Source organism: Sylvia atricapilla, chromosome 20, assembly GCF_009819655.1.
Source record: "Sylvia atricapilla isolate bSylAtr1 chromosome 20, bSylAtr1.pri, whole genome shotgun sequence".
In the NCBI taxonomy this organism is placed as follows: Eukaryota; Metazoa; Chordata; class Aves; order Passeriformes; family Sylviidae; genus Sylvia; species Sylvia atricapilla.
Genome location: NC_089159.1, coordinates 7,068,656 through 7,185,292, shown reverse-complemented (window position 1 = coordinate 7,185,292; position 116,637 = coordinate 7,068,656). Strand labels below are relative to the sequence as shown.

Here is a 116,637-nt window from a genome sequence, read left to right as displayed (position 1 = left end):
TCACCTCCTTCCCATGAATTCTGTAGATTGTGGATCCAAATTACCTCCTTCTCATGAATTCGGTGGCACCAGGCTGAAACTGCAAAGCAAACCAAGTTTAATAGCACCTGACCCTTTGTTTCAGACCCCCAAATGCCAAGCAGTTCTGTATCTGGGAATGTTTGAATGTTTAAGACGTAATCATTAGACTAGGTTTCTGGTGTTTAGGCGTGTGCATTGATGTACAAAGAGGTGTTATATGTTCTTTTAATTATGGAGTTACTATTGCTGCCTAATCCAAAGAAAAGCTACGTTATGTGACCATTAATGCCAACTTTCAGCCACTATCACGGCTCCCAGCGGGATGGGATTCCACAAACAAACCATCACCGGCCAAGGAGGCACATTGAGGGTGCCCTGCTGACACACATTAACAAAGCCACCTATGAGGCTGAGGGACAGGGAGGGCGATGCCGAAACCTCTTCACCAACCGGGGGTAGAACTCCGAGGCACCCCAGGCCCCTCAGAGACGGGGTGGGGATACCGGGACCCCTCTGCGCATCGCAGCCGCCTCAGGGACGGCGGTGAGGATGTCGTGCCCCGCCAGCCCATCGCAGCCCTTCTCACGAACCGGGGTGAAGATGTCGAGGTCCCCAGCCCATCGCAGCCCTCTCAGGGACCGGGACAATGATGTCGGTCGCTCCTGTCCATTGCAGCCCCCTCAGGGACGGGGACTGGGAGTCCCGGGACCCCTCAGGAGCCGCCGGCGCCGTGGGAGTTAACGCGGCGCGGCCACCAGGGGGCGGCGCCGCGCGCGCTGACAGCCGGCGCGTGCGCGCTGGCGCCTCATTGTGCCCGGCCGGCCCGGCCCCGCCGCGCCTCAGTCGGCGAGAGGCCGCGGGCGCGCGCGGAGTTGCTGCCGCTGCCGCCCCCTGCGGCCGCCGCGCCACCTCCGCTCCCCTCCCCTGTCCCCGCCATGGAGTGAGGCCCCCGCCGGACGGCCGGACGGGGGGGGCCCGCCGCGCCTCGATGGCTCTGGTCACGGTGCAGCGCTCGCCTACCCCCAGCGCCACCTCCAGCCCCTGCGCCTCGGTGAGTCCCGGCGGGCGCTGAGGGCAGCGCGGCGCTCGGCGGCCGTTGGGGTCCGGCACGCGGCGCTGCGCATGCGCCGCAGCCCCTCCGCCTCAGCCCCCGGTGCCGCCGGTGTCCGGGGCCCGGGCCGGGGGCGATGCGGGCCCGCGGTGCCCGGGAACGGGGCTCACACACCCCCGGGCTGTGGCCTGCTGACAGCCGAGGGGACGGGCGGGGGTCCCGGTGCCTCTCAGCAGGCCTGGGCTGGGGCAGGGTAGCCCCCTCCCGGCCCTCATGGTATCGCAGGGTCCCCGGTCGTACCCAGCTCCTCTGTGAAAGATGGGGAGGCGAGGGGCTGTCTCTGTAAATCCACCTGGTTTGTTCTGTGTTCATTGTATGCGGTGGGAGAGGCGGGAAGCGTGTGTGAAAGCGAGCTGACACGGTTGGGGCTCCGGCCGTGCTCAGCTGATCTCATCTGACAGCACCCTCTGGGTATCCCCAGTGCCCGGCTCTGCCTTTGCGGGCAGCTAAGGTGGCTTTCTCCCCTCTCTTTAGAACAGTGCTTGTGTTCTAATCTTCACAGGGCTGTGTCAAGCCCGGGAGAGGCACAGAACGGCCGGATTCCAAATCCCTGAGTGAGATGTGCAGCCGGACAGATGTTCCCATCGCTGCCCTGGGTTGGGCAGGCGGCTCTGGAGGCTTCTGCCTTTCCATGCTCTTTAAACTTGGCTGTGATTTTGTTTGTTGTTTGTACTTCTCTATTATAAACCCCGAGATGTTAACCCCTGGAGCTGCTACCTACCCCCTCTGTGCCGTTTCTGATGTAGTCGAGGAGAATGAAAATAGCTTTGCTTTCACTTCTGTACGCTTAGTTCTAAGTTAGCATTTATCCTTAAAAAACCTCATGCATTATCACACTGCTGTTAGGCCTGGTTTGCAAATGTTTGGAGGAAGGGAATAGTTGAAATCCCAGTTGCTTCCATCCTCACTGGGGGGGAATGAAAAAGCCAGCTACTCCGAAAATATTTCTTGTTATGTTAGGTAACCTCTTCTGAAACTAGATCAGCTACTTGACAGGTCCTGCCTGCCCCAATGGCATTTTAGCTGTCAGAACACTTACTTCTTTTTTTCACCCTCTTTCATTCCCATGTCTCTCCTAAGGTATGTTTACTTAGCAACACAGATTAATTTCGCTTATACTTACCTGCTATAAATATTAATGTGCTGCATTACTTCAGAGATTTCTTCCCCCTCTGACTTCTTTACCCTTTCCACTATTCCTTTTCCCATACATTTATAGCATTGAATGCATCTAGTGAGAATAGATAGGTCTCTCTTGGCATCTTCCTTCTTTCTTGCATTTGGATGCATCTTCCTTCTTTCTCCCACTTGGATGCACAGACCCTCCCTTTGTTAAATATTTTATATATTTATGAACAATTAGTTGTATTCTCTAAAGCTTTTCCATCTGCAACAGCCAGGCTGTTTCCCAACCAATTAAATTGAAACCGTGCTGATATTTGGATACTACTTAGTTGTTAAATATAAAACAACTCCCTGTGGATTCTGATAAATCCAGAGGATGCAGCCTTGGGTTTATGTGTGTATATTCTCTTGCTCCCATGCCATGATACAGAGGTGAATTCTGTACCAAAAATAAGTGTGGCCTATTCCTGGCCTGGTTTTGGGCCTTGTAGTTACTTCTGCTTTCTCAGACTTCTCTTGCAGTGTAAAATGAACCTGATTTTCATCATCATCTTAACTGCTGTTGTTTGAACACTTCTGCATTTGCTGTTGCAACTTCCTAACCACCCTTCAGGACTGGGCTGCCCTTTTAGCCTCTTAGCTATCTGGGGAGGGTGCTTCTCCCTCCTTCCGTTAGAGCTCGTGTGTGTTCCTCCTTTCCCACCGACTTCTTGTTTCTTAATCACAACTTTAGTATCATTTCAGATGATTCTCCTTGGTTTGTGAGCAGGGCAGACACATTTTTAGGAAGGCTTTGGTCCTAAGCCTGCCACGCTTGCCACTCTCATGGATCCCTGTCAACTGCAGCAGAAGGACTTGATTCTTTCAGTTTTAAGTCAAATTGTTTCAGCCAATCTGTTGAAAACTGATGGTAGCTTCCTTTGACTGTCTCCAGGTTACCTCTTTAAATGAAAGCTCATCTTGCTCAATAATTTTATCAGTAGCTATAAGGATCTGTCCTTGCTGTTTCCGAGCAAAGATTATCTGGTAACTGCTGGAACTTATCTGCTTCAACCTGTGGGCAAGGGAGAAGCATGTCAGTGTGCAAGCATATGGCTATGTCTAATTCTGTTTCCAGGTCACTAAGAATTTTGAGGACAGAAATGGATTCTCTTTTTAAATTGCTTGATGTCTTTTTGCTTCAGAGATAAACTTCTCAGACAAGGAGAAAGGGTGACGTTGGTGTCCTCAAACTGGATTTTTTTGCATTAAGTGTGCCCTATAAACTGTTATAATTGGCTCTTATGGATTCAGGGGAATAGCTGATCTGAATCACTCTGAAATTGGATGGCTTTTATTTATAGGTTTTTATCTTGTTCTCATTGCCACAGAGCATCTCATGAGCATTCATTTCAGGGTAGTTCATGCAAAGTGTTGATTATACATTTACAGCCCTCTGGTTGCTTGATGACTTGTAAAATTCCTTTAATTGTCTGTCCAGACTTTTGCTGTTTGTTTTGGCCTTTGGTTATGCAGTCACTCTTGAGAAATAAGACTGCAATCTTCAATCCTTACAGCAGAATGGTTGTCTTCTGATGTGCCATGTTGGCAGGAAGCGGTGGCAGACAGGACCATGCTACAGTAAAATACAAAGATGCCATGAGATCCTTGGTGCTAATGCTGATGTGTTCTTGTTCAAGGCAGTTCTTGGCTGATAATTACCTGTCTTGGAAATAATCTATTGAAACTTGGCCTTTTAAAGTATTTTTTGACGCACAGTTACTTTTCTTTTCTTTTTTTTGGTATCTGTAATTTCTGGAAAGTGCTATTTTCCTTTTGTTTATTATATCTCTTTCCTGAGAGGTGAAGAAGCTGGGCAGGCAATCTGGCCCTGGCTGCTCTCACAGTTCACTTGTCTTCCCTACCCTGAGGGAGACAATATGCTTTTATTGGAAAGGACCGACTGACCCAAAAAGAGAGGATACGCTGGGTATATATTGTTCTAAAATGCACAGTTTGGGGAAAAAAATATGCTAAAGCAAATTAAAACCTAAACCATTGGACTTCCCCTCCTTAATCCCAGGAGAGCAGCTTGAGCAGGAAGTAGAGTCCTGGAAATGTGTTTGGGAGTGTCTGTCGTGTTATGCTTGGAAGTTCCTTGCTGGTAGAACCTACAGGAAATATTTTCCCCACTTCTTTATGGGGAAACTAAATATAACATTGCTCTACCCCTGGTCCTGTAATTGCTGTTAAACAGCGTGGCAATTGTCAGTTTACTTAATCATTGATAAGTCCAGTCTATCTCATATAGAACTTATTTTTCTATTTTCCTTTTTTTTTTTTTTTTTTTTTAATAAATTAAGATCTTGATTGCTGCTGCATGGATGAGGTTATGGAGAATTGGTTTTTGGAGGGAACTACAATGTAACTGGGCGATCAGAAGCTTCTTATGAAATATTTAGTCAAGTTAAGAAAGCCTAATATTTAAAGATGCTCTGATCAGTAAAGATCATTTATTGTTTCTTGGTTTTCTCCAGCTGATGTCTTTCAGGTATAGCCAGAGCTTATTCTGAAAACTGAAGTTTTCAAAGGCAATGGCCCAATAGAATGAGCTGATTCCTGCTTTAGGCAAACCTTGTAGTGCCCTACAGGTACCTGTTTCCTCTGGTGCCAGGTGTCACCATTTGGGAGAGAAAACTGGTGATCTGTAACTTCAGTCTTTGAAACTTCTTCTGCTGAAAGCCCTGTGAGGGAACCAGGAAGCCTCCACCTCTTGCTGGGTGTGATGCTGTGTTCTTAAAAGGTGATTTCTCTCCAGCTGGACAAGACCAGGCTGTTGGAGCACAGCTAATTTTTGTGTATGTAAATGCAGTCATGTGTGATGTGAGTCTTGTGTTCCTAAAGCAGTTTGGGGGTTAAACTGTGACAGAAGACCTGTCTCTTTTCTGGAATATCTGCTGCCAGGTTTCCTCTAGGATCTGCATGAGATGGAATGTCCCCTTAGAGGTGACAACAGTATTTGCAGCTGAGAAGGAGGATGATGACAGTGGAATTGGAGTCTCACTGAGAACCATAGAGAAACATTCTTAAAACTTGCAGAGTGCACGAAAAAAAATCTTTATCTTATTTTAAGGGATCTAACTCCTTTTGTTGCATATCTCAATGATAGCTTGATTTCAGTTTTCACCTCTTGAGTTCCAGTGGCACATAAATTCACATTCAAAACAAATGTGTTTTGAAAAGGAGCTTGTAATTTGAAAATGCAAATAGCTTGTGGTGCTGTAATGAGTCATTATCTGACCAGTATTGATTCATGCTGTTTAAGAAATGAATATAAGTTGAAAAGGGCAGGGTACAGTAGCATCTATAGCCATTCTGGGAGCCAATGACATGTTTATTTAAGTGGAAAATGCTATTTTGAGCAGAGACTGCCATCCACAAATCAGTCTGCTGGAAATATTTTAGTGTAAGAGAGCTGCCTTTATGCAGGAGTAATGCCTGAGGATTTCCAGTTACTGGAAGAAATCCTGAAAGATCTAAAGCTGCAACTCTTCTGTCTTGGGAAATGAAAAAAAAAAAAAAAAAAAAAAGGGAAAATAGCCTTTGGGCAGCTTAGCTCAGTGTAGCTGCTGCCTGATCACAGCCTGCAGCTCAAGGTTTCATTCTTCAGTCACAACAAACCACATCCTCTCAGGACCAGCTGAAGCCAGGGGCTGTTGAAGCCTTTGCAATCTTCACATCTGACTCTTGCTGGTGCCATTTAGCAAGAAGTACAAATGGAGCTGCTGGTTTGTGACCAGTGCTTCCTTCACATGAACTGGCCCTGCCACTCAAGAGCACTTAGGCTGGTCAGCTGCCTGCTCCAGGTGTTCCAGTTGTTTAGTTCAGCCTCTGAATTAAAGATAACTCCACTCTCTGCCATTGATTTGCCTGAGTGTCCTTTTAATTTGATTATTAGGTACTGACAGTGAAGCTCCTATCTTTAGCATAAAAGGGGAATCTTGGAAGCAGGAGAAAGAGGTGATACCTATTGGAAGTACTCAGTGATTAAAGCAAAGAACATGTTATTTCTTACTTTTTGACTGGAAGCCGTTCCTCTGGAGTGCTCTCTCCAATTATGAGGGCTAAAAGACATTTTTGCATTTCTGAGTTGGGCCATATAAATTGATTAAATTACTGTCAACCCAACCATCTGCAAAACGTCTTATCACAATACTGCAATATTGCAATGCTGTGTGTGTGTTCATGTGCTCTAGTCAGCATTTGGGCAAGCTTCTGTATTTAGGGGTTTGAATGTGTCAATAGCTTTTTGCCCAAATAGAATTCCTCTGAATATGCATCTTATCAGCGTTGCTCATTGCAGGCTGCTCTCCGCTCGGAAGGCTGAAAACGTTGCTGTGAGATGAGTCACAGTTTTAACAGCTTGTTGCTTCCATGGTGAGACGCACCCTTGCCGTGCATGCCAGCGATCATGAAACTCCTGGCAAATGCCCTGTGACGTGAACTCCTCATGGCCCCGGTAAATGGAACGCCCCTGGCACTCGCTGAAACGCGTCGTGCTTGTGGCTCCTCACTGCTGTGGGGTGCGCTGCTCCTCCTCCTCCTCCTCCCAAGAGACTCCTCGACTGGGGCTTCATGGAAATAGTGAAGTTACTGCACTGATGTGGGCTGTTTCAGGGTGAAATTACACAAGTGTAAACTTCTTGTGTTGAAGTCTAAAGACAGCAGAGTATTTTATCTGACCTGTTTTGAAAGAAGTGTTTTATCAGAGATCATACTGTCCCTGTACTGAGCTCATACCAGAGCTCAGGAGGTGGCTTTGATGCTTGGGCTTTCCACTGCTCTGCCAATGGAGAAGCACAGGAGATCTTGGAGAAGTAAATTCCAGAGATGTTGTCTCAGGAGTTGGACTGCAACTTGTAACTGCATTAAATATCCGAAAAGTGAATTTTAATGTGGAAAGCCAGTCCTGTCCCAGGGGAACTGTGGATGTCCTATTCTCACTGACTGCTACCACGTCCTTTCTGTTTTGATGTACAGAACTATCATATTTTAAATTGCAGCAAGAACTTTTAAGACCTGTTCAACTGGCTTGGTTTAGCTTCAACAGCTGACATCTGAAAAATGTGTACATTAGGAGTCTTCAGAAAAAAACCCTGAAACAAAACATGTCGGGCTTTTCATCTCTACTCTTTTTACACAATGATGAGAAGGAGGGATAGGGCATGTGCCTTGCATGTGTAAAATGCTTTGCTTTCCAAAGGAGAGCTGGTTGGTAGTTAGAAGTAGTCTGACTTCTGAGTGGTGCAGGACCAACCCTTTCACTCAGTCCATCTAAAAATGGAGTTTCCCACAGGTCTGTGAAGCTCCTGAATGGACTCCAGAGAGTCAGCTGATGTCTGTGAGCTTCTTGTACAGTAGCAGGTATCCTTTGGAGCCTGCTGTTCCATTACAGTAGTTCTGAGTTCTGGAGCATCTTCAATGGGAAACAGGGTGTCACAGGGTGTGAAAATTTAGTGTATGAGTTGCTGTGGGGCAGGCAAGGAAGTGACTCAGCTCTCTGACCTACAGAGCTAAACCTAAGTACAAGAGGAGATACTAGGTGATGAGATAGAGGCGTTTCTGGAATAAGGATTGATTCTTTTTTTTGTTCTTCTTTGTTTTTGTTGTTGTCTTTTTGTTTTCCTTTCCACAGTCCTCCTCAACAGTTTTAAATAGTTTAAAGACAAACAGCTTTGGGCATGTTCTTCAGAGATGCTGTAACCACTGCATTTAAATACAGTGCTTCAAGATGTGACAGGAAACAGCTACCTAGGTGCTGTACTGTCTTCCTGAGTGAAGTGCAAACCTTGAAATGACAGCCCTCCCCTTTACCCTTTCACATTGCAGAAAGGTTGACAACGATTTAATTCACTCTCTGAACAAATATTTTTCTTATGTAACATCTAGTGAGTTTTGTTCCTGGGAGTTTGCTCTGGGTTTTTTGTCAGCTGGGTTGTGCTTACATGGGGGAGCAAACTTGTGACTTCAAAAAGTGAAGTGAGACAGGACAACTTTAGACCATTTTGTCCTTTGTGGTGTTTCTTCCTCCTTGGTAGTATTTTGGTTCGGCAGCAGTTAATAAAATGTATAAGCCTAAATTCCACCTCTTAATGAATCTTGAGACAGCAGCTACCCCTGTAGTGTGGGTCGAGTTTAATATTGCATAAACTTGTCAGTACAGTTGCACATGGGAATCAAATATTAATATATTATCTCTTGCTTTTAGTGTTTTCCTGCCACTGTGTCCCTCAGCACTTCGCTGTGTGGCTGCCTTGGAGCTGGGAGGGAATTGTCCTTCTGTGCAGCTTCTGCTCTGCCCCTGAATCTCAAATAAGAGATTATCTGTGAAAACCAGAGCATTTTTTCAACCCCCTTCCCAAAAGTTGGGCACAGTTGTAGGATACTTTAAGGCAAGGGAGGTATTACTAGTTAACATTTATAGTATGACTGGAATAGAGTTTGCGCAGTCTCAGTGGGTGAAGTGAATATTTTTCACATACACTTTACAGATCTCCGGTTTCGACTTGTGCTTCATGCTGCAAAGATAACAACTGTGTGCCACACGCTTCTGCAACCCACACTTCTGGTCCTTGAAGTGGAAATTTTCTCCTTTACACATAAACCAGAAACTGCTCTGGTGGGGAGGAGGCTCTGTTTAACTTAGATCTGTTCGTGTTGACCGTACATAGCTGAGACAGTTATTTTGGGGCAGTTTTATCTGCTTCTCTTATGTCTGAGAATGTTCAGACTTGACTTTGCAAGAAGGGGAAAGTTTGAGAACTTTTTTTTTAGTATTTGAAGTGAAGATGGCATGAGCCAAAATAAATTCTTAAGCTTGAGCACTTACTCGCATCTTGGTCCTGAATTTGAGAAGTGCCCTGTTTAAAAAGTAAAGTAATAAAAAAAACCAACAAAACCAAAACTAAACAGCACCCTCCCTAAAAACAGCCCCACAAAACCCAATCCGAAGTAACTCAGCTTGTTTAAAATTTAAATTTGCAAGTTTGATTTTAGGACAGGTGAGCACAGAGCGCCCTGAGCTGAAGGGAATACATGACAGGGACAGCTTGAGGTGAGAAGTGATCTGTGCGTGTCAGAATTTCATTTACTTGCTGGGAAGTGGGACATCCTGGACATACTTGACCCTCCTTAAAGTTCACTTTGGTGGTGAGCATTCTCTGCATGTGCTGTGGGATATGCTGAAGAAGCCTGAAGGGTGAGAGATAGCCGCAGGGTTTTAGTGTAGACTTTTCTGGGGGCAGATGGGGAGCGATTTCCTGGCTGAGTGCTGCTGGTTTGTCTAATGTGCAGCATTGCTCTTCGTGGCTTGGCACAGGTTCAGTGCTCTGTGTGGTGTGGAAGCACGCTGTGTAAAACGTGAGAACTTCCTGCTGTGATAAGGAACCAACAGTTCTTCCAACAGGTGCAGTCTTTAGCTGCAGTCCTGAAGATGTAAGAGAAATGTTTCCTGTCATGAGCCTTCAATACTGTCAATCTCAAACTGAGTCTGGCCTGAGCAGTTCAGAAGGCGGAGCTCTGCTTTTTGCCTTGCACTGCTATGATAAGAGAATTAGGAGGGGAAGCTGTGTTCAAGAATCTCTAATCCATGATGGTGGCCGTGACTGAAATGAATAATCTTATTTTAAAGGGTGCTCTAAACCACTAAAGCTTTATAAATATTAATTTTGTTCATTTCTTTTCCAATAAAAGGCTTTTATTCATTAAATCGCTATTTATTTATTAACCTGACAAACTAATAGCAAGCTCTCTTCATTCAGTGTATGCATGTGCCATATCACAATTCTGCTTGTCACTGTAATAAGAACTTCATTCATCTGCCTTAAAATGTCATTGATAACAACCTGGCAGTGGCCCAGCTTGGAGCAAGTTAACTACAAAAGGCTGCATTGTAAACCTTTCTGAGAGTACATGCTACATTAAGTCTAAAATTAAAAAAATAAAAGAGAAAGAGAGAAATGTGCAGGCCGGTCTGAGCGTCATAGAGCTTCCAAATAGCTTCAAACCTCTGAAAAAAATTGGAAATCTATATGGAGGAGCTCTGGCTGCAGATGGGTTAGTTTGGAATGAAGGATGCATTCTGCTTGCCTTAAAATCTTTAGGGTACACTGAATTTATAAGCCTCATCTTAAAATTGAAGGGAATGCCTTGCTGAACCACAAGCAGCTAAATAAGAGCTTGGACATGTAAGGATCTTGTTATTTCCTTTAGTCTCGTCTTTCTGTGACCAGCATAAAAGCTACAATCTGAAAATAGTCACATGCCTCTGGAGTTAACTGCTAGGAATACTGTGAGTTTGTCTGGGTTACAGAAACCTTCCCTGACTCCATCTGTAGCCTGTGCACCAAACCTATTTATCCACCCATAAGTTCACAGAGTACAAGGAGGGTCTGTCACATGCTGAAGTTCGAATATCTGGTCTCTGCCAGCTCCTCCGGAGGGACCTGAGCTGCTCCTTGCTCTGCAATCCTGTGTATGGGATTCACATTCATGGCGGTTCAGGGCTTCCTGCCTTTGACTCTCCTATTCTTAAAACTGTTACAAATCAAATCAGTAACCTGGGCAAAGGTGAACTGATCTGTCCATGAAAACTAATGCAGAGTTGGTGAACTTTATGGAGAGGAGCTCCCAGGGATCTTTAAAATGGGCTGTGTCCTGTGCTGTGGGGTTTCTTACAGCCCCTGACTAACCTAGGCAGTCTCACTGAACAATTTAACAGCTGAGTTGACCCTGAAGCTTTAACACATCTTCATCCAAGGTCTTCTGGGAGCACTCTAAGCATGCAATAAACACCATGATTCTCATCCTACACTGCAGACATAGCAAAGGCTCCAGACAGTGTGGGGAAGGGCTTGCCCACAACTGATGGGTTTACAGTTGGGTTTCTTAACTGGAACAGGGACTGCAAGAGTCTTGAAAAACTAAAAACCCAAACCCTGCAATTTCATGCTGCTTCACTTCTGTGGTTTTTGTTTTGTCTCTTTCTTAAGTATAGTGTATGGACAGCGCCATGGGTTAGGGAACACTTCAGCTTCATCTTCAGAGACTTTTCGTATGTAGCCTTCTACTGAAGTCAATGGGTGTGGAGGTAAGCGAGTGCTTTCTGACAACATCACTGCCACCCACTCTGCAGCCTGATGCACACAGCACTCCTTGTATTTGAGCATTGTTTTTCTCCAAAAAAAGTCGCATGTGGTTGCACAATAAAGACACGGCTTATTTGTGTAATGCAAATCTGTTGCTGCTTGTTGGTACAAAGTGCAAGCAGTGAGAATCAAAGTGGGGAGACTTTACAGATCCTGCATGAACACTTGTCACTGAACCTCAGTGACATCCTGCATTATGTCAGAATAAAAGATGACATCACAGTTGGTCTGTGAGTGAATGGGATTTGAACTCAGGGTTGAATGTTGCTGCCTGGAGCGTTTGCACTAGTGATGCTCAACACCCTTTGCTCTGCTACTGTTTGTTTGTTTATGTATTTTTACAGCTGCTGAGTTTAGTTCCTCAAAGGTTAATTATTTTATCAGGAGCCAGTCAGAGTCAGAGTTTCCTGTTTCCTTGTCTTTCTGTTGATTTCCTTTTCTGTTAAAACACAACTTTCTCTGTTGAAACAACTCAGTTGCTGCGCTCTTGAGTTTCCGTCAAGTGACTTGAAGTGTCTGAAATGGCCTGATATTCTCACAGAGATATTGACAGTGGGGTCTGGTGACTAAATTGTTGTGATAAAACAAAAATTCATTGGTTGATGCTGTTGAAATCCGCTGACTTTTCTATGCTCCTAATAGAAGGCTTTAAAATATCCAGCTGCAGACTGATTCTCTCCAGGCATGTGACACTGACATCAGTCCTAGAAGTGAGGCGTTGAACTGCCTCCAAAAATGAGGTCATTGTGGTTAGATAAGGGACAGGCGGCCGGAAGATCTCGGACTGTAACGGTGAGGAGGAGAGCAAGCCCCATCCCCCTCTCGAGATAAGATACCCCTGAAAGGAATGTGGACCCTCTACTAACATGTGCCAGTACTTTTCCACTCCAACTACTAACCCAGGAGGTGTGGCAATATCCTGTTTGACGTAGTAGTAGATAAGAAGTATAAAACCTGAACCTTTTACTTAATAAACGTCTTTTGTAACCGTCTGCCATATTGGTACCATGCGTCTGTTACAAGACCCGACCCACACATGAAAGTAAAGTGGAAGTCGTGCTGTAGGCCTAGATACCAGAGCCTCCACTGTGGCAAAAACAGCGAACTGCTACAAGTGGTGCCGAAACCCGGGAACGATTACCTCGGAGGACGGGAGCTACGCTTTGGAAAGGCACAGCGGGTAGGAGTCGGCCGGTCCGAACTCCTGAGGAGGAGAAGAAAAAGGGGGACGCCCCAGGACCCCGCGGGAAAAACATGGACCCCGTGAAAGTGGTCGTGAGTAAATTAGCAATCCACTCGGGAATTGCATGGGACAAAAAAGATTTATTTCTTGCTATTGCAAGGTTAACGGATCTAGGCGCGATTTCACGCCCTATAGACATATTAAATTCAGAGGGGTGGGAGAAATATACAGTTGCCCTGGCGGAAGATACAAAAGCCACCGGCAGCGGAAAAGTTTTAAAAGCATGGGGAAAAGTTGAAAAAGTGTTGCGAAAAGCAATGGAAGAACAGGAGGCTTGGAACGCTGCAAAAACGTGTTTATTCACGGCTAAGCAGCCGGGGAAAGGGGACCGAGGGGGCGCAGGACCCCCCGGAGAAGCCCCGGAAGAGAAGGGGGGGGGGCGCAGTGCAGCAGAGACCCCAGGGGAAAAGCGGGAGCCAGACGCGTCATCCCCCTCCACAAATACATGCATAAAAGCCGCGGAGCACGCGGAAAAACCCCGGGTCCCCCCGCGAGAGACCCCAGATCCGAACACCCCCGAAAAAACCGCGTCTTCCCCGAAAATCCCTCCTTGCCGCGACCAGGGTCCGAGCGGCGGCGCGGCGCTAGGACCGGCGGCGGCGCCGCCCGCGCGGAGCGGCGGCTCCCCGGCACGGTCCGAAACGGCAGCCTCTCCGGGCGTGGAGACGCAGCGCGGCCGCGCGGAGGAATGTGCGCGGTCTGTCTGGGAAGAACTAGCGCGGCAGGCGAGAGACGCAGAGAGATTAGCTGCCGCGGAGGGCATACACCCCCCGCCATATGGCCAAGATGGCGCCGACGGTCCGGCGCGGGGGCGGGGCGGCCAATCGCCGCTACCCCCCCCGCCATGTGGCCAAGATGGCGCCGGCCACGTGGAGCGCGAGCGGGGAAGGGCGCCACGTGGCGATGCGAACCCGGAAGTGCAAAACCCCGCGACCGAGCATGCGTGGGGGGTCGGAGGAATTCCGGAGCCACCGACCTACATGGCGCATGTGCGGGAGAGCGGGGGGGGGCGAACACGCGGACAAGGTCCCTTACCGGTGTCATCTACCAAGCGCGGGGGCGAGCAAAAAGGGGGAACGTGGGACAACCCCCGCGGAAGGCGCCAGCGTCACCCCCGGTCGGAAGGGGGGGGCCGGGCGCGGGAGGCGGAATGGAGTCAAAGCAGAGGGAACATCCGAGCCCACCCGCCGAAGGCGGAACGGGGGCGGAGTCCGGGGAAAAAGCATAGCAAACCGGAAGCTTACCACCAGTTCACTTCCGATACGGAAGGAAGTTACAACTCCACGGCTAGCTCTACAGAGGGCTCCGAGTCCGATTCGGAAACGGAGATAACAGATTTTATAAAGTTTTCAGCGAAACCGAGCAAAGCTTTTAACAATGTAAGGGAACAAATTCAGGGCAAATTAACCGATTGGGGGAAGATAAAATTAGCCTGTGCAGAGTGGGAACCTGCGGCTGCAATACATGCGTTCCCGGTACGGGTTTCAGGCAACCGGCAGAACCAGAGACGGACTTATACCCCACTCAGTACGAAAGAAGTGCAGATTGTGGTGAAAGCGGTGCAGGAAAAAGGAATTAATTCACCCCTGGTGTCCACACTGATCGATGGTCTTTTTAGCAATGATGATATGCTGCCTTTTGATATCTCACAAATAACCCGTATGTTTTTTGATGGAGCAGGATTGATTGTATTTCAGCAGGAGTGGTCCAATTCATGCACAACTGCCCTAGCTCAAGCCTCAGGGCAGGGACAGCCTCTCCATGGCTCTACTCTGTCCAGACTGCTTGGCAAACATGACGATGTGGCCACGCCCCAAAACCAAGCTGCACACCTCACAGCAGAGGAGGTGAAAGCAACAACCAGGGCAGCTAGGGAGGCAATAAGGGCAGCTTCCCGGGTTGTGGACAAGTCCACGCCATGGTCAACGATCAAACAGGGGGAAAGTGAGAGTTTTACACATTTTGTGGACCGATTACAGGCTGCAATTGATTCATCCACCCTGCCTGCAGCTGCAAGGGGACCGGTGGTGACAGATTGCCTAAAGCAACAGTGTAATACTGTAACCAAGGAAATTTTACGGTCTCTGCCTGCAGGAGCCAGCTTAGCTGACATGATCAAACATGTGGTAAAGGAAGAACACCTAATACCCATGCAGGCAGCGGTTCATACCCTAACAAATGCAATGGCTTGCCTGAAATGTGGCCAAACAGGTCATGTAGCAGCAAGCTGTCCCCAGCCAGCACAGCAGCCAGTGGCAGCACCCCCGACCCAGCAGCGCCCGAGACCCACCTGCTGGAATTGTGGAAAAAGGGGACACCTGGCCAAGGAGTGCAGATCCAGGCCCCAGGGAAACGGAAGGGGGAGGGGGCGTGCGGGCCATACTCAGCCTCCTCCCACTGCGAGATGGCCCAGCCTTCCCAATACCCAGTGGGGCAGGGGACCTTCATACCCCATATATATACAGGAACCAGTCACTGTCTCATCCCCACCAGTCATTCAGTGGCAGAACAATGCACCATCACCAGCAGCCAACATGCACCTCTCACCACCACAAACTGCTCCAGTGTCACAGGGTCAACAGGGGACAAACCAGAGCGGAACCCCTGGGTGGCCTTGGTCATGAAAGTGGGGAGGGAGCCCTTGAGGGTGTGGGGGACGTGTCAGCTCTATGGCAGCCAGGACCCTCACGTTTTAGGGCTTCAGTTTTTGGCAGACACTGGATCAGACTGCACCATTTTTCCTCAATCACACTGGCCCAGACATTGGCAAATTAAAGAGGTCCCTCCTGTGAACGGGGTGGGGGGACAATCCAGGGCATGGAAAAGCACCCAATTGGTGGCGATAACACTCCACACAAAAAAGGGGCCAGAACAAACAGTTGCCATTTACCCTTACATTTTACAGGATTCTCCACCCTTAATAGGAAGGGACGTCCTGGCTATGCTCGGAGTCAGGATTACAAATTTATAATGAGGGCCACTGCCTTACACCCTTTGCTGCCGATCAAATTGACCTGGAAATCATCAGACCCTGTATGGGTTGAGCAGTGGCCCCTATGTGAGCCTCGCTTGGCAGCTTTAATAGAACTGGTTGAGAGGGAACTGCAAAAGGATCATATAGAAACCACTGTGAGTCCTTGGAACACGCCCGTTTTTCCTGTACCCAAAAGGTCAGGAGAAGGCTATCGCTTAGTCCATGACCTGAGAGAAGTGAATAAAATAATCCGACCCATAGGCCCAGTTCAGACACTGTTGCCCATGAACTCAGCTGTTCCTGAAGGACAGCCATGTGCAGTATTGGACATTAAAGACTGTTTCTTTTCAATACCTTTGCATCCTGAGGACAGGGAACGATTTGCCTTCTCTGTGGTTTTCCCGAATGGCAATCGGCCCAGCCTGCGTTTCCAGTGGAAAGTACTACCTCAAGGTATGGTCGACAGCCCAACCATTTGTCAGATCACCGTGGACAAAGCACTGATGCCAGTCCGACACTCCTATCCTGCTGCCACCATCATCCAGTACATGGACGACATTCTGGTCTCAGCACCATCAGCGAGCCAAGTGGATCATCTGGTATCCAGGATCACAGAGACCCTCCAGGCCAACGGCTTCGAGATCGCGAGCGCGAAGATCAAGAAAGGACCCTGTGTCACCTTCCTAGGAGTGGGAATCACAAGCTCCTACGTGACACCTCCTAAGGTGAAAGTCCACCGAGATGTTAAGACGCTCCACGACGTGCAACGCCTGGTAGGATCACTGCAGTGGCTTCGCAACATCGTCCTGGTTCCTCCTGAGATCATGGACCCTCTGTACGACCTCCTAAAAGGAAAGCACCCCTGGGAACCCAAGGAGCTGACACCACAAGCGGCGAGCTCCCTCGACTTCATCGAACAGCAGATGTCCACTGGCACACTTGCCAGATGGAACCCAGCGATGCCCCTGGACTTATATGTGCATTTTACACAAAAGGGGGGAGTGGGAGCATTGGCCCAAGGACCTTCTGAAAAGGCCCGACCGATTCAATGGGTGGTCCTTGGAAGGCCTGCTCGTGCATTTTCCCCAGCAGTAGAATGCATCGCTAACCTCATCATGAAAGGCAGGAAACTCGCTTTGAAACACCTAGGGACTGAGCCAGCGAGAATCCACCTTCCTTTTCGCAAGCAACCGACCATAGAATCAACCACAATCTCGGAGCATCTAGCCCTTGCTCTCGTCGGATTTGGAGGAGAAATCTCCTACTCCACCAGACCACCCTGGACTCAGCTGCTGACCATAGTCGACATAGACCTGCCACCAAAGGTTATGGACAGACCACAGCCAGGACCAACAGCTTTCACAGACGCTTCCTCCACTACTTCTACGGCGACAGCAGTGTGGCAGGTAGGAGAGCAGTGGCATTGCATCAAAGCATGTGACCCCACACTGTCAGTGCAGCAGCTGGAGGCTACAGCAGTAACCCTGGCCTGTGGACTTTTTCAAGAGGAACACCTTAACATTGTAACAGACTCTATATTCGTGGCAAGGCTCTGCCTAGCCATGACAGGACCAGGTGTGTCAACATCAGCAGCAGCCCTAATGCTAGAAGAAGCACTCTCTTCACGAAAGGGCACTGTATCAATCATTCACGTCAATAGCCACAACCCAATCAAAGGGTACTTTCAGATTGGCAACGACAAAGCAGATGCTGCAGCGAAAGGGGTCTGGACACTGCAGGAGGCCCGTCAACTGCACGAATCCCTCCACATTGGACCCAAAGCACTAGCGAAGAGATGTGGAATCACAACAGCGGATGCCAAACATGTAGTGGCTACCTGCCCTCACTGCCAGAAGTCACCCCTGTGGACTAGTGGAGTCAACCCAAGAGGTCTTAAGCCCTCAGAAATCTGGCAGTCGGACTTCACCTTGTGTCAGCTGCTGAAGCCTCGAGCATGGCTTGCAGTAACAGTGGACACATTCAGTGGAACGATTGTAGCCACCCAGCATCCCAAGACCAACTCCAAAGCCACAATCCAGCACTGGCTGACAGCTATGGCATGGCTTGGTATCCCCAAGCAGATTAAAACAGATAATGGTTCCAATTTTATTTCTAAACCAGTGCAGGAATTCGCCTCCAAATGGAGGATCACATTAGTGCAAGGTATCCCATATAACAGTACTGGTCAGGCTATAGTCGAGCGGGCAAATCAAACCCTGAAAACTAAGATAGAGGTGTTGGCAAAAGCAGAAGGCTTTAACAATTCCATTCCCTCAGGAGAACAGGCACGCATACTGGCAACCGCACTGATAGCATTAAATCAATTCCCCAGAGGAAGTGAAGCAAATAATCCCATTCAAAAGCACTGGGCCTCCAGAGCACTAGAGGAGGGCCCGCAGGTTGTAATTAAAAATGAGCTGGGTGAATGGGAACGGGGCTGGAGATTAATGCTTACAGGGCGAGGGTATGCAGCTGTCAAAAGGGATGGGAAAATCAGGTGGTGTCCTATTAAATCAATTAAACCTGATCTCCACAGTGAGCAGGATGAGACTAATGAAAATTGTGAGTTTCTGTTTACAGGACATGCTGGTGGGGCGACCACGTAACGCGTACACGCCTCTCCCAGAGGAACGAGACGCACCACCAAGCCGTCAGAAAGCACCAGAGAAACCCACGCGGGCGAGATCCAAGCACCAACGATATGCCTGTGTGATTTTGTTGCTGGAGTTTGTCGCCAGAGGACAAGCCAGCTCAGATTTCTACCCACACCAGCCATTCAGGTGGGTCATGAGACATCTTACCAGTGGTAAGGTGCTCAGAGACATCACCACACCAAACAGTCCATCCTTCGTGCTTCGTATTATCGATTTGTTTCCAGGACAACCAAAGGTAGACCCTAATTCTCCATTTTCATCACACACATACCTATCCTATTGGTGCCCAGCTTCAAACGCAGGAAAAAGCTATTGTAATAACCCCGGCTGGGGATATTGCGGACATTGGGGATGTGAGACCATTGTAACAGACGCCAGGCCGTCAGGGCCTGGGTGGGACCCACAAAAACCTGACAAATTCCTGCAGTTCACCTGGGCACCCGCAGGTTGAAAAACACCTCTCTCTGTACACGGGAATTCCTATCGATATAGCTACAAGATTCCAAAAATCCGAAAGTGCATATACTATAACATGACAGTGTTGCAACCCACTCATCCTAGCTGGACGGTGGGCAAGACCTGGACAGTGGTCCTTCAAGGGTCAAAAAAGTGGGTGAACGTGCAAATTACCAAGTCTCAACCCTCAGAACCCAGAGCTGTGGGGCCCAACAAGATAATTAAAAGCACACAGACAAAGAGAAATATGACTTACCCTAGGGCTGCACCTACGGGTGTCAGCAGAACCCCAACTAGTGATGCAGAAGCCTTTCAGATGGACAAATTAGCTAGGTCAAATCCCGATCCAATCTTTCGTATGTTAGAAGCTACCTTTCTATCCCTGAATGAATCTAACCCTAACCTAACCAATTCCTGTTGGCTTTGTTATGATGTCCAACCACCTTTTTATGAAGGAGTTGCTTTAAACACCCCATTCAGTTACTCCGCCGCTGATGCACCCCAGCAGTGCCGATGGGATACACCTCGCAGAGGGATCACCCTAAGCCAGGTCTCAGGCCGAGGCAAATGCTTTGGTAATGCAACCCTGGCTGAGCGAAAAGGGAATGTCTGTACCAGAGTTGTAAAGCCTAACAGAAAGAATAACAAGTGGGTAATACCTGCTACATCGGCAATGTGGGTTTGTCAGAGGTCTGGAGTAAGTCCGTGTGTATCTCTTCCCAAGTTTGATGATTCTAACGATTTCTGTGTCCAAGTTCTGATTGTTCCTAGAGTCCTGTACCACTCAGAGGAAGAAATGTACAGCCTTCTCGAAGAATCCAACAAGCTCCACAAAAGAGAGATATTGACAGGTGTTACCATCGCAATGCTACTCGGCTTAGGAGCAGCCGGCACAGCGACAGGTGTCTCAGCCCTGGCAACACAACACCAGGGTCTGTCTCAGCTGCAAATAACTATAGATGAGGACCTGCAGAGGATCGAGAAGTCCATTTCCTACTTGGAGAAGTCAGTCTCTTCACTCTCAGAAGTAGTTTTACAAAATAGGCGTGGACTAGATCTTTTGTTCATGCAGCAAGGAGGCCTGTGTGCAGCCTTGAAAGAGGAATGCTGCTTCTATGCAGACCACACCGGAGTCGTAAGAGACTCCATGGCCGAACTCCGAAACAGACTGGCTCAGAGACAGAAAGATAGGGAAGCTCAGCAAGGCTGGTTCGAATCCTGGTTTAACCAATCCCCTTGGTTAACCACTTTAATTTCCACCTTGGTGGGCCCATTGGCAATGCTACTTCTAACTGTTACCTTCGGACCATGCCTGCTGAACAAGATAGTTTCATTTGTCAAAGCTCGCCTAGATCAGACTAACATTCTGTTCATAGGCCAACATGAGATGCTGTGAATTTAAAATCGCCAGTCACAAGATTTCCAAACTTGCCTGGCAGAAATTTACTCAAGTTTCCAAACTCCTTTTTCCCTTATTAAGTCCTAACCTTCTACCTCATTTAGTGCCTATATCTATATATATATATATATGCGTATAACTACCTCGTTCTTTTGTGAGAGAGGGGGGGGAGATGTGGTTAGATAAGGGACAGGCGGCCGGAAGATCTCGGACTGTAACGGTGAGGAGGAGAGCAAGCCCCATCCCCCTCTCGAGATAAGATACCCCTGAAAGGAATGTGGACCCTCTACTAACATGTGCCAGTACTTTTCCACTCCAACTACTAACCCAGGAGGTGTGGCAATATCCTGTTTGACGTAGTAGTAGATAAGAAGTATAAAACCTGAACCTTTTACTTAATAAACGTCTTTTGTAACCGTCTGCCATATTGGTACCATGCGTCTGTTACAAGACCCGACCCACACATGAAAGTAAAGTGGAAGTCGTGCTGTAGGCCTAGATACCAGAGCCTCCACTGTGGCAAAAACAGCGAACTGCTACAGGTCATCGGGTAATTTTCAATGCACCAATTTAGCAAAATATTAATTAATTTGATTACTTGGTCACCTGTACATACTGTTTGAAAGATGAGAATTCATTCCAATTTAATTCCAGATACGAGTGTTATAAAGATCCTGTTGATAGAACACTCTGCTCCCACTGTATGCTGGGACCTGGGCTTTGCAGAGCCTATCTCAAATTGCCACTAATTTGCTCTAAAACTTGCCAGTTGCTTGCCTTTTCTTCTCCTTGCATTCCTCCCAATAAGCTGCAGGGAATAAGACTAGCCTATGTTGTCAAGCCATCTGTCTAAAGCCACTCACAAAACTTGCTTAATTTTCTTGTGGCTCCCTCTACTTTTTAAAATGGCTGTGTATAAACACAGCCATGTGCTTTCCCAGAAGTTTGAGTGGTGGTCCGTCTTCATCTTGACCTGCCTGACTCCAAAGCTGAGTGACCATAATGAGATTAAACCCTGGCAGAAGAGCCCTGGAGGCTTCCTCCTCTCCTGTAGCTTGAGGTCAACAGTAACTGCAGACTTCCTCTTACAGCCCACACAAAGAGCGTAGATTCGGGCAGCACTGGACCGATGGTGACCCCAAATACTTGCCTGTTATTTTATAAACTTGAAGAAATTTTGTATTTACCTTTAATTACAGTAGTAGCACATTTTCGATGCAACTGTCCGAGCACATCAACATGTGTCTGATTATTTATTTATTTGAAACTTGGATATAAGACAAACGGTTCGTTAGAAGGGTTTGTGTGCATTTGTGCAGAAACAGTTTTGTCTTCCTCCTCCCACCCAGTATTTTCTGCCTGTTAATGCACATTGCAGGATTGTTAGTTTTGGATTCTGTTTCCCTCTGAATACAAGTCTTTATGGAGCTGCCCATAATGTTGCTCTTTTCTTTCAAGAAACACTACTGCTAGCTTAAGACAGAGGAAGATGCTGTGTGTTACAGGGCTGTAACGATGCCTGAATTGCAAACTGTTGTGCAACCAAAGAATGGTATTGTGCAAAACCGAATGGAAAAACTGCTGCTGATGAGCGCAGAGAGTTGAGGCAACGAGAAGCCCTACTTAGAGAGCAAGAGGAGAAGCTGGGTTTGAAGAACAAGCAGTAGAAAACAAGATAGGAAGGCTCTGTTCCTGCAAGAGTAAACGATCCCTTAGAGCAGCCAAGGAGGCTGGCTGATGTGAACTCTGTGCAAAGTTCAGTGGAGAGTGTGCTCCAATGTCCCGGGCGATGCTGCTTCTTCCTCCTTCTTGTTTACAAGACGCTGGCATGATTTCAGAATAAACTTCTGAAACATCCTTGGTGGGAGAAGAATTGGGATGACAAAATACTTCTTTGCATCTAGAAAGTTACTGCTGCAGCGGTAACTGTTGAAGCTGGCTGAGTGGCTGCTGCCTGGTTTTGGTTAATATCAGGAATTGTGCCTGTGGGAAGCAAGACCTGGGGTGGGACTGTGCAGTCCCTGTTGTGTCTCAGCCCAGTTCTCAGCATACTTCAGATGCTGCCTCTGCAAAACAATGAAATAAACTTCCACTTTTTCCAGTAAAACGCCCGTGGTACACACATCATGGAGTTGTTTTTATCCATCTTTATTTAACAGTAACAAGGGTTGTGCAGAAAACATGCGGGGCATGGAAATGGAGAGCTGAGCCCTATCTGTCTGCTGCTGAAGGGTGGGAGGAGGCAGGGAAGCATGGAAAAGAGGAAAACAGCTTTGCCTGTGCCTGTTTTGATACTGAAGAGCTCTTCCCAGTGATCTGAGAAGGGGGTGGGGAGAGAACCAGATGCTCTTAGGAAGTTCATACCATTGTTAATAATGTAATTCACAGATGGTGGTGAAGGCCTTGAAGAGGCTTTCATGCAGTACTTATGCTCTGTAACAGATCATCACATAAGGGCTCACAAATAGAGATGACTTAATCCCAAGGATGAGTCTACAGTGATCTGTTTGATGGTAGGTCTGCAGATCACTGCAACCTTTTTTAACAGTTAAGAGCCTTCAGGATCCCTGGATGTTGAGCACTAGAATTGGACCAATCTGTAATTGTCAGGATAAAATGTTTGTATAGCTTTGAGGCTTTTCCAATGAAAATGGCTCTTGAAATTAAAAAACAAGTTCCTTTGTCCTGATACAGAGATCAATACAGGTAAAGCATGAACATCAGTTTGTATAATGACATCTTGTTCAGAGGCAGTTCTGCTTATTTCCATTTGTCTACTTGGAGCTGGAAGCAGAGCTTGTGTGTGTTCTGAATAGCTGTCAATACTTTGTGACTTAGCTAAGGAGGATTGTGTCTTGCATGTCTTCCTGTTGAAAAATAAGTCACCTGTAAGCCTTATGGCAAATGAACAAGCTGCTGGTTTTCAGATATGTAGAATCAGAAAAGATTTAGCTCAAGTGCTTGCAATAAAATTCAATATTTGTATGTTTGTGAGAGGCTTATTGATAAGATCTTCACTGGCTGCTGGTCAGCTTTTTTATTTGCTGTAAGCTGTGTAAGTACAAGTATTTATCAGGGACTTGCAAGCAATACTGGTTTGCATGTGTAGTGCTAGAAATCAAAAGTTTGAAATAACATGAGAACTGATCTTGGCTTTGTTGTTTGTTGCTGTCTTTTCAAGTGCAGCTTCTCCTTTTCTAAGAGACGTTCCCATTGTGGGTTTTATTATTATTATTAACTTCTTCAAGTTTAAATTGGGTTTAGTAAATTGACTTCTTGTGATGTTTGTCATGTGATGGTTCATGAGCTCTGAAGAATGTGCTCCTGTGACTTCAGCCATGTATTTGCCTGTACCAGTGCAGGCTGTATCATGTGTTCTTGTTGGTCTTGCATTTTGAACTAAGTAGTGGAGGGGGTTGGGAGGGGAAAAAAAAGAAAAGGGGGGAACTAATTCAGGGCTAAGCTACCAGAAATTCTCAGACTGCTTAATTTGTGACCTCATTCCCTAGTTAAATGCAACCCAGGATTTTCTGCCTCTTCCATAGTTTCACAGAAGTGTTTTCTGCATTAAAATATAAATTTTTCTCTTACTATCCTTGTTAAAAATCAGGAAAACCCAATGCTTTGCTAAAAGCAATATCTTGACATCTTCAGGAAAGAAAGAGATTTTTTTTAATCCTTGGTGGGTGGGTGTGCTTTAACTGAGAAAGTTAGAAACTGTCTTTCTGATCCACATTTTTTGCATATATGAACTGTAAAGCAATATCTTTATTACTGCAGTAAAATGAACAAAGTTGAAATGACTGCATCTGTGCCAAGAATTTTTGGTTTCTCCGCAATGGCCAAAGTTTTGCAGGACTAAATGGGCTGTCAGTGAGTCTCCAGCTCCTTGTCCCACTGCATGTCTGTGATGTCTGTGTCCAGTGGAAGCAGAGCCCTCCCAGGGCTGAGGACTCACAAGGTCAGAATTCATATTAGGTTTTGTTTTAAGCAGCACATTCCAGCATTGGGCCTCCTTCTATTTATTTTCCTGACAACATGCAATGCTCTTTTTCATTTATATATATACATATATGTACAGATATGTACATATATGTACATGTTGCTACTGCTATTCAGTCCTCTGCATTTTCCCCTCTGCATCTGTGTAAATCATGTTTCAGCAGAGCTGTACTTTATACAGTTCCTATACTGTGAGGGTTTTTATGTCTGCGTGGGCTAAGTATTTCTTTAGATTTGAATCCAACATCAAAGTAACATTGGTTTAATACAATGTTTTTATATCACCTTTTTTCCTCCAAGTTGGATTTTATTTTCAGCTCTGACTCTCTTATATTTGCTGCATAATTTGAGACTTTTTGCTTGCTCTTCACATTATTTTTAAAAAAAAATCAACCCACACACAAAACTCTGTTTTCCTTAGCTCATACAGTATTTCCACTTGGCTCAGAAGATGTGGATTTGTGAGCTGAGGGAATCCTTGTTTGGCTGGTCACCCAAGCTTTCTTCAAGAGTATTAGAAGGATCTACAGCTTAAGTTCATCAGAGGGCTGACCTGCTCTGGTTTTAATGAGATTTATTATACCTGTACCTGTTGGATTCTGTGGTTTTGATCTTCAGAATGATCTGAATAAACCTGTTAGTGAAAGCAAAACTGTTGACAGAAAACTGACTCTACTCGAACTGTCTCTGTTAAGATTATTGATTTTTGGAATTAAAATAACATCCATTGTGGCATTGGCATGGAACTTCTGTGTGGTGTTTGGCAGAATGCTTGTATCCATGCTTCCCTTCTTAACTCCTCCAGTCCCCCTCTCAGAAAACCACACTGATCAAACCCTGGTATCACAGTCCAGGCTTGGAGAGGGTGGAAGAAAGCAAATCTGGATGTAGGAGTTGATGGATGATTGTGTGTGGATGTTATGGATACAGCTGCATTCCTAACACATGCAGGAGAGATTGGGAGGGGTCGGTCTTGGCCAAATGTAAATGTATATTTCCCCTAAAACTGCCTTTGTTTTTCATGAAAGCTCAACAATTTAGTGATTTTTGTTAGCTTAAAAAACCTGAGAGTTCTCCAAAATGAGTTCCTGTGAACTTCCAGCTTGTCAAATATCTGTGGTCCTCCAGGCCCTGGAAGGGGATTCAGAGGCACTGGAGGGGTATAGATGTGCACTGGGTATGGTTGAATGAAGGCAGTGCTGGGGAGCAACACGAGCAGGGAAAGTGATGTCTGGAATGAGAGTATCTGGGTCAGCCTCCTCCGGAGCTGCAGGACACGTGGGATGCTGCTCTAGTCTGGTTTAACTTCTTTCAGTTTGGTGACTTCCACGGAGGTTTAACACAGCTCTAGAAGATGCAGGTTGACAGGCCTGCAGCAGAAGTGGCCAATCAACACAGAGATTTGACTTGTTCCATCAAGATTTGGCAAGCCTGATGACTGGGTGATCTCTGGAGCCGTGAAGAAGAATGTGGCCTGTCAGTAACAGAACTCATCAACTTTCCTGTGCTCGTGCTGGGACTTCGGACATGCAGCACTCAAGTCTGAGACAAATGCATTGCTGGGTGTAACGCCTTTCCTTTTTTTTTTTTTATTTGTACCTATTAATGGAAGCAGAAAGCATAATGTAATCTTAAAATAGCTCCTTCGTGAATGCAGAAACATTCCACTTCTGACTAATTGGCCATTCAGAATGAGCATTTAAATATGCACCAGAGACTGAGCGGCGGCTTTCCATATCCGCGTGAATGGAGTTGGAAACATACTGCACTGCAGAGTTGTGCAGGCTCCTTGCTTTTCCTCATACCCCACACTCCTCACTCAGTCTGACTGCTTTACCCTGGGAGGCAGAATGCAATCCTGCTTGCTGCCTCTTTGGTTAGGCAGCAAGCTGAGGGGGCTCTTAATTTTCTCTACTCTCAAGACTGAGGATCTTGGAAGCACTAGGCTGATAAACAGCCCTCAAAACCAGATTTCTCTTTCTCTTGGTTGTGAATGACCAGGAACACAAAGAGCCTGTGGTCCGAGTCCTGGCTCCAGTGCTTGGCCTGGGGAGCTTGGCACACACCAGGGAGCCCATGTGCAGTGTTTTGACTCTGGCAGGCAGTGCCTGCTGCCCCAGAGTGTCTGGCCCAGCTTCACAATGAGAGTAAGACACACAGATACACGTGGGGGCTGTGGGGGCAGGATCCATGTGGTCTCTGACCTAAAACCTGTCACAGCTTAAGGACTTCCTCTGGCACCCACTTGCCACCTGCCCAGGGCATGGAGCCACACAGGGCTCTCTCCCAGGGGGACAAGTGCCACTGGAAGTGGGTAGGGTCTCACCTGTCAGAAAAGGGCACACTTTCATTCACCTGCTTGTCCTGGTAGGAGTCACATTTCTCTGTGCCTTCAGTGGGTGTGTTTTGTTTTTCTGCTGGGCAAATACACATCATTGCTGGGTCAGACTGTTGATGTTTTGTGCGTAGTGAGACCGTCCTCGTGGTCTGCATGTGCCGGACTGTGTATGGCACTGGCCTCTCCTGGCAGGCTGAGGGTGAGGGCTGGCTCCCTGTGCTAGTGCTGCTTTCCCTCTCCTGCCCACGGGCTCAGTGCCAAGGGAGCTGCCTGGGCCAGACCAGCCAGGCAGAGCCTACAGAGGTGATTTTCTTTCGCTGATCTGTGTTGCTTTTCCAAATCCCGCATGGCCTATATGGCTGTAATTGTAGCTCATTTAGAGCTGACCTCAAAGGCAAGTTCTCCTTTCCTCCCAAAAAAGGGAGGTTCTTGCATAAGGGCTTACTCTGGTTTAAGGCTGCTTTATCTTAGTATAACATAAACCTGTTTCTAGTTATCTTAAGGCAGAAAGCAACTAGGGGATTTGGATTGGACTGGATGATTGATTCCTGCTGATTCAAACAATCCATAACGAGTACCTTTTGCCCTTACCTAGCTAATCTTGATTTCCTTTTCTGGCATAGGCAGCGACAAGAACTTTATGCTGTCTCTTGCAGAGTGGGACAGAGTTCTGGGAAATGCCATACTCTGAGCCTTAGCTTCTGCAGCTCTGCTCTTCAGGTGATTATTTACGCAAGGCACTAGCCAAAGGGAAAGGAGAGTTTTAACTGGATTAACCTCAAGAAGAGAGTGTGGGGATTTAGGGATTAAGGAACCAAAAGCAGCCAGCAATCAGTGACTTAAAATCTGTGGGAAGAGAGTCAGTCTCTATAGATGAGGAATACAGTCCTTCCTTACCTGCACAGCATTGAGATTGGCAGTGTTTTTACCTTTGAGATCTTGGAGAGGATGGTCTTAAGGATGCAGGACTTGTGTAGGGTGTTTTCTCTGAAGGCTTGTGTACTGATGTGAAATTGTTCACAATTAGCAATTCTTTAAAAAAAAAAAAAACTAGTGAAGGACTGAGTGCTCAGATGAGATCTCAAACCTGGCACTGGGAAGGTATGTTGGTGGCTTGCTCCAATATAATGACAACATCTGGTTTCCATAGACTTGTAACTATTGTAGCTTCATGCACTCCCCTTTTACACCTTCTACCCTTGCCTTAATGTGTTTCTGTCGTCCCATATTTTTTTTTTCCACTGATGCTGTTATGTATCCCCTGCAGGGAAAATCCTGCTAGATTACCGGATTGATAGAAAGATTTGGAGGCGCGGGGGAGATCAACAAAAACCTGTTACTAAGGAGACACGAGTTTTAGCATTGAGTCTCTAATGGCCAGTCTGCCGAAGGGGAAACAGATGGCACAGAGGAGGCTGGGATTATACAGACAAGTACCACAGGGCTGCAAATCTGGTACATCCATTGAACTTCCTGGGGTCAGGCAAATCCAGGCTTGTGCCAAGACTAACGTGGTTCCTTTGCCTTTGGCACTGTGTTTATGTCCTTCTGTTAAAGGCTGTTCTGGACAGTGGGCTTCTGCCTCAAACATTGCTGCCCCAGGGAGCGGCCAGGTTTGGCACAGAGTGAGGGCAAGTGGCTGTATGGAAGTGTGTCCCTTTGACAGGTCAAGCTGTACCCACTGCCAGTGGTTCTCCCTTCCTGAGAGGGGGAAATAGCCAAAACATAACCCTGCATTCTGCTTGAGTACAGCTTTTCTCCTGTTACTGATGCACTCGTATAGAAAAGTGACTTCTATCCTAGACAATGGGAGGATGGATGGTGGCCACAGGCGCTCCTGGCTTTTGACACAGCCTGGTATTTATTGCAATATAATGTTTTGCAGAGGCTTAAAATTCAAGAGTGATGCTCCCAGCTCTGTGCTGCTTGCTGGGCTCCTGCCTCTCCAGCTCCTGCCTGCTCTGGATAGATGTGACATGGTGCTGCTGGTGTGGACAGAGCAGTGGGTAAATAAGCAAAGGCGAAATTCATCCTGGCTGAGGAGAAACAGTGCTGGAGTCACTTTAGCAAGAGGCTAATTAACATCTGGTTTTGCATTTAACTTTCAGGCTGGCTCTAGAGAGTGTTGCAGTAAACAGGACACTGATTCGTTAATAGTGGGAGAGTGCTAAATGACTACAGTGCTGGAATTAATAGCTTGACAGCATATCCTCTTCTCCTTTTCTCTCCTCCCACAGCAATTTGGACTGATACCCAAATAAACAATAACAAATAGATTTCTGGAGGAGCTGGCTGGGAAAAATAACAAAAGTCAAGGGGCACTCGTTATGCAACATTGTTCTGCTAGTATTTGACTCATCCAGAAAACCCTGTTCTACTCCCTAGCTTCATTTTCATTTTTCTTTTTATTTTTTTTTTTTTATTCAGCCTCTGTTGAGGAGGTGTTGTATTTGCTGCCTTGCTTTTGGTCCCTCAGAAACTCCCTATACCCTTGGATCTCCAGTTGCTGTAGGCATGGAGTGCTCAAAGAGTGTAGGCAGAAACTACTGTAGAGAAACAGCATGTGAGAGCCCATAAACCAGCTTGTGTCGGGCAAGAAAATTGCTCTAGCTTTAATTCCAACCACATGAGACTAATACCTGGGTGTATTTTGTGAAGAAGTGAGTGAATCTGAGTAATTTATAACCGTTACATCCCAGTTCTAGCAGCAGTAGCCCCCTGCCAGAAGTGGGGCAGCTGGGAGGCTGTTGTGCACCCCGGGGATGGCGGATGTGAACAAGGAGTACGCTCTGTACCTTGTGATTCTCTCTGCAGTGTCTTGCCAGGGAATATCTTCAGGCGTTCCTTTCCCTCTGCACTCCACAGACTCTGCTTTGTGTCCTGCATGCACAGAAAGCTGTCCCAGCAATTCCTTTTGAAGTTTTGCCTGAAACACTTGAGGGCTTTTCCTCTACCCAAACGAAGGCTAGAGGTGAAGGGACTTTGCTGCCAATTCCTGTTCTGATCTAGAGTCTGAACTCCTGCTGTTAAAGCTGTACCAGCCACTTCTGTTCTAGATATGTCACTGCAATAGAGCAGAGCCTCCCCGGCTGTGCTCCTGCTTGAATCCAGGGTTACGCAATAGCAGCCTGCGAGTGCCAACGCAGATGCTGCTGCATCCAGACACGCTGTACAATGTAGTTGCTTGGATACCCTTTTTTATTTTTTTGGTTATTTTTCTCACAAATGCTAGGTAATAATTTGCAACTCGTAATTATACTGTTGAACACAGATTCAGGTTAAGCAATGTAAAGAATTTGAAATATTAATGATTTCCTCTCTGCTTTTTAAAGGTGTGAGCATTGTGGAATTTGCAAAGACTGAGTGTTGCTCTGTTCCCTTCTCAGAGTCTTTATTTCATCTTCATAAGTGTTAAGTAACTTCCCCCTTTGAAAATATCTTTCATCCAGAAAATCATCTCTTGATTATTGATGCAATATTCAGAGATCCCTGAGTGGCCTGGCTGCTGGTGCTTTTATTTTGGATAGGTCACGAAGATTTCTGCTCTGCTCCTAATTCTCTGTGTTGTGTCTTCCTTACGTCAAGAAGAGATTTGACAGGGACTTGCAGGGATTGGATCTCCGAGGAGCTGAGTGGGTGAGAGTCTCCTGTAGCATTCTGGCAGGAAGAAGGATGCCTTTGTGTTACAGGCAGCCCCTGGGCTCTACAAGCTGGTGTGGGGTGAAGGTGCAGCTGAAATGTGTCTCAGGGGTGGCTGCATGTGCTTCAGTCTGTGGAATTTGAGGCAGGCTGTCAAAATTTAAAAAACTATGCCTGGTTGTGCTGCTGCTGAACAGGAATTAGACTTTTAACAAGAGGGCTATGCTGCCACAGCTTCATTCTATGGACACAGCTATGACATAAGTAGGAGTGGTATCCAAAGAGCTCTGTTCTTGTTCCATTATGGGAGTAATATATTTCATGTATGTTGCAGGTGAATTAGAAGTGTTTTAGTGACTCTGCTGTACATTCTGGAAAAGTCAAAGCTCTGGACTTACAACTAGATCAGAGCCCTAGAATAACTCTCTGATTTTTAATTGAGATAACTCCTACAGGGATACAAATGAGTGTGCACCAAGGTAAACTAGATGCTAACAGGAAGATGGCTGATTGCAAGACAAAGACCCTTCCCTTTGCCGTGTACCTCCCTTCCTTCCACCCTCCTCCTCCTAAAATAGCCTTTCAGCATGAGTGAAAACCAAATACTTTCCTCTCTTAAAAACACTTTAAAATGTTCATGTCAATGGGAAAGTAATTTAACCCAGAAGCTGGTGTTGTGCATCTGCTGTGTCTGATCTATGTCCTTATTCCTTGTAATGCTTTCCTATTGCTCATGGATGGTAAAAGAGTATCAGCTGCAGTTCCAGGTCTCCAGCTTCCCTGCATATGGCTCATTAGCCAGTTTGCTTTTCAGGCTCCTTCAATCTTGTTTAATTCTAGCTGCCACTTTTTTAATGCAGCAGTTGAGGAGAGCCTCTCTCTCTCTCCAGCTGGAAAGAGGCCTAGCTTCTGAGGTGAAGATGTGAACCCTGTGGGTGAGGAGGTGTGTGGCCAGGACTGCTCTGGAAGCTCTGGAGGGCATTGAGAGGTTGAGTAAGGTTTGTGTTTTAACAGGCAGTGACTGGAGAGAGTTTGAGGTGTGAATGTCCATCCTGCATAATTGCAGAGGGACAATTTCATGCATGTAAATGTGTCAGCCTGCATGAGTGGATAATGAAGGGCTGCTCGTTGTGGTAACCTGTGGAGCTGGGATTTCATTTTAATCACAGACTGTTGGCTGTGTAGAAGCCCTGCCCTGAGATTCACCAGTGTACACATGCATATCTTTGACTTGTCTTAGTCAAACTATACCCTTGACGTCAGCAACAGTTTCCAGTATGAAAACTGGAGTTCCAGTGCCTGTGTTTATACAGCCAGTGAGTCTTCTCACACTTGGCCCATCACCAGAAGCGTTTGTTATTGTTCTAGGGAAACAAATGCTCCTAGATTCTAAGATTTCCAGTGGACAATGTCATTAACTTTGCCTAAAAGGAGATTAAGCAGGTACCTTTAGGGTTCTGGTAGGCATTAAATCCAGCAGAGCATCATAATTACATTAAATACCTGTCTTTCTGTCATACTTGCATGGTGCTGAAAGTCAGGGGGAAGGTCTATTCAGGGAGACAATAGTTCTGCTGGGCTTTTTTTCCTTAGTGTCTGCAAGTGGCCAGAGATGATGTGCTACTACACAGTTTTAGAGAGAGAAGTTACACTAATACACATTTGATGTAGGGATATTTAAACTGAATATGTATCTGCAATGTATGGGATTTTTTTTTCTTCCCCTTAGGTGGGTCTCTGATTAAGGCAAAGCTGTTGCACTCCCCATCAGGCAAGCTGATTTCAGTGCAGAAATTCAGTTGACAGTAATCTGCTTTTTAATCTGTTCTTGTGGTGTACTGTAGCAGGCTGTGTCACACTGTATTTCTCATCCTAATTCTTGTTGTACCAGTTGAAGGCTTGTAATTTTTGTCTTGAAGTGTCTGAGTTTTAGTTCTGCAGTTTTTAGTGAGTGCTAATCTAAACAAGGTTTGCATAAATCTCTCAGCTCCAGCGGGAAGATGAAAGCTTTGATAAGGAACTTGTTTTTTTCTCTCTCCCAAGCATGAGCACAATGTCTTTGACCTAAATATACCAATTACTGACATAGCAAAGTGATACAGAAAACAATCCAGAAGGAATGCCAACCTCTGAATGAACACTTGGCTGCAGAAGGCTACTGCTTATGTGGAACCTCAAATCCAGAAAACATGTGAGGAGGAAAACAGCATTCATTCAAAACATTTTATGCAAATGGTGAGGGATGAGAGAGCAACAGCTGGAGAAATGCTTGTTTATCCCTTATCCCTATGGCTCGGGAGAGGTAAAAGCTCTATGCAAAACACAGTGCAGTTCTCCCCTTTCTCATTTGTGGCCTGGTTTGCTCAGCTTTTTGAAGAACTTTTATGTCAAACTTAAAGACTTCCTGGTAGCAGCTTCTACTTTAAAATGTGTTTGATGGCAGATACAAGTATTTCAAAAAGTAGCAGTGAGCTTCCTCTCTAGAGCATGCTAGGTGACTTTATTAATTAGTTTCATAATTTTTATTCTTGATTAAGGTTAACCATCTCCAGAGACCAAGGGAGTCTGAAGTAAACTGGTTTTCAGATCATCTTTGAGACCTATCCACTATTAGCGAGTACTTGCACATTGCTACCACACCGATGGTTTCCAAAATACACTGAGTAAATTGGTTCACACAAACTGCTGCAGATTTCTGGTTCTCTATGTTGCAGCTGTGGAACTTGCAGACTCTGGATGCCCATTTTTTTGGTGGCCAAGTGACCCTTTTTAAAGGGTCAAGCTGCTACTAGACGTGGTCAGACGAAGTGGTACCTGGTACAGTTTTGCATCTTCCCTTAACCCCCAATGAATTTGTGTGTAGTCTTGGGCTTCTTGCAAGAAAAAAGGAAACCTTTTATCAACCCAGGTTTTGGAGTCAGCCCTTGTTTCGTTTTCCCAGCCAGTGTTGTTGCTGGCACTTCAGCCATACTGCAAATGCAGCATGTGTGGGCTTTTTGCTCACACAGTTTATTTAAGAGACTGATACGACTCAGACTACTGCAGGAAAGTCCCTCTGCTACAGAAATGTGTAATAGATATTTGGCAGTGCGATTCAAACATTTGTCTTGCTTTGTTCTAGCAGATGATTTGAGATTATTGATAGGACCAGCTTTGTGCAGGGTCTGCTGTTGAACAGGAATCTTATAAAATATTTCGTCTTGGACGGCACTGAACTTCAGTTCTGTGTGATGTCCAGGCACAGATCCTGATCCTTTGGACTTCATAAGCCTCTAAAGAGCTGCTTCTTTGGGCATCTGGTGCCAGTTCCGTGCAGATGTTGGGTACCCCAGGACATCTCCACTGTCACCACATTCCTGTGTCAGGAGTTGAGTTGAGCCCTAAGGAATCTGATCATCCGGTGGATGCTCTTATCTCTGTGTGCCTTGTGTTGCATTAGAGGAGAGGCTGTGGCTGCAGCAGTGGCACCCTCTGCAAGACTTGACCAGACTGGGTTATCCATGCATTGGGAAATAGTTGTGGGTGGGTGGCTTTTGTACTGACTTGCTTAATATTTGCTGGCACGTGAGGAGAGCTCCTGTATGGGGAAGTGTGCAGTGCTCTGCGTGGCTGTAGCCCAAACAAAGGGACACTGGGACATTGGTGGATGCTGTGAAAGGAGCATTTGCATGGTTTAACTACTGGGTCAGTGCCCGGTTGCACAGCCTCTGATTTGACTGGAGCAGCTGCCTTCTTCCCAGCGAAGGTTGTGTTCGGTTCAGAGGCACTTAGTGTGTGTCTGAACAACTGGACGGGATGTAGCCAGGGAAGTCGGGAGCTGGGAGACTGCTCATTTAATTACAGTCCTTTGCTTTGGAGTTCCTCCTTTGAGACTCAGTCCAAAGCTGTCCACATGGTGGACGTTTGACCATGTTAAATGAAAACCCCCTCTGATGGCATGGTTTAGCAATATTGATACTAAATAATTTTCTGTAATGTCTGTAGTGTTCACCTCACAGCTACAAGCAAGATACTGACTTTAAGGGGAGAAAACTCTCTGAATTGTTGGTGCTCTTTTGCTATTTGCTGGCTGTCACAACTCATTCCTGATAAAAGCACTTCGCAGGCGTTGTCCATACAGTCAGGTACATTGATATAAAATCATACTTAGCCAGCAGTTATTAAGTGGGAATCCTTTTAAGGTTTGAAAGATGTATTTTTAGGGTGTAGTCTGTGTGAAATGTTCCTTGGTTAATAGAAATGCAGTGATTATTAGGTGCATGACTTAAGCTAATAATCATATCTTACAGTACAAGAACTTGCTGTGATGTTCCTGATGTTAAATCCAGGCAGACAGCTCCAGTCTCCGTACGTAAGAGTGGAGATTGAATCTTGTTTATCATTATATCAGTCTGCAAAAAGGAGATTTATAAGAGGAGAATTGTTTGCGTGACATGGAGTGACTCCCATTGTATAGAACAGAACAGCACTCCAAAATTTCTCTCCTCTCCCTTGCCCTTTTGATGACAGATAGTTGGCAGTGGATCAAAGCACAAACAGGATTAATGTTTTGCATATTCTGTCCTACATGGCCTGAAAGGAGCAGAGATGGAATTTTTCATCTTTCACTTTAAACTGCATTTAATATCGTGGCCTAGTTTAGAGCTATGCGACTCATTCCTTCCATTTCCCCTGAGGCCTCTGTTTCTGGTCAAGGAAAGCAGGGCATGACTCCCTCTGGAGCTCATCAGTGCTGCTCAGCTTCCTCCTTCCTGCAGGCTGATTTGGGGCTGGAGCCATCCAGCATCGGGAATCTCCAAGGAGCATCGGGGGAAGCTGCCATCTCTTGGGTCTGTCGCTGTGGTCACATCACGGGTGCTGCAGGGCACGGCGAACCCGGAGCTGGGGCAGCATCCGAAGTTCTTGTCACCAGCTGTGCAAAGGCAGCTGAGAGAGCTGGAGTGGTGTCACAGGTCACACCTCCAAGTGGCTGCATTCGCTGTCCAAGGATGCTGTTTGAGCATGTTCCTTCTCCAAGATGTCCTCGGAAAGGAATGTTTGAGCCGCGTCTTGGCTGATAAATTGTAGTGGCAGCAGTACTTTTTCGCCTTTGGAAAAACGCTGGAAACGGCGAGAGAGCGTGGAGGTGCTGGCTCTAGGGGTCGTGTCAGTGTCCCCTTGGAGCCGGTTCCTCCCTGCAGCGGCACCGGAGCGGCCACATCCCTGTCCTGCCCTCCCCTCTAGCGGGAAGAGGCGCCACTGCAGCCGCCTGGGCTCCAGACGGGCATCTGGGGGATGATGTTTTGTGGCTGCAGGATTTTATAGTGACCACAGCACAGCGGGAATGGCAGCAGCGACTTGGGGTGGGATATGTGAAATACTGGAGCGTTGGCTGTGTCTTCTCTCAGGCCTTCTGTCCATGGAAGCATTTGCAGAAGGGACCGTGGATAGGGTTCAGGTACCTGAATCTGACCACTCTGTAAATCCAGGACAAAACATGAGGTCCAGGAAAGGAGTAGGCTGCAGGAGGGTTGCTGATGAGATGAGGAGGCTGCTGAAGGTCAGTTTTGTTCCAGACGGCATCCCAGGTACTGGCAATGGGTCTCTTGCTCAAATCACACTTACCTACAGTTCTGTTTTTGTAGTCAGTTATATTCTGAGTGAATGTGCTCCTCACACAAACATTTATGTCTGGTATCAAAGAGATGTAAGAGCTTCAGCAGAGACAGATGGTGATTAATTGGGCCATGTCTGGCCTCCTCCACACTGAACTCCTGAGGGTTGAATTTTGAGGGGAGCTAAGATAATGATCTACATATTTCAGGATCTTCTCCTGTCATTTGTAGAACTTTTGGCTATGGCACACCAGGCTTGCCAATTGCTGTGACAAGGATTTTTCTTGGCAGGTAGAAATGGCCGCTCATTATAATACTAAAAATGTTTGCATAACTTGAGTTCCTGAGCAGCACAAATGAGACTTCAAGGGCTCTTTCGGTTGTTTTGCCTTACTGTGGAGTTTGAGGAGCTTGTTCTCTAGCTAAATATACACTTTTTATCCAAAAACGCCATCATATCTTTAGCAATTCTACATGTAATGAAACATCTTCCCCTCTCTTCTGACCTCTTTCTCTTGCTCCCCCAAGTCAACTTTTAAACCCACAGGGAACTCAATTGCAGCTTATGTTCTGGCAGGATTGCCTACACTTGCCAGTGCTGGGGTGAGAAATGAAAGCACACTATCCTGGGAAATGCTGGTAATTAGGATTACAAATCTTCAAGGACTTGGCTCCCTGGTCTTAAAAAGCTGCCGCTGCTCCAGTGGCTGCTCTTCATCTGCGCTCTCTGAATGATGCAACAGCTCCTTTGCTGTTGACTGTGGAGTTCATTGGTGTTTTCATCTTGAAGGGGTCAGGAATGCTACTTCCCTTATCGAGTCGCTGAGCCAATTCTCAGGTATGATGAGTAGAAGATATTCCTGCCAGCTTTTGTTTGGTGTAGATGGTCTGCAGATTTTAGCTTGAATTTGTGGTTGCAGGTGGCTCCAAGTGAAGGACTTGGTGGTGCAGTGGTGCTCTAGTCCTGTTCTTAGAAATAGAAGACCAGTAGCAAGGAGCATTGTCTAGTTATTCTCATATATCTTAGATTCAGATCATTGAAATAAAGAATATCCAGCAGGAGCATCTGCATTTTACTTTGATTAAAAAGTGAAGTAAACTGGACCTTTGCATCCAGTAACCAGAGAGACTGTAGTTCACAGGAGCTGTACAGTCTCCCCTGGGGTTGTTCATAGGAGAGCATCATTGGAGCCTGTTGCAGAGGAGTCTGGGCCAGGGGCAGTGCTGGAAAGGAGAGCACAGTCGCTGTGTCACTGCAAATTCAGCTTCACCCTTGTGTGAAACACCCTCAGTGGCTCAGGTCCCTTGCAAGCACCTTGCTGGCTGTGGCTTGAAAAACTCACCACTCTAAAGGAGACCTGCAGGAGGGAAGCCCAGAGCAGCCAAGAACAAAATTATCTTTTTCCTTCCTCTGTTTGAACTCTGGTTTCATGGGATGCCCCTGCCCTGACAAAACCCTTGGTATGTTTTAAAATGCTTTTTTCCCTCTGGACCTGCGCGAACATAATTAGTTCTCACTAATACAATAGATCCTGTACCCCATCTCCAGTGCCTGGCAGGGCGTATGTAAATGTACTGTGAAGCAGAATTAATTGCTGAGATCTCTCTGCTGAGGTATTGCTTTGGGCTGTAGTAGGTAGGCCTAGTAAAATTCCACAGCACATTAGAGATTGTGCATATTAATATCTCTTCTAAAGCAGTGTAATATGTCAAATTTCTCCTTTCTGGCCATATCTGTGCTCGCTCAGCCTGATTTGTCAGGTTTATTACGTGCTGGTTTTGTGGATTTTTACACTTGATTGCTGACACTGGACTATGAATTAATATGATCTCCATAAAGGTAATAAAAACGCAGAGATTTTTTGCCCAGAAGTGAACTATGTGTTTGGCTCTCAGCCTGCCATGTTTGGCAGGGGTCACTGGAAGTCCATGCAAAAGCATGTAACATCCTGCAGGGGCAAAAATTCCTGTAACGTTGAGTTTTTAAAAGGCTTTTGAGAGAACATGAAGTGACAGCTGAGCAGAAAGTGAGTTCCTCTCTAGTGACAGCTGCATGCAGGAGCAGGGAGAGTTCCCCTTGCCTTACACAATCAAACCAGTGAAACGCAAGCCTTTGCTTTCTGCATGTATTAAAAGATATTAATGTTTTTTTCCTTTCCTTATGTGTGCAGGAGGCAGACAGCGGGGAAGAAGAATGCCGGTCCCAGCCCAGGAGGTAAGATTGTCACTCACAAGAGTCCTTGAGGATGCTTTGCTGTGTGGAATGTTCCACAGGGCTTTTGTTGTTCCTCTGGCATGTCCTGCAAACACACATTGCTTTCTGCCTGTTGTTGATGTTGCACAACTGTCTTAAATGAGCCTCACTGAAAAATGGGTTCTAATAAAGGGTTTGCTGCAGCAGGAAATGGGAAAAGTCAGATTGCACACTAAAAAAAAAATATGGGGAACAGTTGGCAAAGATGTCAGTGAATATATTCTCCAAACTGCTGTTTCTGTAGCTCCCTCCAGTGTCCTGTGTTGCTTCTCAGGATTTAGTCCACCATCAGAGTATTCTGAGAGGCATAACCAGACTAATAAACTCCTGTTCTCTGGTTAAAAAGTCCCTGTTGCCATCAAGGGTGATCCTGATCCATACAGGCACCTGCAGCACATTCAGTGGATTTGTGGATATTTGCTGCTGCTGCAGGTCATCAAATTTATGCTCCAAAATTAGGGGACACTGAGAATTTCCAGGGATTTTTTTTTGTTTGTTTGTTTAATTGGGATTGTTTTGCAGGGAGGTGTTCACCTCTTGTCAATGTTGATTTCGGTTGCTTCAGGAAGAACATTTTTTGGTAAATGTTATTTGCTAAAAAATAAACATTGAAACTCAGCTGACTGAATTGTGACAAGTAATGGTGATTTTTATAATGTAGGTACAGTCTGCAGGGTAAGACTTCCTGGGGTCTTGTAAGCTTTGTCTCCTTTTCTCTAAGCCTTCAAAAGAATTATTTCAGCTGAACCTGATAAAAGCAAAAATCGTATATATCAGGTGACTTCTCCAATGGCAGGAACACTTCTTGGCTTAAAATGTTGCAGTCAGATTTTGTGAAAGGCTTCAGATTCCCTCCAGAGGGAGTAAAGGGGAAGTGAAGGTGAAATGGTTCTCCCTTTATGAGCTCTCTGACTGTTACGGTTCTTTGCTTAATGATGTTTGTGTGAGTAGGTAGCAACAGAAGCCATAATATCTAGTATTTAAAATACTTGAATGAGATCTGGTCTTTGTGTTTTGGGGCCAGCTTGGATGAATCTGCAAAAGAAAAAGCTGTCCTGGTTGCACATTCCCATGATTTCACTGTAGCTCTGTTAATCTGTGGCTCAGGGAAGGTGACTGACTTGTTTACTTCAGTCTTATAGCCCTAAATGATGATCTAAGAATTGCTGTTTCTTCATTTTACAGCTTTCAGGAGTGAGAGGAGAGCTGGAAAGCACAATTCCCGAAGGCTCAAACTGAACTCAGCTAAACTCCAATTTTTCATTTTACTCTTGGCCTTCCAGCAGTCACAAGATCAACTCATGACTTGATCTCAGTATACATAATGTATTGGAAGGGATGGGAGGCATTTAATTGTTGTGGGCACTTAGCAACCATTGTAGGTTAGGTCTGAAACAAGCTTTTATTTAATATATTTGAAATAACTTCCTGGGGTAGGAAATGACAGCCTGCTGTTGATGTGGTGATCTGAGCTCCGTGGCTCCTGTTACTGGGGTCACAGAGCTAACTAAAACCAAACTCCTTCTGGAGGAGAACAAGAGGGTGGGTGTTCAATGTGTTTGATTACAGTAGGATAAAAATAATAGAGTCAAATGGGGTAAGTAGTGAACCTGGAGTCCTGTTGTGGAGGAGCAGCAGATGTCCATAAACAGTTGCTGAGTATATCTAATCCCCACTTTTCACAAGAACATAGCAAGTAGCAGCTATTAAAAATCCAAACAATAAAAAGGCTACAGATCAAGTTTAGCTTAGAAGGAGTGGTGTGTTTCCAGCTGCAGTGTCACTCAGGTAATGCTCTGCAGTAGCCTGACATTCCTCACTGCCTGCCTGGGCAGGGCCCAGTTCTCCTGAGGCTTCATTCAGATGACCTGGCTGCAGCTCCAGTCAGTGGTCAGTGTTTGGGGTGGGATTTTTTTCACTGTTTGTAAAATTCTTCTGGTGAAGAGACCTTTTGTCTCCTGCGGTCATGGAAAATGTGTTCACATGCTACCTCAGCGTGTCAGGCATCAGGCATGTCCAAACTCATCCTGTTAACTGGACACTGAAGCCAGGAGTACTGCTGGGGGAGGACTAAATGTGTGTTTGCATAAATAAAATAACTTTTCAAAGGTTATTAAATAGGATCTCAGTGCACAAAGGTGTTCATGCTTGCAAGGGAGTTAGTGAAGACCTAAGCATAAGCACGTGGACTTGTTTGGTGTCAGAAGATTTTTGCAGTGGTCAGTCTTGACAATCATCATTTCCATTCCATGTCCTCACGTCTCTGCAGAGCCTGGGGATTGCTGCCTCAGAAGAAATGTTACACTCAGATCCAGCTCAACAGCACTGCTAATCCTGTGGTTAGCAAAATCTAGATAGCTTCTTGTGTTAGGTTTCTGCTGTTTATCTTTCCTCCCTGATGAGGTATGGGATATATATTGAGGCGAGGGGGAACATGCAGGAAAGCCTGGCAGCAGGACAGCAGGAGGGACAGTGTTTGTTGAGCAGAGACTGAAAAGCAGCAGACTAAAATATCCTCCAGAGAGGCAGAGAAATAAGCTATAAACAGAAGCTTAAACTTGTAGGTGATTACATCAAGATCACCATACTTAAATGAAATTATCTGTCTGTTTGCTGGCTTGTGCTTTTTAAGATCTAACACCAGAGACGCCTGTGATTGCCTGGACTGGGTCTCAGAGAGAAGGGAGAACTGTGTGAAAATGTTGTTTAAACATAAACCTGCTCTACAGAGCATTCAAATGACCTGACAAGTCTGCACTCGCCAGCACCATCATGGACTGAGGAGCTTTCTGCTTTAGGAATTAGCAGAATCTGCTTGAAACCTTTGTCCAAAAGATGGAAAGGGCTATCAGAGTGCAGAGAGAGAGTTCCTGTGTGCTCTGCAGTGATCCTTGGAAGGTGCTTGAAATGGCATTTCCTGTCAAACTCTTTTGTGTTGATGCAAAGAGAAATCATTTGTTTTCCTACTGAGGGAAGTACTTGGGTATAGTGAACACAGATCTGATTTCTAGAAATATTTCTATCCATTATTAAAAACCCCAGCAAGTTAATGCTGCCAGTACCTGAAGCTGAACAAATAGGTGAAATCAGCTTTGTTTTTGTAACATTCTTTTTCATACCCAAGCCCTGCTCTGGGGGAAGCCCAGGGAGGGTCTCTGTGTCCAGCTGTAGCACTGACCATTCATGCAGTTTATGGGTGAGATCCCCAAAGCCCTGACACAGATCCAGGTTCTTGCTCTGGAGGCCCTGGGTGAGCCAGTCCCTGTCACTCTTGGCTAATGGAACCAAGACAGTGCTGCATAAGCAGATGTCCTGAACAATCTATTTATTACATTTATTACCTTCATAGCTATGTTCTGACATTTTTATTAGGCTGTCTGGAGGCTGGCCTGCACATCTCTCCTGTCCCCCAGACATGCTGCTGCCACACTGAATACACTCTTAATGGAGCAGCTATGTTAACAAGCTCTTTGCAGCATCCCGAGGTTGTTAAAATGTACCTAAAACGCTCATGTATTGAGCTGTGAGTCGTGTTTACACCCGCTGAGGTATTGACATTCAGGTTTTGTGTGCTCTGTGCCAAGGTTGCAAAGATTCAGCATCTTTGTTTTGCTGACAAACGACATCTCCGGGCCCAGGGCAGCAGCAGTGCTGCAGCTGCATTGCATTTGCCATCAGGATGTGCCACTTGCTTTTTTGGGGTTTATGTTTTAAATGGTGCCTCTATTTCCACACCATCATGATTTTACCACTTCTGTGTGCCTTGAAACCACTCTGGTTCTGAAATGCAGCATTTGGGGCTGCTCAGTAACTGCTGCATGTAAAATTGGGTGAGCTGTATTGCCAGGGACTTCAGAGGGATTCTTTGAACTTTTATGGTCTGAGAGTGGTTCAGACTAAAGTCCATTTGTTCAGGTAAAGCTGAAGGAGCCTGTCATTCCCTTCAGGTGCCACAGAAAGTGATTATATCCTGCTTGAAATCTGGGGCTTATTACCTGAAGATGTTCTCAGAAAGTGCTTGCCCTCTCTTCTTCAAGTGGAGGCAAGAGTGTGGTGTTAAATTATAATTTCAAAAGAAAAAAAAACCCCACACCTTTTACAGCACAAGTATGGTTACCTTCTGGTTTGTTTTTTGTAGTCAAAATAGTTCCTTCCAGGAGTGAACTGGGAAGGAAAGCAAATCAGATTATTGCCATGATAACAGTTGGATGTGCCAAGTTGCCTCAAGGTCTCAAGCAGTGAGTAAATACCTTTGTTTTAGTAGTAGAAGACCACAGTCTGATGCAGGAGCTGATGGTTTATAGAGGTATAAAAGTTGTTTTTAAAAGAGTAAATGGAATAGGTGCATGTGCTTCCTTCTACAGGGCAGCAGCTCAATAAACTGTAAGGCAGCCTGTTTGATTTTTAAACTGAGACCTGTTGTAAAAAGTGTTAGTCCCTGCAAGAAATGTGGGGGGGTGATCATGTGGTACTGAATTGAGTGCACTTCCAAAGGCTCTTTCACACTCACACTGAGATGTGGATCTGCAGCATGCTGTGACTTTTGGAGGTGTGTGTCATCACCATTTGGTGCTCCTGTGCCAGGGTCCTGCCACTCCTGTTATCCTTAAAACCTATCTGGTGTTACAGGAGACACTTCCAAAAGCCGTGTGTGCGAGAGTTCTGGCAACTAAACCTTCCTTGTGCTGCCTTTGCTTGCTGCTGCAGCTGCCAAACATTTACTCTGTTGGTACTTGAACAGTAGCCGGGTCTTTAATGGGTGTGCAAGACAGTTTGTTAACTCCAGATCTTGAGTAAGAAGGGGCTGTGTGTGCGCTGTACAGGAAAACGTGTGTTTATCCGTGCTGGAGATTACTAAGCTCTTGTAGTATGAACCTTATCTTTAGAATGTGTTTCCTGAATTCATCTTTCTGTCTTTCCTTTCAGTGACAGCTCAGTCTCTCTCTGGCATTTACTACAGCTGCTTGGGGAGAGTGTAATGCCGAGATAAAGAACAGTTCTGGTCATCTGCCAGCTCTGCTGACCACCAGAAAAAGTTCTGTGGGCCACGATTCAATACAGTGGCTCTCATTTTTGAATACCAGCTCTTTTATCACCAAACTGAGAGCAAAGGTATTGAACTGGCAGTAAAATTTGGGTTTATTAGATTAGTAACAGCTATCTGCAGGGCTGGTTCATTGCAAGGTCTGTGTTTGTGGTTGCAACGTGTTCAGTCCAGTCCGATGACATACCTGTGGATCACAATAATGTGTGAGATGATTTCAGGTGTGATCTTCAGGCTGAAGGATCAAGCAGAGTAATATCATTGCATTGCCAAATTACCAGGTAACCACAGGGAGCTCGCTCAAAATCTGAATGCTTATGAAAAGTGGTTTTGAATTTGTCATTCTAAGCGTGTGAAGAGAGGAGAATGAGGAACAGGGCAAGGACAAGCTGGGAAGTAAAAGGAATGAAGGTGGGTCAGATCCTTCAGCTACCAAAAGGGTCTAGAGTCCAAAACAGCTGCTCCCATGCACTTGTGCTCTTTCAGAGGGTCACAGAGGAGGGGCTGACCAGGAGGTGCCTTAAGGATTCCATTCGTGCTTCTGTCTCCTGCTGAGCATGAACCAGGTGCTCTAAGCTAAAGGAATAGAAAGGGAAACTGAAATTCCCTTTCCTGGTGAGACACCTTCATAAGATTTCAAAGTTAAACATGAATCTTAGGGGTTTTCAGCATTTCATGGATTTCAGACACTTAAATGTATTTTGATAATCTGAGCCAGGGTTTCTGGACTCATTGCCGTTCAGCTGGTTGGTGTCTTTGCATCAAAAACATTCCTTTATAAAACTGGGTAAGTGGAGGGTTGGACAGTTGGGAGGATTTAGATCTTTCTTTTTCTACAGGTCACTGAAATAATGCATTACCTACACTGGTGTTGCTTGTTGAGAGCAGATATTGCTGTTTGTGTCCCTTTTCCTGCTCGGGTCCCTTCAGTCATCTTTGCTTCAAGCTCTGTAAAAAAGGTGTAATTGAGCATTGGCCTCTCTGTGTCAGACCCTGTAAGATTTAATGATAAGTAAACTGTACAGTGATTGGATGTGGGGCTGGTGAGGGAAGGGTTTAATGAACTGATAATATTGCAAAATAGGTGTTGAATTCTCAACTAGGCAGCCTAATCATCGATCATGATGGGCAGCTGACCAAAGGGCTTTAAAAGCAAGGGTTTGTTCTTTCAGTGATGCTTATCTCCCTACCCCTGTACTTGTCTGATTTCTTTGCTCAAGAACTGGGAACAGAAATACTCTTTGACAGCTTAAATAACCAAATTTAGAATGTGGCTTCCTGTTCTGACTGGTTCTTCAGGATTAAAGTACAGTTTTGCGTGCTTTCCCTGTTCCTGCCTCCCCCCCTGATTTTTTTTTCTTTTTTTGATTTTTTTTTTGTTTTAACTAGATATGGGCTCCTTTATAATTACTTGGTTAAGTTTCCCTGGCTGTGTGTAATCCAGCTGGTGTATGTAAGCCCTGCCTTGGTGGGTGGTATGTCTGTTAATCACTGGGAAAGCTTTGTGTCTGTGCTCTACTCGATCTCCTCCTGCCCTGCGTGCATTGGCTTGTTTATGATCGCTGCTCCTGAAATCGCTTCATGCTTTCCTGATAAATTGGACTGCAGAATGCAGAAGGCTTCATCTCCCGTGCTAAAACCATGCAGAAGGCTTCTGGCAGATTAACTTCTCCAAGGTGTAGAAGCAGCAGTAGGAGATGAATGCAGGAGGTGCTGCTCTCAGCAGTGGGTCTCTACCTATTTACAGGTTTTTTGCACTAATTTAAGGCTCTTCCCAAATAAATCGTCTATTTGGTCGTTTAATCCACTCAGACTCATCTGTTGACTCTGTTCAGTGCTTAAAGCCACATATCCTCAACAGCAAAAGAATGACTTAATAGACTTCCCACCAAAAGGGTCATCAGACCCTCAAAGAGCTCAGTGTGGCAGCAGATTTTTCAAGGCCAACCCTTAGGACCCTTTCCCCATCAGAGCTGATGCAGAGACAGCTGCCTTTGTGGACAAACAGAGTGTAGCTGCCGGTGAGAAGAAACAAAGGACTTGGCCCCACCTCTGCACACGGAAATGAACTTGCTACCTCTGCTCCCCGACGGTGCCTGTGCAAGACTCCCGTGCTTGGCTGTGGGCAGGGACGTGTTGTTTTCAAAATTCGGTGGCTTTTCATAAATATCACCGGAAACAGCTGTTGAACAGTAAAGAACAAGCTTTCCACATGTGCAGTAAAGGTGGCTGAGCAGGCACGGCCGTGGCACATTGCTCGGCAGGGAGAGGATGTGCTGGGGATGAGGGGGAGGTTTGTTTGTCTAACACAGCAGCTTCACGAGTGTTTTTTTCATAGTCCCCTGAAAACGTGACTCTGGGTTCTGTGTTGCCTTATCTGTGATACTGATAATAATGACTGAGGGCAAAATTCCTATGTGTGACAGCCTCCCACTGTCCCCTTTACCTTGAACATGACCAGTGTTACAGCTGTGGTACTTTCCATATTTGTAGGAACAGAACATTCCTTGCTTTTGCAGAGTACCTGGACTTAAGTCTAAACAGACTTAATAATACCCAACCCTTCATACTCACTGGAGTATACTCAACCTTTCATACTCACTGGAGTTAGAAAGACTATGACAGTATATTGGTTTCATTAGGTTGAGATGAGGTCATCTCATCTCAAATGAAAAAAGGTCATCAGGTCCCCCTTAGTGTAGACTAAAAATTGAAGATGTCTAATGAGACAATCATGCTCCAGATTTAATCATGTTAACACATGAGCAGACCCTCAGGAAGCCCCTGTGGGATAGGAGTGGGTGGAACACGATGACACCTGCACCTTTGTGTGGTCTGACAAGAAGCAGCAATTCAGCCTGAAGCTGTTGATCTTGGATGGAAACAGAAGCTTGATGAATGGCCTGTTTGCATGTGGACTATGTGCACTGACAGGACTGGGTGTCCAGCTCTGAGCATGCCTCCTGCAAGTGTCAAATCTGGGCATGCCAGTTCCAAGCCTGAATGGAGCACTTCATGGTGACCTGTGCACTGGGACCTGGGCTGGACAGGGAGAACCCCATTAGCAAGTGCTGGTCCTGTGTAGGACACAGACTTACTCTGTTACATCATTGCAAGATCAAAAACTGCTAACATGCATCAGGAAAGCCAAACAGGTGAAGGTACTGTGCAGGCTGCTGGGATTGTGTAGTTTTGCAATGCAGACACCGGTGAAAACGATGACTGCATAAATAAACAATATGTTGTCAGCCTTGTCTGCCAGACCGAACACTCGTCAATATGAGAGATCTGTGCATGCATGTTCTCCTTCCAGCCCCTGAAACTCCTCTCCAGAGGCAGCTCCGGTAGCATTCCCTCTGCTCCCCCCTCCTGAAGTGCCTGCTCAGACATCCCTCACACTCTTTGGTTTTTTTCCATTGTGCTTCCATAACTGGTTCTTCCATAACTGCTGCCTTAGTGTAGTAAAGATTTGGGGATGGGTGTTTTTATGGTTATGTATATAACTCCAGCTTATTGGTTTGTGTGGTGTTCAAAGGTTAAACGGGTCCTGCTGTCGCACGGGCTTGTGGTGTCACGGTGCCATACAGGGTTTGCTGCCTGCTCCCCTGGGCCCTGCTGATCCTGTGGCCTCCTGGGGAGTGTGAAATGATGAGAACTCAGGCGAGCAGTGCCCGCTTTCCTGCAGCCAAGTATCATTTCGTGCACTGGGCCGGGCAGCACTTGAGACCCCAGACAGGCGAGTTTACATCTTGTCATGCAGTGATTAATGGCTCTGCTCACATGCTCTGTTGCGGCTCGGTGGTGATTTAGGCTGCTACCTGTCATCACTGCAATTTTGTGCACTTTAAATTCTTCATGTATTTGTCCCAGCAGAGTGCACCTGCTTCCAGCCAGGAGCAGTTTCTTGGCTGTCTTGTGACTTGCTGCCTAAACTCCCATCTCGTGCATCCCTTTCTTTCTGCCTGCTCCTTGCTTCTGCATGCTGAAACATCGATTTACTGGGGCTAAACTTTTACTTATTTCTAAATATAGGAGCAACTTCGACAAAGAAATAGACTTGTTCCCTAAGTCTGATGTTAAAAGCAAAAAATAAAAAAAACAGAGCACTTAGTGCTGTTGTCTAGTTGGCAGCGTGGTGATGAGTCAAATATTTGACTTGATCTTGGAGGTCTTTTCCAACCTTAATGATTCTCTGAGTCTCCACAAATGGACCATGGGAACTAAAATGCTACCTTCACTAACATGTACCTGAAAGTAGTGCCACTCTCAGGCTGGGGTTTCTTCTTTATGGCAACAAACCCAAGTTCAAATAGCTTTTATTAGTGCAGATTTCAAGATGTGAACTTACTTGAGGATTTCCTATTTCTGTTTTCTAAAGGTTCGAAAAGAAAACAAATGGGATATTTCTGTCATCACTTGGTTCCCTGGCATATGGAGATGCAGTGCATGATTGTATTAATCCAGGACTAATTCATTCACAAATCTATTATCCATATGCTATGAGTAGCTGCTTGAAGTTAATCACTGCACTTGTTTTCAGCAGGTTTTAAGTGCTTGCCTTGACATAATGGTAGTTACATGTAAGAAATCTGACGTGTCTGGACAGTATCTAAGTACATTTAGTCTTCTACAATGCTTGAATAAAGCCCTTAAGTTATTAATTAGAATAGAACAGAAGTTCTGGGCTTGTTTTTCAGTCTGTGAATGTGTGGTATGTGTTACTACTGAATATGAGGTTCTTGCCAGTCTCTTGACCTCTGGAAGGATTGAGTTACCCTCCATTTCTTCATGTCCCGATTTTTCCATTGCTTATTGCAACCAACTTAATTTCTGCCTAACAAAATGATTTTTTTTTTGGCATTGCAGCAAGCTGGCACTGCATTTCCTTTACAGCTGTGAGGCACCATTACCAGAGCTGCGCTCTTGGCTATATAGGATGACATTGCTTAAATTACTGCAACCAAACAGTACCCTAGCAAAACTTGCAGAATCACAAATTCCACTGCTTTGCCCTTTTCCCTGCCCATCCCAGAAGTGGAGATGGTCAAGACCTTTCAGACAAGTGTCTTCTTGCTCCTGTCAAGTCTCCTATCGAGACCTGAAGCGGCTGCCATCACACTGTGTTGGTTTTTCAACCTCTCTCTGCTTCTCTGAAACTTTAAGTTAATAACTGGAAATAAAGCTGATGAAGCTTTTGCCTTCCAGCTCTGCTGCCAGATCAGAGGGGCAGCTCTGCAGTTAATGCCTTGGTATTTTTTGCTCTTGAGTGTATGTCATTAACAAGTAGTTGTGTTTAAACTCACATCTGCCCCTGCCAGCTCACTTGTGCCTCCTTGCTGGGCATGTGCCACCCACAGCAGATGACTTAAGGCTGGTATATCGTGTTCCTCTCTGCTGGGATGTCATGAATTCCTATGGGAAACACAAAACTCAGCCTGCTTCCAATCCAAGGCTCCTCGGTCGTCCGTCCGCGCTGCTTGCTGGGTGTCAGGGCTGGAGAACGCCGGTCTGGGATGGGCAGTGCAGGGTGGGATCGAGCTGACCCCGGCTCTCCCCAGTGGAAAACTGTATTAAGTTTCCCTCGCACTGTAACATCTGAATTCCCAGCAGCCAAACGACAAGACTTTTGTTCTAAATAACTTCCTTTCTTCCCTTTTCTCGAGGGGCGATGGAGCTAAAGATTAAACAGCACTGAAAGGCAGCTGCTTCTCTTCTCCTTTGGCAGAAAGCAAGTTGTCGCGTCTCTGCATGTGAAAGTTACTGCCAAGAACTCTTCCCCCCCGTCTCTTGCAGGAGAGAAATTAAGGTCGTTTCCTAAGCACCCGAGTTGGCGCTGCCTGCCTTTTGCAAAGCATCGTTTGATGTGCTGCATCAAGCCCGGTTGCAGGGCGTGCAGCCTCGCTGGCCTAGATCTGAGGAGGGAAAAAGGGGAAATGAAAAGGGAAGGGAAATGGAAAAACCGGGCGCACCCGCACGCGGTACTGCGCGCCGTCCCTCGCTGCTGCCCGCCGGCGGAACCGGCAGCTGAAGCCCGGCCCGTGGGCGGGACGGACCGTCCGCGTGTCCCGCGTGTCCCGGTCCCGCGTGTCCCGGTCCCGCGTGTCCCCTCCCTTTCCCCGCAGCTCCGCGCCGCCACGTGCGGGTGTGGGCGGGGCAGGGGCGGGGTTTGCCGGGGCCCCGCCCACTGGCGCCTGCGCGGCGGGGGCGGCGCGGCGGGCGCGGGGCAGAGCGGCGGGGCCGATGCCGCGGGGCAGGGCGGCCGCCGCGGCGGGGAGCGATGATCCCCTACTTCTCCGACAACGCCGTCATCTCCCAGGGCGCCATCGCCCAGCTGTGAGTACCGGTACACGCCGCCGAGATTCCCCTTCCCCATCCCGCTTCTCCTGCCCCGGCGGCTCGCCCTGTCCGGGCGTGCGCTGCGCTCACTCCGCTCTCCCCTCTCTCCCTTCTCTCCATTCCCGCTCCGTTCCCGTAGTTCGCTCCGCCGCCGGTTGCCTCCGGGCAAACTTTCCCCTGCCCGGCACCGCAGCGTGGAAGTGCTGATAAGCGCCGGCAGCGCCCGGCGGCTGCTGCTCCCTCGCCGCTCACTTTCCTGATTTTTTTTTTTTTTTTTCTACTACAAGTACTCCGAGTCCAATCCGAGCGCTTCTCTCGGTGTTACACGGGAGCTGCCCGCGCCGCTCAGGGCTGCGCTTCCTCCCGCCGGTTCCCCGTGCGGAGCCCCCACGGACCGGGCTGGGCGCTGACAGCGGGGTACCGATTTTTGGGCTTAAAGCGGAGATAAGCCTCTTTTATCTGATCTCTTGTCTTATCGCAAGGCGGCAGAGAGGGGCTGCGGGGTGGGGTGTCCCAGGTCGGAGCCACAGGAGCAGGTCTGGGACATTACACTCAGCACCTGCGGGTCACAAGGCAGAGACGTGAGCTGCTGCCAGTTGCTCAGTACTGTCAGTCTTGGGCAGCTCTGAAGTGCAGAGTGTCTCCGTGTCCCAGACTAAGCCGCATGGAAAATCAGTCTCTCCAGCTGCACACCCCCCCTTTGATATGCAGATATGAGTAATCATTTAATTTATAAACAATTAAGAGGCACTGCCTGGGTCGTGGGGTTTGGCTGGAAGGATTAAGGAGGGAAGTGGCAGCTATGGGGTGGTAGATAAGGCTTTCATAGAGATAGTCGCTGTGGTCTAGCCATGCTTGATACTTCTTTAAAGAAGCCAACAGACTGTTTTATCTCTTAGAAACATCATGAAAGGCTTCCAGATAGTGCGATAAAGTGCTGGGTCCCACCTGGAACTGTGTTCTTGTCGCAAGAAGCTCCTGCTAGAGCTGCAGCTGCCTTGCACTTAGGAAGTCTTTAGTAGATATCTCTGCTTATGCTTCATATGGAAATGAGTCCCCGGACTCTGTGCCTTCTTTTGTGAGCACTAGCAATCACTGCTGCAGTTGGTAATCAGTTCAGTTAAATCTCTCTGAGCCTTTCATGCTCAACCCAAAATGTTTGTAATGAGTAGTTTTTTCTGCTCGCAGTGTTGCCTGTAAACATCAGGGCTTTCCCTGTGGTTGCCGATAATGTAGGTTTAACAGAGCTGTACCTAAATCGTTCTTCCAAAGCAGCGATGCAAACTGGATATGCCCTGGGCTTTGGGAAGTTGCAGTAATTCTGAAATTGTGGCGAAAACCCCAACATACTGTGGGCTGAAACATTTCCTTGGAGCTCCAGATGATTTACCGAGCTAGAGTAGGTAGCCAGGTAACAATTTAAGTGCTTTTAAGGTGTTTGTTTTATCCGCTGCTCAAACACTTAACCCGCCGTTGGAGACTGTACAGAAAGGGATCAAAAGAAAGAGGAAATGCTGCTGGTCTCTGCTCCCTCCATCACATGTCACACGGATCCCTGCAGTGAAGTGCCTCGTGGTGGTTTAAATGGCCACTTGGTTGGAAGGACCACCCTTTCCTTTTCTGGAGAGAGAGATAACAGAGTTATCAGAGTGGAGCTTACACTGTCCTTTGCCTCCTGTGAGGGAAGATTATTAATAAGCATGAGAGTGACAGAGCTTTTGGCCCACGCAGAAGTGTTCTCACAGGGCTGAGTGCTGGATTAATATTTCGTTAGTGTTCTCAATCAGGATGGTGCTGTGGTGCTTAGGCTGGCCTAGTAAAGGCCAGTATTTAAAGTTTGTGCTCCTAATTACAAGTTCACAAAGGCTGATTAATATTGGATGTCCTTATTTCATCATGGGCAAGACCTAAAAATCCAGATTTAGTTGTTTGCTACGCAAAAAATGTGTTCTCTGTGGAGTGGGAAGGGCAGGGGTGACCCAAACATTATCAGAAACTTCTGTTTCAGTGTATTCTTTAGTAGATGTATTTGGCTGATCAGCTCTGACTTTCAGAGATCAGCAGAAATTACTCTTGTGTTGACGCTTTTAGTCAGTAATGTAGTCAGCTGGTCTGGGTCTAATTCATTTCAGGTTCACAAGGATTCAAATAATGTCCGAGAGACTTGTGTTTATCAAAATGCTCAGAATTTATAGTTGTAACTTGTTCCAGAAAGTCTTGCTACTCTCACTGAACCTAGGGGGAATTCTGCTGATTTACTAGTTTATTTGTGGGTAGGATTCAAAATTTACTTTGGTCTACTAAAACTCTAAGGCAACTGATAGAAAAGATAGAAAGAAAAAAAGCAAAGCTTCAGATAGTCTGCAAATATCAAAGAATTTTTAATGAGAAACCTGGAGGAATTGCCGTGGATCAGTTCTTCCTGCCTACAGCCGCTTCCTTTGCCTCTGGCCAAGTTTTAGTTATTCAGTTCATTGCTGGTGTCCCTAAAGTGGCTTTTCCAAGTTTCTCTGACAATGCCAGATTCCTCTGTCACCCAGTTTTCCTCTTTATCCTAGTGACAAAGTAGGATGACCCAGCCATCAGAGCGCTCACTTGGGGTTTGAGAAAACCCAGCTCTTGTTTTCACTGTGCAACTTTCACTTCCTGTGTGAGTCTTACCAGGCTGTGTTTGGCGAGGCTGGAAAGTGCAGAGGCTGCTCAGCCTATGTTCAGAACCTGAGGATTGACCACTTCCTTTTGGTGCCCACATCCCTCTGGCGTTTCGAAGCATTTTTTGTTTCACTCAAATATTTTTGACTCTGTTTTGGCTTCCTTTCTGCCAGGCAGCAGTGGGAGCCCACCCTGAGCACAGCTGAGCACATGTTGAAGCACCCCTGCCCTCTTTACTCCTTCCTCCTCCAGCACTCAGGAGCCAGATGGATCTAAAAGCACAAATACACTCACTGCTTTCCATGGTTCTCGTGCTTGCCTCATACCAGTTCTATTTTCTATTATAAGATGTTAACTCATAGTTTTTATATGTATTTTAAACATCGAGGGGGAATAAAGAAGGAGCAGGAGTAGACACTTTGTCACAGCATTGTGAGTTTATGGTAGAGCTCTTAGGGGGGAAAAAATAAACCCAAGAAGTTAAACGGAATTTTCAGTGATAGGTAGACACAAAATGTCCTTTCAGAGCTAGCAGCCTGCTACTCTCTCCCGTAATCAGTTTTCTTCTAAGTGACAACCCTTGTGTGCAGAGTGTGAAGAAACAACACTTCAGGAAGTGGAAGTTCTGAGGCTGTGCAGGTAATTACAAAGTGTACAGTAAATGACAGCGCTGGGTAATTCAGGCTCATTGTGTTGCCACCTCCGTGCTGTAACCTGTCTTTGTGCCCGGCTGCCTGGCCCTTTGTCCTCCCCCACCCCTTTTCCTCTGTCATTCAGCCATGGCCTTTAGGGTGGGAAATTTCATGACCACCTAATCTTGAATTGGGCCAAGGGCCAAATCAGGAACTTAGATAGGTGCATGGCTGTTGTTGCCATTCTTTGGAGAGCTGCTTATTTATTTATTTCTTGTATGGGAAGCCTTGCAACCTTTTTATCTCCTTATGGTGTTATTGCTGCCAAAACCCTTGACCGTTCAGCAATTAGACTGCAATCCTCTGAGCAGCATGTTATTGGAAATCTTTAATTGCTTCTGTGCCATTGTGAAGCACTGTAGCTTTGTGAGTATTTTACCATTGTGCTGAGAGTCAATGATATTTAAGAGCTGAGGAGGAGATGCTTGGAAACTCCTGTGAAAAGCCTGGAAGATCAGCGGAGTCATTCCAATTATCACTGTCAACTTTAACTAAAGTTGTCTTAGGAGCTGAGGGTTGCTCTGGTTGGAAGTGCTTGAAATACAGAAAGCAGTTTATCAGCCCTTCATGTCCTGTGGAGCCTGGTAGGATCAGGGCAGACTGCAGCAGTTGTTTTCTCCATTCAAGCGTGCATTGTGTGCTCTGGGTTTGTATGGCTGCAGAAGACAGCCTTGTACTCCATCAGGGATGTGGTGGGAATGTGCAGGCAGGGGAACCTGACCCCTTACCCTTCCTGCCCACCCCTCCACACAGCTGAGCTCACCCTGCTCAGTGGATGGGCTTCCTGTTGACAGAGCAGAGTTGTCGGGGATTTCTCATCTTTTTTATTCCTTTGCTGCTTGTGGTGAAATAACTACAATGCTTAAGAGACCTCTTACAACCCATGAATTACTAAAAACCATTCAAATAGGTTGTGGTATTTGGTTAAAAGTAGTATGGTCTGTGCAGAGTTGATCATTAACTAAGCCAGGGCTGTATTGGTCATAACTACTTTTCCTGTTTGGCTTTTCATTTTACTCCCCTGGAAGCTGTGGGGTTTTGTCTCACCAATCCTTCCTGGTAAGGGCTGGAAGAGAGACAGAGATGGTTATCAGACATCCAATCAAAACCTGAGCCACAAACCAGTGTTTCAAAGACAATCCCACCACTCCACCACCCTTTTTGAGCAATATGTTTTAGTCAGGAAGCCCACGCTGCTGGGCTGCCAAATTAATGTTTCAAAAGGATTTAAATGGTAGAGTTGACTCTGAGATTGTGTTGTCTTGAAACATCTGCAGATGTTCCTGTCTCTGGAAATGCTTGGGATTTTTCTAAAGACCACAAAGCAGAAGGACCCCAGTGAGATTATCAGCAGAAAAAAACCTTTTGGGGCCAGTTAATAGCTGGCTGGGATTTTTTTGCAGGACTCTACGTCCTTGCACCTTTATCTCAGAGCCCCTGGTTAAAATATTGCTTCATTGTTTTAAAAACAACTTCAAGTTAACTTTCTTGACAGTTGCTTCTGACTAGTGTTTGTGGGGTCAGAGAAAGTTTAAAATTCTGCAGTAGGCTCTGAAGAGCTGCTGTCTCCCCTGGTTTGGTCTGACAAACAGCATTTAAATTATCAGCCTGTATGGGCTTAAAACTAGTTCAGCAAATATTTTTCTCCAGTGTAACGGGTGTAAATGTGTACAGAGCAAATCTGCAATTTGAGTTTCCAGCCATGGTGTTTCATAGCAGCTGGTTGAAGACTCAAATTTTCACAAACACGTGGAGTAAAACTCGCCCTTGTCCTTAATAGTAAACACTTGTGCTTTTGCTGGAGTATTCCAAAGCCATCTTTTGCTTTCCATGTGCAGCTTGGCCAGAGCTTGAATCCAGCAGCTTGGGAAGGAGCTGTAGACTGGCAGGAGCTGTTCTGCAGCCACCTATTGCTGGGCTGTGTGGGATTAACCAAGTGTTTTGTGACAGACAACAGCTTTCTGGTTCAAGGACATCAGGCTGTGGATGAAGGAGGGTGGGGAGAAGAAATGCTTATAAAGGTAAACTTAAAAGACAAATCCCAGAGTTGCTGAAGGCTGGGAGTGACATAGGAATCCAACTTGGAAGGATCTCAGTGTAGGATTGGCATTTCTTGGCATTGGCAACTGGATAAATTTGGGCACTTCCAGGTATATTGAGGCCACAGGCTCCTTGTTCAGTGCATATTCCTGTTTATTCATTATTTATCTGCCCCTCATCACCATAGTGTTTAGCCCTTTGGGCTCCCTGGTTTACTTGCAATAAGCCATTTAAGCAGAATGCTTTTCCTCAAAACACCTTTGTTACAAGTAGGCTAAATCCAGACTGCTGAACCAGAAATGATTTAGTCCTTTCTTTTAAACAAATGATCTTTGTCACTTATTAGCGAACTCTTTCATTTATTTGTTCACACACTTCTCACAATGCCTTAATGAACTCCATGCTGTCCCACCAGCCACGGCTGCCCAGGATCTCCTGGGGAGTGCTGCAGGTTGGGGTCTGGGTTGTGCTGTTAAACTTCCAGCTTTCCCCTGGAAGAGCACAGATCTGTGACATCTGACTGTTGCAGTGTGGCTTTAGTGGAGGCACTGGGGTGGATCAGAGCAAGTTCATCCCAAGCTCCAGAGCTGCCTGGAGGTGTCTAGAGTGGACAGTGCCCCCTGTTAAATTGAGCTTGGAATTGTCTATACGGTGGTGTTATCATGTATAATGTGCTGGATTTCCTCACTCCCTGTGATTTTTTTTTTTTTTTGCCAGTGTGAAGAGACTAAATTTGCTTCTCTGAGCCTCTTGTTGCCCTGCAGCCTCTTTTCACACAGTATCCCAGCTGGATGCTTTGGAGTGGGCTGTTACCTGTATCTTGGATCAGGCACCTGTAGCTGGCAGACAGGCATAGGCAGCTCTGTTCTGGGTGTATTGCTGATGTGTTGTGACACTCCCAAGTGGCAGGTGGGACTGGAGAAGGGTCATTTTGAATAGCAAATTATAAATTTACCTTGGTCAGGTTATAATGTAAGGGGAAAATCCTTTTTGCACAAAGGTGCAAAAAGCTATCATTAGCTTTGTTCTCCTGTTAGTTTCCTGCTTGTTTTCTGCAATTCGATACTGAATTAAAATGAACCCAAATTGTGGGAGGAGTTTTATTGGGATTTTTTGTTTGTTTAGTTTGTTTGGGTTTTTTAAGGGCTTATTGCGTGGTGGTGTGTGAAGAGCTTGTCACTGGCTTTGTTGTTGTTATTGTAAGGGTTGGTTTGTTGTTTTTTCCCTTTATTTGCTTTGTAAAAGAGATGGAGAAATCAAAAAACAAATGCAAAGTGGAACAGCCGCATTCCTCTGTGGCGCAAAGACTGAAAGCCAGTTAGTCTAAATAAAAACAAACAGCTTGTCAGCACCACTTCTGGCCCTCCTGTTGGTTTGCCATGATGAGAAAATTGCAAGAAAGCAAAAGAGGAATATCCATGTGCCTTGATAGCAAGTGGGGGTGGCACAAATATCCATCCCAGAGGCGGGTGATGCTGTGTCCAGTGTGTGTGAACAGGACTGGTGTATTTTGGAAAGCAGGGTAAGGAGATGGGCCAGGACCTCACCCAGATTCCCAGCACAGTCCCCAGCAAAACCTTGACGCTGCTGTAATCTTCCTGACTCTTTTGTCCTTAGTTCCTTCAAGTACATCATGAAATGTTCTGAGAGGCTCTCTAGCTTGAAATTAAGCAAATATCTATTCTGGAGCCTTTTAAAAAGCTGTTTAAGAGCCTTTTCCCTAAAGTACACTGTGTTCTTGTTAGAGACTTCGCTGGGTCTGTGGTACATAGCAGTGTTTAGTATTCTGATGGTCTTTCTAGTTTAATGTGTGGTTTTTAAAGGGGATCTGTGCTTTTAGGAAATACGAAGACTTGAGTTAACCACAGAGAATTGGCTGCCAAACTGCTTAAAGTGCTAATTCTGCTGAAATTTAGCACCTGATTTTTGCAGGGATAAACACATCTGGAATCTCTATTCTTGTGAGTTCAAACTCCTGTAAAATAAAACTTTATTTAATGTGTTTCCAGTCTGAGCCTTAGTCAGCAAAACTTTGCAGGGTTTTTATGTTGAGTTAAAAACTCCTTTATATGCATTTTGAAGTAAAGCATTGACATCCCCCTGAAAGAGGCATGAAGGTGCTAAAGGAGTTGGTTAATTTGCAGCTGTGCTGAAAAATCACAAATGAAAAACTGCAGAGTGATGCTTCAGAATTAAGCACTTTACTGTTTTTCCTTTAATTTACTTTTTTTGTGAGCAGATACCACGAAGAGCGGATGGTTCACAGTGCTGCTTCCCTGCTTGTATTTAAAGTATCCGTGTAAAAACATTTCAATTCTTAGGAATATTTTGAAGAAGTTTTCTTGTCTCCTGTTTCGAAATCTCCCAGTTCCTTTCACCTCTTAGGGTGCCCTTCATTTCAGCTTTTGTTTAAGTTGGGAGATGCTGTGCTGGTGTTAGACATCCCACAGTCTGTCAGCTTCTGTTTAAAGTGGTGTATGGTGAGTGATTAATGGAAATTATTTCGGGAATAAAGGACTCCTGGTAAGCTGATCCCTATTCAGAGCACCAAAAGAAAAAGCAGAGTCACAAGAGATGTTGTCTCCAGGAAGAACTTGTAACATCCGCAGGGGGAAGAGTTGGATTGGAAAGTGATGCTGAGCTTGCATTTTGAAATGGATCATAATTATATCTCATGGTCTGATTTGGAGAGCTTTTTCTGATGGCTCCGGAGGCTGATTGTCACTTGCACCAGCAGGATGTTGGAGTGGTTTTTGTGGCTGCTGTCAGGGTAGGTGTGCTGTGCTGGGGGGCTGTGCTCTGAGCTCCTGGGGACAAGCAGCCTTGTCTCTCCAGGCTGTTACCCAATTCCCTCAGTGCTGAGTCGCTGAACCCAAAGTGGAGCCGAATTTCTTCTTTGGTTTGCAGCTTTAAATCGAATCTGAAGTTTGCACTGACCTTGCTTTGTGCAAAGAACAGTCCTTCTAAGTGTTGCTCTGGGTTGAAGGCACAGAATCTATTAAACTATTCTAACTATAAAATGTTTCTGATCCTTTGTCTTTGATGATTCTTTACTTCAAGCTGATTAAGATTTCAAGTTTTTTAGTTGCAGCCACATTTAAGTTTGTATTCCCTCAATTGAAGCTTCCCTGTTCCTTAAAGTCCCTGGTGTATTTGCAGGTGGAAGCAGATCAATGGCCTGATTATGGGCTGTATCATCACTACAGGTAAAGCTCCCTGTGACTTCCAGCTTCAAATCAAAACCTATTGAAAGAAACCTGGCACGTGGCAGTCCTTTATGAAACAGCCCACAAACCATCTCACATCACTGGCTACTGCTGACTGTCCTTTTTGCTAATATAAAGGGACAGTCGTTCCTAAACCCATTTTACTGTTCCTGCTGGAAACTGTCATTTAGAGATCGAATACCATTGCATGGGGAGGATGCAGTAAGAATGAGAGAAAATTGAAAATGCTGACTGCTGCAGAAGTTAAAATACTGAACAAATAACTTCCTTCTATATTTTTATGAGTCAAATCCAACAGCCTCTTGATGCTTTTCGATGCTTTTGGTAAACAAGCATCTGCTTCTTCTTAGCAAGAGGAAAAGGCTTATTATTCAGCATTGATTTCTTTGTGTAGAGACAGAGTGGTCCTTGTTTTGGTGCTCTATTTACAGGGGTCTGTTAATGTATTTACTGAGGGCAGCCAACAAGGCTGTGATCAGAGCCAGGCAGCTTCCCCAGTGTAATTCCTCCATCCCATGCCCTGGTTGGGGTGGTTGCAGAGCCGAGTCCTGGCACAGTTCTGCTTCTCAAGGCAGCACTGGCTCTGCTCCCTGGCTGACCACAGCCGTGCTTGGTGCTGGCCACATCCACTGGGACCAGAAAAGGACAGAGCAGCATCTTCCTCGGCCATCCTGGGCCTGTGCCTGGGGCAGCTGTGGCTGCTGGGGAGGGAGTAGGGGGCACAGGGTGCTCTGCCTTGAGTGGGTGCCGGGAATTGTCAGCTCCTGGTGACACCCATCTCGGGGAGACAGCCAGCACTGGCCGTGGTTCAGGCAAGTCAGTGATCTCCTTCCATCTGTAAAGTGCTGGACATACTTTGTCTAAATATAGGGGACCCTGGACTTGGCTGTGGTGGGGAGGGACAGTATGTTGACCTCAGTGTGTCCCCTGTGACTTGGGTTACAGTCGTATTTAAAGCAAACGGGTCCTTCTTGCGGGACGCTGCCAGTCAGGCCAAACATGGTCAGGTCTGTGACAGTGACATATAGGGAGATTGGCATAAAAATCTGTCATAAAATATCCTGCATTTAATCGTAGTGGGGAGAGACCAGGTTGGTAATCAACTGCTGGAGGGTCTGTCAGCCGTCATTTAAGGTTTAAAAAGAAACGTGCTGTGTATGAAGGCAATGCTTTCAAACTCTGGTGGCAGAGGAGATTACTGTGTGGTTTAAAGATAATCAACACGGACTGTGTTAATCAGGAGAGAAAAAAGATAAGTAGGTGTCAATCAGAGGGGTGTTCTTCCTGAGGATTAACTACTGAAAAAAATGGTGGTTTTTTTCTCTGTTCCTTGATGCGATAGATTCTCCTTGGGCAGTTTTCTCATTTTGATCAAAGTGTTTCTAAGAACATACTTGTGAAAGCATTTTGTTGGTACCACAGCAGCTGGCTCACTTTGGGCAGGCTGAGCTGGTAGGAGCATTGTGTGTGGTGATAAAACACTGTGGAGTGTTCCCCTGGGTATTGCTGTCCTGCTCCGTGAACCCAGTGGTATGCATTAAAAATGCCCAAGGATGTTTAAACAGTATATGGCACAAGAAGAGTGTCATGTAGAGCTTTCATCTGGGAATGTCTTGACTTGGAGACCTGGAAGCCTTTGGGGACTATCATGTAAAACAAATTCCTTTCATGGTCTCACTTCCGGTCTGGGTCTCTTGCTTTAAAAAGTGCAAGAGAATCGAATTTCTTCTGTAAACACTAAGTGCCTGGATTTCTTAATCAGCATCTTAATTGTGTTAGCCACCCCCTTCCTGGCCTGTGAACTGCCGTGCCTGGACTGCAGGAAGAACGATTTTGTGCAGATCTTCAGTCTCAAATTCCAGAGACATCAGGGCTTTGTTTGCACAATTTGTTTTGCTGTTGCTTTTTGGAATCTTTTTCTTTCTCTCTGGGCAGGTTCTCTGAAGCCACCTTGGAGGCTAAACATGGGCCACTAACACATGCCTTGCTGGGACTCCCTCAGTGTTGCATAGCCAGGGAAATAAAGCTTTTTGCTATTTGCCCTGCGTGGAAAATGGGTCCTTTTTAGTCTGTGATAACTTAAATCGTCCCTGCTTAATTCCCTTCTTCATTGCCACGGTGATCTTACAACCTGCGCCCAGGTTCGTGTTCCTTGAATTAAATCATTACTCATGATGTGTCATCAGCAGGGTGTCCCCCAAGTCCTCACTGCTTCTTGGTGGTGACAGCAGCCACAACTCAGCTCAGCACATCTCCCTGTGCCCAGCCTCAGCACCAGGACATTCCCTCCCTTCCTAGGCTGCCAAGGGCTGGCAGGAGCAGTGGGGACAGGCTGGGCAGCGGGGTGACACGGGGAGGGCTGTGTGAGGGTTACTGTAGGAGCACACGCTCAGCAGCAGCCCAGTGAAACCCAATCCGGAGCTGCCAGCAGCAGGCTGGGCACAGGGCTGGTGGTGAGGCTGCTGATGTCTGTGCATGCTCTGCCTGCACTGCCTGAGCTTTAGGAGTTTGTTGAGCTGGTTCATCCGTAGGCCAAGAGTATGTGAGGGGAACAGGAAACCCACATGGACTTTCACATCCATCAGACACCATAAAATGTTGCTTAAAACAAAACCCAATTTGCTTTCCTTTGCCTGTAAAGAGTAAATCCCACCCCTGCCTGTGAGGGAATACAGTGGATGCAAGTGTGAAACTCAGCCCTGCAGAGCAAGGCTCGGGGCATTGGGAGGCAGAGGAATGCTGCAGGTGGTTGGGGTTGTCTCAGCACAGTGCAGCCCTGTCACAGCTGCGTGGGCTGAAAACTTGGGCTGCAAACAGCAGCTGTTGTTGCTCCCTTAGCCAGCAGCGAAGCAGGGATGAGTTTCTGGCAGGGATAAGTTTCTCAGCCCAGAGCTGTTGTCTTCCATGCAGTCTCCAAAGGATGCCACTGCTCTCTTCGGCATACCCAGGCTGCCCAAGCTCTGACTGAAGTTTGCAGAGTTATTTCTGGAGCTCAATTAAAGTGATCTGGTGGCAGAGTAGCTCTAATGGCACGTCATGGTTACTTCCAGCAGTAGGTGTGAGTTGCAGACTGGTAACTCACCCAGGTGTTGAGTGGGTATCAAAGCTCCCCACAGCCTGGTGGGATGACCTGAGGCTGGTTTGATCCTGTCTCTGAAACTGGGTCTGAGTGTGGTTGTTTCATGCACCTGAAGTGGTTGTTCTTCACTTGTACACACAGCCGTGATCATCAGAGTTCCCTCTGGCAAGTTGTAGCCTCTCTGAATTCAGCAGAAGTTCTCTCCTTGCTTGGAGCAAGGCAAAGAAATTAGTCCTTTGGAATTCAGATTTACACCCATCCATGCTCACCTTTTACTGTCTTCTGGCAAACTGTGAGTTTTTCCTGTTGTCTTAGTTTGGCTTCAGAAATTGTCCATATTTGGAGCTCAAAACAAGGGAAGAGGTGACCTGGTGCTGGTGAGAAGGGATCAGTAGGTAAGTTCATGTGGATGAGTGAGACTTGACATTGCAGATCTATCTGTGATGAAGCCTATCTGTGTCATGGAAGCTGAGTTCTCTCTCCAGGGAGCCCCACCTTGGAGCAGAGGAAGTGCCTGCAGACAGTTCCGTTTTTAAAAAAAAGGCACAAATGCAGATGTTGCTAAAAATGCAGTTTGCGTCAAACCTGTAAGCCCAAGTAGGTTCCCACGCTCAGTTTGTTTTTCTCCTTAGGCTGTTTCTTAAGTTGCAGAAGTGCTGAGTGGTGAGAGATGGCCTTTGGTGGAAAACCACTTCCCTTTTCTCTGCCTGCCGTCGGTGGTGTCACCTCTGCTGACAGTGTGACTGAACCCTTTTCGGTAACTTGTGACCCTTGTTTTGCTCGGCGCTGAGTTTGTTTCTGTTTTGGGTATCAGAGAATCCTGCACTTGTCTGTGTTTGCTGCCAGCTGACCGTGTTGATACAAATGTCAGTGCAGGGCAATCCTGAGTTATCCTTGCCTTTTCAAAACCTGTAGGGTTTTGGTTGGTTTTTTGTTATTAGTACCTGGCATTGTGCTTTATGCAGCCCTGAAATCTGCCCTCTGTGTGAAAAGAATCAAGCACCTTTCATGCCTAGGAGCAAAGGTTTAAACTGGAAGCCAAACATTGCTTCCTTCTGTTTAATTCATTAATGCTGTAGGCAGTTATTAAACTAGGTGCTTTAAAAAGTAAACAAGGGGCGTAGGGATGTTATTTATTGGAAAACAAACTACAGTGAAGGTGAAAGAGACACTTCCCTGGGGAGGGATGCTGGAGGAATGCAATGCTTTTATCTGGTGTTTGAGGGAGAAGTGCCCTGGGCTGCCAGGTTGCACATAATCCAGCTGTGGGACAGATGCTTTGTTAACCAGGACTTTACCTGTGGGCAGGTGACGGGGGTGGAAGGCTGGCAGTGGGAGTTGCCCCCAGAGCAGGTGTGGTGCTGGGCCCTGGGCCTGCCTGTGGAGAAAGGGAAACAGCCAGTTTGGGGAGCAGGAGGAGGGAAGGAAGTGGCTTGAGGTGCTGGAGAAATGAGCAGGCTGCTGTGCCGGCCCTCCTGTTCCTTCTCCCGTGCCAGCCCAGCGGGCTGCAGGGGAATAGCTGCGCTTGCAGTCCTGGTGCTCCAGAGCTCGTTCACATGTCCCCGGCTGCCCTCTCTCCCTCCTTCCACGCCTCAGGAATGAGCTAAGAATTGACGCCTGCTGTGCCACTCCTGCCAGCCTTGGAATTTTGGTCTTTTTGTTTGGTTTGAGTTTTGCGGCCGTTGGATTAAGGGAGGATGGTAGAGCTGAGCTGGCAGCTGAGGTGTGCGAGGCAGCGTCAGCTTCTCACGTTAGAGTCAAATCTGGAGGGCTCTTCAGGGGCTGCACAACTCTCTTGTCATGGGGAGCTACAGATGGAGCCAGGCTTGGCATTGACAGCTCCTTGTAGCTGCTTCAGAGTTCTTTTCTGCCGGGCTCTGATTAATAAATAACTCACTAAGAGAAATTGTATTTCTGTGAATCATACAGGTAGTGGACTTCCATTCGAATGTGAAGTACCTTGAAATCTTCATTTCCCCTACCACCACTTTTCAATCTCCCATTTCATCTGAGGATAAGGGCGAACAGGGTGGGAGGATGTGACCACATGCAGTGCCCATGTGCCTTGGGCATGGCTGCAGGGAGCTGACAGCACAAGGAGGTTTTGGCCTTTGCCACGCTGACCTGTCCTGTACGTTGTGTGGGAGAATGTGGATGGAAGGACTTCTCCTGCTGAGCCTGTCAGGGAATGGTGCCAACTCTGGTTGTGCTACTTGGCAAGTGCCCCACCAAGGGCTGGGCTGGACAGGACAGAGCCTGCTGTAAGGGAGCTGCTCTGATGAGTAAGGAGAGCCGACTTTTGGAAAGCCATCCTCAGGCTCGCAATAGCTTAATTAAGTGTTTATTAGGATAAAACGTTGCCAGCAGCTGTTCAGGTGCCTCCTTGCCTTATTCCTAAAAAGGTTTTCTCTCCTTTCATTGCAAAGCAGTTTCAAAAGAAAGCTGCAAGGTTCCTTTTTGAGTATTTTTCACTGAGGACTGAGAGTTTCTCATTGAAATTGGAGGGTGGTGCAGATTCACCTGTCTCCTGGCTGGGAGCTGGAAGGCTTTGTCCAGGGGGTCCTGACAATGCATCCAGTGATTTATGATACCACATCTCTTTGGCACAGCCACTAAAGCAGTAACACTTTCTCTTTTGTGTCCTCGAACTATTTGATGTTTCTGCTTGCAGTTTATGAATGGAGCTGTGCAGTGTAACATCTGGGAAGGCATTTATTATTTGTTTGCCATCTGTAAGTTCTGTGTAGATTTCGTTTTGTAGCATAATGAGAGTTTAGTTTGAACCGTGCAGTGATTTCCTTGTGCAGGAGGAGCTCAGCCCTGGGCAGCACGTCAGGGAGCACAGGAATCACTTCTGTTTCCTGCTGTTACTGCTGGTTAGAAACAGAGCCTTCTGAGGGCAGTGTCTCTGCTTTTTGTGCAAAATGCTTTAAATAGTTCTGATGTGACTTGTACAATTTCTACAAAGTCATTTCTGCCTCGGAGAAAAATTGGTACAAGTGGTGATTTCTGTCAGAGTTGCCTAAGTCTCCTGCTTGAGTTGGTTCTCCTCCCAGTGAGCAAGGAATTACAAATAGCACATCACTGGTGGCCTTGAGGCTGCTGCTTCACTGCGGAGGTGAACGTGGAACAGAAGGGGTTTTTCCCCCAGCTGTATTGCTGAGGATTATAAACTCTTTCATAGGTTTGTCCTGAGTAAGTCTTCTCCTGAAAAAACCTGCTGTGCAGTAGAGAGGACTGATGACATGCCTGGGGTGCTGATAAAACACAGCTCAGCTTTGTTGCCTGTGCCAACTTGGCTCCTTGTCTTCTGCTGTCCTGGACTCAACTTCTCCCCTAACCACGTTGAGTGTCTTTTAACACCAGTCTGTTCCAGGAGAGTGTTTCAAAGAGCACTGAAGCTCCTGTAGGCTCTGGCAAGCCAGATTTTGTGAAGTATTTCAAAGCCCACGTTATGCTTGGGAGCCATTGAGCTGTCAGCAGGGTGAAATCAGTAGTGGATGGCAACGCTTGTTTTAAGCCTTAATTGCCCTTTTTACAGACATCTTTTCTACCTTCTGTGGTTTTGAAGTGTTTCAGACTGGGGCCTGCTGTTCATGTCCCACCCGAGGAATCCTTTTTCTTTATATATCAGGGGCAGTATCTGAAGGTGATCTTGCCCTGAAATATGATGCTTCAGGTGGAGGTCATGGCAGGGACTGTCCAAACAGGATAGACCCAAATGGAGCAGCCTTCTGAGTGTGGTGCAGAGGATGTCAGGCCAGTGATTGCCTTTTTTTTGTCCGTGTAGTGCATCACAGGCACCAAAATCAGCATCTGCTGAATTTGCTATTAAGAGCCACTTGGACTTCCTGTGAATTTTTTGCCTTTCTTCCCAAGATATTCTTTACTGCTTGAACCCCAAAGCAAGAGCTTGCTTTGTGTGTGTGTGTATTACAGGTTTCTTTTCTGGATACTGATACATCTGGGGTTAGAATTCAAGGCAGGTGATGGCCAAGGCTACCAACAGTGTGCCTTGGCTGCGCAGTGAGTGTCCCCACAGCCAGATTTGGCACAAGGCTGTTGTCTCCATGGAGCTGCTGTTCTCCCAGCAGTGCTGATGGCCATCTCCTGCCCTCGCTCCTGCCCTGCGGGAGAGGCTGACCTCCCTGCCCGACCTCCTTGTTCCACAAGAATGATCTGCTTTGCCACATTCTTCAGCTGTTGCAGCCCTTTGTATTGGAAATTACTTTCCCTTTCCCTGTTCCTACCAAGTTACACTTAAAGCCCGTGGTTAATGGCCCAAAACAAGGCTCCCCTGGCCTTAGGAGAGAAGGTGGCCTCCTGGAAGGATACACCTGATGGGAATCCCTTTAGTTCTGCTGCTCTTTCCTTTCTAGGCTGGTGCCTGAGAGCTGGTGATAAGGGAAAGTGATGGAATTGAGAAGATTTTTAACCTCCTGGCCCTCTTAGCTACGTGCTGCATTATCCACTAAAAATAGTTGCTAATTCCACCTTCTGGGGGAATCTCAAGCACAGGCTAAAGGATTGCTAATATTAGTGGTTGGCTTTGCTGATAAAATGAACTGTGTGAAAGCTGTCTGTGAGTGCTGAATTCTTTCTCCTCTTCTGCAGCCTAACATCTTTTAACAGTTTTCTTCTGTGGTGAGATTATAATGGGAGGAGGAGAATTTATTTTTATCATTAATAATAATACTATCATTTTTTTAAGTGTCCTTAAGATAATTCAGTGTTTCTCTAGTTCAGGCTGTAAGAAACTGTAGCTTGAGAACTTTGAAAAGATGTATTTGTCAAAAAAAGCTAGAAAGGCTCAGTCAAATTTTTTAATGTGAGAATGGTCTAAGGAAACATGCTCAGTGTGCCCAATGAACTTACTATTTTTTTGATTTTAACTTAATATAAGTAGAGAACTCTGATTAATTTTAATTTAGGATGAGTGATTTTCTTTTTCAAAATTCTGTTTTTGTTGAAACATCCAGAGCATGTTTGACATCTGGTTCAATTTTAGGAAAAAACTTCTGGGAGAAGCTTTGTCACTCCGGAGTGCTGAGGGTATGACAGCACGGTCTAAATATTGGGATGTGCTGCAGCCTTGAGAAAAGTCTTTCTGACTCTGTGCATCTGCTTTTCTGGAGCTTGGAAAACTTCATTTTTTATATCCCTGGCAGCAAAATGGAAAGATGCCCAGAAATGTGCTTGAGCTTAGGGGGAAATCCAACTTTAACACAAGCTTTTCTAATTCTTTTACTTAGAAAAATGTAGTCAGAAAAGCTTTTGCTAAGGCAGTCAACCTCAAATAATGAAAATATATGGCAGGGCTTTTTACTCTATTAATTTCCCAGTCCTCATCCCTTAGAGGAAGGGAATAACTAACTAGGTTTGATATTTGTTTAAGTGGAGAAAGGAATAAAAGTTCCTGAGCTCTTGCTCGGTTGAAGGACAAGCCAACATCTTTTTCAAAGCGTGGAGCTGCTGGGATGCACGATGCCAGGACTCTCCCATCCTGTCTTATCATAGTCATCAACCATCCTGTTGACTAGAGAATTGTTTCTGGCTTTCTTCAAAGCCTCTAGGACTGTCTTATCAATTCTGAGAAAAGCAGGAACCCTCGACTATGCAACAGGATGGCTGCATTGCAGAATCTGGAGTGTGTCTTGCTTTTTCCACAAACCACAGCATCTGCAAGAAAACAGCTGGAAGATGTGCTTAAAATACCAGCTGTTCCTTGATACTTCAGAATTCTTCATTGCCCCTTTTTACAAAGTTCTGTCCTCATGTGACTTCAGAAAGGGCAAAATCAAGGCATAAAGTTATGACCGATTTCAACAGCATTACAGTTTCTTGCTTTGTGATTTATAAGTCTTCAAGAGTTAATCACCCTGCAACTCATAGAGAGTAGTTTTATGATTTCTTAATCTGTTGTGTACACTAATTTTCTTTTGGCTAACTGCTGAAGGGAGACATTTGTTTCTGCAGGGCATCAGCTGTGTCTGAACCACAAAGCTCAGGGTTAACAGAGTCCGTAATTACCCAGATGCGTGGGCTTGTTCTATTCATCACCATTTAGAAATGTGGATCTGTCATCTTGACTTTCAAATCGAAAATGTAGCCATAGGTTAATCCCCTCTGCCTGCTCGGGTTGCACCTCTGCAGGCAGAGTGGCACCAGCATATGTTCTGCTTTTCAGTGTTTCTCTGTTTGTGTTGTTCTCAGTTATGCTTTGAATGTGTGCAGTGCTTACATGGGGGGGGAAGTTCTTTCCCAACAGAATAATTCGGTCTAAATCACTTGCTTGCAAAAGAGCAGGCCATGTATTCAGCTTTTATCCTCTCTTGTTTCCTTTTTGAAGACAACAGACTTTTCCTCACTCCCTTTTTGTCTTTTCCCGTGCAGCATCAGCGAAAGCTTCCTCACTGTGAAAGGTGCAGCTCTCTTCCTGCCACGAGGAAATGGGTCATCCACTCCCAGGATCAGTCACAGGCGCAACAAACACGCAGGTAAGTGTGGTATCGATGGCTGGGGCTTGTCTGCTCCCTCTTGTTTCAGAGTCCAACTTTCTCGAGCTCATTCTCACCTGATGACACACGTTTGTCTGGCCCACATGTGTATTAAAGCCTGACAGTGCCAGTATCAACACTGATAGGAAAGAAGAAAGGTTTCAAAACTCTCCTGTACAAACAGGATCATCAAACAGATGAGTGACATCAGGGCAGCAGTCATGACATGGTAGAGACTGGAGAAGGAGTGCCCCCCAAAAGATCATCCTGTAATTCTAGTATGAGAGAGGGAGGGGAGGATTGCCTTCAAAAACCTTTGTGCACTGCAGTGGGAAACCTGTTTGTGATACAGGGTGAGTAATGGTGCTTCCTAATCTGAAAGTAACCAGTTATGATGGAGGAAAGGGAGAAGGCTTACCAGCCTTACCTTCACGTGGGGGTGAGGAAACCTCTGAGCAAAGCCAGTGTGACTTCTCAGAGGTGTGAGCAGAGTGAGTAATACAGAGTCGGTTAAAATTCCGCCTCCTTTATCTGCTGGAAGTTTGATTTGTGTTTTTGCTTTGACTCTCTTTGAAAAGTTGCTCTGAATATCATAACTCAAACATTTCAAGGTAGGGTATTTTTCATTGGCTGTATGGTGCTTAATCACTGATGGTGTTTTACAGGGATCAGATAGTGTGGGGATTTTTCTCTTCCATAAAGCAACTGGCAGGAAACAAAAATAAATTGGGACCTTCAGACATTTGCAAATGAGACCGGGATAGAAACAGACAGGAGTCAACGTGCTTTGCCAGAAAGTGACCAGGAAAAACGTGATTTGGTTTAGTTCCAGGTGTAGATCCCTTTGTACTTTGACACCATCGGGCTGTCATCCACCTCTGCATCTGTCAGAGTTACATATGTGATGACTGGCCACCTCAAAATCTGTTTGCAAACATATTTATAGAAAGAGTTTAAGTCAGAAGGCATTTAATTATATACTTCCCTCAAACATAGCGCAAGTGTACCCAAATTGCTTTGGTGAGATGCATTAATTACCAGTTGTCAAAAGAAAATGTTCTGAAACTTTATTTAAAGTTGGCCTTTCTGGTCAGGAATGAAGTGAAATGTCCTTTGGTGTGAAAGCAGAGTCAGCAGTCTTTAAAAAGTTTCTCTTGGCGTGTCTTGGTTTTTAATCTCTCCAAAGTCCATTGCTGAAGCCCAGGTCAGCCCCCAGCGCTGTTGCCTTGGCTTTGCCTTGCTGAGGAGACCCACAGGGTGGTGGTTTTCCTGCTGAACCTCTGCAAAGCAGCACAAACAGCTGTTGAGTCTCTCTCCTTGCCTCATCTACTCGCTCCAGCTGATTTGCATGAGGTCTGGAGACCTTGGTGGAAAAATAATTGCTTGTCTAATCGGCCCAGAGCTCTTGGAAGCCAGATTGCCAAGGAAGCAAATCCGGTGTGTTGTAATTGCTTATAGCAAGATGTTTGGTATTGCCGAGGCTGGCTTGCCTAAGGCGTGGGATTTTTGTTCTTAGAAGACATTTTATTCCTGTCTCTTCAGTTTACAGGGTGAGATTTAATGAGGCATCAGTGCTTGTCATTTCCTCAGTTTCCCTGCCTGTCAAGTGATGGGAATGCTCTGGTGGGTTTTTTTATGGTGCTTGGAAGTTTCACTGAAGAGAGTCTCTTGCCTAATGTGCACCAGATTTCTGTGAATTTTTCTAGTATCAGCAGACCAAGGCACCAGGGGATCAGTGTGTCACCTTCCTGAGCAAAACATCTGTGCCACCAGAATTAAATCAGTGATGTGGAGAGCGTGGCTGGCACAGTGTGTGCAGCTGCCTCCTTTCTGGGACACCGATAATCCATGCTCAGCTTCCATCCCCATGTGTGTCGTGACTTATCTCTGGCACACAAAATTAGAAGGGGGTAGACAGCGGACATAACTTTCCAGTATGGAATTGCTGCCTATAGCTGCAGTAGTATTTCAAGTGGCTCCAAGGACATTTTCTAGGAAGGCTGACTGACCTTCCTGACCTGCCTTTTTAATTCATCAGAGGCGCTCGAATCCAGCATGAAGAGTGAATGGGTGACAGGAAATAATTAATGCTCACACCCATTTCTCTAATCACCCCTCCATCAATGGGAATCATTGGCAGATTGACTAGATATGGTACCAGCTGTCCATATTCCTCTCCCTGGGTGGTCCTGTGCCACCTGGCAGATTTCCGTGGGATGGTGGGCTTGCTTTTCCACAACAAACGCTGGAGGAGGCCAGAAAGGGATGTAACTTCCCTGGGGCTTTTGCCATCTCTGGAATACTGTGAATCACATTTCAGATCCCACCCTTGCCCATGCTTTGCACCTTGCCTGCCAGCTCGAGGAAACAAAAGCATCTGCTCGGCGCAGGACAATGTGATAGGAAGCAGCAGCCCTGCCATGACTGCCAGCAAAGCCAGCTCTTCACAGGACAGGATGTGATATCTTTGTGCTGATTCTGGCATGTTAAAGCCTTTCCTTTGGTTTTTCTTAATCCAGGAAGTTTACGAAATGCCTTGTGTGTTTGGGGCTGAAAACCCTGCAAGTTGATTAAAGCTGGCCAAGGAAGTAATCCTTTACTTTCCAGCTCTGGAGATCCCAAGGCTGGCAGGGGAACAGGGAGGAGTGTGGTAAAATTTCTGAGGATGAAGGATAATGGAGCTTCTTGGCTGAGCCTTGCAGAAAAGGTTGTCGTAGAAACTTCCTCTCTTTAAGTATTGAGATAATCCAGTAGTCCAGGTGATTTTTTTTTTTAAAACTCCGGAAACTTTGGGTCTTAAGATGGTCCCTGAATTACTGGCAGCAGTAAGTGGGGACTGCTACATTTTGGAGAGGGAAAAAACTGAGGTGAAGCATCTTTTATTTCAGACTAAGACATGTGGATACTTCATGAGTCAAATACTTGCTGAGCTCTTCCAGGCTGTGGGCAGGAGGTGCAGGGGGACTTTTGCTTGTTGACGGACAGTTCTCAGCAATTCCCACTGTGTTATTAGCTGGAACTTGCTGAAACTGAGCCGTGCTGTCAGGATTTTGCACTGGTGTTGACGTGGGGAGATCCTGTCGTGGCACTCGTGGCAGATCAAGCATCTAATGGATGACTTGGCCTTCCTGAGTACCCTATCTCCATAAATAATTTCTGTTTAGGGAGGCTCGTGCCAGCCACTCCCGTGCTGGGAACAATGTCCATGGGCAGGAAGCAGCTTCAGGTGCTTGTTGCCGGTGATACTTTGTGATTTCACTGGTACTGCTGAGTGCCTCAGCTTTCCCAGCCCCAGTTAAAAATGCATTCCCAGAGCACTGACTCATTCTCCATCTGCTGTAATGTGTTTCAAGGAGCAAGGAAGAGGAGAGCAGGGATTGCAGTGGCCTGTGTAACCTACTCCATGCTAGGTTGTCTCTGTCCCATCCAGAGAAGGGCTCCACAGCCCTTCAGCCTTGCTCTTCCGTCAGCTACAAAAATCATTTGGAAACCAGGTACTCTCACTGGGCAGCCTTTCTTCTCCTTCCCTTTCTTGGTGTTTCTGGATGCTGCTCTATGTCCAAGCTTTCCTTATTTCTGAGAATCTGTGAAATAACATGGATTCTAGCAGCACTGGTGAATCAGAAAGGGAGGTCAGGGGGATTAACCAGCCTTCCTAGAAAAGGGTTTTGTAGATGATCCTGCTGAATATTTGCTCCTTGCGGTGTTGCCTAAACTCAGCTTCCTTGCTGTGGGGGAGTGGGAGAGGGTGGAAGAGTAAAGACTGCTCTTCTTGCTGATCTGTGCCACCCACCTGGCAGCCCTGCTCTGTTGTTTCTGGGAATGCAGATTAATTTTCCATGTAATGATTGAAAAACCAGCCCCTTGCAGGAGGTGTTGCTGCTGGCTGGTATTCAGGGGGTGATGTTGGCTCTCTACATGCCAGGAGTAGTGCTGAGAAATCAGTGCAGCAGTGCTGACAGAAAATCATCTCATTTGTCTTCAAAATGCTTAATGTTTTAGGAAGCTGGGACACTTGTCTCTTCTTAATAAGTCTAAAAGTCACAGTCATGCACTAAATTCAATTTTCCTTTATTTTTTCCTCAGCTTCACCAGAAAAGGTTTTGCAAGTGTTTTCTAGGAAAAAATTATAGGTGTTTGATTTTTCAGGTGGCTGTTCTTAGCTGCTTTTGGGTGGGGTTGATACACAACCATAGCTGATTATGTGCTGCTCTAAAGCAGCACTAAATCTCACTCTAAGGAGAGTATACTTTTGCCTGAGTAATAGTTCTGCACTGAGTAATAACCTGGTGTAAAAGAAATGGCAAATTTCTGGTTTGGAGCACGTGACAGAATGAGATGTTGAACTGCAGGGTGGGGTCCATTTCTCCCTAGGTTGACTTGTCTGTCAAAGGAACAAAGAGTACCGAAACACTGTTTATTTCTGTTAAAAAAGACAACAGAATTTAGCAGAAGGGAACACAGAAACAGGTGAGCACACGGGGCAAAGAGCAGCTGACTAAGAGATGACAAAACTCCCATCTCTGAGTAGGTGGGAGTGACAGTGACGACACTCCCGGTGACGTGTCATGTTTCTCCATGGACATTTGCTCTGGCTGAACAGCCAGCAACTTGCATGTGATTTAAAACTATTTTTGTGCATTCACCTTGCCCTCTTGCCTGCAGGGGATCTCCAGCAGCACCTGCAGGCCATGTTCATCCTGCTCCGCCCAGAAGACAACATCAGACTGGTAGGTTGGCTTTCTGCTTATCTCCTGTGAACCAATGCAAAGGTTAAGCACCACTTGACAAATACACCTGTGTAACTCAGGGAAGCAGTGGTGTGTGTGTTGGAGTGGTTTCATCAGCAGGGTTGGGAGTCTTTGCAACCACAGAGGTAGGAAGGAAAGCAGCTAATTGTGAAAGGCCTGCTTTGGTTGTTCAGTGAGATAAATTGTATGGCTAGAAGGTTGTCTTTGAACCAAGTACTGAGTATCTGTGCTCTCAAAAAACATTGTAATAATTACCAGAGAGGATGGGTAAATTATTTTGGTGTCGTGTTTAAATCAAGAGTCTGTGACTTATGTCTGACCAGTGTGATCACCTGCCCTTCTGTGAGAGTTCAGTTGTGTTCCTTCCTCTGCTCTCCTAACTTGCAGCATCCCAAAAGGCCATGGCTGGACAGGTGGGAGCATGTAGGATTCCCATGTAGCCACGCATTTCCACTGAACCTTGGCCTTCTGCTTTCCTGGGCTGTTGCCTCCTATAATGATGTAAAATGAGGCATTGCTGTTCATGGCATTGATGCACAGTCCTGAAGAGCTCCAGAAGCCAAATGTGAGCAGCGAGGAATTTGCCTGGGACATGTTGAAGTGCTCTACAAGGCCAGGCATGACTGCAGTGTGTCTGCACCTTTCATCACTCAGTAGCCTGAAGTTTGTTTCCTGTATTTTCTTGGTGCATCTTAGCAACGTCTGCCCAAAGAAGGACTGCCAGCATCACAAGTGTTATTCCAGCACCTCTCGTTTGCTGAATCCTCCTGAGCTGTGCTGGAGATGGACTGATTGGATGAATATAGCTAGGAAACAGCTAAGGTTACTATGGAATGCTTTAGCTTCCCCAATGACCACTGAAAATAATTTGCCATAAGCAAGCCAAAGGACCTACTCCCCTAAACTTTGCCAGGCACACCTTGCTGTCACTGAAATTTCAGTGAAAGTGATGGAAATGGGGGTTCTCAATGCTTTTCAGAATTTGAGCCAGGGTTAGAACATTGGAAGCTATTGAACAAGGCATTGTTCAGCAGTATCACTGGCTACATTGTGTGATTTGGGACAAATTAGCCTTAACAGCTGAATAAGGACTTTGTGGGCTGAGACATAAACGCTTTTGTCCAGAGCTACATTTGGAATGCTGAAATCTTGCATGAGGTTAAGTTCGATAGTCTACTTGAATTTAATTGATTCTTGACGAACGAAGGGTGTGCAGGGCTGCAATGGACTCTCTTATAAAACAGCAGATACAAATGAGATTTGAAATATAAACAGTGCTGAGAGAAATGCATTCTCTTCATTTTGTTGGCTGCTGTCATTTGGAGGGCCAGCTTCACAGCTCAGGGGGCAGCAGAGGAATCTAATCCTCTAAAAACCTACACTTAAAATTTGGAACAACTCTTGTTTCTGTTGGAGCTGTTGGCAGAGGTTTTTAGCCTTCCATGAGAGCAGGATTAGAGCCATGGTACCAATGTAGGATCAGTAGGAAGGAGGAAAAGGAGTTAAGAATGCAAAGTGGTCGAACGTGTTTCTGTAGCTTGGCAGAACTGGGAACTTGAAAGTTGGACATACTTTTTTTTATCTTCAAAATATTTATCTGCATGAGAAATGCTTTCTTGTATGAAACACCTACTATCATAGAGCATGAAAGGTCAGTATGAACTTCTTGGAATGTGCTGTTCATAAGGACTGGTGAAATATCGCATCATACTTCTGATGATACAAAAATACAGCAGAAGATAAAGTTGGCTTGTGTTCAGGTGAGCCTAAAACTTAAGAAGATTTCAGGCTGGCCCTGAAAGGACTACAGGGAATGATTTGTTTTGACCAGACTACAAATAACCTTCCCAAACTGAGGAGAAAGACAGCTCTGTGTAGATGAGCTGATTGCAAAAGAACTTTCTATCCCACCACAGTCCTTGAAGCCAGGCCATCCTCTCCAGAGTGACTGGGATTTCAAATATCCTCATTTAAAAGGCATCAGAGCACTTGGTGTGCTCCTGCTGGAAGGTGAACATGTGAACTAGCACTTCATGGAAAGGTTAGAGATCCATTTGTGGTTCGATAGGCACGCTGGGGCTCTAATAGGAACTTTTGAAGTCGGCTGGTTTACAGCGTCAATTCTGCAGATTTAATACTCCAGTAAATTTAGCAAAACGTGTTACCTGCCCTATCCTGATTCTTCACTTTGTGCTAAGGGTGTAAGTGTTGAACCCAGAGATGCACACTAAGCCAAGCCCTATTTCTCTTAACTTGAAAATCCCACCCTACCAGCGTGTAGCTACATGACCTTTGCTCACTGTTTGTCTTGCCCTGTTCTAAAGGGTCTTGCATCAAGACTTCCCATTACTGCTGGCCAGATTGGTTTAGCAAAGTAAGTTAGATTTTGTTAATCCTCTTGCTACTGGACTGTCCTCAGGAGAAGCAGAACAGAAACTCCAGTGTGGATGCCCCAGACATGGGGCAGCTGCATCTGTCTGCTCCCATTTTAGGCAAGTCCGTGCTGTTTGCTGAGGTTTGGTTCCTAATGTCGATAATTACTTTAACTACCAAGACCTTGGTGATTACTTGCTCTTCTAGGTTGAAGAGCACCTTTCTGTTTTCCCACAAGTGGTTAGTTCTAGAAACAACCATCTTGGGGAGAATTCGCAGCTTGAAGGACTGACCACTTTGATCCTCCGTGTTTCCAAAGGAATCCTTGTGACTCAAGAAGCAAGAAGAAAAATAAGGCTGGTTTTAGCATGACTTATCCTAAGGAGGTGGGGTGGGGCACAGTCTCTGGCTGTACAGAGCACAGCTGTCTGCTGGCATCAGCGTTTGGGTAGTTTCTGTTGGTCTTTGGTCCAACTGGGCAAGTCTGGAAGACTCTGTTCAACGCCGTCTCCTGCCTGCACTTGCTCATCTGCCCCATCACCAGAGCTGCTGCTCCCTGCAATGCCACTGGGGAACTTTGCCTGCCACACTCAGCATTCCCTGCCACAGAGCACTCTGCTGGGATGGTGAGCTCTGTTCAGCTGCCAGGCACTGTTTAACCTTTGTTGTAGACTCCACCACGTGTTGGGGTCAAGATGGTGGACAGTAGAGCTCTGAGATCAGAGGGGGCTTCCTCTAAACTGAGAGGTGCCGGCCGCTCTGACCTCAATACCAAGTTGTGAACAGCTAAAGGAGCACATTGGGAAAAGCAGCCTGTTCCTGAGAGAGCTCACACAACAGTTAATTTCTTAGCTTTTTTAAGCTAACACCACTTCAGACTTCAACCACTGGGTTACAAGGAATTGAGGAACCAGGTCCCGTTGCAGAGGGCAGGGATCTGTCCAGAGCACAGTGTAAGGCTGGGCTGGGACAGCTCCTTGTTGCCCGTGTTTGCTCTGCAGGCCCTGCTCAAAGTTCAAGCAGCAGTTTAACAGTGTGGTAAACACTGAGGCCAGACAGAGTCTTGGGGTTGCATTGAGCCATCCAAAGTTAAGGTTTAGTATACAGAATTAAGACACTTCCTTTCTAGGAATGTCCTAGTTTCTCTGTTTGGGATCCTGTGACTAAAATAGTTGCAAACAGCTTGGAACGGAGTCCAAAAAGTGTTGCAAGTAAAGGCTGCCTGCTGCAAGTGTTGATAAGCAAAACTTTCAGTGCTGGGCTCCCTTCTCTGGGCTCCTCATTAACCAGCAGTCTGTCTGCAAGACTTCCTGGTGTCCCTTCAGTTCTCACTTCCTTGTGGCTTCTGGAGAAGCAGCTCACCTCAATGCAACCTTCCAGGAGCTTCAGCATTGGTCTGACATTTATGGTTTAAGTTCCACTGCTCTCTGAATCCTCTCAGTAGTATTTGATTTGGGGGATTTTGGGCTGAACACCAGTCCTCCTGGAATTCTTTTGGCACTTGGGGTACAAGTGAACGTGGCAGGAGCAACAAGGCGCGATGACTTTCACCTTTCCTGGGCAATCTGAACCAGCAAAGGATACAGCTTAGTCATAGGGATATCTTTTCCTGCCAGGTGTAAGGCGGTACGGTTGCTTCTGCACTGGGGAAGTTGCCAGAAGAATTCGAAGGGCCAGCAGGAAACCATGTGTGAATTAGATCCTGGTTGTTTCTGTCCAGCTGCCTGGGGAGCTGGTGGGAATATACTCATTGGAACTGTTGCAGCATACAGTAGTGAAGAGGGAAGCTCTGGTTCTTGGGGCAAAGCCCTCTGAAGGTGAATGTTCAACACCCATCTGTCTCACTGATGGTCCATGAAGCTCACTGGGCTGGGACCTATCAGAGGGCTGTAGGCTGTTCAAAATCAGCCTTGGTGGGGCAGAGCAGGGCCTGCAACCAGGTGTGCAGGGTGCACCAGGAACATGCCAGCTGTTGAGGAAGGCCCTGTGTGGGAGTAAAGCACTTCCTACCCAGCTGAGGGCCCACACTTACCCAGCGTGGGACATCCGTACCAGTCCAGACTGCATCACTGCTTCTGTGCCTGTCACTCAGCATGAAAAAGTGGCCTGTAAAGGTAATAATGCGTGTTTTGCTGACTGCCCTGCTGGTCTCTTCCCCTTCTTTACTTCAGGCTGTAAGACTGGAAAGTACCTACCAGAACCGCACTAGATACATGGTGGTGGTGTCCACCAACGGCAGACAAGACACAGAGGAGAGCATCGTCCTAGGAATGGATTTCTCTTCCAATGACAGGTACTCAGAGTGTCCAGGTGGGGAAGTCCTTGTGCTCACCCCCACATCAAGTTAACTGTAGAAATCACTGTCTGGTGTCCTGTGTTTTCTAGGGGTAGGCTGCTTCAGCTTTTCTAGCCTGATGTTTTTCTTTCCAGAATTGCCTTTTTATTTCTTGAGGGGAGGTGGTAAATGTGAAGGCAATAATGCAGGTCAGCATTTCCCTCATTCCTCCAAGCCTCAGGCTTCTGTGAGGATGTTTGGTGCCTCTGAATGGTACCATTGCAGGTCCCCCAGCCCTGCATCTGCACACCAGAGACAGGGACAATCTTCATGCAAAGAATGAAAAAGCTGCAATTAGAGAAGCTGAACCTCAGGGTTCAGGAGAGCAGGTAATAAGAAAGGGGCTGTCAAGCAGTCCCATTGCCAAGGTCATGGCACAAAGGCCTGATGGCAGTGTTAGGGTTGGTGATGGCAGATCTTACACACCATGTGCTGTCCCCAGGCAGCAGTATGTCATCAGGGTTTAGTGCTTCTGCTTCATTCATTTAAGTTCCTGCTGACCTTTCCACAAGGCTGCAGAATGTGGCTGGGAAGCAGCTTTTGCTGCTGGAGGGGCTGTAAGCCAGCAGCTTCATGGGCAGAAGCTTCCCTTTTAGAAGGGAACAGTGGGCACTTTGGAGAGGGCATGGAGGCACATGACTCTGTTAAAAAGAGTTTTAAGTAAATCTTGCCTCTATTGGAAGACAATCAGCTGGATATTCCATTTTTGAAGATTTCAGACTCATGCTTACTTCCAGCACAGCAGCCTGTGTCACAGGAATGAGTCTTGCTTTTGTCACTAGTTGGAATCAATTTCTTCCAGGTAGTTAGTAGAACCACTAGAAAACGTTTTTGAACTATTTGGCTAAGAAATTGCCTTCCAAACATTGTGTGCTGGTCACAGCAACCACCATGCTTGGTTTGGATGCTGGGCTTGGGTGATGCCTGCCAAAATGGGAGGCCAGCTTGATGATGCCCCTAGCTCCTGTCTCTGCACATGTGTGCACAGCTGTGACTCAGAGATGTTCTTGCCTTGGGGCAGGAATAACTTGTCCTTGCACAGGTTGCTGTGAGCTTGGAACTCGCTGTTGGCTGTGATGTACCAGCGCAGCCACCTTTGATAACTGAGAGCTCACTGGTATTCAGTCTCTAATAACATAGCAGGGTCGTTTCAGCTTTCTGCTGGAGTTCCTGGGGTTCTGGATGGTCACTGTGATCTGCCCTCCCCGAGCCCACTTGGTATTTATAACTCCATGTAGACTTGTTGCTATGGTCTCTGATAAGCGCTGAACAGTATCACTAAAAATACCCTGGCCACCTTGGGAAGCCTTTTAAAAACACATCTTTCCATGAGCTCATCTCATGTTGTCAACAGAAATAGCTGCATGCTGCAGTGTCTCCTGGTGCTGGGCACCAGGCATGTGCATTTCCAGGGCTCCCTGTCTGACCCTCCAAAGTCTCTCCCTCTTCCCACTCATCTCTTAAGCTGGAGACTGGCAGGTGTGCTGAAACTGGTTGAAATCTGGGAGCACCTGGTGCAAAGCAGGAGGCAGTTGAATTCAGTTCTTCAAGATGCTGCTTTGATTATAGAGCAGTTTTGCAGCTTTATGAGATCCAGCTCTTTTCATTTAACAACCTGGAGCAGGTTGTATTGGGCTCCCCCGCCCCTGCCTTTTTTCCATCACTTGGTTTCTGCTTTTAACTTGGCTTTTTGCTCACCCTTACAGAAAACTGGGGGGACTGTGAGAGCAGAGAGGGCAAAGCAGCTGAGAGAGGAGTGGAGTTGCCAGGAGGTGTCTCTATGGGATGGCTGTTATGCTCATTCCTGAGGTGTGGGAGGGCAAAGAAGGGTCAGGAGTCAGCCAAAGGTGATACACTGTGATTGCCAACCTACTGTGGTGCCAGTCACCCTGCTATTGCACTGCTCTGCTTCCAGTCCCCAGCAGCTGGGGCTGAGGGACAAACAAGAAAATAAAGCTGTGGATTGCAAAATCAGAGCTAGAACCAAACCTCTTGAGCCTGAGAGGGATTAATCTGTAAAGAAAGCCTTGAGCTGACCAAAGACTGTGAGCCTCCTCTGACCTTCTGCACGAAGTTCAGTGGTTTTGGATCCTGTTTGCTCTTCTCCCAGGTGTCTTAACCCTTTAAGCTTCCTTGAAAGGATAGTGCTATACCCTGAATCTGGTTAGTGATCCTTGCCCCTGTAGAGCAACACTGGCTCTGTTTCTACTGAAGCAACAGTGGGATTTCTCATTTTCCTTTTTTTTTTTTTTCCCTAATGAATACAAAAATATGCAACTATTGCCATGAAATTAGAACAATAATGTGGTGCTGTAGCAGACAGACTGACTTTCTCTTTCCCACTGCAGTAGCACTTGTACAATGGGCTTGGTGCTGCCACTCTGGAGTGACACCTTGATCCACCTGGATGGAGATGGGTGAGTGCCTTTTATATGTTCTATGATAATACAACTTAGAACAAGGTGTATGGGGAAGGATTCCAGTGCTTGCAGAGCCCTCACAGCTCCAGCAGCCCTCCTCTGTTGACCTGTATCGGGTTAGTAGGCTCAGAGGCCCTCAATCACAGTGGTTGTGGCAGGGAGCACCAGTAATTGACTTATCTGTGAATAAACACGCACTGAGACAGTGGCTTATGTGTGTGTTTAAGCTGGAGTAAAGGAGCTTTTACTGGCGAGTGGGTGTGTAGTGAAAGCTCCTTAAAGGGATCCTATTATGTGTTCCTCCATCACGCTTGCAGCAGGCAGCACTCAGCCCAACATAAAGCAAGAATGATGTTTCTCTGCCAAATAGACACCTGACTTGCAGACTCCTGTTTGTGCCAGTTACTCAGGCTGTCCAGTGCAGTGCATGGAATGACTTTTCTTTCCTTGGTAGCTGCCCCGGGATCTCTTTAGCTGGACTCTGTTGCTCCCAGGCTGTGGCACTGAATTTGTGTTGCCAAGGTAAACAGCACAGCCCAGCACTGTCCCACTGTCTTAGTTTCGTTCCCAAACAGCAGCTGCTTAAAGAAGTTATCTTAGAGCTTTTAGTGTGCTATTTTGATCTCTTTGCTAGCTGAACTCAGCAGTGTATGCATAGGGCTAGACCTTTGCTGTTCTAATGTGCTCCAGACTATCAGTTATTAACTAAAAAGTGACTTTTGGGACACATTTTTACTGTGCCTTTTTTCTTCTCACCAGAGGGTTCAGTGTATCAACAGATAACAGGGTGCACATATTCAAGCCCGTGTCTGTACAGGCAATGTGGTAAGTACTTACTACAAGCTGTCCCAGTGACCCTTTTTCCAGGTGTTTTGGCTGCTTAAGCTCTTAAAAACCAGGTATTGCTTTATGTTACTGTTATCTTGAGACCTACTTGAGCAGCCAGAAGTTTCTTTCAGAGACAGGGAAGGAAGTTTGGTACCAAAGGAAAAAAGCCATGTAAGTGCTGGTGTACAGCAGCTTTGTCTCAGCTGAGGGCAGGAAGGAATAGGGTCATTTTCCTTGCAAAGGGCTGCTGCTTTGAGCCCAAAGTCACATTGCTTCGAGTATATGTTTCAAATATTTTGAGATATGTTCATTGTGATAGAGGAAAGACAGGCTGCTTGCATTTTTCTTTCCTTTTAGGGTGGTTCATGTTGTGATCATGAAAGTATTTCTGGCTCAAGCTTCTTTGCATTGCAAAAATACATCGCATGTCAGCAATGCTGCTGTCACCCCAGTGATTTTGACCTGGATCCTTCTGATCCCAGTCAAAGATTTAAAATAAGCTAAAAATAGGAGAGGGGGATTTGTTTCCCAGCAGCAGCTGAAGAAACTTCTGATATCCCTCGTGCAGTGAGAGAGGGCAGACACCTAAGCATCTCAGTGCAGTCCTGAGCCCTTGGTTGTGCATGTCTGATTCCTGGGTGTCCCTGCCCTGCACACAAGACAGCTGATGGCACAGTAGGAGCTGTCAGCACCCTGTCTTGGACACCCAACTCTGTGCATCTTATTTAGGGCTTGGGTATTTGCAGCAGATTTTGGAACTACAGACACGGGTGCTTCTGCTCTCAGAGTTGTGGGCACCTTCACTGCTATCCAGGCTTGTTTTGGCATGCTCCAATTAAGACATGCAAGCTCTGGCAGCGTGTGGGAATCCACAGCCTTGCAGGACATCCTCATGCACAGTGCCAGGGGACTGTACCAACTGAGGGGACACGAGCAGCATCCTGGACTTGGCTGCTGCTTCCTGCTTGATACCAGCCTGAGGAAGAAATGCTAAACGTCCAAGTGTTATTCCCTTGCTAGGTCTGCTCTGCAGAGTTTACATAAGGCTTGTGAAGTGGCACGGAGCAACAATTACTATCCAGGGAGTCTGTTCCTCACGTGGGTCAGTTACTATGAGAGCCATATCAACTCGGACCAGTCGTCAGTCAACGAGTGGAATGCCATGCAAGATGTCCAGTCCCACCGGCCCGACTCGCCCGCCCTCTTCACTGATGTGTAAGTTGGGCTGCCTCTGCTGAGCCAGGGTTTGGCTGTCCCCAAATGAGGAGAGAGTTTCCACGAGAGATGGCTCTTAATTAGGTATTAATAAGGAGAGGCTTCCTGTTCCGTGTAATAAGTGGATTCCTGGTTAGGTAAACAGCAGCAATGGAAGTTTAGCCCTCCTGGGGCTCTCTTGCATCTCCTCCAGCCTCTGTTTTCAGTTTAGTTGTTTACCTTGGGCTTTAAGCTTGCAGACCTTTGCTTCTGCAAGGTAAGTCCTGTGTTACTGGTAAGAGAGGTGTGGTGTATCTCAGTCTTCTGATTTTGTCCTCTTGTTCCAGGCCTGGAAGGAACAGGTTTCTCTGGACTTTGCTCTTACACTGGCACGTGCCTGAGCACATGTTTAGACTAACATGGCTTTTTTATCCTTACTCAGTTCATTTTGCTATAAAGTGAAGTGTTTATGTATGGACTTCTGAGCCTGTGAGCTCAGAAACATCATCTCATCCATCTGAAACACCTAAGAATGAAGGCAAAGAGCAGTGCAGGTTTTTGTCATTCTAGGAGCTTAGGAAGTGTGGAACAGGACAGTGTGTAGGTTCCAAGATGCCTCCAGCCAAATGCTTGGGTATCAGGTGGTAGATGGTCCAAAACGGTGGCTGAGGTAAAGGGGTAGACAATTCAGAAAGGCAAAATTTATAGGCTGTATCAACATTCAAGATTTATCACCCCTGTCATTAGTAACTGCCTGAAAGGTAGTCTGTGACCAGATGTGGTGCCAAGTGTGAGGGTTTTCACTTGCCCATTTTGTAATTACTTCACTGGCCCCAGTCATTTTCCCAGGATAATAGTGCCTTTGGTTGATTTATGCTCCCAGATATTTCCTGTTGCTGGAGTCCAGTGAGTGAATAATGATGCTAAGCAGTTGTTCAGCTGTGAACAAGTCTTCACACTTGATTGTTTTTTAATGTACAAGGCGGGTGGCTGAAGAGTTTTGGCAGGCTGACAGACTAATATTTTCTTGTAGCTTTTCATATATAAATTTTATCTAACCCACCCTTTCCCTGGTGGCACCTTGAAATGGAATGATTTCCTTGAGACACTTAAACAGCATTCTCTTAATGGAATCCTGAAATAATGCATGAGGTTAAAAGAACCAGGAACTTCCATGATTTTTATTTGTGAGCCACCAGTTGAACACTTGTAACGTCCATGCTCTCCCCAACTTGGCAGCCATCTAGAGAAGGGGAAAGGTGGTGGGAGATGTCACTGCTGGGTCCCTTGTAAAGATGCTGGGTGAGCCAGCCCCGTGCTGCTGCTCTGCTGCAGCTTCCTCTGGTGTTACTCAGGCTATTTTTGCAGCTGGTGATAAGGCCCCTGGCAGCAGAGGCGGGAGGAATGCGGAGGCTTAGCTGCCCTCAGCTCTCCATGTAAGGAGTTTTGGAGCTGTTACCTTTCCAAGAAAGGTAGGGAGAGAGGCTTAGATACTGCTCCAGAGGGTATAATGCAGCCTTCCCAATTTAAATTTTACCAAATACCAGAGGTTCTCTGGATGACTACAATGGATTAGGGGCATTCACTTGGTGGCTTTCATATACGACTGTGAATCTAAACTGAGCTTTACTGTCACCTGAATTCCCTCCAGCTGGGAACATGCCTGGGGGAAGTAGTGTGAGAGTGTGAGACTCTACAGAGTATGCAGTCTATACCTATTTTAAAAGTGTCATGGATCCAGTTTGTTTTCCCTCCCAGTGACTTTGTTGCTTTCTTCTAACAGCCCAACTGAGCGGGAACGCACGGAACGGCTGATTAAGACCAAATTAAGGGAGATCATGATGCAGAAAGATTTGGAGAACATCACCTCAAAAGAGGTGAGTGGTGAGGGTGCAGCCCTGGGAATGCTGTTGTGGAAACTAAAGAGCTCTGTGCTTCATGTCATGAAGAAAGGCCAGAACGAAAGCTTCACTTGACTTCCTTGTGTCCCTCCTACCCACGCAGATACGCACGGAGCTGGAGATGCAGATGGTGTGTAACCTGCGGGAGTTCAAAGAATTCATTGACAATGAAATGATAGTGATCCTTGGGCAGATGGACAGCCCCACACAGATATTTGATCACGTGTTTTTGGTGAGTCTTAACAGTGAATACAAAAGTAAACACTCAACACTTTCCACTCTAAGTTGGTTGATGCGGGGGCCTCTGAAGGAAGTTAAAGGAATTTTGAAGGAGAGGTTGGTTGATCCTGGGGTCACATACTCTTAAGCAAGACAGTAATGAACAAGAGCAGCCTGGATTTTTGGCTGTACTAAACTTAGCCGTCTAGCACCAAGCTGTAGACCCTGTACCTAGAGGATGGAAGGGACAAGATCTTAATTCTAACAGTTTTTCAGGGCTGTTTCCATTGATGTAAGACCAGTTTTGTGGATTTAACTGTCCAGGGTACCCACATGCCAAGTTCTTATGTTTGGGAAAGACATAACTATAGCAAAAGGAGGGAGAGTGGCACTGTGTGACATCCACATGGAATGGCGCTCTTGTAACATGGAAAGCTCTGAGTTTGTGATCCAGAAGGAACAGAGTAACATAACAAAGAATCCTGGAGATAAGTCACTTAAGCAAACATAAACATTTTGCTGTTAATTGTTTTGCTTAGTTGCTGCTGGGGCCTGTCTTAATTACTGCAGCTCCTTCTGGTGAGTCAGCGCTCCGCTGGATTTCCCAGCCCCGGAGCCACGGACACAGCTTTGGTTGGGCTGTCTAGCCTGTGAGGTTGGCTCAACTTTAAACAGAGCCATTCCTCTTGGACCAGCTGGTCTTTCCAAATGGAGAGGGCCTCTCCCAGTCTCCAGCTCAGAAGGGATGGGTCTCTGTTAATGTGAGCACTCCCAGGATATCACGTTGGGGTAGAGCCAGGAAAATTGGAAGTACCTACGATGTAATGGATTTTATTTTTTTTTTTTCAGACTGTGGGTTATAAGGAGAGAGGGGGACCTGTTATAGGCTTATGGTGCTGGCGAAAAGCTGTTACAGGCAGCTGGATCCACTGCAGGGCTTGGAGTCTTGGCTCTGAGTGCATTTAATGGGGAGGAAACATTTCAAACAAGGCTTGCAGGCAGCACCAAGAAGACCTGTGGTTAATGTGTGGAATAAAAGTGTTTGCAGAGCAGCTGCTGTGGTGAGGAGGAGTGGTGAGGCTGTGGTGAGGCTGGGGCTGGGCACCACCTTCACCCAGGAGTGTGTGTGCTGCAAGGCAGGGTTGTGTTGTGAGGGCTCAGAAAGGCAAGGAGCTGTTTCCTTCCAGGTGGAGGCAAGAACCCTGTGGGATCCCATTTAAGGAGTGCTAAAAGAACTAAGCAGGAAATAAGAGAACTGATGAAGTTGGTAATTGTGGATCAAAGGAGAAGAGAAAAGGCTTTCACCCCTGCAGCATTGTTCTCCCTACCTGTGGAAACTGATGGTTCCCAGGCCTAAATTAAATTGTTCTTCCTTGACTGAAAAAGTCAACATTAAACTGAGTCTGGGCCTTGGTAAATACAATCAATTATCTTAGTCTGGATCATCTTTCCATTTGGGAGCCATTTTAGGGCAGAGAAGTAGAGAGCTTGTACACCTGAAATTTTGAAGGAAGCCTTTGAATGGTTTTGTCCTCAGTCAGGTTTGTGTTTGAACAGGAAGCAAGCAGCTTGGAGGCCCTGTTTGTGCTGCAGAGGAGAGGGTTACCTAGCCAGGGTTAGTTAAATGTCTTCATTTCTCTCTTCACACAGACTTCGAAAACGTGGGGAGAAGAGGTGTAACCCAAGTGAGCTTAGGTGTTGCTGTCTTTGATGTTCAAGATGGGTGTTTCATGTATAAAGAGCACCTGGATGGTTTTAAATGCAGGCAGTTTCTCCTCTGTGGGGCAGAACTGGCAGCTGCCTCCAGGGAAGGGGTGGAGTGGTCCTGGCTTGCTGAGGTTGATTTGTCAGTGGTTTGCAGGAAGTGCCAACACACAGTGCTGGGCTCTTGTTGGCAGAGCTGCTTCTGGTTTCAGAAGGGATCTGGTTAATGGGGTGAGAGAAAGTGCTGAACATCAATCCTGGTTACCACTTGTGTACCCTGTGGTCAAAGGACCCCCAGGTCTCCAACCCTTGGCTGGTCAGCTTCCTGCTCTGGTTCACTGGTGACCCTCCCTCCCGCCACCAGTTGCCTGGCCGTGCCTTCTTTCTGCCTGATGTGTCCCTTTGCATGTTTTCCCTGCAGGGCTCAGAATGGAATGCCTCCAATTTGGAAGATTTGCAGAACAGAGGGTGAGTAGCTTCAGGCCATCAGCTTAAAAGCAAGAGCCTGGCATTAACACTTTTCTATGCAACAAACTCTATTCCATACCTGCTGTGAAACCTTAGTCTTACTTAAAGGTTTGCAGATCCAAACAAGCTCTTAGTTCCTCCAAAATCCTTATCCCACAAGCAGGCACCTTAAAGTAAAAGAATCTTCCTTCTGACCTTGACTAATGTCCCCAAGGCAAACAAAGGAAGGCAGCAAGCTCATAGCTATAAGCAGTAAAAAGCTGCAATTACTGAGCTGGATGCTGCATAGTTGGCTCTGTGCCCTCAGCCCCAGCCCGTGGGTCTGGACTGATTACAGAGGCACTTCGGACCTCTAGGCTGTGGCAGGAAGGAAAATGTGGAGAAGAGCATTTGTTCCTCTGAGTGGGGCCCAGAAGGAAGCAAAGTCTTATAGCTCTTAGGCTGAGCACCAGTGGGTTCCTCTGTTTCCTGTCCTTTCTACTTTTCCAGCTTAGATTGTCCTTTCTCTAGACCAGGTGGTTGTAAGTACCAAGATTGTGCAATTAAATAATTATTCATGGCTTTGGCTTATTTGTGCCGGACCAGTGGGGAAAACTAATCATGCTGCTGAACTGATAGTGTAATTCTGTATCTCAGAAATTCAGCCTGGCAAAATTGACCCTTCTTGGTGAGCTCAGGGTCTGCTGTGGTTTCCTTGAGTCTGACAGGTCCTACTTCATTGCCAGTGATCTCATACCTGCTTGGGAAAAGGGATGTCACTCTCTTGCAGAGCTCTTGTTCTGCCTGATATCCCAGCACGAGTGCATTTCATAAGCATCTTACCAGTAACCCTCAGGGCTAAAAATACTGAGTGCTGTGTACATAAATACCACAAGCTTTCTCTAGCAGTTTCCTTTCCAGAAAATTTAGGGATAAGAAATAAATCCTCCCCAGTGGCTCATTGTCTGTTACATCTCTCTGTAGTTATTTTATGCGTTTGTTTAGCTCTGGTGTTACTGGGAGGCTTAGTGTTCCATCTTCCTGTGGTTTTGGTGTAGCAGGAGGAGAGATTCATAAAGGGGCTTGGAGGAAATGTGCAAACACTAATTGCAGGAGCTCCTGTAAAAAGAGGTGAAAGAGGCTCCACGTAGAAAGAGGTGGTAGGCAGTGTGACCTGACATTGTGCAGAGGAAGTTTCTGTCCGTGGATCTCTGTTATCAGGCTCTAAACTGCCCAGCAAAACCTATTGTCTGTGTTAGCTGCTGCTTCCTTGCATTAATTCCTGGAATTTTGTTCAAGAGTGCACCTCCAAATGCCCTTGGCAAAGCAAGGCAAGGCTGCAGTGTAGCAGTGGGACATCCTCTCTGAACTGGCTGTGTTTGTCTCTGCTGTTCCCATGCAGGGTACGGTACATTTTGAACGTGACTCGAGAAATAGATAATTTCTTCCCTGGGCTCTTTGAATACCACAATATCCGGGTTTATGATGAAGAAGCTACAGATCTTCTGGCTTACTGGAATGATACCTACAAATTCATCTCCAAGGCAAAGTAAGTCTTTTCAGAAAACACAACACACACATTTAGAAGATGTATGCTAAGCATTTTGTTTTCCTGCTGATTTTCTTAACTGCTTTTCCTCCTTGCCTACCTAGCATCACAGCATTTTCATTTTGTAGCTTGCAGTAGAACATCTCTGTGCTAGAGGCTGCCCTGAACTGCTCAGTATCTCTCTGGGATGTGTTTCTAAATTGTGACACCACGTTTGTGGTACAAGTTCTTTTCAACTGGAATATGGCTTGATGCCAATGGGCCATTTGGGTTGAGCTCAAGGGTGCCACACTAGTCTTTGGAGGCTTTTCCTGTATCTCTGTGTTTTTCCACTTTGCAATAACAGCATCAGAAGAGCTGTTGTAACAAAATCTCTTAGGAATATTAATAAGACCTTGTTCTTCAGTTTCTTTGTGTGTCTTGCTCCAGTTTGTAAATTGGATTATCAGATCATATCCCAGACTCCAGCTGTGGCCACAGTGTTGAAAACATGTTTGATAATGCTCTGGTAAAGAAGTTACTGTTTCCTTAAGCTTGTCAGATGTTTTCTGTTTAGTGATCCTCTTTTGTTCTTTCTCCCACTTCAGGAAAAATGGTTCTAAGTGCCTGGTGCACTGCAAGATGGGAGTGAGCCGCTCAGCATCCACGGTGATTGCCTATGCCATGAAGGAATACGGCTGGAACCTGGACAGGGCTTACGACTACGTGAAGGAACGGCGCACTGTCACCAAGCCCAACCCCAGCTTCATGAGGCAGCTGGAGGAGTACCAAGGCATCCTGCTTGCCAGGTGAGTGCAGGGAGTGATCCTGATTATCCATGTTGAGGCATAACACTTCAGTGGTCGACTCCATTCTTTTAGTTGTGCAAGCTTGGGACGTTAGGAAAGGTAGTGCTCTTTTCAGGGTTGTCTCAGCTGAGCCTGGGAAAATGGGTGTCATAGTTAGGAGCTGTCAGGAAGCTGTTTGATTTCTAGGATGTTTGGTTTTTGGAAAGTAGCATCCCATGAAGTGTTTTCTGAGTGCAGCATTCAGAGCTGTGCAGGCACCAGCAGAGATAAATGATGTCTCTGTTGCTTGTAACATCACTTGGCAGGGAATTTGCGTTGTCTCCTCACAGTTCCCTGTTGAACAAGCCCCTCCTCAGCAGCTGGTCTGGTTTTATTTAGATCCCTTTGGTAAGTGTTGGTGTGAGGGGAGGGGACAGGATGTTCTGTGCATTGCAGCAGTGGTGTTTATTCCTGCCTGAAGTCCTGAGGCTGGGCTGGAGCTGGGCCTGGATATGGGCAAGTGTGTTGTAATCCCAAGCCTATCACCTGACTAGCAAAAAGACATAAATATTGCATGTTTCTGGGCTGTGTTAAGCAATGTCTTCACGTGATCAGCAGGAAGAAGGTACTGCTGATACTGTTTTGCCAGATTATGGTATTTTGTTTGGGATCCTGGTGTGCTTTGCCTGGGAGCAGATCTGCAGCAGTTACCCAATCTGAGCCTCCTGCCTCAGGAGATGCTCTTAGTAAATAGTAAATTTCAAAGCTTTTTGGTGCCATTGGGAGGTGCCTGCTTATTGTAGAGCCATTTGGGTTGGAAAATAACTTTAGGGTCAAGTCCAGCCATTGTTTTATATGCTGTTATTTACAGCAGCTCTGTCACTTATATACTGTCTTTAAGGCATAATTCTTACCTCGGTCCACTGCTTGATTTTGTCCCATCATGTCTGTTCTATCCGCTTGCAAAGACCTCTCTTCCCTTTCATTGTAATGACTTACCCTTCCTCCTTTGCTCTCCACATGTTCCCAGCAGTCTGACTGTGTTTACTGCTGGGCCAGGCCTGGATTCCTAATTTTTACATCAAACCCTTGGTGTAAACTCCCCTGTCACTGAGTGCTTCCTCTTTCCCTCTCTGCACAGGTAAACAACCTCAAGGCTCCTCCCAACTTATTCCCTGACTGGGTACACCCACAGGATTTTCATCCTCCACCTCTTCCCATGCCTGCCTTCCTCCCCCCTGCTCCCCAAACCCTGCCTGCCATAGTGACCCTCTTTTCTTTCTGAAAAGCAGCCAAGTAGTATCAAGTCTCAGGACAGATCACATGGAATAGACAATTTTAAAAAATAGTGCCCTGCTGGTCTGAAACCCTTTGAGACAGACACCACACCTGCCCTGGGTGCCTCATGTGACACCAAACATGCTGCTGGCACCAGTTAGTAAAGGTCAGTGCTTAACTCTGGGCTAGAGATGACCTGACCAGTGTGGTGTGCATTGAGCAGACTGGGAAATTAGATCTCATTGGTGTAGGATGGAGAAAAAGAAGTTTTTTAGGCATGAAAAATGCACCAACAGGTTGGTGAACACCTGTGAGGAGCACTGGTGTGGGAGCAGCTGGTATCTCACATCTTCAAGCCCTGAGTCCAGCAGCTGGTTTGGGTAATCTGCCAGTCTGGTAGCTGGTGACATGCCTGCAAAGCCACTCTGTACAAACAGTTTGGTTAAGGATTATTTTCCCCTGTCTTTTAGTAATTTATTTTTTGGAGGTATATGCTTCCTGCTGCCACCATGTATAGTATGTGCTTCCACTGAAGCACAAGCCTGCTCCTGACCTACTCTGCAAGTCCCTGTACAATGGCACAAACAGAATGACTTGTGAGGCTTTAAAAAATGCACGAGCAATGCGTTACATCTGTGTAGGACGAAAAAGGCTGCAGTAAATGAAGCTTCACTGGAGCAGGGAATGGCCCCTTCCATGTTGCAGAAACTGTTCCTCTTTATCCACTTCCTCTCTCAGCTCCAAACTGCTTTTTTTCCTCTTTCTTTGTGTTATTTAGCTTTGCCCTCTGGCCGCCTTATTTATTGCTGCAGTATTCCAGGACAGGTAGAAAAACTAAAAACAAAAAAACAACAGATTGACGCTCATGTGACTGCTCCAGTTTCAGGGGGAAGGTATGTGAGGGCAGCCATGTGCTCGCACTATCCAGTTACCGTTTGGTGCTGGGGTTATAGCAACTGGGATATGTTTTCCAGCTGTAAAATGAAAACCCCCTGCCTGCTTTTAGTCACAACAACAAGTGTGTTTTGCTCTTTGGGACTGTCACACTTCCTGGGGTTAGTTAAACTGTCCCCTCCCTCTGTTGATAAACACAGCAAGGCTGAGCCAGGCCTGTTTCTGTTACTAGTTATAGATAAGTTACAGGAAACCAGTGTTTGGGATCTCCTGTACCTTGTCAGCTTGTGGATCAACAACAGTTTTATACCCAAGCCTGGAGAGCTGGTGGGAGTGTGGAGGGCTCCTGGTCCATGGCTAATGTGGGTACAAGCACTGGGAATGTTTCCCAGGAAGGTCAGCAGGTGGCTGTGGGCTCTGGGAAGGGAAGTGGGCTCCTGTTCTCTGACCCTGCACCTCATGCAGGTTGTCAGACTGGAGAAGTGTCAGATTGGAAGATAGCACAGCACACCTCTGCCAGTGTTGCTTGACATCTGGTTTCATCCTCAAATCTGTGCCAGCTGCTGACACAGGAGGGTAATTTTCACTTTCAGAATTAAATGTGTAGCAGAGAGCTGGATTTGAGCACTGAAGTGCCCTCAGAAAGCGCCAGCAGCACCCCAGGTTGTATGAGCAGAGATGTCAGATGACATTCCATACAGAGCCCAAGCATGAATCTGCCTCAGGGACATGCCTGTTCCTGCTGCCATTGTCAAATTGCTCCAAAACCCACTGGAGACAGAGCGTGTGCACCCCAGGACAGTGTCTTTGGCCTCTGATCTTGACCCTCCTCTCCTGTGAAGACCTGATTCTGCCCTGTGTCACACGAGAAGGTTGTCACTGATTATAGGGTTGGAAAGCTAAATCTGCAGTGGATTATTTTCCTTAGCTGTTGGGCACCCACAACTGAACTGGCACATTGTAATTAGCTCAGTACCATCTGTTAATTAACTTACTGTGGCCGCTGGATGTGTCTGGGAGCGCCTGCCCATGCTAGCAAGGGACTGGAGGGGTTTTACAAGATCTGCAGCTCCAAGGAGGTTTCTGTGGTTTCTGTGTTCCTCCTAGGGGCAATGGGTGGAAACACATCCCTCTGGCCATGGCCACTCAGCAAACCCTGGGCTAGCTCTGGCATTTCATGGCAAGAAGTTGCCTGCAGTGCTGTCTGTAAGCCCAGGTGCATGGGTTGGGGTTTTTGGCAGGTGGAGATGAGGAAGGTGATGCAATGCCGCTGGCAGCTACTTGGCCTTTTGATAGCTCAGACTTTCCTAAAGGGGCTTTCCAGAAGCTGGAGGAGTTCTGAGCTTCCTTCCTGTGGAAGGTGGGTGGTAATTTGGGCTGTGTGTTTACTGTTGAGGATGTCTTGTGTGTTTTTGCACACACCCGCCTCCACTCATCCCACCCCATCCCTTGGTTACAAATTATTGTAACCAAGCCAGTTATTGATGACTGAAGCTATTCAGCGAAGGAACCAGGAGGGAAATTGAACTTCATTCAGTGTCCACCACCTGCTTGTGTCCAGTACAAGGGGTTTTCTCTCTCAGGTCACCACTCACCTGCTAGCAAATGGAAAAGTGCTGGCTGAGAAAGGACCAAATTCTGCAGTCAATTAAACATTGCATTTGTTGAGTGGACGGGTCCAATGCTGCTGTGAGGAATAGGGAGGGGTATGTGGAGCAGAGTGGTGCCATGGAATTTAGCTCCTGGAAAGTAGCTCATGACTGGATGAACTTCTCCAGCAGCTGGTCTGGCCCTGAACTGCTCAGGTGAAGCTGCAGTTGTGGTCAGTGACTCCAGCATTTGGCACAGTTTTTGCTGTAGGTTGTGTCCTCTTACAGCAAGGTGGGTCTGGCCTGTGGTATACAGAAATGACTCACTGTTTTCCTGTGCTCTCCTTCCCCTCAGCAAACAGCGGCACAACAAACTGTGGCGCTCACACTCAGACAGCGACCTCTCGGATCACCATGAGCCCATCTGCAAGGCTGGGCTGGAGCTGAACAAAAAGGAGATCACCACCTCAGCTGACCAGATCTCAGAGGCCAAAACCAACGACAACCAGCAGCCCATGTCTCCCATCTACTCAGCTGAGCTGGACAGGGAGCAGCAGCTCCCAGAGGACTCAAACATGATCGAGGACGTGTGTGTGAAGGAGAGAAGGATCCACTTAGAGTTTACTTGCAGAGACTTCCACGCTGAGCAGATGGAGGACAAGCTGAACCTGAACAATATCAATGGCTGTACAGCAGGGTGTTGCGTAGACTCTGTCCCCCCTGACAACTGCCGTGCTTCTGAGGCCTTAATGCAGCTCCAGCACCCCTTGGAAATAACGGAGTTTCCTGATCTGACAGTGGATGATCTAGAAAAAGATGCCCTTAAAGCTGATATGAACGTGCACTTGGTTCCCATGGAAGAATTCACTTCATGCTTAAAAGACTTCCCCCAGTCCCCAAACCAAAATTCCCCAGGTCTCCAACAGAACCCTCAGCCCGAAGTGACAGACCTCAGCACAGACAGGATTGATTTCTTCAGCGCTTTGGAGAAATTTGTGGAGCTCTCCCAGGAGAGCCGGTCACGCACCTGCTCCCATTCCAGGCCAGAGGAGCAAGGGACTGGGAGGAATGGGGTCTCCAGGGTGCCCATGCTGGAAGTGCCACCTGCTGCAGATGGGGGTGCAGATGCTCGAAGGAACAGCCCTGGAAACTCTCCTCAGGCATCAGATGACTCTTCCACAGATGAAGAGCAACAAAAGGTTAAAATAACTTTCTCAGACTTTTTAGGAACTCCTGCTCAACCCTATCTATGGGCTGTTTTCTGCAGTGGGGTGGCTGTGGATGGGATTTTCTAGCCCTGCTTTCACTGGACACGGTGTTTGGGGCAGGATTGCTAGATGCTTCTCCCTTCTTTTACTTTTAGATACTTGGCCTTCTCTGCACTTTTTCCTTAAACATCACTTTGCTGGCATTGGCAGGGCCATGAGCTGACCTTGACCTGACCTGCTGTGCTGTTCTCATGAGAAACTTATTTTTGAGTTTTGTATCAGGAGAGCAGAAAGGTGGGACTTGACCCACTAATGTAGCCGGACCCTGAGTCCAGCCAGCATCCCAAATCTGCACAGATATTTATCTGACTTGAGAAATCCACCAAAGAATGGGGCAAAACTGGCCTATTTCCCTGGCTGGGAAGCCACCAGCATTGGGGTAGTAAATCAAGGCAGGTGTAGAGCTTCCACTGCTGGAGGAAGAAATTAACCTGTCCAAGGTCTGAAGTGATGGGATTGGGCACGTCATGGCTCACTTCTCCTGGGTAGAGAGATGGTCTTGACAAAATTTAGTAACCTCTAAAATTAGGTACCTTTTTCTCATAATTGCTTTTCAGCCTCCAGGACTCTCACAGGGATTGATGATGTCCGGGGCCATCATTTTCTGGGAGCTTCTCTTATTTAAATTCCATCCTGCATTGCTTGAATCTTTTCCATCTCCATGTGAGGCAATAAGGCTCTTCCAAATATAATAGGCCAGTGCTCTCTCCTGTGATTTGGCAGAGAGTGTCTGTGGGGATTGGGAGCCTCCCTGGCCATTTTCCTCTGGGAAACCAGAGCATTTCAATGCTTGGTCATTCCTTTTTGCTGTACTTCTCCATACATGAACAGAATCTGTCACATTTTCAGTTCAAAATGGTACTTTTAGCAGTATTAGGATTCTTTTTGTTTGCTGGACTTTTCTTCATTTAAAAAAAAAAAAAAAAAAGCTACCTTTTCCTTGGTTTTTGTTGCAATTAAGGTTCTTAGTCTAAGTGAAATTCCAGCCTGGAGTATGTTAAGTTCAGTCTCAGAGACAGTAAAAAACCTACATTAGTGATCACTGCTCTTGTGATCTCTCTCCACACACTGCCATATGCTTCTTTGTTCCTTTGGGGATGTGCATCTCTATTTTCTCTAACCTGCTGCCGTTTACTCCGTGTCAGCATAGCTGATGCACTTTGTAATTCTCCTGTTTGTGTGTTGCAGGAGGTCCCTGAGCTGCCTGGTGCAGGTCATCTCACAAGATCCCACTCAGAAAATGCCATTTCTGTGAAGGAAATTATCACAGAGATCGAGTCAATCAACCAGGGAGCAGGACCTGCCCAGCAGAAAGAGGGTTCAGCCAATCTCAACCAGACACCAAAGAGGAACACAGTGCATGACCTGCCAGTGGAGGTGATCTGGGCATCAGAAAAGTTGGAACAGAGTGAAGGAGCCTGTGCTGGACATCAGGAAAAGGAGAAGGATCCTCTGCCAACTGAGCAGGAAGAAGCCCCATCTCTGCAGCTGTCTTCTGGTAAATCAGACCTGGAGGAAAGCAGCTCCGGTGGGGAGCAGCAGGAGCCTCGTGGCTCCATCCACCCTGAGCCCAAGTGGTGCCCCGGCTCCGTCCGCAGAGCCACGCTGGAGTTTGAGGAGCGCTTGAGGCAGGAGCAGGAGCACCAGCACACGGCCCCAGCCTGCACTTTACCGACCCGCAAGAACTCCAGGAACGACTCTGCTGCTGCCGAGCTCCTGCCGCGGGGGAAGAGCGAGGAGCCGCCCCTGGAGCTGCCTCTGGAGGGTGACAAGGCTCAAGGTCCGGGCGCTGAGGAGCTGCTGCTGCCTCCTGGCGCAGAGCAGCCTGTGAGCAGGCACCTGCCTGCAGAGCCCAGCCCAGGGCAGGAGGGAGCAGCACAAGAGCACAGGACAGTGGTCTCATTTGACGGGACAGAGGAGCCATCCCTGCCCTCCCTCCTCCCAAAGAGAATCGAAATCATTGAGTACACCCTCACGGTCAAGCCTGCGGAGCAGCGCCCCGATACAAGCTGTGAGCAGGGCGGGCTGGCCACGGCCACCCTGTCTTTAGATGAAAACTTGAACCCCTCGATGTGCTTGGAGAAGGCTCCAGTGGATCCCTCGCCGCCGGAGCACGTGGTACGCAAGCAGGCTGCCTTCACCGTGGGCAGCCCCAGCGAGGCAGGCAGTGGGACATCTGCTCACCTCGGTGCTGCTTCTCCCTCTGCCCCGGTGACCTGTCCACCTTCAGGCAGCCTCGAGCGCTCTCCTTACCCCTGTGTCATTCACCTGGAAGGTGTCACCGAGCAGAGCACGGGTACAGACGATGAGCCGGTCACGCCGTGCGGCACCGAGGGAGATGCCACTCTCCCATTCAGGGACGGTCCCAAACCTCTCTGCGGGGGCAGTGCTGGCATCTCCAGGCAGCTGAGCAGCGAGAACTTCACTAGGCAGCGTGCTGAAAACATGGACCTTCTGGACATCTCGTTCCTGTGTTACAGCCTCCCTCACAGCTCCAGCAGCCTCAGCGTGGAGGAGCGCTCCAGCAGCCCCAGGCCGGTCAAGCAGCGGGCGAAGGAGATAGAGGCTCGGATCCGGCACGCAGGGCTCACCAGGCCCTGCCACATGAAGCGCTCAGCGTCCCTGGCCAAACTGGACTGCCTGGACCTCTCCGAGGACGACTTACGCGACAAGGAGTCGGCCTCTTCCAATGCCAACCCAGTGCTTCTCACCTGCGTTGCCGTCGGTCGAGGCGTTTGTGGGGGGAGGTTGGAGAGGGGCTCGGAGAGCTCGTGTGGGAAGCATCGCCTCTCCTCCCCAGAGCCCACTAAGCATTTTGTGGAACAGCTCAGAACAGCCGAGTGCATTGCCCAGAGCAAGCCGGTGGAGAGGCCGCTGGCTCAGTACGCCAAAGAGTGCAGCTCCAGCCAGCAGAGTTTGTGTTCCAGCACTGATCCAACGTGGACTAGCTCCGGGGAGGGCCCTCCGCTGCTCCAGGTGCAGGTCCTGGACTCCTTGTCTCCATCTCAAGCTCTGGCTGTCACCCCACGGCAGCAGCACGGGAGAACTCACCCTCTGAGGAGGCTCAAAAAGACCAATGACAAAAAGCGGACAACCAATCCCCTCTACAACACGATGTGATCCTGGGCCCTTGGCTGTGATTTCTTACCCAGAACCTGTGGTGTGGCTTTCACGCAAGGGGCAGGTGTAATATAAGGAACATGCACTTTATTGGTTAATTTTATATATATTGTCATTTTACTGTTCCTGGCGCATGTAGGTGTGGGTTGGTTCTTCTGTGTGTGACTCTGACTGCAGGACTGTTTGGGTTTTTTTTAAGTTTAACTCGGATAACCTCAAATGTTCTTTTTTTTGTTGTTAGTTTGTTTTAAAAGAACACCTTTATCATGAGAAAATTGACGTTGGCTTGCTTTGGCAAGGTGGAGTTTTGCTTACAACCAGATCCTAGCTCCTAACTTGAATTTTCCCCCTGCCTTGAAATGGTGCTGAGCAGTTGGTGGGGTGAGAGCCCCTGTAAATGTGAAGGTTGTGCCAAGGTCCCTTTGTTTGGCCTTTATTTTATTCTGCAAACTGGAACTCCACCATGCTGACAGATCCCTCACAAAGCTGCTTCAGGACAAATGCCCTGGGCTCAGTTCAGCTGATGCTTCCTCATAAGGAGCACACAGGGGTAAATCTTCCCAGTGGATGAGTTCTAATAACCCTGGGCAGCACCAAGACCAGCACTCCCATCTGCCATGGGGCACACAGAGCTCTCTGCTCTGTGCTGAGGTGAGGCAGAGCTCCTCCAGGAGCTGCTGCATTCACCTCTACCCCCAAAGCCAGTGTTCTTTTAAAACAAACGCCTCATTAGGGTTTTAACCCTCCCATTACTTGAATACTGCTGTGGGCCTTCCAAGTTCATGGCCATATCATCTGTTCTCTGCCCTCCTCCTACTGCCTGCCCCCTGCCCCAAAGCTTTTCTTGTGCTGCCTGAGTTTCCTTCTCCCCTCTGCCGTGCTCATGGGTGTTTCTGGTGGCTCCCAAAACTTGAGCTGTTTTTGTTACATGACATACTGCCCTTAATGCAAAGCTTTGTCCTCTCTGCTGTCACTCCTAATTCTAGACCCAGAGGGAAAACTTTTTCTGGAAGTTTTTTCTTTTATTTTCTTTCTCTTTTTTTTCCCCTAAATTGTATATATGATATTTATATTAATTTTTTTTGTTCTTTTCTATGTTTTTTTAAAAAAAGAAGGGCAAGACTGCATTCTGTAAACTGGAAAACAAACCCACCTGACTCAAACTCAGTGCTGTTCTTTGTGATCTGCACAAACATGGGACTGGATTTGATATGATAAGCTGTCTTCCCTTTCCAAAAGTGAGCCTCAATGCCAAATGTGTCCCTTCTCCTCCAGTCCTGTGTGAACCCCTGTTATCCCACTGTGGGAGGGGCACTCTGTGTCTGCCCATCTCCTTCCTCCTTGAAGCTGGGTTCCAGGAGTGCCAGTTGGACTTGGAAACTCTTTGGCTGCTCCGAGCCCTTCTGCAGGTTCTTGCTTCCCTGGAGAAACTGTGTGTGAAGGCTCTGCTCCAAATTTCAGCAAATTATTTTGTGGTTTCTGAGCAGTTTGGCTAAACCGAAGCTCCTCATTTCTATCTGTGTGCATCAGCAAGTTGTCCCTGTGCTGTAGGAGCAGAGGGAAAAGGCCAAGGGGAGCTCTGGGTCCTGTCCACAGTGCCGTGGCAGGTCCTGTCTGAGCTGGTGCCTGGCTGGGGCCCAGACCTGCCCTCTGGGGAGGAGCAAAGCAAAGAGAAGATGCAGAATGGCTCAGGCTGTCGAAGCCCGGCATGGAGAGGACTTAGTGTGGGAGGAGCAGCCAAGCCCGTGCCTAGAAAGCAGCCCTAAAGCTGCAGAGCCTTGCAGGCTCAGATGGGACAAACTCCTCTTGAGCAGGAGAGAAGCTCACGGCACTGGAGCGCTCTGGAGTATTGGGAAGCAGCATGTGCCTGTGCTGGGGAAGGGGTATGGGATACCCTCAGCCCACAGCTGGTTGGCAGGGTCATGTCACCCTGCTGCCCTCCTGTAACCCCCAGGGGTCCTCCTGTGCTGCTTTGCAGCCTGGGCAAGGTCTGTGGGTGCCTGGGCTCCATCAGCCACAAGCACTGTCCCTCCCTTTCCTGAACTCTGGCAGGGGGTTGTTACCCGTGCTGGAGCACAGCCCTGTCCTGGGTCAAACTGCACGTCATCCAGGCCATTTCAGTCACTAGAAAGTCACCCAAGCCCCTGGCCCAGGAGTCCAGATATTTCTTTGGGACACTGAAAGACATGTGGCTTTTTCTGGCCCGCTCCAGCTGGCTCCGGAGCTGGGCAGACACTGTGGAAAGGCCAAGTGGCTCATGTCATCTGGAGAAGGTTCAATCCTTGCCTCCCCCACAAACTTCATCAGGCCGCAGTGGCCACCATTCTGACCCCAGGGACATGCCTGCCTGCCCCTCCACGGGTGGAAGGGACTGGTTGCCACCAGCCTGCCTTGCACTGGAGGGTGCATGCTTGGCTGGCAGCGTGTCCTGGTGACAAGGATCTGTGTGGGAGGGAGAAGCCCTGTGTAGAATTTTTTCTCTTGAGAAGGCAGGAGGAGGAGGAAAAGGATTGGGTTTCTTTGCCCAGCTTGATCTCAGGAGAAATGCCCTCTGGGAAGGGTCTTTGGTGCAGACCAGAAATGCTGCTTCCTTCCAATACTCAGCTGCTCTCTGGGTGCTTCAGCTGGAGAGAGCAGCAGAGGGGCAGAGGCCCCTGCAGGGAGGTGTTTTGTTGTCCCCTTGTCCTTGGCTCTTGCCCAGCACAACTGGTTTTTCTCTGAGAAGGCTGTGGGCAGGCAGAGGGAGTTGGGAAAGGTGGTTCTCTTCCAGAGTGATGAAGGCCTTGGAGGTCTGGAGGCTCTGAGCGGGATGGCAGGAAGGAGACGGACTGGAGGGGCATGGACTTCCTTTTCCAGTGTCTGGGTAATGCAGCCACCAAGCCCCTGGCATCAGAGGTCTCTGCTGGGGACAATTGTCCCTTCTCCATGCTGGTGGCTTGTGGGAGGGTGATGACTCTCTCCTGGTTCCTGTAGCCACCCCATGAGAGCTTCTTGTGACCCGCTGAGCACCACGGGGGGCAGCAGCACCTGCAGGGTGCTCAGCAGCTGACAAGCCTCGCGGGTAGAAGGGGTTCGGGAGAAACCTGTTGTTTTAAGGGCATTTTTGTACAAAGCAACTGTTCTTTGGTCTCTGGCGAAGCCTCTCGGAGGATGCTTTATTGTTTACATTGACTCCTGTACAGTATCCCAGCCATCGCTGCCCCGTCCCGGCCGTACTGTAACGTGTGAGCCTTGCACAAACGGACTGTGTGCGTGTGAAAATGGTTCTACACTGCGCTCTGTTGCACTCGGTGGTGTGTGTGGGTGGTGTGTGTGAGTGTCTGAGTGTGTGTCCGGTCTGCTTGAGAAGTTGTGACCTGTACAAATCTCTCCCCTCTCGGCCCTTTCCTGGGGGTGCGGTCCCAGTGGGTGGCAGGAGGTGACTCCGCTTTCGGGTCACTTGGATGTTTAAACGGAGCAGGGATTAGCTCCGTGTCCCTCTGCCAGCAAAGGCCTGGTGGAAGGGATCCCCCCACCTCCAGCTGCTCCGGGGACCTCCTGGGAGGAGCAAGCTGGGAATCCGTGGCCGTAGGAGCACTGCACCTGCCGGAGGCTCCAGGAGCCTCGCAGCTCTCTGGCAGGAGGAAGCCATACCCGCCGCAGGCCCTGCTCCCCGCACGGTGCGTCCTGCCTTAATCCGGTCCTGGCTCCACATAAACGCCCCACTTCTCCCCAAGGGAGGTGCCCCGAGCCCTGGGCGTGGGGCAGAGGCAGGTGCTGGCCTGGCGCAGGAGGGTCCGGGCTGGTGCAGGGCTCGGTGCCCGGCCGGCGGTGCTGCCAGAGGTGCTAACAGCCCGCCTGCGCTGCAGACATCTCTGTTGGCACAAGAGAAGGTGCCAGTGCCTTTTATTTTCCTTTATGGAGATGTGACGTCCGTGCGCTGGTTTGTAGGGATTGTCCAGGGCTGAGCAGCTGGCGGTGGGCTTGCAAATCAGGGAGGAGAGCGCTTCTGTCTGCCCCTCCTGGATCTTCCTCGGTGGCTGGGATCGTCCCCTTTCCCCCTAAAGACTTTATGACCGATGTGCTCAGCTGTTTTTAAATGTGAACTTGTGCACTGATGTGCAGATTCAATGTTCTTGTTACTGAATGAATAAAAGTTTTATTTTGAAGATGACAAAGCTGTGTGGCTTCCTGTTTGGGATCGGGGCTGGGGGTGAGGGAGTGATCTGTGCTGCTCTCAGAACATGGGGTGGCAGAGGGGATCTGGAAAGCCAGAGGAGGGTTGTTCCCTCTGGGGAATGGTCCCATCCTGCCCCAAGTGTTGGAGCGGTGCTTCCAAGCCAGAGGTACTTCCAGATGACACTGCAGTTGCAGGGAAGATTCCAAGGGTTGTGTATTTCAAACTGTCAAGGATGCTGCAGGTGCCCTCCTTGCACTGCTGCAGACACAGGAGCTGAGGAGGGTCCCGGGTTTAAGCTCCAGGGGGGATGTGAGGGTTTAGCTGGATACTAGACAACCTGTCTCAGGTTTTTGGTTTTGCTCCATTGTGGCAAGAAAGGCAGTTGCAAGGGTCTCTGTGACCTTGCCGTGAGCAAGGAACTTGAGGAGAAAGCCAAATTCCATGGGCTCAGCCTCACCATCCATGCAGGAGATTCCCACCAAGCCAGAAAGGTGTGGGCACCAGGGTGGCAGGGCTGTCACTGTGGGTCTGGCAGTGTCTGTGAGGTGCCCCATCCTTTCCTGCTCCCCCCAGCACCAGATAGGGAGAGGCTTCCCAGAGCCTTTTCTTAACTTGCTGGGGATGTGTCTTGGAGTTAAGGACCCAGGACATGGCACTTGCTCCATCCCCAAACACGGAGTGAGCCTGGGCCGTGGTGGGACAGGGCAAGCAAGGGGTGCCTCTGCAGCCCCTTCCCTCCCTGCCACCCCTTTGGCTGGGCAAACAAGGATGTCACCTCTTCCCTGCCCTTTTGCCAGCTGCCCCCTCCTGCCCGTTCAGCCAATGCTCGTCCAGCTCCACACGGTGCCCTTGTAGGGTCCAGGGCTTTGCTGCCTTTCCAGGAACCACCGCTCCCCTCCCTCTGGTCCTTGAACCCTACAATCCCTTAATCCCCTTGGGCCAGGGCATCCCTGCAGGGCTGGGCTTCACGAAATCCCGAATGTGATTTCTGGATGCGCCTGTAACCATCCTGCTGGGCTGGGGCTGAGGTGGGCTTGCAGACCCTTTTCCCTGGGGGAGGTGGGTGCGATGCTGTGAGTGTTGGGAGCCTCAGGGGCAGCCCATGGCCATGATCCCTGTGGGGCCGGGCTGGCCCCGAGCTGTGGGGGGACACATCGCAGGGTCACAGCCCTATGCACAAGTGACCCCCGGAGTGATGCCCGGCCCCTGGGTTTCTCTCAGTACTTCAGAAAGGCTCAGGGGGCTTTTCCTGTCCCCCATCTCCCAGCCCCAGGGGCTCCCGCGCACCTCGCCGGGGGGCTGCGGGCACCCTCGGGACCCCCCCGCTTTTGGGGTGGGAGCGGGGGCCGTCCGTGCCGGGGCTGCCCCGGGGCTGCGGGCAGAGCGGGGGGCCGGGCAGGGTGCGGGGGCAGGCGGGGCCGGGCCGGGCCCCCCGTCCCCTCCCTCCGGTGCCCGCCGCGGGGGGGCTGTGCCGGCCCCGGCGCCCGGCTCGGCTCAGCTGTTCTCTGCGGCAGCGGCACCGCGCGGGGCCGAGCCGAGCCCAGCCGAGCCCAGCGGGGCCGGGCGGAGCGGAGCCGAGCGGGGCCGGGCCGGGCCGGGGGGAGCGGAGCGGGGCTGAGCGCGGCCGGAGCGGGCGGAGCGGAGCCGAGCGGGGCGCAGCGCGGAGCCGGGCGCGCCCGGGCGCGGAGGAGCCGCCGAGCGCAGGTGGGAGCCGGGCGCGGGGCGGGGGCGGCGGGAGCGCGGTGGGAAGGGACGGGGGGACGCGGGGAGCGGGACTGAGCCCCCCGGGCCCCGGGCCCTCGCCGCCCGCCGGCGGAGATGGCTATATTTGGACAGTGACCTCTGGTCGTTCCCGAGCAGTCGCTGCGGATTCAATTGTGGCAACGTAATGGCACGGCCGGGGAAGCGGGGAGCGGGGCTGTCCTGCCCGTATCCTGCCTGCACCCTGCCCGTATCCCGCCTGCACCTCACCTCTCTTTGCCAGCACCCCTTTGGACCCCACTTGCGCCCTGCCTGCACCCCACCCAGCTCTCACGCCTGCACCCCACACTGCACCTTATTCAGCCCCGCCTGCACCTTGCCAGCACCCCACCTGCTCCTACCAACCCCTCCTGCACCCTACACGTTGCCTGCACCCTGCTCAACTCTGCCTGCACCTCATCTGCCCCCCACCTGCACCTTGCCCCTGTCTGCACCCTGCCCAGGCCGTCCCTTCCTTCCCTGCGTGCTGACACCCCAGACTCCGCTCCCGCTGCCAATGGTTGAGGTGCTGGGGGAGCGTCCCCACGGAGCCTGCTCGCTCCTCCCCGGGGCTGGGGACCATGCTCGCACCGAGGGGGTGACACCGTTGTCCAGCCCTGCTTGGCAGGCGGGCTCTGGGCCCCTTAGCGCCCAGCTCCAGCCCGTTCAGCCAAGCCAGAGATGATGCTGAAGTGCCGTGAGGACCCCGGGGACGCTCAGGGGCTGGGCAGAAGTGGTTTGGCAGGGCGATTCATGTGCCCTATACAAAACCCACCGGCCTGAACGTGGAGGAGCAGATCTGCTCCTGCCTCTGCCCACACCGGCTCTGTGGGCTGGGGACAGGGGTGCCTGGCCATGGTTTGCTGGTTCGATGTGGCTGTTTCTGATAATGGCTGTGTACCCAGAAGAGCACAGGGGATTCCCCGGGGTAGCCAGTGGCTCATGGGTGCTGCAGAGTCCCAGCTCCAAAGGTTTTGTTGTCCTGAGTGTCTGAGTCTCCCCCTGGGGCAGGTCCCAGGAGCAGCACAGGCTGGAGGGAGAGATGGGTGACTGTGGGCATTGTGCCCAGCTGTGGCTGAGGGCTGGAGACCCCACTGGGGCCACGGAGGCTGCTCCTTCACCCCCAGTGTGCCCATGGGCCTTTGTGTCTGTGCCAGATCCAACCCTTACCCAGTGGGAGTGCAGAGTGGGTGGCAGGGATCCGTGGCACGGGACAGGGATCCGTGGAGGGAGGCGTGAGCCACCAGCAGGCAGCTCTGGAGGCACAGTCCTTCTGCCGGGTGCTGGGTCAAGCCAGGCAGCCTCAGGCTGCTGATGCAGGATGAGATACAAGGGGACAAGCTGTGACTTGGTGCACAGCACCTTTATGTCCACCCCAGAGTTCCCTTCACCCTGCTACTCTGCTGCAGCAGATCATGTGCCGACCCCAGTGCCAGCCACGGGGCATAGCACAGCAGTGGGACGTGGCACAGCTGTGGGATATGGCATAACTGTGGGATATGGCACAGCCACAGGGCATACACAGCTGTGTATTATGGCATAGCCCTGCCCAGTCCCTGCTCAGTGTCAGGTGGCTCTGGCCACCAGCTGACAGTCCCCAGCACCTGCAGCAGCCCCACATCCCAGCACCAGGGCTGCCCCTGCTCCTTGACGTGGGGTCAGGGCCACATCAGACACAATCTCACATCCTCATCCCCCACTAGCTCAGTGTTCCCAGGTTTCCCGCTGTGCCCAGAGTGGGAGTCATCTCTCAGAGCTTGAGGCCTGAGGGGACTGAAAGCCCCCCCAGCTGTGCCGGGGTTGGGAGGTGGTGGCCTGACCCTGTCCCCCCAGCCATGAGCCGCCGCGTGGTGCGCCAGAGCAAGTTCCGGCACGTGTTCGGGCAGCCGGTGAAGGCGGACCAGATGTACGAGGACATCCGTGTCTCCAAAGTGACATGTGACAGCTCCTTCTGCGCCGTCAACCCCAAGTTTCTGGCCATCATTGTGGAGTCTGGGGGTGGCGGGGCCTTCATTGTCCTGCCCCTTGCCAAGGTGAGTGGGGAGGATGCTGGGGTTTGGCCACGCCGCTGAGATGTGTTGGGGGGGAACGTGCTGATAGGGTTTGCTTTTGGGGAGCTGCTGTGGCCCCAGAGCCCCCCAGCTTTGCCCCAACACCCCCTCTTCATGTGGGGGCTTGGGGCAGCAACAACCTGGGTGATCACTGGCACCTGCCAAGGGTGACATCCCTGGGGCAACCGAGGTGATCTGGGAAACCCCCAGCTGCCTTCTCCCCAGCCCCAATTCCCTGGGGGACACAGCATGCCCAGGGAGGAGCAGCCAGTGGAATGGGGGTCTGCCCTGCCAGCCCTGGCAGAGAGACTGGGAGAGGGTCCCCAACCCCTCCTTGCCATCAGAGCAGACACAAAACAACCTCTCACGGGTCACATCATTCCCGTCGGTGTTCCTATGAGGCCTTGTGCCAGGTGAGCCCCTTTTGCTCCACGTGCCTCAGGTTCCCCCTTCACGGCAGGTGCAAATCTCTGGCCACCACCGGAATCCCCTGCATGTCCCCATTTGTGCCCAGCCCCACACAGTGGTGGCCAGGCTGGGCTTTGGGGGCTACTTGGCAGGGTGTCTCCTAGGGGGTCTCACCCTGGCCCCTCACTGTTACAGACAGGACGGGTGGACAAGAACCACCCGCTGGTGACAGGACACACGGCGCCCGTGCTGGACATCGACTGGTGTCCCCACAACGACAACGTCATCGCCAGCGCCTCGGAGGACACCACCGTCATGGTGAGGGGCCGGGCCCTGTGCAGGAGGGGGGTGGCGGGTGCTGGGGGAGCGATGCAGAGCATCTCCCCCCTCCCTCGCCGCCTGTGAAGTGTCACTGGCCTATTTTTAGCCCCGGTGCCATGCGTTCGCGCTGGCGGCGGCTGCTCGCTCCATGATGCAGCAGTTTGTGCTAAATATACCCTCCCTGGCGACTCAGCATGCAGGAATAGCTGGGGGGGGCTGGGGGCTGCACCCCGGCCGTGTCCCCCCTCCCTGTGCCCATCAGCACCCCAAGTGCTGGGGATGCACCCCAGGATAGAGGCGCTTCTGGTGTTCCCTCACCACCCTCCCCACGGGCTGAGCCGGGATTAATGATGAGGTTAATTGGCTCCGGGGCCCTCATCCGCTTAGTGCTCACACACGGGGTGATCCCCAACGCCCCGCTCTCCTTCCCCCCCAGGTGTGGCAGATCCCCGATTATGTCCCCGTGCGCAACATCACGGAGCCCGTGGTGACTCTGGAGGGACACTCCAAGCGGGTGAGCATCATCTCCTGGCACCCCACCGCCCGCAACGTCCTGCTCAGTGCAGGTAAGGGGGTCCCGGGTCACCCTCCCCGGGGTCACGGGAGATCCATGGGGTGACAGCATCTACCCCCCTCGGCCCTCTGCAGGCTGTGACAACCTGGTGATCCTCTGGAATGTGGGGACCGGGGAGATGCTGCTGGCTCTGGATGACATGCACACTGACCTCATCTACAACGTGGGCTGGAACCGCAACGGCAGCCTCCTCGTCACCACCTGCAAGGACAAGAAGGTCCGCGTCATCGACCCCCGCAAGCAGCAGATCATAGCGGTGAGTGTCCCTCTGTGTCCCCCGTCATCCCACCGCGAGGTCCCCCCCGGTGCCTGCCTGACCCTACTAACCCCACACCGCGCGTCTCTGTGTTTGATTTAACCCGCTAACGCCGGCGCAGGAGAAAACCAAACCGCACGACGGCACCCGCCCCATCCGCGCCATCTTCGTGGCCGATGGCAAGATCTTCACCACGGGCTTCAGCAGGATGAGCGAGCGGCAGCTGGGCCTCTGGGACCTGGTACGAGATGGTGGCTCCAGCCTGGCCGTGGTGACACTGGAGGGACACTCCAAGCGGGTGTGCCAGCACCAATCCCACAGATCTCAGCCCAGCCGGGAACGCTCTAGGTGCCAGGGATGCCCTCTGGCAACGCGTGCGCTCAGGGAGCACCATGGAATAGGACTCAACGGCTGTTTGGGGGACAGATCCGGACCCCCTCCGTTTTCCCTCCTTCCCATGCCCCGTGCTGACTGTCTCCCCCTCTCTCCAGGAGAGGTTTGCCCCCCACGAAGGGCTGAGGCCCGTGCGGGCCATCTTCACACGGGAAGGACACATCTTTACCACGGGCTTTACCAGAATGAGCCAGCGGGAGCTGGGCTTGTGGGACCCGGTAACGAGGCCGCATGGAGTGCTGCCCTGGGAACTTGGCCCCCCCCAGACCCCTCCAACCCCCCCTGCCCCAGGATGGGGGTCTGCTGCATCCCCCTCTCAAAAATGCCAAGTTCCCGAGTGTGCCGTGCTGTGCTGGAGTGGGGAGGAGGCTGGGAGTGTTGGGGAAGGGGGGTACAGCCAGGCTGGGGGTACCCAGCCCTGCAGGTAAACAGGAGTGGGGCGGGAGTGGGGGGGGCATGCCAACTGCCTGCCTGGGGGGTTGTGTACCCCAGAGGGGACAAGCCCTGTCCCCCAGTGTGCCGTGGCTAATGTGTGTGACTAACCAGGGTGGGGGTTTTGGGGTCACTGCTCACACCCCTCCACCACTGCTCCGGCCCCACAGAAGAACTTTGAGGAGCCCATCGCCCTGCAAGAGATGGACACGAGCAATGGGGTCCTGCTGCCCTTCTACGACGCCGATTCCAGCATCGTCTACCTCTGTGGGAAGGTAACCCCCCTTCCCCAGGGTGCACCCCCCGTGCCAGCCTGTCCCTAAGGGTGCCAGGGCTGGCTGTCACCTGTCCCCACCCCCGCAGGGTGACAGCAGCATCCGGTACTTCGAGATCACGGACGAGGCACCCTACGTGCACTACCTGAACACCTACAGCAGCAAGGAGCCCCAGCGGGGCATGGGCTTCATGCCCAAGCGTGGGCTGGATGTCAGCAAGTGTGAGATCGCCAGGTGAGAGCTGAGGGGGCTGGGGGGAGCCAGGGGGGTCCGGGGGCTCAGCTGGGCCCTGACTGCCTGTGCCCCACGCAGGTTCTTCAAGCTGCACGAGCGCAAGTGCGAGCCCATTGTCATGACGGTGCCACGCAAGGTGAGCCCGGGGGGCTCCCAGGGGAGGTGGGGGCCCGGCGGGGGCACACCCCACATCTCACCATGGTCTCTCGCCCTCCCGCAGTCAGACCTCTTCCAGGATGACCTTTACCCTGACACGCCAGGCCCCGAGCCGGCCCTGGAGGCAGACGAGTGGCTGTCGGGGAAGGACGCAGAGCCCATCCTCATCTCGCTGCGGGATGGGTACGTCCCCATCAAGAACCGGGAGCTGAAGGTGGTCAAGAAGAACATCCTGGACAGCAAACCCCCGCCAGGCCCCCGACGCAGCCACTCCACCTGCGACTCCGACTTCTCTGTGAGTGTCCGGGGGACAGGGATGTGACAACAGGGCTGTCCCCCTGCCCTGGGGTGGGAGGGGCCAGACTCGTCGGTGACCCTGTCTCCCTTCTCCCTGCAGCAGCCAGCCTTGGAGGAGGTGCTGGAGGAGATCCGTGCCCTGAAGGAGACGGTCCAAGCGCAGGAGAAGCGCATCTCCGACCTGGAGAACAAACTCGGCCAGTTCACCAACGGCACGGACTAGCGCGGTGGCCACGGCCACGACCACGGGCAGGGCCAGGACTGCCCCGGCCTCCCGGGGATTAAAGCAGAGTCCCCACCTTGGGCAGGAGCCCGGAGCCGTGTTCTTTCCCCAGGAGCCGAAGGGGCAGGGAGGGCTCGGACCCAGACCCCGCCTCCACTGGCATCAGTCGCATCCTGCGCCCGCAGCGCCGGAGCGGGTCCCGCTTCAGTGCCCGCAGCCCGGGGCTGCCGAGCATCCCTCCGCGGGGACCTGCCCAGGACAGGGGGCTGCCGGCCCCCCCGGCCGGGATGTGCTTGTGTACGGTGCTACACCCCCACCCCATCACCCCCTCACCTCCCCCTGCCCCATCGACCCCTCGGCGGGTGCTCCAACCGGCTCTTAGCTCCTGGACCCCGTTAATAAAGGGCTCAGCCACCCTTGGCTGCGTGGCAGGTACCGGGGACGAGGGACCACCGTGCCGGGGGTGCTGCCTGCACCCTGCTGCCTGCGACCCCCCGGCTCAGGCAGAGGGAGGCCGAGAGAGACAAACATTAAAGAGCATTTATTGGTGTTGGCCGCAGTCGGAGCTGCTCGGGCTCCCCCGGCCCTGGCCCAGATGTTGCTGTGGGGTGCACGGGTGGGTGGAGGGAGGGGCACCAGCTATGAAAAGTCCCAGGAGAGCGAGCCCAGCCCCCCCCTCACCCCGCAGCCCCCAGCCCCCCGTGTGCAAAGAGGGAGCAGCCGGGGCAGGGGGCCGGGGTTAGCACCATTTGACATAAGGGTTCTCTCGGGGTCAGTGCCCGGGACGAGGGGGTGCAGCGCTGCCAAGGGGGGGCATCCGAGCAGGGTGGAGGGGTGCGAGCAGGGGTAAGGGGGGGTGAGACCGGGCCACCCTTCACAGGCACCCCTTCAGCTGCCCCAGCAGTCCCCGTGCTATGGGGGGCGGCTGTGCAGCCCCGCGCTGGCTGTGGGGTACAACAGGGCTGAGCCCCCACCCGTGTTGGCAGGCAGAGCAGCTCCCGGGTAAGTGCACTTGGTAGCGCCTGGGCAGGGGGTAAAAGGGAGCTGGGCAGAGGCCCCTGGCTCTGGGGGCACCCCGGGACCCCACACAACTGGCAGCCCACCCATCCGGGGCAGGATGTGCCCCCCACCGCCTTCCTGGGGTGGGGGCTGAGCAGCACCCCATAGGGCGGCTGGAGAAGGGGTACAGTCTGTGGAGGTGCCCTCCCTTAACCCAGGTGCAGGGTTAACACCCACCCCCACCCTGTGCTGCTGTGGGGTGCCCCCACCTCACCCCAATACTGCCCCAGCTCTGGGGACGTTCTCCCAGGGCCAAATCCTGCTCCCCCGTTCTCCATTTGCAGTTCTTGGACTGGCTCCCCCCACGCCGCTCCCCCTCTGTGCCCCCAGACACGGCCCTGGCCGTGTCCCCATCCCCTCTGGGGCGGGCAGGGGGGCTCAGTGGGGGCGCGGGGTCACTTCTCCGTCAGCGAGAGCTGCAGGATCCGCTGCAGATCCTCCTCCTCCTGGCGCGTCCGGCGCTCCGCTTCCTCCTGCTCCCGCGCCGACAGCGCCATGGCCAGGCGCAGCTGCTCGGCGTAGCTGGGGAACAGGGCGCCGGGCCCTCGGCCACCCCCCGGCGCCGGGGCCACCGGGGGACGCGGGGATGCCGTGTGCTGGGGAGTCCTGGGGGCACCGGGGGCTCAGTGGGGTCCCCGCGGGTCCGGCTCCCACACCCACTCCCCCCCAGGGGGGCTGGCCGGACCTTACCAACCTGTCTCCTCGGCGGCCCTCGTGCGACAAGGGGTGGGTGCCCGGCTTGCTGTTGGTCAGTGCTTCCCAAATGGTCACCTGTGGCAGGTGACAGAGGGGTGCTTGGAGGGTGGCACCCCAAGAAACAGCCCCCTCAGCATGAACTGTGACCCGCCACCATGGGATGCATGGATGGGGAGAGGTGGGCTGAGGATCCTAGGTGGTATCAGGATGGGGTGGGCAGGGAGGTCCCTCAGCCAGGGGGACAAGAAGAGGTGAGGGGGTGGCAGTGCCCACCTGGTCGTACTCGCTGCCCGCTTCCAGCAGGCTCTGCTGGATGGCAAACTGCAGCAGGTCATCCTCGTCCTCCCTCAGGGCGTCCTGGTGGGTGCCCACCACACTGTAACCCCGCGGCACCTCGAACAGCGCCGGGTCCATCTCACACGCTCTGCACGAGGCTGTGGGGAGGGAGACCACAGCTGGTCTGGCTGAGCACCCTGTGGGACCCCTTCCTACTCCACCCATTCCCTCAGACCCCACTGGGACTCCTTCCCATGTGCCCCAACATACTGAGGGAGCTGGAGCTGCTGACGCTGGAGGAGTCGCTGCTGGGTGAGGGTGCCTCACTGCTGGGGCTGTGCCGCAGGGAGCTGACTGGCTCGTCACACCCATTGAGGTTGCCGAAGGTTATTCGGGCGTTGAGGATATGGAAGATGGGGATTTCTGCAGGAAAAGGAAAAAAAAAAAGGCGAGGAAGGAAGCTGGCTGTGCCAGCCAGGTCAGCAGCAGAGGCCAATCCATACCAATCTTGACGGGGAAGCCGGGCGGGAGGCGCAGGGTGATGAAGTCCCGCAGTTTGGCGAAGAGCGCGTTGCTTATTGCCATGAGGTCGATGATGGGGGCAACCTGCTCGCAGAGGGACAGCGGGTGGTCCTCACACAGCCACAGCTTCGCCTTGAACCTGCCAGGGACAGGCATCTGGCTGGGGACCCCCATGTGTCCCCACCCCGAGCTCTGCAGCAGTGGAGGTGGGGACACAGGGGGTCCCTGTCTGCTCCTCCCCCTCTCACTTCTGTGTCTTGGTGGTGAGCTCCATGGGCCGGCCCATGTCCCGGTTGCCCAGCTCGAAGTTGGGGTTGAAGTACTCCTCAGGGGTGATGGCGGTGGGGTTGGCGTGACTCAGTGTCTGTGTGATCAATGTCTGCACAGGGGGACAGCCCCGTGGGGTGAGAGCAGAGGTCTGACTGCAGGGCCACCCCCTCCCACCCCTGAGACACTCACCCCATTGTTGGGCCCCACGTGCTGCTCGGCGATGCCCAGGAAGGATTGCAGGGGGGTCTTACAGCCTGTGGGAGAGGAGGGGGTGAGGGCAGAGCTGGGGGTGCCCTGCTCCCCAGCCCGTGCTGGCTCTACCTTTGCTCTTGCCCTTGTGCTGGTCTGAGAGGTGCTCGGTCCGTGTCCGGGTGATCAGCTCCACGTTGGAAGCGCCATAGACCTGCCAAGGAGGGGGAATGGCAGAGGTGGGCACCTCACAGCTGCAGCCAACCACACTCCCCTGGGCAGCTCAACTCCCTGCCCCTCACCTTGGCCTCATACCCATTCACCATTTCCGTCTTCTCGCTCCTCCAGCCCAGGATCCCGGACTTGTTCCTGGGGTGACAGGGCACCATGAGCTTGCTTGGACAGCCCGGGGTGCCAGCACCCCCGGGGGTGGGCTCGGTGCCACCCCAGCCCACCTCTCGAAGGCGATGTTCTTGGTGTCGAGCTGGGTGGTGACAACAGGGGCCGTCAGCCGCCCCATCACCTGCTCCTCGGTGGGCTGCACAGCAGCCAGCAGCACCTCCTGGTCATGGCCAGCCAGGGCCAGCGTCTCTGAGTAGACCACCCTCCTGTCATGGTCAATCTCCATCACCACCGCACTGCTGTCTGCAGGGAATGGGGTCAGGACAGCCATGGTCCCCACCACGTCACCCGGCACCACTCCCCAGTGAGGGGGACACACCGGTGTCACCTCACCTTGTCCCCGAAAGACAAAGCTGCGGTTGCCACGCTGCCAGGTCATGTGGTCGAAGCCCAGCAGTGTGGTGTCCACCCGCAGGTTCTGGCCACTCTTCCACACCTTGTAGGTGTCACTGGGGCAGATCTTGGACACCAGGGGCACTGGGGAGAAATGCCAATAGCCCAGCCAGGGATGGGGACACCTGCACCCCTGAGGGGGCTGCCAGCTCTGAGCTAGGTGGGGGACGCACCTGGGGAATGTGATGCCTTGGCAGGATGGGGGTCTGCAAGCTTGGGGTGTCAGGGGGCAAGGGGGCAGGTGATCCCCAACCTGGGCATGGGGATGGATGCTGGGGCTGGGGGACTCTGCTGGGAAATTCCCGCTCCCCCCACAGCCACGCTGTGCCCCGAGCTCACCCCAGCTGGTGAACTCCCACTTCATCTCCACGTAGAAGTCCTGGGCCTGTGGAGAGCACAGAGGGGTCAGGGGAAGCCCGTGGCCACAGCCCCTGCAGCCCCTGCTGAGGGAGGTACCTTCCGCAGCTTCTCCAGCAGCACGGGGATCCCGGCCAGGCGCTTGATGGCTCTCTGGTAGTCACGGTAGCGCAGGACCAGCTGCACCAGCTCCAGGTCACGGGTGCTCACAGCCTCCTGCAGGACTGTAGGGCAAAGGGACAGCGTCCAGGGCCATGGCACGGTGTGGCAAAGCATGGCATGCATGGCACTGCAAAGCTGCAGCACATGGGCAGTGCCTTGGGGAGCTGCAGCACCAGGGTGAGCATGACCATGCCTGTGCCCATGTTCATGCCTGTATCCATGTCCACATTTGTGTCCATGCTCATGCCCAAGCCCATCTCCATGCCTGTGTCTGCCTCAGGGCAGCTTGAAGGAGGCTGGAGGGCAGCAGCCAGCTGCTCACCTGTCCATCCACTGCGGTTCTCCTTGCCCACGTCGGCGCCATGCTTCAGCAGCACCCTGGCACACTCGAGGTGGCCCAGCGTGGTGGCCAGGTGCAGGGGAGTGCGTCCTCGGGGGTCCAGCTGCTCGATGTCGGCCTGCCAGGAAGGAATGAGGCCCTGACATAATTGGGGTGGCCAGACCTTGCTCTCCAGTGCTCTCCCACAGACGTGCATCTCCCAGACACAGAAAGCAGCCAACATTTGACAGTATCTGGGAGAGCATCCCCACCCCTGACCTCCTTCAAGAGAAGCACCTCGAAAGCCTCTCCCTGCTGCCACTGCCAGACCCATGGAGAGCACGTGAGAGCACACTGGTGGCTGCCAGCACCCAGCACACCTCATCACAGCTGGGCTGCACCCACCAGGCGGGCACAGAGCAGGGGCACGGCATGGCAGCAAGGGGGGCACAGATACACCTAACACAGAGCTCTGCACATCTCCATGCAGCTGCAAGCTCCAGAAAAACCCCCACCTCTGGCATTTTGGGGTGGGGTGGGGGGTGTGTGCCCAGTTGCCAGGCAGCAGCTGCTGGCAGCCCCCCTCCGCCAGGGCCGGGAGCGCGGCGGGCGCCGTGGGCTGCGGCGGGCGCACGTGTTCCCCTGCCTGAGCCGGGGGCGGGCGGCTGCGGGAGCGGAGCGCCTGCTCCGAGGATCCCCGGGGCCCTGGGGAGCCGTCGCTGGGGCTGCCGTTGTTTGTGCCAAACCCGGAGGCTGGCACCCTGCCAGCCCTGAGGAATCCCTGGTGCGGTGGCGGGTGGGCACCCCCCGGGCCCTGCTCCCCGTGTTGGAAGCGGCATCACACCCACGGCCAGCTGGGGACATGGCTCGGGGAAGGGGGGCACCCTCTGTGCCCTGAGTGCCCAGCTGGGGTAGAAGCCTTGTGACCTGAGAGGGGCACTCAGATGCTGCCAGGGCAGGAGGCAGTGGGGCAGTCCCCACATAACTGGTTTTGGGGAGGCCACCTTCAGGAGAACAAACCTGGGGTGCAGCACTCAAAGGTGCCAGCTGGGACCAGGCAGCCAGAGGTGTTTTGGCATAGGCAGAGGTGGAGCATGGGCTCCCTGGTGCCCAGAGTCTCACCTGCAGCACATCCCTGGCTCCCTCTGGGCATGTTCTGAATTCCTGCTGCCCCAGGGATGTTCCCATCCCTGCCCAGGCTATGGGTATTCCCATACCCCTCATCCCCAGGGACTCACCAGGTAGGGGGACCCCCCAGTCTGCCCACACCACGGGAGCAAACACAGCCCCTCAGTTCCCTGGGAGTCAATGTGCCGCTCCAATGCTCTCCAGGCGACTGCTGCTTCTTAATTGCACTAATGAAACTACTCTAATCAAAGCAATCGACCCCCGGCTGGGGGCAGGGGCTGCAGGCTCAGTGCAGCTCCCCAGCTGCAGCCCCTGCCCCAGCGCTGGGCAGGGTGAGGGTCCCGAGTGTGGGGACACGGTGCTGGAGCCACCCCAGGGGACATGGCATGACCCAGATTTTGCCAGCAAGAGCTCAGTCCTGAGCCCTGGTGTTGGGTTGGCTTCAGCTTGGGGACCACAGCACAGACCTCCAGGTGCTGTCCATCCTGGGGCCGTGACACCCACCGGGGATGGGGACAGGGACAGGGGTGGCTTTGGGGTGGCAGCGGTGCAGTGCAGAACCGCAGCTCAGTCACTCCTCCTGTGCCAGCCAGGCACGTGGCACAGCACGTCCCTCCACTGGGGTTGTCCCTGGGTTGGAGAACCCCAGCTCCTGCTCCTGGGTAGCAACAGGGGACATGAGCCAGCACGGGAAGATGGTGCCAGGCAGCGCTGTCCCTGTGCAGCCCTGGGTCCCCGTCACGCCTGAGGGGGCAGGCTGTGGTGAGGGGTGTCCTGACACAACAGGCTCCATATCACTGCCTGTCACATCCTCGTGATGTCCCTGTCAAGGAGACCCACTGACACTTGCTCCCTTGTGGAGGCAAGTGTGGATGGGAGCATCCCATGGTGACAATTTGGGGGTGACAGACAGAGCCCTCATGAGGACATGGAGAGGAGCAATGCTCTCAGCTGCCCCAGTGCTTCCCAGCCCCAAACACCTGCACTTGGGAGGGGCAGAACGTGGAGCCACTGTCCTGTGGGGGTCACCAATGCAGAGGGAGGGCAGAGCCCTGGGCAGGGGGGCACCCCGTGGGGTGCACTGCACACAGCACCAGCCTCAACCCCTTACCTGGGGGATGCTCTGGCAGGGATAAGGGCTGAGCCATGTCCCTGGATGCCCTGGACAGAGCAGGGAGCCTGGGCCGGCCCTCACCTCCTTCCCCCAAGCCCCCACCTGCTCCAGAGTCTGACCTGCAGCACCCATGGGCCCCACCCCGTGCACCCCCGGGGTGCACACATGGCTGGCTTTGCTCTCACCCAGCAAATGCCAGCAGGGGCCAAGGCAGAGCCCCTCTACTTCCCAGGCTGGAGGGTTGGAGCCTCTCTGCAGGCAAGTGGGGCAGAGCCCCCCCCGCAGCCCCTCCACCTCCCCCCGGCTGCCGAGCCCAGCTTTGATCTCCGCCGCGCTGGGCTCCTGGGAAAACTGACCCCAAATTAGCACGAAAATAAAAACACTGGCCATGGGGTGGGAGACCCGGGCGATGCTGGCGCAGCCTCCGGCTGGACCCCACAATGGAGACGGGTGTGGCGGGAGCCATCGCCTGCATCCCGGTGGGAGCTTCGCGGCACAATGACCCCCGTTTCATGCATCACCAGGGTCCATCCAGCGTGGCCCTCAGTGCCTTGGGGTTTGAGGAGCCGGGCCGAGAGGCTGGGGATACTCAGCACAGCTTCCCCGTCAGCCTCCCTCCAGCGCCTGCGGTTTCCTGCGTCTTCGGGGCTGGGTTTTAATTACCTGAATTGCAACGCCACGGGGGAGAGGGAGGCTGGGAACCCGCCGGGGAAGCACCCACACCCCGCTCCATCACCGGGCGGCTGGGAGGTTCCCGGGCTGAGGGACAAAGTGGGTCCCCTCACCCTGAGAAGAACCCCTGTGAGGGTGGGGGGCTGCGCCCCGGCACCATCAGGGGCCTCGTCCCCCCGCGCCCAGAGGGGCTCAGCCTGAGAGTGGGGAGCTGAAGGCTGCACCTCCAGGAGGGTGGCAATACCCTGAGAAACGGGGTGCGGGCCGGGCGTCTGCAGAGGCCTAGCAGGGAGCTGGGGACACGTGCAGAGGGATGCTCGGGGCTGCGTGCGCTGGAGGATGCAGGGGACCCGCGGGTGGTACCCAGCGCTCCTCGGCAGCTCCGGCGGCAGCAGGCACAGTCCCGGGGTGCAGGTGGGAACACACACCACACCCCCAGAGCGCCGCCAGCGCAGAGAGCGACCCCATCCTTATCACCCCCCTCATCTCCATCCTCATCCTCACCCCGGCCCCGAGCATTGCATCAGCTCGAGCCGAGCGGAGCCGGGCCGGGCCGTGCCGTGCCGGGAGTGTCCCCGCGCCGCCCCACCTGCTTGGCGCTGAGCTCCCGGTCCAGGTCACGGGCGCGGTTGTGCCAGACGAGGTAGTGCAGCGGGTACCTGCCCTCCGGCCCCTTCCTGCCCGAGCAAGACGCGAGCATCCTCCGTGCATGCTGGAGCGGCGCGGCGGGCGCGGCGCGGGGCGGCGCGGGGCGGGGGGGGCGCGGGGCGGGGCGGGCCGCCACCTCCCGCCCGGTGCTTCCCCGGCCCCCCCCGCACCGCCCGGCCTCATGGGACTTGTAGTTGCCCTGCCCGGCATCGCCCCTTTCTTCTTCCTCATCTTCATCTTCCTCTTTCCTCGCCCTTCTCCCGCACCGCTCAGCCCATCACCGCGGCCTCCGATCCCGCGGCGGGGCCCGCAAAGGGGCACCCCATTGGCAATCGGCATCTTCCCCAAATTCCCCCGTTTCCCAGGCTGCTCTTCCCCCTCCCAGCTGACCTCCGCTCCCCCGGTGGGGCAGCGGGCCCGGGTATATGGTGGGGCAGGGGTGAAGGCGGCAGGTGGGGAACAGGTGGGGGCCACGGGGGGACCCCGGCTCCCGCCCCCACAGCACCAGGCACGGGCCCCCAGCCCCGTTTCCTTTTCCGCCTGCGTCTCTCCCGGGCGGGCGTCGCGTTTTCCGGCTGCCGCCCGAGAACAATGCAAGGCTGGGCCTCTGCGGCCGCCCCGGCCTCCGCCGGCGCCACGCTCCTGGTCCCCCCACCCCTCTGCTCCCCACCCTCCCACGGGGGGAACCCCCCCCGGCATTATTCTCTGCTCA

The 116,637-nt window shown here is 49.6% G+C and overlaps 3 protein-coding genes and 1 long non-coding RNA gene across 15 annotated transcripts; 2 read left to right on the top strand and 2 right to left on the bottom strand.

The window, feature by feature from the left end:
* The first annotated feature begins 926 nt into the window (after positions 1 to 926).
* Positions 927 to 100,356, top strand: SSH2 (slingshot protein phosphatase 2). 8 transcript variants are annotated; one of them, XM_066333411.1, is made up of 15 exons: positions 927 to 1,072; positions 37,913 to 37,956; positions 67,459 to 67,562; positions 72,228 to 72,292; positions 76,858 to 76,979; positions 79,373 to 79,438; positions 80,201 to 80,266; positions 81,290 to 81,484; positions 83,247 to 83,340; positions 83,468 to 83,596; positions 85,709 to 85,755; positions 87,137 to 87,283; positions 87,871 to 88,071; positions 92,167 to 93,010; positions 94,268 to 100,356. In XM_066333411.1, exons 1-15 carry the CDS (start codon positions 1,010 to 1,012, stop codon positions 96,197 to 96,199), a joined length of 4,119 nt encoding a protein of 1,372 aa, XP_066189508.1. In that variant the 5' UTR covers positions 927 to 1,009; the 3' UTR covers positions 96,200 to 100,356. The 8 variants fall into 8 exon arrangements, with proteins under 8 accessions (XP_066189508.1, XP_066189507.1, XP_066189515.1 ...); XM_066333410.1 differs by having other exon boundaries at positions 929 to 1,072; positions 79,370 to 79,438; XM_066333412.1 differs by lacking the exons at positions 927 to 1,072; positions 37,913 to 37,956 and adding an exon at positions 49,212 to 49,372 and having other exon boundaries at positions 79,370 to 79,438.
* Positions 43,111 to 48,585, bottom strand: LOC136370139 (uncharacterized). 2 transcript variants are annotated; one of them, XR_010745123.1, is made up of 3 exons: positions 48,343 to 48,585; positions 43,900 to 43,987; positions 43,111 to 43,615 (listed from the first exon to the last, which is right to left on the bottom strand). It is a non-coding gene; the product is annotated as an uncharacterized lncRNA (long non-coding RNA). The 2 variants fall into 2 exon arrangements; XR_010745122.1 differs by having other exon boundaries at positions 43,111 to 43,987.
* A 1,548-nt stretch (positions 100,357 to 101,904) lies between the features above and the next one.
* Positions 101,905 to 107,798, top strand: CORO6 (coronin 6). Of its 4 annotated transcripts, XM_066333409.1 has the most exons (12): positions 101,905 to 102,062; positions 103,932 to 104,131; positions 104,753 to 104,875; positions 105,315 to 105,444; positions 105,527 to 105,708; positions 105,830 to 105,949; positions 106,200 to 106,319; positions 106,704 to 106,808; positions 106,897 to 107,042; positions 107,121 to 107,178; positions 107,263 to 107,493; positions 107,596 to 107,798. In XM_066333409.1, exons 2-12 carry the CDS (start codon positions 103,934 to 103,936, stop codon positions 107,716 to 107,718), a joined length of 1,536 nt encoding a protein of 511 aa, XP_066189506.1. In that variant the 5' UTR covers positions 101,905 to 102,062; positions 103,932 to 103,933; the 3' UTR covers positions 107,719 to 107,798. The 4 variants fall into 4 exon arrangements, with proteins under 4 accessions (XP_066189506.1, XP_066189504.1, XP_066189505.1 ...); XM_066333407.1 differs by lacking the exon at positions 105,830 to 105,949 and having other exon boundaries at positions 101,910 to 102,062; XM_066333408.1 differs by lacking the exon at positions 106,200 to 106,319 and having other exon boundaries at positions 101,910 to 102,062; positions 107,599 to 107,798.
* A 446-nt stretch (positions 107,799 to 108,244) lies between these two features.
* ANKRD13B (ankyrin repeat domain 13B) lies at positions 108,245 to 116,253 on the bottom strand. The gene is given in 16 exon segments (XM_066333404.1): positions 108,245 to 109,383; positions 109,472 to 109,548; positions 109,747 to 109,907; positions 110,020 to 110,172; positions 110,253 to 110,410; positions 110,520 to 110,650; positions 110,731 to 110,795; positions 110,863 to 110,944; positions 111,033 to 111,099; positions 111,186 to 111,375; positions 111,466 to 111,609; positions 111,865 to 111,910; positions 111,982 to 112,106; positions 112,367 to 112,502; positions 115,867 to 116,081; positions 116,084 to 116,253. Coding segments are annotated over 16 exon segments (2,040 nt in total). The 5' UTR covers positions 116,163 to 116,253; the 3' UTR covers positions 108,245 to 109,172.
* Positions 116,254 to 116,637: the final 384 nt, after the last annotated feature.

Coding starts and splice junctions, on each gene's coding strand:
- SSH2 (XM_066333410.1), top strand. CDS start 1,010: ATGGCTCTGGTCACGGTGCAGCGCTCGCCTACCCCCAGCGCCACCTCC. Junction 72,293..76,857: donor CAGAAGACAACATCAGACTG/GTAGGTTGGCTT, acceptor TCTTTACTTCAG/GCTGTAAGACTGGAAAGTAC. Junction 88,072..92,166: donor CAAGGCATCCTGCTTGCCAG/GTGAGTGCAGGG, acceptor CCTTCCCCTCAG/CAAACAGCGGCACAACAAAC.
- CORO6 (XM_066333409.1), top strand. CDS start 103,934: ATGAGCCGCCGCGTGGTGCGCCAGAGCAAGTTCCGGCACGTGTTCGGG. Junction 105,709..105,829: donor GCAAGCAGCAGATCATAGCG/GTGAGTGTCCCT, acceptor ACGCCGGCGCAG/GAGAAAACCAAACCGCACGA. Junction 106,809..106,896: donor TCGTCTACCTCTGTGGGAAG/GTAACCCCCCTT, acceptor CCACCCCCGCAG/GGTGACAGCAGCATCCGGTA.